The 144,179-nt window shown below is 44.7% G+C and overlaps 3 protein-coding genes across 3 annotated transcripts; 2 read left to right on the top strand and 1 right to left on the bottom strand.

Annotated features, from left to right (window-relative positions):
* Window positions 1–12,233: 12,233 nt before the first annotated feature.
* LOC311114098 (dexamethasone-induced Ras-related protein 1-like) lies at window positions 12,234–13,459 on the top strand. The gene is made up of 2 exons (XM_084189379.1): window positions 12,234–12,585; window positions 12,810–13,459. The coding sequence occupies exons 1-2, from the start codon at window positions 12,315–12,317 to the stop codon at window positions 13,343–13,345; spliced, it is 807 nt and encodes a 268-aa protein (XP_084045505.1). The 5' UTR covers window positions 12,234–12,314; the 3' UTR covers window positions 13,346–13,459.
* Window positions 13,460–54,116: 40,657 nt separating this feature from the next.
* On the top strand, window positions 54,117–112,974 carry LOC311114097 (ubiquitin carboxyl-terminal hydrolase 22-like). The gene is made up of 13 exons (XM_084189378.1): window positions 54,117–54,623; window positions 85,759–85,891; window positions 88,300–88,413; window positions 89,596–89,697; window positions 90,803–90,969; window positions 94,720–94,879; window positions 95,785–95,890; window positions 101,442–101,600; window positions 104,431–104,557; window positions 105,331–105,422; window positions 109,024–109,086; window positions 110,275–110,424; window positions 111,309–112,974. Exons 1-13 carry the CDS (start codon window positions 54,504–54,506, stop codon window positions 111,349–111,351), a joined length of 1,536 nt encoding a protein of 511 aa, XP_084045504.1. The 5' UTR covers window positions 54,117–54,503; the 3' UTR covers window positions 111,352–112,974.
* A 12,944-nt stretch (window positions 112,975–125,918) lies between these two features.
* LOC311114096 (somatostatin receptor type 2-like) lies at window positions 125,919–138,712 on the bottom strand. Its single transcript, XM_084189377.1, has 3 exons — window positions 138,175–138,712; window positions 127,347–128,118; window positions 125,919–126,478 (listed from the first exon to the last, which is right to left on the bottom strand). The coding sequence occupies exons 2-3, from the start codon at window positions 128,055–128,057 to the stop codon at window positions 126,068–126,070; spliced, it is 1,122 nt and encodes a 373-aa protein (XP_084045503.1). The 5' UTR covers window positions 128,058–128,118; window positions 138,175–138,712; the 3' UTR covers window positions 125,919–126,067.
* Between the last annotated feature and the right edge of the window lie 5,467 nt (window positions 138,713–144,179).

The following is a 144,179-nucleotide window of genomic DNA, read 5'->3' as shown; positions in this document are numbered from 1 at the left end:
CTAGGATGTCCCTCCTAGGGACCCAGCACCGTTCCTCCGGACCGTACCCCTCCCACTCCACGAGATACTGCAGGCCCCCCATCCGACGCCTCGAATCCAAGATGGAACGGACTGAGTACACCGGAGCCCCCTCGATGTCCAACGAGGGCGGAGGAGCCTCTCGTATCTCACTCTCCTGGAGTGGACCAGCCACCACCGGCCTGAGGAGAGACACATGGAACGAGGGGTTAATGCGGTAATTAATGGGCAGTTGTAACCTATAGCATACCTTGTTCAATCTCCTCAGGACTTTAAATGGCCCCACAAACCGCCGACCCAGCTTCCGGCAGGGCAGGCGAAGGGGCAGGTTTCGGGTCGAGAGCCAGACCCGATCTCCCGGTGCATACACCGGAGCCTCACTGCGGTGGCGATCGGCGCTCGCCTTTTGCCGCCTGATAGCCCGCTGCAGATGGATACGCACAGCGTTCCAGGTTTCTTCCGAGCGCCGAAACCACTCGTCCACCGCAGGGGCTTCGATATGGCTCTGATGCCAAGGTGCCAGGACTGGCTGATAACATAGCACACACTGGAAAGGCGTAAGGTTAGTGGAGGAGTGGCAGAGTGAGTTTTGGGCTATCTCTGCCCAGGGAATATATCCTGACCACTCCTCCTGCTGGTCCTGACAATAGGACCTCAGAAACCTATCCACATCCTGGTTCACTCTCTCCACCTGTCCGTTACTCTCGGGGTGAAAACCTGAGGTAAGGCTAATCAAGACCCCCAGACGTTCCATAAACGCCCTCCAGACTCTAGAGGTGAACTGGGGACCCCGATCAGACACTATATCCTCAGGCACCCAGTAGTGCCGGAAAACGTGTGTGAACAGGGCGTCAGCAGTTTGTAGGGCAGTAGGGAGACCTGGCATAGGAATGAGACGGAAGGCCTTCGAAAACCGATCCACAACAACCAAGATCGTCGTGTTCCCCTGGGAGGGGGGAAGGTCCGTGACAAAATCCACCAATAGGTGAGACCACGGCCGTTGTGGAACGGGTAGGGGTTGTAACTTCCCTTTGGGCAGGTGTCTAGGCGCCTTACACTGGGCGCACACCGAGCAGGAGGAAACATAAACCCTCACGTCCTTAGCTAAAATGGGCCACCAGTACTTCCCACTAAGGCAGTGCACTGTCCGACCAATACCAGGATGACCAGAGGAGGGTGACATGTGAGCCCAATATATCAATCGATCGCGAACCTCGAGCGGCACGTCCCTCCGACCCTCTGGACACTGTGGGGGAGTAGGATCGGTACGTAACGCCCGCTCGATGTCCACATCAACCTCCCACACCACCGGTGCCACCAGACAAGACTCTGGGAGTATGTGAGTGGGCTCAATGGACCTCTCCTCTGTGTCATATAGTCGGGACAGGGTGTCTGCCTTAGCGTTCTGTGACCCTGGTCTATAGGTGAGCTTAAATACAAATCGGGAGAGAAACATTGACCACCTTGCCTGGCGAGGGTTCAGCCTCCTCGCTGCCCGGATGTACTCCAGGTTACGATGGTCAGTCAGAATGAGAAAAGGGTGTTTAGCCCCCTCAAGCCAATGCCTCCACACCTTCAGGGCTTGAACCACAGCCAACAGCTCCCTGTCCCCCACGTCATAATTGCGCTCCGCCGGACTGAGCTTCTTAGAATAGAAAGCACAGGGGCGGAGTTTAGGTGGCGTACCCGAGCGCTGAGACAGCACAGCGCCGATCCCAGCCTCGGACGCATCCACCTCAACTTGGAACGCCAAAGAGGGATCCGGATGTGCCAGCACTGGAGCCGAGGTAAACAGGTCCTTCCGATGTCTAAATGCCCTGTCCGCCTCAGCCGACCACTGCAGACGCACCGGACCCCCCTTTAGCAGGGAGGTAATGGGAGCTGCTACCTGTCCAAAGCCCCAGATAAACCTCCGGTAGTAATTGGCAAAACCCAAGAACCGCTGCACTTCCTTCACCGTGGTGGGAGTCTGCCAATTACGCACGGCAGAAACGCGGTCAATCTCCATCTCCACCCCTGACGCGGACAACCGATGTCCCAGGAAGGAGATGGAATCCTGGAAGAACAGACATTTCTCTGCCTTCGCATACAGGTCATGCTCTAACAGTCTACCAAGCACTCGACGCACCAGGGACACATGCTCGGCTCGTGTAGCGGAGTATATTAGAATGTCATCAATATACACCACTACACCCTGTCCATGCAAGTCCCGGAAAATCTCATCCACAAATGATTGGAAGACTGAAGGAGCATTCATTAAACCGTATGGCATGACGAGGTACTCATAGTGACCTGAGGTGGTACTGAATGATGTCTTCCACTCATCTACCTCCCTAATGCGCACCAGGTTGTACGCGCTCCTGAGATCCAATTTTGTGAAGAATCGCGCCCCGTGTAATGACTCCGTCATACTAGCAATCAGAGGGAGAGGATAGCTGTATTTGATTGTGATCTGATTGAGACCACGGTAATCAATACACGGGCGTAAACCCCCATCCTTCTTCACATAAAAGAAACTCGAGGACGCAGGGGAAGTGGACAGCCGTATGTATCCCTGTCTCAGAGATTCAGTGACGTATGTCTCCATAGCCACCGTCTCCTCCTGAGACAGAGGATACACATGACTATGCGGAAGCGCAGCGCCTACTTGGAGGTCTATCGCACAATCCCCCTGTCGATGAGGTGGTAATTGAGTCGCCTTCTTTTTACAGAAGGCGAGTGCCAAATCGGCATACTCAGGTGGAATGTGCATGGTGGGAACTTAGTTCGGGCTTTCCACCGTCGTTGCCCCTACGGAAACACCTACACACCGCCCGAAACACTGATCAGACCATCCCTTGAGAGCCCTCTGTTGCCATGAAATGTTGGGGTCATGAGATGTTAACCAGGGAAGCCCCAACACGATGGGAAACGCAGGAGAATCAATCAAATACAAACGTAGTATCTCCTGCGTTTTCATCCTGAGCGGCGCTGTGACCTCCCTAATCAATCCTGACCCCAAAGGGCGGCTATCTAGGGCATGGATGGGGAAGGGCACATCAACAGGTACAATAGGAATCCCTAACTTATAGGTGAATTGGCGATCGATAAAATTCCCAGCTGCGCCTGAATCTACTAGCGCCTTATGCTGGGAGTGAGGAGAAACCTTGGGAAACACAACTTTAATACACATATGCGCAACAGAGAGCTCTGAGTGAGTTGGGTGCCTGCTCACCTGGAATGACTCATCAGTGAGCTCCCTACCGCCTCGATTCCTAGGAGACCCTCCCCAGCACCGACCAGCAGTGTGTCCTCTGCGGCCACAGTTGGTGCAGGGGACGGCCTGCCTCCTGGTCTCTCTCCTGGTCTCCCTCGCACCAGCACCTCCGAGCTCCATAGGGGTCGGCTCGGAAGTGCTGGGGGATGGAATGGACGGCCGTGAATCCGGACGTCCGCGGGTAGCCAACAAGGTATCCAGACGAATGGACATGTCCACCAGTTGGTCGAAGCTGAGGTTGGTGTCCCTGCAGGCCAATTCCCGATGCACGTCCTCCCTCAGGCTACATCTGTAGTGGTCGATGAGGGCCCTCTCATTCCATCCCGCGTTGGCAGCCAGCGTCCGGAAGTCCAGCGCGAACTCCTGTGCGCTCCTCCTCCCCTGTCTAAGGTGGAATAGACGCTCACCCGCCACTTTACCCTCTGGTGGATGATCGAATACTGCCATGAAGCGGCGGGTGAACTCCGCATAGTTGACAGTAGCGGCGTTTATTCCCCCCCACTCGGCATTGGCCCACTCCAGTGCCTTGCCGGACAGACAGGAGATGAGGGTGGACACGCTCTCGTATCCCGAGGGCACCGGGTGGATGGTTGCTAGGTAGAGTTCAACCTGGAGCAGGAAACCCTGACACCCGGCCGCTGTGCCATCATAAGCCCTCGGGAGCGAGAGCCGAATCCCACTGGACCCCGGAGGTGAAGCGATGGGCATTGCCGATGGTGGTGGTATCGTTGGAGAAGGCGTAGGCAGACCCTCTCTTTCCCATCACCCAATAGTGCTCACCACCCGTTCCATGGCGGTGCCGAGAGCCTGGATCATGGCCGCTTGGTGTTCGACGCGTTCCTCCATTGATCCAGCTGGCACCGCCGCTCCTGCTGACTCCATGAATGGTGTGTGATTCTGTCAGGGCGACGTGTATGCGGTGAGCGAAGTCAAGCGCAGGACACCGAGCTACTGGCAGAAGAAACTTTACTAGCACAGTAATATAAATACAAACAAACCTCCAAACAGGGAGGAAACAAAATATGCATACACCGAGACTGCCGACCTCACGGAAAACAATCACACACAATAACCAATGAGAGACAGGGGGTTATAAAGGGAATACAATATAACATAATGGGAAACAGGTGAAAACAATCAGGACAAACTAGACAAACACCGAAACATAGATCGGTGGCAGCTAGTACTCCGGGGACGACGAACGCCGAAGCCTGCCCGAGCAAGGAGGAGGGGCAGCCTCGGCTGATTCCGTGACACCCACAGTCTTGTCTTGTCCTTATATCACAGGAATCCTGTCCCACTGTCGCAGTAAGGTCTCCATATAATAGATAATGTTCTCAATAATAACCAAGACAGAGGCACAGGGCTAACACTTATCAAATTCCACTTATCAAATTCTTCCCACAGAAGAACGTTGTTTCTTAACGTTCTCTGAACGTTCTGAGAACATGACTTTAAATAGAACCACGAGGAAACCTGTAGGAAACGTTATGCTGAAGTACTGAAATTCCCACCTAAGAAACATGAGCTTATCAGAATGTTATCTGCTAGCTGGGTATCCTGCACCATTCCCAGAACTTTGTGGGAAGGTTGTGTGCAAAAGAACCATAGGAAAACCACACTCTCACCAAGCTCTAAGAAACATATGGTTCTCATAACATGATGTGCTTATTGCGAGATGTGGAAACTGGGGACAACACAGCAGCCATTATTCCATCTTCCATTTCCATCTCTTTCCCCCGTCCTCATCAAAGCAGGAACTGTGACTCTATTGTTTCTTACCATCTGACCCCTTTCAGAATTAGACTTATAAGTCTGTCATACTGCTGCTCTTCCTGTTGACATGGTAGCTTGTGTCAGCAGAGGAAATTAAGCAGTATGACTAACAAAAACGATAAAACATTACATTGGTTATCAAATCTTACAGTAGTCCATATATATTAACAGCCTTATAACTGGTTTTATAGGTAATTTTCCTTAACATTTTTTTAGTCATTTAGCAGACGCTCTTATCCAGAGCGACTTACAGTTAGTGAGTGCATACATTTTCATACTGGCCCCCCGTGGGAAACGAACCCACAACCCTGGCGTTGCAAGCGCCATGCTCTACCAATTGAGCTACACGGGGCCAGTGAAGCAGGTGAATAGTTAATTCTGCTATCATTATGCTACGTCTCTAGGCCAGACCAGCCCTTACAAAAATGAAGTTAATGTTAACTTGTAACAAGTGTAATAAGTTACAATTAATCAATAAAGTGTATAAAAAAAAAAATATTGGGGGGGGGGGGATCACATGGGCAAGACAAAATATTTAAGTGCCTTTGAATGGGGTATGGTAGTAAGTGCCAGGCGCACCGATTTGAGTGTGTCAAGAACTGCAATGCTGCTGGGTTTTTCACGCTCAACAGTTTCCAGTGTGTATCAAGAATAGTCCACCACCCAAAGGACATCCAGCCAACTTGACACAACTGTGGAGTGAACATGGGCCAGCATCCCCTGTGGAAGGCTTTCGACACTTTGTAGAGTCCATGCCCCGACGTTTTGAGGGCAAAAGTGGGTGAAACTCAATATTAGGAAGGTGTTCCTAATGTTTTGTACACTCTAGTGTACATTTATGAAAATGTTTGTAAGGGAGAACATCCTCACTGCACCTGGGCCTAGGGGGACTCCACTGAACTTTGTCTCTCTGTCTCTCTCAGCCCAGAGTGTTTCACACAGAGACTGGCAGCAACCTGACGTTAAACCCACAGGTGAAAAGAGAAAGAGTCTGATATCAGCTGCTTTGCATTTGTTCAGAACTGAATTTCTCTCTGCTTTGATGGGTTCTGGCAGGGCTGGCAGGGCTGGGCGTTCCGCACGTGTCACATGTACTGTAAGCATGAATGGCTTATGAGTCACTCTGAACATTTCTCATTTCTCTCTTTTCCCATAACACTTTCAGTTATCTAAGCCTCAGCCAATGAGTCAGTCCTGCGTCCCAGTCTATTTCCTCTCATTTTATTCTGATTAAAAAGTTAGTTGAATTAGCTAAAAATAGACAGGTACCCTTTAGGAACTTGGCATGTTGGTTGTTTTTTCAAGTAGAACCTGTAATGGCACACAAGGACACAGTGCGTGAATTAACTGGGAATACAAATCTTGAAAATGAAAACGATGTATAAAACATGCAGTTTGAATGTTTTCCATTTGCCCATCCACACAAATATGAAATGTGAATAGCAATAAAACATGAGCATACCAATTTAAATACTGGTAAAAAATATAGAGTGTTGTCTGAAACACAAAATAGGGTAGCGTTATGTTTTTACTCCATGAACTGGATTCAACTGACGTTCTAGGTACACACCATAAACAACAAAGGTCATTATATGAATATGGGTTACATCAATACTGTGATATCATATCTTCCCAAACCAAGCATGGTGTTGGCAGCATCATGCTTTTGGGATGTTTTTCAGCGGCAGGGACTGGGAGACTAGTCAGGATCGAGGGAAGGATGAACGGAGCAAAGTACAGAGAGATCCTTGATGAAAGCCTGCTCCAGAGCGCTCAGGACCTCAGACTGGGGTGAAAGTTCACCTTCTAACAGGACAACAACCCTAAGCACACAGCCAAGACAATGCAGGAGTGGCTTTAGGAGAAGTCTCTGAATGTCCTTGAGGGGCCCAGCCAGAGCCCGGACTTGAACACGATCAAACATCTCTGGAGAGATCTGAAATAGCTGTGCAGCGATGCTCCCCATCCAACCTGACAGAGCTTGAGAGGATCTGCAGAGAAGAATGGGAGAAACTCCCCAAATACAGGTGTTCCAAGCTTGTAGCATCATACCCAAAAAGACTCAAAGCTGTAATCACTGCAAAAGGTGATTCAACAAAGTACTGAGTAAAGGTCCTGAATTCTTATGTAAATGTGATATTTCAGTTTTTTGTATAAATTTGCTAAAATTTCTAAAAACCTGTTTTTGCTTTGTCATTATGGGGTATTTAGTGTAGATTGATGAGGGGGGAAAACAATTTAATCAATTTTAGAATAAGGCTGTAACGTAAGAAAATGTGGGAAAAGTCAAGGGGTCTGAATACTTTCTGCATGCACTGTATCTATCGACAGAGAGGAGAGAGAGTGTGTGTGTTTGTGTCAAACAGGGATACAGTAAGAAAAAAGTATTTGATCCCCTGCTGATTTTGTACATTTGCCCACTGACAAAGAAATGATCAGTCTATAATTTTAATGGTAGGTCTATTTGAAAAGTGAGAGACAGAATAACAACAACAAAAAAAAGAAAAACTCATGTCAATAATGTTATGAATTGATTTGCATTTTAATGAGGGAAATAAGTATTTGACCCCTCTGCAAAACATGACTTAGTACTTGGTGGCAAAACCCTTGTTGGCAATCACAGAGGTCAGACGTTTCTTGTAGTTGGCCACCAGGTTTGCACACATCTCAGGAGGGATTTTGTCCCACTCCTCTTTGCAGATCTTCTCCAAGTCATTAAGGTTTCGAGACTGACGTTTGGTAACTCGAACCTTCAGCTCCCTCCACAGATTTTCTATGGGATTAAGGTCTGGAGACTGGCTAGGCCACTCCAGGACCTTAATGTGCTTCTTCTTGAGCCACTCCTTTGTTGCCTTGGCCGTGTGTTTTGGGTCATTGTCATGCTGGAATACCCATCCACGACCCATGTTCAAAGCCCTGGCTGAGGGAAGGAGGTTCTCATCCAAGATTTGACGGTACATGGCCCCGTCCATCATCCCTTTGATGCGGTGAAGTTGTCCTGCCCCCTTAGCAGAAAAACACCCCCAAAGCATAATGTTTCCACCTACATGTTTGACAGTGGGGATGGTGTTCTTGGGGTCATAGGCAGCATTCCTCCTCCTCCAAACACGGCGAGTTGAGTTGATAGCAAAGAGCTCGATTTTGGTCTCATCTGACCACAACACTTTCACCCAGTTCTCCTCTGAATCATTCAGATGTTCATTGGCAAACTTCAGACGGGCCTGTATATGTGCTTTCTTGAGCAGGGGGACCTTGCGGGCGCTGCAGGATTTCAGTCCTTCACGGCGTAGTGTGTTACCAATTGTTTTCTTGGTGACTATGGTCCCAGCTGCCTTGAGATCATTGACAAGATCCTCCCGTGTAGTTCTGGGCTGATTCCTCACCGTTCTCATGATCATTGCAACTCCACGAGGTGAGATCTTGCATGGAGCCCCAGACCGAGGGAGATTGACAGGTCTTTTGTGTTTCTTCCATTTGCGAATAATCGCACCAACTGTTGTCACCTTCTCACCAAGCTGCTTGGCAATGGTCTTGTAGCCCATTCCAGCCTTGTGTAGGTCTACAATCTTGTCCCTGACATCCTTGGAGAGCTCTTTGGTCTTGGCCATGGTGGAGAGCTTGGAATCTGATTGATTGATTGCTTCTGTGGACAGGAGTCTTTTATACAGGTAACAAGCTGAGATTAGGAACACTCCCTTTAAGAGTGTGCTCCTAATCTCAGCTCGTTACCTGTATAAAAGACACCTGGGAGCCAGAAATCTTTCTGATTGAGAGGGAGTCAAATACTTATTTCCCTCATTAAAATGCAAATCAATTTCTAACATTTTTGACATGCGTTTTTCTGGTTTTTGTTGTTGTTATTCTGTCTCTCACTGTTCAAATAAACCTACCATTAAAATTATAGACTGATCATTTCTTTTTCAGTGGGCAAACGTACAAAATCAGCAGGGGATCAAATACTTTTTTCCTTCACTGTAGATATAGAGCGAGTATGAGAGAGAGAGAGAGAGAGACAGAGAGAGAGAGTGTGCGAGAGAGAGAGAGAGAGACAGACAGATAGACAGACTGAGAGAACCAGGAGTCTGTTTTTCGTAGGCTGGGGTATCTCCACTAACACACATGTGGAAAAAACACTTAATGCCTGGCTGTTTGTTTAACAATGCACCCCACTGTGGATGACCAGCTCCACCAGACACGCGTCAGGAATCCAACTCCAAACACTCAATGCAGCTATTGTAGATTCCAGCCCAATAAAGCAAATAAGAGCAAATAACAGCATACCAGTAGCAAGTAAAGTACTCCAGGGAGAATTTAATTGCATCATTCATGGAAAAATTGGCATCCAACTGTACCCCAGTTGATGAAATTGAGTTGCATTCGAAGCTAAATTGAATCGAGGAATTTACCTTCCTCCTCAGCGACAGCTAATTAGCAACACAAACTGCGTCAGTCTGGTAGCTGTCAAACTATTTTGATGCAAAACAACATCTTGCATTTTCAAGGATGAAGAAAAGATTTGTTCATTTACTCAAGACGTGACTGATACAAATGCTGTAAGAATGACATAATAAAGGTGATGTAAATACCATCAATTCCTACCATAATAGATGATGGTGTTTTGTTGTCTCTAGAATGTTGTTGCTGTCTCTAGAATGTTGTTGCTGTCTCTAGAATGTTGTTGCTGTCTATGTGTGTATTGATCATTTGTAAAGTATTATGTGTGAACCCCAGGAAGAGTAGTTGTCGCTACAGCTAAAGGGGATCCAAATTAACAAGTTTGTTAGACTGAGGCATATATAAGAACTTAACATGGACACATCTATTTCTTTCCGGTCTTGTTGTCACCCATTCTACCTCTTTCTCCTTATCTTACTCCTCTGTGAGTGCACGACACGTGGAGTGCATGACACGTGTCTTTACAATTCCCATCAAGTGGCATAGAATTGTGCAGGCACAAGATTCTGAAAATACCCTTTGTATTTTTCATTAACATTAAGCACACATGGAGCATGGACTCAGCCATTGCCCTAATCACAGCCTCCGTCAGAGAATGGAGAGAGGGAAATGAAGTTGAGAGCAGTAATGTGAGGATACGTGTGAATTAGCTCGTATTGAATCAACTGTCCCAAAACCGCTTTTCTGTGAATCAATCAGAGGCTGCAGTACAGAGCCGACCCAGGCCCGTGTTTCTTCTACCATAATGCCCAGCTATAATAATGGTGAAATTTCCCAGGGCTATGAACCATTAGTGGTTATACAGTATGTGTCGGTTTCATCAGATCAAAAGACAAAAAGCAAATACATTTAATTGGATCAGGAGAAAAATCCAGAAAGTTTACTGCGTCGATGTCTGGTAGCATAGCTGGTATGAATTTTTACGAATTTTGCTTTGAGGGAGTCAGTGTTCTTTTTATAAAAAAAAGTAGTTATACGGCCTGGCGTTCAATTGAGACAAGCTTTCCATAAAATAGTTTAATACTATGCAAATCGTAACACAACCGCTGTTTTCAGCAACAACAGTCCTGTGCATCATGCACAACATTGGCTGCATATACACAGGCAGTCCAATTCAGATTTTAATCATATTATTTAGTTGGTCTGAACAAATACTTTTCTATAAGGAGAGCACTTTGATTATATGATTTAGTTCAATTAGGTTTGTATGAATGTTTTCTAAAAGAAGTGGTCGTCCTATACATTTATAAAAAGAGATGCCACTCAGGTCTTATTATGCAAAAAAATTAATGTGTAAAGTCAACGCAGCCTACCGGCTCTGAGAGAGAGACAGAGAGAGAGAGAGAGAGAGAGAGAGAGAGAGAGAGAGAGAGAGAGAGAGAGAGAGAGAGAGAGAGAGAGAGGGGGGGGAGAGAGAGAGAGAGAGACGATTGAGAGAGAGAGAGACGATTGAGAGAGAGAGAGAGAGAGAGAGACTATTGAGAGAGAGAGGAACGATTGAGAGAGAGACGATTGAGAGAGAGACGATTGAGAGAGAGACGATTGAGAGAGAGACGATTGAGAGAGAGAGAGGAACGATTGCGAGAGAGAGAAAGAGAGACGATTGAGAGAACAAGAGTGGAGATGGATGAGCAACACATTACCTGAGTGCACTTTTTACTTTCTTTTTTGGAGACAAAAAGAATTACCTTCATTTACCCTGAGCTGTGGAGAAAGAAAGGGAATTTCACCCACAATTAGTTTTTCATGTTCAGTGGGCTCAGTATGGTAGGCTATAACTTAATTGATTGTAATCTCATTTGTGTCGGCATACTTACAATGAATATTTAGTTACTCTGCATTAAAGTATATCAAACACACGTGAAATAGGTTCTCTTCAATGGGACTCCCTGTTAAAATAATGTCTATACTTCTATAATGTCGATACTGTAGCGCCCTCGTGCGGTCCAAACAGACAGTATGTGCCCGAAATACGAGGCTCACTGCGCTGCGCGAGCTCAGCTGACGGATTTCAGAGCAGGGAACAAGAAACTGAACGTCTCGTGAAACAGAAACTGGGCGAAGGACGGTCTATGTTAATTTCTTATTGGCAGTGAAACATGTTGACATGAAACATGCAAATGAATTACAAATGTTGCGTAATATTTATATTATTATTATTTGCACACACAGTGATCAACATTGCCATAATCACCAAATTAATAACACTATGTTCTTGAGTATTTGTCCTATTTCAGGTGTATCACTTGAATGCAAATCCTTGTAATGCATGGTGGATGTAAACACGGTTATGAGTTACACAGTAAAAAGAGGAGGTTGCCTACACTTGCATTCCTTATTTATCAATAAAAAATGGAAACACTGCACTATGATGTATTATTTTAAAATCTGCAGAAGTTTAACTCGTTTCTGCGAAATTGGTGTTAAGTGAAAGAGGAAACTGTTGCATTTTACGCATACTTTACACATGATTTTTAAACCCATTTATTTCTCAAAATTGTTTATATATTTTACTCTGTCCGCTCAGACAGAGGGTCTGTACAGACACACGCATAAACAGGCGCAAAGTCATAACTACAGACTCTCTCTCATACGGTCTATGCATTCTCACCTCAGACCGATGCATAATTGCATGACGCACTGGGGAGGAGTGTGGTCGGCATCGCCTATATATAACCAGTCGCGCTCTCTTCGAACACAGCAGTAGCAGCGCTTACGAAGAGTCAGGATCCCTCAAAGCAAGTAGAGCTTGCATTCAGCATCTCGCTCTCGCACCAAATACATTTGTCAGTGCGCAAAGCTCGCAATCATGATTAAAAAAAATTCGCCTTCCGAGAACGAGTTTAACATACCGGCAAAAAACTGCCACAGGATGGTGATTCTAGGATCCACAAAAGTTGGCAAGACGGCCATCATCTCTCGGTTTCTGAATAAAAAAGTCGAGGACCAGTATACGCCGACCATCGAGGACTTTCATAGAAAATTATACAGCATTCGGGGAGATGCGTACCAGTTGGACATTCTGGACACCTCTGGAAACTATCCCTTCCCCGCTATGAGGAGACTCTCTATCCTTACTGGTAAGCTTAACTCTGAACGAATGAAACTGACAAATGTCTTTATGCAAAAGTGATTCATAATATTAAGCTGCATTCTGCAAATCACTTTCTAGAAGAAGAATTTCAATTTAGCTTCTCTAAAATGCATGCATGATGCGTAATGCAAAACTTGTGCTGTGCATTATGGAAAGTACATTGACTTTTGAGCTGTGATAATAATGTGCCTTCCATTTCTCTCTCCTCAGGTGATTTTTTTATCTTGGTGTTCAGTCTGGATAACAGAGACTCCTTCCAAGAGGTGCAGCGCCTGAAGCATCAAATTTACGAGACCAAGTCCTGCCTGAAAAACAAAACCAAAGAAAACGTGGATGTCCCGATCGTTATCTGCGGGAACAAGTGTGACCGGGAGTTTAACCGGGAGGTTCAGAATGAGGAGATTGAGCAGCTGGTGGTTGGTGACGAACAGTGCGCCTACTATGAGATCTCTGCAAAACGCAACACTAATGTCGACCAGATGTTTCAGACTCTTTTTACCATGGCTAAACTGCCCAACGAGATGAGCCCGGACTCTCACCGAAAAGTGTCCTTACAGTTTTGCCAAGTACTGCAAAACAGCAGAAGAAAGTCATTCAGAAATAAGAAATTCAAAGACAGCGAGGTATATGGGATTGTGGCACCGTTTGCGCGCCGACCAAGCGTGCACAGTGACCTGATGTATATCAAAGAGAAAGCTACTGGCTGCAGCCAGGGAAAAGAGAAAGACAGATGCACCATCTGCTAAGAACTCACTTGACAATGCACATGGAGACATGTTACGAGATGTTCAATACAGCGATGAAGACGATACCCGCCATGCTTCTTGCCAGTTTGCAGAGTCCGGGATAAGGCAGCACGCCAAGACGCAGTGACAGCCAGGGGTGTATGTCCCAAACCATGCGAGAAGGCATTCCATGGTCAGTCAGTCAGATATTTCCCTGTGGAGTCAGGGTGATCAAATGTGATATGGCTTATGATAACCTCTAGTGTTCTTGTTACTATAGCTACATGCTGTAAAATCTGCCATTACTGAATGGAGAATGTAGCCTACACTTATGGGGTGGCATTTGTTTACATTTTGCTTCTTTTTTTTCCCTTTTTTTACACGGAACTGAACTTGAATGTTAATTGCATAATTAACACATATGAATGTATATTCTTCTGTCAGTTTACTTTTCACAAAAAAGAAACTTGGATAAATTAAATTATACATCTGAAATGTATATTCCCATGTCTGTCATCCTTCTTAACATTGGTAAATAAGCATATTCCCAGGCCCTTTCAGTGACACTCATACCATTAGCTAGAAGAAAGTAGCCTGTACCAAATGTATGAAATACATCATTTCTGATAAAAGTATAGCATATATGGAAGCTAACAACGATTTTGATGTTTCCATTTAGGCCAACTCAAGCTATTAAATGTCATTCATGAAAATTAACAGTGCGAGTAAGGTGGCCCATGCTACAATCTTACTGAGAAGCTGAGTAAAGACAAGTCACAAGGAATTAAAACAACAAAAGGTTTATTTTAGGCCTACTGCATTGAAAATCTGCTGCACTCAAACTGAATAGCACACCGACAATATCATTACCTAAAATAATAAGCCACTGCATGTACAAACTTGATGGCATTATAATTCAGTATCGATACTTAATTTTTTACAAAGTAAAAAGGGGACAGTTTACAATACAAAAAGATCGTGCCTGAAGGTAGTGTTATAGTGAAATAAAATAATTTCTGGAGTTGTTTTGACAACAAAGAGGGGATGAGTTCTCAAGTTATACTGCACGAGTTTTTAGGTTGGAAAGGCAAATGAGACAACAGGAAGCCAAGAGATGGAATACCAAAAAAGAATCCATACGAACAAGTTTATTTCCCACGATTTCAAATGATGGTAATCGTTCGTTTGTTAAAGTATTTCTCAGTCCTCTAAATACAAAAATATATACTTTTCAGTACATGAGTGTCCCTCTCCAAGTGTCTCCTGAATTCAGTTAGTTTCTTTAGAACTGTCAAACATCTCTCACGACGCTTTTGGGACCTCAAACATACACAAACTCTTGTATTTCTGCAGTAACTGATTCTTGGTACTGACTTGCTCCCGCAGCGTCTCTAATTGATGCTGCTGCTCCGACGGGCTCATGTCAATTCCGGGCATGGCTCCGATCTGCTCGCGCGCTTCCTGGATCCTTGTCTTCAACTTGGCCAGTTCTTGATGGACATCTTGACTATCTTTGTCCATACTTGGGGACAGAGAAGTACACGTTGTTTAAAGCATATACTATTTTTTTTACAAAGTACTTAAACATAATTTAACCAAATTGTTGCTGCTTATCAACATTAGACTATTGAACTGCAACTAGCAAGCTGGCTAACGTTAACTTCACAACAAGTCCTACCAAACCAGCACAAATATATGCATCAATTCTCCCAGGTAATAAACACACTATTCAAATACATGCAAAATTAAAGTCTTACCATTTTATAATGTCGTGAACCAAAGGGAGAAGAGAGCAATCATTGTTCTCGCCTTCTTGCTTTGGTTGACTCGTCGCCATCACGGTCGATACCATTTGACTGGCGCCTACAATTTACGTCATCAACCAGTGGCACCCATAGACTTAGATAGACATCGCATAATTGTATCTGTCCCATTATGGCGTCTGCCAGAGTACGGAAAATATTATAGGTATACAGACAAGATATATGTCTCTCTCTGTCCTAACAATGGTAGTCGTTTCCCACAAAGAGGCACGGCGGACTGTTTAGTTCCCAACTATCCTTTCTTTGGATTGGTGGATACATTTCATTATTGTACTCGTTTTTTGAATATTCGATGAGAATTGTTGACATCAACCGCCTGTATTCAATAGAGAGAGATGCTATGCTACCAGCCTCATGTCATGAATATGCATAGCCATCTCGAAGACAACTCCGATATTAAGTGTTTTTTCTCAACGTTGCCGGGATGTCATGTGTCCTACTTATATCAGTACAATCGTAACAACTTGAGCATTACAAAACTTCTATTAGATCAAATAAACTTCACGTAGGGAATAAGCCATTCATTTTCAAAAAAAATTGACATGCTCTCATACTATCATGGTCCAAACACACCAAGACAGTCGTGAAAAGGGCATGACAAAGCCTATTTTCCCTCAGGAGACTGAAAAGATTTGGCATGGGTCCTCAGATCCTCAAAAAGTTATACAGCTGCACCATCGAGAGCATCCTGACTGGTTGCATCACTGCCTGGTATGGCAACTGCTCGGCCTCCGACCGCAAGGCACTACAGAGGGTAGTGCGTACGGCCCAGGACATCACTGGGGCCAAGCTTCCTGCCATCCAGGACCTCTATACCAGGCATGGTGAGAAGAAGGCCCTAAAAATTGTCAAAGACTCCAGCCACCCTAGTCATAGACTGCTCTCTCTGCTACCGCACGGCAAGTGGTACCGGAGAGCCAAGTCTAGGTCCAAAAGGCTTCTTAACAGCTTCTACCCCCAAGCCATAAGACTCCTAAACAGCTAATCAAATGGCTACCCGGACTATTTGCATTGTAAGCAAGCTAGCTAAGCAAATAACTTTAGATGAGAAGAATGATCTATTTTTAATAACTTGAAAAGACATTTAATAATCTAAAGTCCTAATTTGTATTATTATTGGTGGTTTGTTGTTAACGTTTACTTGGCATAATAACCAGAGGTGGAATAATATGTGTTACTTGATGACTGTAACTGTTTCTTGTAAAATTGTTAAAGTTTTCATTTTTAAATAGTAAGGGCAACTGAGAAATTGTTTCACTCGAGCAACAGAAAACGATTGCTCTGTTGCAACATCTTCACATAATGTTCAAAATGTTAATCTGGAAACACCATAGTCAGGTTCTCCTTTATACTACTAATAATACATATTAAAAAAGAATGCATGGACTGATGCTGACAGAACAGCCTTTTTACGGATTTGGTTTTGTGATAGGTAACCTGACAGGGATAGTCAGCTACACCTAGGTCATGTATCTCAGTTGGTAATGTTGGCATCACTAAGGTTGTGGGTTCAACTCCTGCAAGAACTACATGAAATGAAAATGTAGGCTATGTACTCACTATCCTGTAAGTCACTTTGGAAAAATGTTACTAAGTGGCATACATTATATGCATCTTTGTTATGGCGGCAGGTAGCCTAGCGGTTTAGAGTGTTGGGCCAGTAACCGAAAGGTCGCTGGTTTGAATCCCCAAACCCACTACGTGAAAAATCTGTTGATGTGCCCTTGAGCCAGGCACAACCCTAATTGCTCTTGTAAGTAGCTCTGGATAAGAGTGTCTTCTAAATGTCTATGTAAAATGTATTACTGGTACTGAGCTAGCATAGCTTAACCGTTAAGAAGTTAGTTTCCACTATGAACCTGGACTACAACGGACCAATAAGACTGATCCTCTGCACAACCTCCAAGCCTTTCCAAACACTGGGTGACATAACACACAATCCCTGCCCGGTCTCTGACCGAGCAAACACAAGACTGTTTAATTAAATGTGCAGGATGAGTTAGCATCTGGCTATATCTATATAGGCTAATGCAATGCAGTGCAGCCAGGCGCTATCGTTTACAGTTTGTGTTGGTGTCAATGCTATATCCAGTTCAATGCTATATCCAGGTGTGCACATAGGCCTAGTAAAACCAAAGGTCGCTGATTGTGGTGGTTGCGCCACTATAAGTCTTCCCCCCTGGAGGGTTCTGGTCCAGCATGGATGAGAGGAGGAGGGAGGGGTGGGTAGAAGGGAATGCGTGGTGGAAGAGTGGGTCATGCGCTCGCTTGCCCATTGTAGTTTCCTGCTTAGGCCTATAGATGGGTTAGCTGACAAAGTCAAGAAACCGATGAGTGCGATTCAATGGGGCAGAATTCCGGGTGTTGTTGTGATTCTGGATGGCCAGATAGTAGCAACTATAGGTAGTAAGCAGTAGTCAGGTGATCATTACCAGGTTATGATGAGGTCTTAACTATGACCAGTAGGCTACATAATATATCACATAATATAGTGTTCAGAATTATGACCAACTGGTCGTATGGCGGTCAGAAAAATACGTCATATTCTGGTCAGTAAAAAGACGTTAAAAAACGTCATTTTTCAACCAGTTTGCAACCAGAATAAGACGTCATAAAATATGTCATACTGACATCTTTTTAACCAGGTTTTGCCCACAGGGATGACAAGAAGCTGCCATGTGGGGAATCGTAGGTGGCTCATTTCAGCTAGTTTTATCTTTTTCTTTATACCATGTCTTGTTTTGAGGTGTTTTGACTGTTTATGCTAATATGGCTAGCTAACCAACAACTGTAACAATGTATTTGAGACAACAAGTGCTCATTGTGTAAATGTATTTATGTTTTCAATAAACATTGGAGATGAAATAAAGTTTACATGTCAACAATCTAAGCCAACCCCGTCTGTTTTGCCCCATAGTTACACATGCGTCGTTTTTTTTGCTAAACAACCAACCAGTCTATAGCTGCAGAATGGTTTCCTGCTCAGGCTTATAGCTGCAGAATCGTATACATACAGTATCATCCTGCACTCTAAGCTCTCCACTCTCTCCCCTCTCAGCAGTAGCAGCAGGTGGCAGCGAGTCCAGATCCTTGAGAGTCTTTCTTTACATTGTGATTCACTCTGGCCAGAGTCGTCTTATCTGTTTGAATAAGATACGAAAAAGGACCCAGTGGTGATAGAAATATTAGATCGGCTGCTATTACAGCAACACTGATTGCTATTTGCAACACTGCCAATAGTAGGTGAGAAATGTCACCTGTCCTCGAGCCGATCGAATGACCTACATATAGTTTAAACAGGTCACTCTGAGTCTCTGACAAGTGCCTCCTATCTTTGGCCCCATTTCCAGCTCTGACAATTAAATCATGTGACAACTATTATGTTTGATGATTGATAGCAGGTAGCGAGGTGACAGCTTGTCGGCTTGTCAGTTGCCAAATGCTTTGTCTTCGCTATTGTTTCTGTGCAGAAGGTTCATTATGCAAAGTGAACGTACTGTAATCCCAGAGTTTGTACAAGGCAAATCATGTATTGCAAAAGTAATAAGAGAATACATTGTATCTAGTACAAGACTCAGTTCAAAAGGGGAAATCAAATCCTTCTGCATTGTGTCACCGAATAACAAAATAATACATTTCAAGTAATAACAAAATAATACCTTTCAAGTAATTCAACAAATACTTCAAAAAGTTATTAGAGTAGCATTCATAATCACAGGAATTAATTAACTAGACCATATCACCTTAGTTTCAAATTTAAAAGTTTATTCGCCACTTGCACAGGATACAACAGGTGTGTAACAGTACAGTGAAATTCTTACCTTGAGAGCTCTTTCGCAACAATGTAGTGATAATAATAATAATAATGCTTATAATAATATAGATAATAATAGAAAATAAAATAAAAAATACAAGTAAGAATAAAACCCACACAAGAACTACGATCAGAGTTGAAGAAACAGGAGAATGTACTGTATATACCAGTCAGTGCCAGTACCTTATTCAATGTGCAGGGGTACTGGAGTGGTTGAGGTGGGTTTATACATAAAAAGTGACTGGTAGTATGATATCAAATACAATTTAATGTTATTGGTCACATGAGCCGAATACAGATGCAGACTTTACAGTGTAGACTTTAAATGCTTACTTACGAGCCCTTTCCCAACAATGCAGAGTTGAAAAGGTTTCACGGATGGAAGGAACTTGAAGCTCTCCACTCGCTCCACTACAGCCCCGTTGATGGGAATGGGGACATGTTTGGCCTTCCATTTCCTGTAATCCACGATAAGCTCCTTTGTCTAGCCCATGTAGAGGGAGCGGTTGTTGTCCTGGCACCACACTGCCTGCCAGGTCTCTGATTTCCTCCCTATAGGCTTACCACTGTCGTCGGCAAACTTAATGATGGTGTTGGAGTCGTGCTTGGTCACGCAGTCGTGGGTGAACAGGGAGTACAGGAAGGGCCTAAGCACGCACCCCTGAGGGGCCCCCATTATGAGGGTCATCGTGGAGGATGTGTTGTTGTCTACCCTCACGACCTGGGGGCGGCCCGTCAGGAAGTCCAGGATCCAGTTGCAGAGGGAGGTGTTCAGTCCCAGGGTCCTTAGCTTAGTGATGAGATTGGAGGGCAGTATGGTGTTGAGCTGGCTGAGCTGTAGTCAATGAACAGTGGTATGCGAATTGGAGTGGGTCCAGGGTTTTTGGGATGATAGCGTTGATGTGAGCCATGACCAGCCTTTCAAAGCATTTCATGGCTACAGATGTGAGTGCAGCGGGGCAGTAGTCATTTAGACAGTTAACCTTTGCGTTCTTGGTCACAGGGACTATGTGGTTTGTTTGAAACATGTAGGTATTACAGACTGGGTCATGGAGAGGTTGAACATGTCAGTGAAGACACTTGCTAGCTGGTCGGCGCATGCTCTGAGTACGCATCCTGGTAATCCGTCTGTGAATGTTAACCTGTTTAAAGGTCTTACTCACATCGGCTACAGAGAGCATGAGTCGTCATGAACAGCTGGCGCTCTCACACATGGTTCAGTGTTGCTTGCCTCGAAGCGAGCATAGAAGGCAATTAGCTCATCTGGTAGGCTCTCGTCACTGGCAGCTCTCTGCTGGGTTTCCATTTGTAATCTGTGATAGTTTGCAAGCCCTGCCACATCCGACGAGCATCAGAGCCTGTGTAGTGGGATTTGATCTGTGTCCGGTATTGACACTTTGCCTGTTTGATGGTTTGTCGGAGGGCGTAGCAGGATTTCATATAAGCGTCCGGATTAGTGTCCCACTCTTTGAATGCGGGATCTCTTGCCCTTATCTCAGTGCAGATGTTGCCTGTAATCCATGGCTTCCGGTTGGGATATTTATGTATGATCATTGTGGGGACGATGTCGTCGATGCACTTTTAATAAAGCCGGTGACTGATGTGGTAAACTCCTCAATGCCATCAGATGAATCCTGGAGCATATTTTGTTACTACTTGATATACATGTAAAAGTGACTCGTAGCAGGAATATATAAATACTTATGGTAATATACTAATGGTAATATATACATGAAAACAGGAGTAATAGTGACCAGTAGCAGGATAAATAGATAAATACTAAGGGTAATAGCAATCAATAATCAATGGAGAGCAGCATAATGGAGTAGTTTCCTGCAGTCAAACGACCAAATCGCCCTCTAGTGGCCTCATGGGTGGAATGTTATTAATATTGTTCAACATTTCATAATTAATAAACATTATTTAAAAAAACCTGCAGAAAATCCGGTGTTTCTATGTCAAACGGTTTTGTTATATTTCAGTCTTCTGTGATATAAATAAGATGTAATATTGGGACGCATACTCAAAATGTAATACATTTCAACTCTATATCTGACATGGACAGGTGCCTTCTTTTTTGAAGCCCGTAACCATGTGTGTGAGGTGTATTCTTTGTTTAAGACTACCAATAATCACTCTGTGTGAGCCTGATTTAGCCCACTGCAGTAAAGGGTTAATAAATCTAATCAATGATAATTTTAGCAGCACACACACACACACACACACACACACACACACACACACACACACACACACCTGCTGGTAGAGAGTGGGGTGAAGGAGAGATCGATTCTAATTAGTTAGATCTCTGGTCAAAGACCACCATTACGGTGGATTGGTGTGGAGAGAGCACAGCATGGGCTTATGGATCTAGGTGACTCACACTGTTCCTGGCTGGTGTACCGTGTTATGGACATTATGATGCTCGTGGCCTGCGTCCCAAATGGCACCCTATTCCCTATTTTAGTGCGCTACTTTTGACCAGCCTTAGTGCACTATATAGGCAATAGGGTGCCATTTGGGATGGAACCATGGGTCTTTTACTGCCGCTGCCAACCGAGCAACAGTTTCAAGGCGTGGGCGGTAGGTACACTATACAGTATATACAAAAGTATGTGGACACCTCTTCAAATTAATGGATTCGGCTATTTCAGCCACACCCGCTGCTGACAGGTGTATAAAATCGAGCACACAGCCATGCAATCTCCATAGACAAACATTGGCAGTAGAATATCCTTACTGAAGAGCTCAGTGACTTTCAACGTGGCACCGTCATAGGATGCCACCTTTCCAACAAGTCAGTTCGTCAGATTTCTGCCCTGCTAGAGCTGCCCCGGTCAACTGTAAGTCCTGTTATTGTGAAGTGGAAACGTCTAGGAGCAACAACGGCTCAGCCGCGAAGTGGTAGGCCACACAAGCTCACAGAACGGGACCGCCGAGTGCTGAAGTGAGTAGCGCGTAAAAATCGTCTGTCCTCAGCTGCAACACTCACTACGAGTTCCAAACTGCCTCTGGAAACAACGTCAGCACAATAACAATTAGTCGGGAGTAGGAGGAAGAATAATGGTCTGGGGCTGTTTTTCATGGTTCGGGCTAGGTCCGTTAGTTCCAGTGAAGGGAAATCTTAATGCTACAGCATACAATTACATTCTAGACGACTCTGTGCTTCCAACTTTGTGGCAACAGTTTGGGGAAGGCTCTTTTTTGTTTTAGCATGACAAAGCCCCCGTGCACAAAGCGAGGTCCATACAGAAATGGTTTGTCGAGATCGGTGTGGAAGAACTTGACTGGCATGCACAGAGCCCTGACCTCAACCCCATCGGACACCTTTGGGATGAATTAGAACGCTGACTGAAAGCCAGGCCTAATCGCTCAACATCAGTGCCCGACCTCACTAATGCTATTGTGGCTGAATGGAAGCAAGTCACCGGAGCAATGTTCCAACATCTAGTAGAAAGCCTTCCCAGAAGAGTGGAGGCTGTTATAGCAGCAAAGGGGGGACCAACTCCATATTAATGCCCATGATTTTTGAATCAGATGTTCGACGAGCAGGTGTCCACATACTTTTGATCATGTAGTGTATCAAAGGCTCTGTGAATGCATCTTCAAGATATGATATGACTACTTACTTTTGTCTTGTTATAGGAACTCTGTAATGTTTCACACCCAAAACACTCAACACACCAGAGGAGGCTGGTGGGAGGAGCTATAGGAGGACGGGCTCATTGTAATGGCTAGAATGGAATCAATGGAATGGTACCCATTGATTCCATTCCAGCCATTACAATGAGCCCGTCCTCCTATAGCTCCTCCCACCAGCCTCCTCTGTAACACACACACAACACACACAACAGACACAACACACACACACCTTTAACTGATGGTTCAATTGAAGTGAAAGGTAGAAGGTAGTGGACACAGGATTATACAGTGAAGTAGATGGCTGTGTACTACAGGGTGTTACGTGGCTGGAGAGACGGCTTTCTTTCTTCGGACAAAATGATGCCGAAGTCCGACACCTCGTAACTCAACTGTGTCACAGTGGGATTTTCACCCCCGCTGCCGTCCATTTCAGACAAAGGGCACCGCCGTCAATGTTTAGAATTCTTATTTCACAGACAACTGAAGGATTTATGCAATGGCAATTTACCCGGCCCAGTTGTTTGTTTAGAATAGGAACATTCATGTAAGTCAGGAAGTCTGCATGGATGTATAATCATTTGAAGGTCAGATTCGAAAATAGAATGTTTTCTGAGTGATTTCTTAGGTCTTGAGTTAACCCTTAGGTCTTGAGTTAACCCTTAGGTCTAGAGTTAACCCTTAGGTCTTGAGTTCACCCTGTGGCATGTAATGTATTGTAGAAGATACAGTGAGGGAAAAAAGTATTTGATCCCCTGCTGATTTTGTATGTTTGCCCACTGACAAAAACATGATCAGTCTATAATTTTAATGGTAGGTTTATTTGAACAGTGAGAGACAGAATAACAACAACAAAATCCATAAAAACGCATATCAAAAATTTTATTAATTGATTTGCATTTTAATGAGGGAAATAAGTATTTGACCCCTCTGCAAAACATGACTTAGTACTTGGTGGCAAAACCCTTGTTGGCAATCACAGATGTCAAACGTTTCTTGTAGTTGGCCACCAGGTTTGCACACATCTCAGGAGGGATCTTGTCCCATTTCTCTTTGCAGATCTTCTCCAAGTCATTAACGTTTCGAGCCTGACGTTTGGCAACTCGAACCTTCAGCTCCCTCCACAGATTTTCTATGGGATTAAGGTCTGAAGACTGGCTAGGCCACTCCAGGACCTTAATGTGCTTCTTCTTGAGCCACTCCTTTGTTGCCTTGGCCATGTGTTTTGGGTCATTGTCATGCTGGAATACCCATCCACGACCCATTTTCAATGCCCTGGCTGAGGGAAGGAGGTTCTCACCCAAGATTTGACGGTACATGGCCCCGTCCATCGTCCCTTTGATGCAGTGAAGTTGTCCTGTCCCCTTAGCAGAAAGACACCCCCAAAGCATAATGTTTCCACCTCCATGTTTGACGGTGGGGATGGTGTTCTTGGGGTCATAGGCAGCATTCCTCCTCCTCCAAACACGGCGAGTTGAGTTGATGCCAAAGAGCTCGATTTTGGTCTCATCTGACCACAACACTTTCACCCAGTTCTCCTCTGAATCATTCAGATGTTCATTGGCAAACTTCAGACGGCCCTGTATATGTGCTTTCTTGAGCAGGGGGACCTTGCGGGCGCTGCAGGATTTCAGTCCTTCACGGCGTACTGTGTTACCAATTGTTTTCTTGGTGACTATGGTCCCAGCTGCCTTGAGATCATTGACTAGATCCTCCCGTGTAGTTCTGGGCTGATTCCTCACCGTTCTCATGATCATTGCAACTCCACGAGGTGAGTCTTGCATGGAGCCCCAGGCCGAGGGAGATTGACAGTTATTTTGTGTTTCTTCCATTTGTGAATAATCGCACCAACTGTTGTCACCTTCTCACCAAGCTGCTTGGCGATGGTCTTGTAGCCCATTCCAGCCTTGTGTAGGTCTACAATCTTGTCCCTGACATCCTTGGAGAGCTCTTTGGTGTTGGCCATGGTGGAGAGTTTGGAATCTGATTGATTGATTGCTTCTGTGGACAGGTGTTTTTTTATACAGGTAACAAAACTGAGATTAGGAGCACTTCCTTTAAGAGTGTGCTCCTAATCTCAGCTCGTTACCTGTATAAAAGACACCTGGGAACCAGAAATCTTTCTGATTGAGAGGGGGTCAAATACTTATTTCCCTCATTAAAATGCAATCAATTTATAACATTTTTGACATGCGTTTTTCTGGATTTTTTTGTTGTTATTCTGTCTCTCACTGTTCAAATAAACCTACCATTTAAATTATAGACTGATCACTTCTTTGTCAGTGGGCAAACGTACCAAATCAGCAGGGGATAAAATACTTTTTTCCCTCACTGTAGGAACACCATATACTTGGCCAGTAAATGTAATTGGCCAGTAGATTGGCCATGTGAATGAAACAATATATACGAATGAAGGGTTATTCTATTCACATTTGGGATGCCAGGTCTGTGCAGGTTAATACAAATATTCATCCTTTCCAAGCCTTATATTTGTATGCCAACATTAGCCTACTCCCAATGGAGTAAAACAAGCTTATATTTTGGGGTTCTGATTGGTTAAGACAGTTGAATTAAGCTCATGAGGCCTTTTTAGGTTATATTCTTCAAGAATCATTGTCTATGTATCATTAATTTAAAAGTTCAAAATTGATGTACCAATCCCTGGTTGGCCATTTACATTGTTTTACTTCCTACCTCTGAAAACAAAATAATATCACCTGACCTTATAGTGGCTTTAACAAATAACAATTAATCTAATATTTTATTGGAAAACCTTGCTTCTTGTTTTGAATGTCTCTCACACGAGGCAGAACATGTCGACATGGTTGGATTCATTCACTCATTGAAATGGCTATTCTCATTAAATATGTTGATCAGTTCCCTGACCCTTGACCTGATGAAGGCGGAATAGCAGTATAACACTGGTTGATAATGTTTGTTGATCGTCTTCATGGTGCTGTATGGTGATGGGGTCCGGGTGTTTCCTTTAGTGTTCTCGGGCCGTGTGTATCAGGCTTCTCAGAGTAGGAGTACTGATCAAGGATCAGTTCACAATGAATAAAATGACACGAAAAGGGGGGACCTGATCCTAGATCAGCCCTCCTACTCTGAGAAGCTTTATAAATATGGACCAGGACCAGTCCTGCCAAGGGCTATATCCGCAGAGGCCCATTCAGTTAGGAAGAGGAAGAACGAGGAAGGTCCTCTTCATTAATTTGAGGGGAAGAAATACAATGATAAACAGTACCAGTCAAACGTTTGGACACACCTACTCATTCAAGGGTTTTTCTTTATTTAAAAAAAAAATTACATTGTAGAATAATAGTGAAGACATCAAAACTATGAAATAACACATATGGAATCATGTAGTAAAGTGTTAAACAAATCAAAATATATCTTATATTTGAGATTCTTCAAATAGCCACCCTTTGCCTTGATGACAGCTTTGCACACTCTTGGCATTCTCTCAACCAGCTTCACCTGGAATGCTTTTCCAACAGTCTTGAAGGAGTTCCCACATATGCTGAGCACTTGTTGGCTGCTTTTCCTTCACTCTGCCGTCCCACTCATCCCAAACCATCTCAATTTGGTTGAGGTCGGGGGATTGTGGAGGCCAGGTCATCTGATGCAGCACTCCATCACTCTCCTTCTTGGTAAAATAGCCCTTACACAGCCTGGAGGTGTGTTGGGTCATTGTCCTGTTGAAAAACAAATGATAGTCCCACTAAGCCCAAACCAGATGGGATGGCGTGTCGCTGCAGAATGCTGTGGTAGCCATGCTGGTTAAGTGTGCCTTGAATCCTAAATAAATCACAGACAGTGTCACCAGCAAAGCACCCCCACACCATAACACCTCCTCCTCCATGCTTCACGGTGGGAACCATACACATGCAGAGATCATCCGTTCACCCACACGCGTCTCACAAAGGCCAATGGTCCCTGGTTAAAGGTAGTGCACTGCATAGGGAAAAGGGTGCCATTTTAGATGCAACCAGTGTATTAAACCAGTGCAATACAGTGCAACATGCCTCAGGAGAAGTCCATAGTGGTTTATGTACGATTGAATTCTGTGATCAAGCCATTATATAAAATGTCAACATTCCACTCTCAATTCAGTCAAAACACTTCATTGATATGGATTAAATCTACTTTTATTACAGCACAAATGCAATGATAGAGAACAGAAGGACAGACAAGGAAGTTTAAGGTTACCCAATAGACACAAAGACATCAACAATGATGCCTGCCGTTAGCCCATGACCCAATGCTCCACTGTGTGGAAATTAAAAAATGTCATGACTGTTGTTCTGTCAGTTCCTTTGTGTCGTGAGCACACAAGGATTTTGAAGTGCATTACCATTGTCGAGGGAATTCAGACTGTCGGTACAATGATTAATTCAAAATGCTCGAGTCTGGAGAGTAGGGCCTGTGGACCTGGGTAGGTAGCACACTGAAACAAAAGGTTTCTGTCATTAACCTTAGATGATGGATACTGTATAAAAAACAGATACTCAAACAGATACTCATACAAATCATTTATGCTGGAAAACAATGAACAACTTCAGCTAACACAGCACTTCAAAGCCTGGATTGCATTAATGAGCTGAATGACTGTAGAAATGCATGACAATTAGTGTTCTGAATAATGTAACATGCTATTAGGTTCAGCTTTTAACAATAGAGGATGATGTCCAGGTTGTGTGCATTTCTATCTGGAGTAGTTGCTGAGCTGCTTCAGGTGGTTTTAGACAAACCTACTGTAGTAGAGACAGATATATACAGTATAGAAAGAGAGATATGGAGAGTGAGCAAGAGAGGTAGAGGTAGACAAAGACAGACAGAGAGAGAGAGAGAGAGAGAGAGAGAGAGAGAGAGAGAGAGAGAGAGAGAGAGAGAGAGAGAGAGAGAGGGAGAGGTAGACAGAGAGAGAGAGAGAGACAGAGAGAGAGAGAGAGAGAGAGAGAGAGAGGGAGAGGTAGACAGAGAGAGAGAGAGAGAGAGAGCGAGAGAGAGAGAGAGAGAGAGAGAGAGAGAAAGAAAGAAAGAAAGAGAGAAAGAGAGAGCGGTAGACAGAGATAGAGAGAGAGAGAGAGAGAGGGGAAGAGGAAGAGAGAGAGAGAAAAGGAGCTGTCACTCAGAGCAGACACCTGGGTATTTTCTTACAGTAGAAAGTGCTAAAGGATTCAGTCCATTGCTTTCTGGGTTAGAATTCAGCCTGCAACCCAAACGTTTCGTGTTAATAGTTAGCGAACACAGGATGTTTTGTATGACTTTTGCACTTGCGCTGACGTACTAGTGGGAGATGCACTGCGCTCTAGTAGCCGTTGCCTGTATTTTCCCTCTCCGGCAGAGCATGACCTGTTGCAACAGTATCATTTCTCTGTGTTATTTAAGCGGCACAACACACACAGTTACAGACACAGACACAGATGCGAACGCGCACAAAAGCAAACACACACCCACACACACACGTTGGATGCCAGAACTGGAATTATCTCCATGCATCTACACTTTTACTGTGTCAGAGACAGGGGCAGATATGCACTGGTTTTCTACAGGGGGTGTGTGTGCATCTATGCCTGGAAGAGTGCTGGGAGTACCGGAGCTCACACCAGCTCCCCTAGGCTCTCGTCTCTCTGTGAAAGCCCCAGTGTGAGTTCACACTGGGCCATCAAGGTCTCAGAGTGCAACCTTCTCTCACCATTCCCCTGGGTCCCTCATAACTCCTACTGTCTACATACAAAACAACAACAACTTAGAGGCACAAGATCTGTTCCAATATCGAAACTAGAATAGAATGTATATATTATTTATCCATTTGCACAGAAAGTTTGCTAACATGCCTTGCTCAAGGGCACAACGCCAGTACTGCAGGTTGCACCTGGGAAATTGATGCCAGTAACCCTCTGGTATCTTGGTATGTTGGTGTGGATATTGGAACGTAGCAACAGAGTTGCAGTATTCCAGTCACATCTTTGTCCTCCCGTGCTCCCTTACGCAATGTAACCTCGTCCCCAGGCTTAATTGCTACCGCATATAGACAGAGAGAGCCGGCCGGTGGGCGAGATTACACACACTGTAAATTGTGTCACTTCCTAGGATGTGTTCAGTGATATTGTTCACTCCACAGGAAACCTGTCACATTACCTTCACATCCAGGCTATGTAAACTATAATTACTGTACAGTCACTTCTCTACTGCAGAAGTATTGGTTGGCAATGATATGATATGAGTTCCTCAATGATGTGAAAAGTACAAGGAGTTAAAGATATCCGGAGAGGAGACAAGGAGATGGAGAGACCAGGAGAGAAGACAAGGAGATGGAGAGACCAGGAGAGGAGTCAAGGAGATTAAGATATCAGGAGAGTAGACAAGGAGAGGAGACAAGGAGATGAAGTGATCAGTAGAGGAGACAAGGAGATGAAGAGATCAGGAGAGGAGACAAGGAGATGGAGAGATCAGGAGAGGAGACAAGGAGATGAAGATATCAGGAGAGGAGACAAGGAGATGGAGAGATCAGGAGAGGAGACAAGGAGATGAAGAGATCAGGAGAGGAGACAAGGAGATGGAGAGATCAGGAGAGGAGACAAGGAGATGAAGACCGCAAGGCACTACAGAGGGTAATGCGTACGGCCCAGTACATCACTGGGGCCAAGCTTCCTGCCATCCAGGACCTCTATACCAGGCGGTGTCAGAGGAAGACCCTCAAAATTGTCAAAGACTCCAGCCACCCTTGTCATAGACTGTTCTTTCTGCTACCGCATGGCAAGCGGTACCGGAGCGCCAAGTCTAGGTCCAAAAGGCTTCTCAACAGCTTCTACCCCCAAGCCATAAGAATCCTGAACAGCTAATCACTGCCCCCCACCCCCACCCCCACCCCATCTTTTTACGTTGCTGCTACTCTGTTAATTATTTATGCATAGTCACTTTAACTCTACCCACATGTACATATTACCTCAACTAGCCGGTGGCCCCGCACATTGACTCTGCACCGGTACCCCCCTGTATATAGCCTCCCTACTGTTATTTTATTTTACTTCTGCTCTTTTTTTCTCAACACTTTTTTGTTGTTGTTTTATTTTACTTTTTTATAAAAAAATAAATGCATTGTTGGTTATGGGCTGTAAGTAAGCATTTCACGGTAATGTCTACACCTGTTGTATTCGGTGCATGTGGCAAATAAAATGTGATTTGATTTGATTTGATTTGAAGAGATCAGGGGAGGAGACAAGGAGATGAAGAGATCAGGATATAAAACATGGAACACCGGTCACTTTAATAATGGAACACTGGTCACTTTAATAATGGAACACCGGTCACTTTAATAATGGAACACTGGTCACTTTAATAATGGAACACTGGTCACTTTAATAATGGAACACTGGTCACTTTAATAATGGAACACTGGTCACTTTAATAATGGAACACTGGTCACTTTAATAATGGAACACTGGTCACTTTAATAATGTTTACATAATGTTTTACACATTTCATATGTACTGTATATACTGTATTCTAGTCAAGGCCATCCTATTTAACTATTGCTGTACATATACTATATTCTTCAGATATACTACATATTCTATCAACATGCTGTCCATAATGTCTCTACAACCCATCACATGTACATATACATGTATATACAGTGCCTTCAGAAAGTATTCAGTCCCCTTGACTTTTTCTACATTTTGTTACGTTACAGCCTTATTCTAAAATTGATTAAATAAATAAAAATCCTTATCAATCTGCACACAATATCCCATAATGACAAAGTGGAAACAGGTTTTTAGACATTTTTGCACATTTATAACAAATAAAAACCAGAAAGACCTTATTTACATAAGTAAAATGTGGAAAAAAGTAAGGAGTCTGAATACTTTCCGAAAGCACTGTATATACAGCTCTGGACCACTGCAAATTTTTCTTAAATCAGCATCTCTACATGTATGACAGCTATTCCATTCCAGTGTCTGTTGAATTCCAACACAGGCACACCTTATTCTACTGAATTAGGTACTGATTAGGTGATCACCTGAACCAAATCTTATTTAACGAGGAAAAGTATAAAAACCACTGCTGTGGTCATCACTATCCTCTTGCAATAGGACCAGCTGGATGGCAAGAACAGTGCTAATAGTACCTCAAAAGTAATATTAATAAAAAAATAACTATTGACAAAATAGTTGAAAAGGAAAGTTTTGAGTGAGGAAATGAAGGGTTCAATTCTGGCTTTACTGGCAGAGGGATACAGTGAGCGTCAGGTTGCTTCCATCCTTAAAATTTCAATGACGGCGGTTCATAAGAACAAGTTCAAGCAGCAGACATTGGGGACAACAAAGCTACAGACCGGCAGAGGGCGAAAACGACTCTCTACTGACCGGGATGACCGCCAACTCATTCGAATGTCACTCAACAACCGTAGGATGACATCAAGTGACCTACAAAAATAATGGCAAATGGCAGCTGGGGTGAAGTGCACGGCGAGGACGGTTCGAAACAGGCTCCTAGGGGCAGGGCTGAAGTCGTGCAAAGCTAGAAAAAAGCCATTTTTTTGACCTCACCCTCTCACCGTCCCCCCCTACTCACAAGGCAGGCAATATGCTTGACCTCATCTTTACTAGATGCTGTTGTTCTACTAATCTCACTGCAACTCCCCTCCAAGTCTCCGACCACTACTTTGTATCCTTTTCTCTCTCCCTCTCCTCCAACACTACTCACTCTGCCCCTACACAGATGGTAATGCGCCGTCGCAACCTTCGCTCTCTCTCTCCCACTACTCTCTCCTCTTCCATCCTATCATCTCTTCCCTCTGCTCAATCCTTCTCCCTCCAATCTCCTGATTCTGCCTCCTCAACCCTCCTCTCCTCCCTTTCTGCATCCTTTGACTCTCTATGTCCCCTATCCTCCCGGCCGGCTCGGTCCTCCCCTCCAGCTCCGTGGCTTGATGACTCATTGCGAGCTCACAGAACAGAGCTCCGGGCAGCTGAGCGGAAATGGAAGAAAACCAGACTCCCTGCGGACCTGGCATCTTTTCACTCCCTCCTCTCTACATTTTCTTCATCTGTTTCTGCTGCTAAGGCCACTTTCTACCACTCTAAATTCCAAGCATCTGCCTCTAACCCTAGGAAGCTCTTTGCCACATTCTCCTCCCTGCTGAATCCTCTTCAAGAGGGCGAGAGTTGCACCCCTTCTCAAAAAAAACAACACTCGATCCCTCTGATGTCAACAATTACAGACCAGTATCCCTTCTTTCTTTTCTCTCCAAAACTATTGAGCGTGCCGTCTTTAGCCAACTCTCTTGCTATCTCTCTCAGAATGACCTTCTTGATCCAAACCAGTCAGGTTTCAAGACTGGTCATTCAACTGAGACTGCTCTTCTCTGTGTCACGGAGGCTCTCCGCACTGCTAAAGCTAACTCTCTCTCCTCTGCTCTTGTCCTTCTAGACCTGTCTGCTGCCTTTGATACTGTGAACCATCAGATCCTCCTCTCCACCCTCTCCGAGCTGGGCATCTCCAGCGCGGCTCACTCTTGGATTGCGTCCTACCTGACCGGTCGCTCCTACCAAGTGGCGTGGCGAGAAGCTGTCTCCGCACCACGTGCTCTCACCACTGGTGTCCCCCAGGGCTCAGTTCTAGGCCCTCTCCTATTCTCGCTATATACCAAGTCACTTGGCTCTGTCATATCCTCACATGGCCTCTCCTATCATTGCTACGCTGACGACACACAACTAATCTTCTCCTTTCCCCCTTCTGATAACCAGGTGGCGAATCGCATCTCTGCATGTCTGGCAGACATATCAGTATGGATGACGGATCACCACCTCAAGCTGAACCTTGGCAAGACGGAGCTGCTCTTCCTCCCGGGGAAGGACTGCCTGTTCCATGATCTCGCCATCACGGTTGACAACTCCGTTGTGTCCTCCTCCCAGAGTGCGAAGAGCCTTGGCGTGACCCTGGACAACACCCTGTCGTTCTCCGCTAACATCAAGGCGGTGACCCGATCCTGTAGGTTCATGCTCTACAACATTCGGAGAGTACGACCCTGCCTTACACAGGAAGCGGCACAGGTCCTAATCCAGGCACTTGTCATTTCCCGTCTGGATTACTGCAACTCGCTGTTGGCTGGGCTCCCTGCCTGTGCCATTAAACCCCTACAACTCATCCAGAATGCCGCAGCCCGTCTGGTGTTCAACCTTCCCAAGTTCTCTCACGTCACCCCGCTCCTCCGCACACTCCACTGGCTTCCAGTTGAAGCTCGCATCTGCTACAAGACCATGGTGCTTGCCTACGGAGCTGTGAGGGGAACGGCACCTCCGTGCCTTCAGGCTCTGATCAGTCCCTACACCCAAACGAGGGCATTGCGTTCATCCACCTCTGGCCTGCTGGCTCCCCTACCTCTGCGGAAGCATAGTTCCCGCTCAGCCCAGTCAAAACTGTTCGCTGCTCTGGCACCCCAATGGTGGAACAAGCTCCCTCACGACGCCAGGACAGCGGAGTCACTCACCACCTTCCGGAGACATTTGAAACCCCACCTCTTTAAGGAATACCTGGGATAGGATAAAGTAATCCTTCTACCCCTCCGGACTCCGACATTGCTCATCCTAATATTTCTATATTTCTTAATTCCATTCTTTTACTTTTTAGATTTGTGTGTATTGTTGTGTATTGTTAGATGTTACTGCACGGTTGGAGCTAGGAACACAAGTATTTCGCTGCACCCGCAATAACATCTGCTAAACATGCGACCAATAAGGAGGAGCGTACACAGCACTTTTCTCTGCCCTCCTCTCTTCTATCCTTGTGTTTCATCCTCTCCTCTCTCCTCTCCTTGTGTTTCATCCTCTCTCTTCTCTCTTTTGTTTAATCCTCTCTCCTCTCCTCTCCTCTCCTCTCCTCTCCTCTCCTCTCCTCTCCTCTCCTCTCCTCTCCTCTCCTCTCCTCTCCTCTCCTCTCCTCTTCTCTTCTCTTCTCTTCTCTTCTCTTCTCTTCTCTTCTCTTCTCTTCTCTTCTCTTCTCTTCTCTTCTCTTCTCTTCTCTTCTCTTATCTCCTTTCCTCTCCTAGGAAATGATTCACCTTGCCTAGCTCACCCTTGTGCGTCAGACTGAAACTTGGTGCATTTTGCATGCAGATGGTGGTAATCCCCTCTGTGTTAGTTTATTTTATTTTTTTTTATATTATTTTTTTTTGGGGGGGGGGGGGGTTGGAAACACACACACACACACACACACAGAGCTGTGTTTGGGTCCAGATTGTCTGCGTATTCAGTTGGGTGTATATCTGCAGTGCTGGCAGGCACCAGATGGGGGCTTCACAACCCCAAACTACACCAGTATCATGTCACAGTGGTCCTTGTAGGGACTTGGATCTGCATGACTTGGATCTGCTGGATCCACCATATGGTGACGGAGGTACTAGGAGTCCAATAGAATAGTACACTATATCCACCCAAACTCTAGTGGATTATGTGCTGTCAAGGCATAATAGAAATTGTGAAATTATGGTCTGGCGTGGCAGAGACGGACCCACACGCCATAAGGGCCAGCCATGCCATATCTCTGTTGCTGCAGTTATGGCCAGTTATGGCATTTTCTTTGGAGATTGCGCTGAATATATCACTGTATCTAATCAGAGAAGGCATTGCAGATGAGGAAAATGTCAGATTTGCATTGTTGACTTAATTTCTGGCTCTGACCGGCTATTCCCCATGGCTGTGACCGTGATGATCCCTCATCCGCTCAGACCAACAATGCATCCTCCGGTGAAACCATCCAAACTGCTTCAACAACTCCCTGATCCATGATCCCTTCATGACTCAACTTTTTTGTTGTTGAATGTGCTGTTGTATACTTGAATTGTCACACCCTGATCTGTATCACCAGTCTTGTGATTGTCTCCAACCCCCACCAGGTGTCTCCCATTACCTCATGTGTATTTATACCTGCGTTTTCTGTTTGTCTGTTGCCAGTTCGTCTTGTCCCGTCAAGTCCTACCAGCGTGTTCCCGTGTTTTCCAGTGCTCTAGTTTTGGCTTTTTCTAGTCTTCCCAGTTCTGACCTTTCTGCCTGTCCTGACCCTGATCCTGCCTGCCGTCCTGTACCTGCTTGACTCTGATTTGGATTACGACCCTTTGCCTGCCTTGACCTACCGATTGCCTGCCCCTTGTACTGTAATAAACTCGGAGACTCGTACTATCTGCCTCCTGTGTCTGCATCTGGGTCTTAGCCTGAGCAGTGATATCAATGCAGCTTTTAAAATACAACTAAACCCAACTTATTGGTTGCTAATATTGCACAATAATCTGTCATCAACATTCGTTCTCTCATATTTTTTTTTCTTCAAAAACATCTATAGCTATCTTGGCCATGCGAAGATAACAAGGTATATATATATTTATTGCACCACACTATATGGGTTTACCCACTGGGCACACACTGGTTGACTCAGCGTTGTTTCCACGTAATTTCAATATAATTACGTTGAACCAACATGGATTAGACGTTGAATTGACATCTGTGCCCAGTGGGTAACCATGTGGTGATAAACAATAGGTGGGTAAACGCTGATTGCCGTTCGCGATAAAGTAATGTTACCTATATTTTCTATTCATTTTTTTCACGATAGGTGGGTAAACGTTGTGTATGTGTGTTTACCCTCCATTACCCCACTGGGCTTGACTAACCCTTAACTTCACTCATAACCCTGTCTTTTGATTTTGTATCAATCCCTCCAATGAGAGAAATGTCAATCAGGTTTAATTTGCAAACCCTCATTTCATCGTCACTCATAAAGCCTTCTTTGAATCCGTTTCAATTGTATAATTGTATTTTTCTAGTATCTTTGACGTGTCATTCAGAGAAAAGAGTTAGAGCTGAATATATCATTCAGAGAAAGCCTGTTCTCTGTTAGGATGAGCTTATTTGCTCTGGTATGAGAGGTTATGTTCCTCTCTTAATAGAATCAATCTTCGTCTCTACGGCGCTACGTTTCTATGCAGCTAACGTAGCTAACGTAGCGATGCTAATAAAGAGCTAACAACCAGAACAGTAGCATTAGTATGGAAGCCATTCTTTCCTGCTCTAGATAATGTATTGTTCTAACAGAAGCTGTTTCGTTGAACACCATATAATAGATTCCTCAGCAAAGATCTTATGTTTTCTTTTGCTTCACTGTTTGTGCTTATTAAGTTACTTTCAATTTTTCATAATTTTATTATTTAGTGAGTAAATTGAGTTATTCATGCTTTGTATGAATGTGATATTGATACATTAATACATTTGGGCTTATTGGGGTTTTCTACTCTCTGCCTTTGTAAAAGCCAGACATCTGCAATATTTAACACCCATCCTACTTGGCACAGACATCAGTTCAACGTCTAGTTTTGACCCGTTTCTGTCCAGTGGGATGCTTCTGTCTGGTTCAGGATCAAGACAGAGATCAGGCCAGGGGGGGGGCAAGATGGTAGAGGAGAGAGGACGGGTGCCCCCCCCCCCCTGGCCTGATCTCTGCCCCCCCACAGGTTCTGAGCCTTGTGTCTGGGACTGAACTCCTGAGCTCCCCTCTGATCCCTGGCCCTCCAGACACCTGCCTGTCTGAATAAGGGAGGATGGAGGATGGGGAAGGAACTGCAGCCAGCTGCTATGGGCTGGGGCTTATGGTCTAGTTGGTCCTGTTCAGAGAGAGGGGTGCCCTGAAGTGTGCCGTGCCATAACCTGGTGTGCTAAAATGTTGGAGGGGAGATGTCTTCGTAGTGTTGTGTCACAGTTGCACTTTCGGAAAATACTGATTTCTGTAGATGTATAGAGTAGCATATAAGGTACAAGGAGTATTTTATGTTAGATAATGATTTATCTTTATGTAAGATAATTGTTTCTCTTTATGTAAGCCTGAAGCTGCCCATACTGTGACTAATGGTTTCCATTGTAGTCTGAGTGGACAAAGGGCAGGGTCAAAGGGCAGGGTCATGCGAATGGGAGTTTAGACAGATGACAGCAGGACTCCAGGAATAGGGAGGAGAGATTAACCTAATGGCTGAGAGAGTGGAGGAATGGAGGATGGGGAGAGTAAAATTCCTTAAAACATTTCTGATTCACACAAAAATACCTAAATAAAAAATGTCAAATTGTGGCTTAACTTTAGTTGGAAGTAATAAATCAACAGTTACTCTACATTACTGCACTGTTTATGGTAAGGTAATACAAAGTCCTATTCGTCAACATGCATTTCAATTATTACATGACCCTTGCAGCTTCCTCAGACACTGATATCTGTAAACAGAGAAAAACTCAAGCCTCACAGTACTGCAGCTTCTATCCAAACAGACTCTGCTGAAGTCGGTCTGACTCTGACATCACAATGTGACACACCTCGAAGAATATACTTCTAGTCATATCGCCCAAGGTTGGAAGCTGCCCTACTACTACACTCACGTTTGGAAAGAACACAGCTGTTTAGTAAGTGACTGGCGGCTCCAAGGAAAGTGGTCTTCTCTACGGGCTGTCTAGCTTGCCTTCTACAGCTGGTCCAGAATTAACAAATGTTGTCCAGCAAATGTGTGCTGGACAACACACATCCATTATTATTTTCTCCATTCAAAGTCTACCAGCTAGGAACTTTCTCCAGCACACATTTGATGCACACAGCTGAAGAATCACACAGCTGTAGAAAAAAGGCTTTCCTTTGAGCAGCGAGGCCATTACTAACAAGCTGTGTTGGTCAGATTTCTTTCCAAACGTGAGTGTTGCATTAGGGGACTTTCCAGACTTTGCTGGACGCTCTGAGTATCGTCTTGTAGCTGCGGTACTGGGTAGCATGGGTCTTACTCTGTTTTTACAGATGTCAAAGCCTGAGGTAGTGGCGAGGCTATGTAAACAATGGTCAAGAGGATAAGTGTGTGTGTGTGTGTGTGTGTGTGTGTGTGTGTGTGTGTGTGTGTGCACGCCCGCACACGTGCGTGTGTGTTTATAGAGTGAAGTGAGAGAAAACAAACATTCTATCATATATCATAAGGCATGGAATGTGAAAACCAAGAGCTCTTATTCAACAGAAGGTGTCAAAAGTCACTACAAGTCTAAGCTGATTATTCGGATGGTTGCTTTATCATTTGATATTTGCAATGTATTAAATACAAATTGGACACACAATTTGTCTGTGTCCTGGAAAAACCTTGATGTCGATTTAGATTTGTAGTTTTTTTACATGGTAACATTTATGTAATGGTAACAAGGAAATCCAGTCCTGTTGAATTGAACTGCCTGGAACTGTTACCGAGGACTGGAGTTACAGCACCATCAACTTCCTCTGTTGACTGAAAACCTATTTTTAGTAGAGAAAATAGCTGACAGTCGAAGAGTTATGAAATAGACTTTTTTACAAGGAAGAACAATAATTCATTCTTAAAAAGGGCATTATTTTACCCGCATGGTTGCAGAACCAAGGTTGCTGCATCTGCGTACACTCCTCTCCCCTGTGAAGAAACATCCTACGGCCTAACAAGAAAAGATCAGAACCATGGAGAACCCAGATTCATCCCAAAGGTCACTGACCCAGTGGATTCCATCTTATGTCACTAAACGACATTCCCAACGGACATTCCCGATGCATCTTTCAGAGGTGAGAAACATTGGCAGCTAGAAGTTAGGATAAGCACCATGGGAGCAACAGCATATCTTCTGCAGCTGAATCCAAAAATATTTCATCACTAGTATTCTGGGAATAGTGATCCATTGGAGGTTTTGGTGACCTTGCTTTCCTCCGCTCCAAGCCAGACCTGGGTTCAAATATTATTTGAAATAATTTCAAATACTTTATCTGGGTTTAATTGAGCTTGTCTGGCACAATGGAACTGCTAGAATAATCACAAAACTGCAAACCCCGCTTATCTTGCACTCCAGGCAGACTAGAGCAAACGCTAAAAGTATTTGAACAATTTCAAATAGTATTTGAACCAAGGTTTGGTTCTCTCTCCTCCAAGCGTCTCTGAGCCCCTCTGCTACAGTCCCTAAGTGGGTTGACTCTCTCTGGCCCCCGCCTCCCCGATGACGTACTTGTGCAGCTTGGGCTGACATTTGATGCGTCATTACTGTGGGTCTCACACACTGTTCCCTGGGTGAGGACTATGTAATTGTCCAGCTATCTGGGTTGGATCAAATTTTAGCATGGTTCATTTAAAGTAAAGGGATCTCACCTTTTCTACACAGTGTGGGAAGGCCTATGTCATTGAAGCTGATGCTGATTGAAGATCTGAAATCCCTTCCGGCTAAGTAACCTTTCCTATTGGCAAACTTACAAGATACGCACAACGACTCCCGGCTCTGCTTTGCAAAGCCAAGGGCGATGGCTATTCCCCAACGTCGAGGGTTTTTTCCGCTTTACAAAACCTTGAACAACTTGTACACATAAATGTAAGTCACTATCCTCTGGAAAAAAAACTTTCCCTTGGAATAGAACTTTCATAAAACTCATTTGACAGGATCCCCACGGGTATTGTCCACTCTCTGAGCGCATGCACCCTTTAGAAACGTCCCTAGAGACACGGTAGCTTGTAAACATTAATTCTGTCATCCCTCATCCCGCATTAAATCAACAACGCAATCTGAGTCACACAAAGTATTTTGGGCCTTGTGGTCGGTCACCTGATGAAATCCTGTGTGGGGGAAGATGGATTATGTTTGTTGTTCATGGAATCTTATCCCCTGGGCAGCCCCCATGTACACACTGCCCTCCTGGAGCAGTCTGTCTGCCCTGCACCATCACCATCAGTCTGACTCACCTCCTCCTGCCTCTGCCCACTAAATCACAACTAGGCATGGTTGTGTTCATTCGGCACCAAACAGAAAAAAACTGACTAACAGGAAGGGACACCTGGACTTGTCCAAGAACAAACGTTCATTTTCATTTGAAGTTGCAAAATTTTTTTTTTTTTTACATTTTCTGTCGATACCCTGGTACACAAGCCAGGACAGGTCCATGTGAATGGAATATTTGAGTTGAACAGGGCTTTGATTAGGTCATCTGATGTATCAAAGAGCACCATTCCAGAGTGAAAGGTGTGACTACTACACTATCCAGATGGTACTGTGGCCTCTCGGCAGTTGCTCATTTTGTTGATTACTTAGGCCTACTTACCACCCACAAGGTGTTGTGTCACCTAGCAACTGAATCATAGTACTCAGCCTACTAAAATGACAACACACATGCTGCACGTATTTCCTATAGCTAAAACAGTGGATGTTCCTTTGTAAAGTGGGTTAGAATGTCCTGGAAAGATCTCTACAAATAAAATGTATAATTATCATATTATTACATAAAATGAATAACATACGGAGGATCAACAAAATATTTTGGAGGTATTTTGTGCATGAAATGAATGTTTCTCACAAAATAATGAGGCTCCACAGACCTGGGCTCTAGCTTGGAAGAGTGACGCTTTGAAGAGTGCCAATGTCCTATCAATCCAGATACCACCCTGCCTGTGATATAGCTTTAAGCTATCAGAGAAACTGCTAAATATACAAAATCAGAGTGACTGCTCAAGGCTCTTTGCCTTTTTGCTCAAAGCCATGATGGTGCAGACTCCAGACCACAGCAAAGGTTTAAAAATAGTCTGACTGATTGAACTGCTGCTAGCTGCTGGCTATTTTATCTATCCCCACCATTTCCAAGGCTTTGCAAGCTTAACATTGTGAATAGAGTATCTACATAGCATTGCCTGAAACCACCATTCTATTTCCTCCATTTCCTCTATTTCCATTCTATTTCATGGAACCACTCTAAGTGCACATATAACATCCTGTTATGTATGTGGACTTCCTGCTTCGAAAGCTAACCCCAGGGAAGAGAATAATGTCAATGTTAAAATACAACAGATTCAATTTGGTTATGAATGGGTTGTACGGTCACTTGAATTATATGCTCAGTGACATACCTCGGTTCAAACTGTATCTGTGCTTGATTGAGCTTGCCTGGTGTAATGGAACTAATCAGAAGAGTCGCAAAATTGTTAACCCTGCCCATCTATCACTCCAGGCGGGCTAGGGCAAACACTCCAGGTCTGCTCAGTGACAATGCCAGACTTTCCAGTCAATCCATTTGTAGATTTTGGGTAGAATTACCTAAGACATAATACCTCAGCCCTCTGTATTATATCATGGGTAAACCTGTTGTTGGTTACAGGCTGTCTGTGATGCTATTACTGCATCACTGCTGGTGTTATTGCTGTGAGGGTGAGAGGCAGGCTGAGGGAACCAACAGTGTTCTAGTCACTGACTGTTCAGATAAATCAATTAGGCCTCAGACGATGGGAGAAAAGCAAGGCTTTTCACAGGATAAGCACGTTGTGTCTGTGGATGTGCCAAGTGTGTGTTTGTATGTGTGTGTATGTGTGTGTGTGTGTGTGTGTGTGTGTGTGTGTGTGTGTGTGTGTGTGTGTGTGTGTGTGTGTGTGTGTGCGTGCACGCACGTGTATGTGTATGTGTGCACGTGTGCGTGTGTGTGTTTCTGAGTCCATGCGTGTCACAAAGAGAACGAGAGTGTGTGTGTGAAAATGTTCCAGGACAGGGGTCTCACTTCTCTCTTTCATCTATATAAACAAGCCATACAAACACTGGTTCCCCCTCCCTCCATGACTGTTTATTCTTCTCACCACCATACAAGCTGGGCCGACAGACACTGCCGCCCTGTTTCTAGCTCTTTGTTTAGTTTTTTTGTTATTTCTTACATTATTTGCTCAGAGCATTTCTAGTATTATTACCTACAGACAAAAATAACTTTTGGACATTAGATCGGCAGTCACTCGACCAGAAATTTGACTTCCCTGAACTGGATCCTTTGATTGGACTCCCCTATTCAAAAACATTGACGCCGGAAAAGAGGGAGGAGAGGTGGGGTTCTAGTCAGGCTCAGGCGGCGAGCAAACCATTCACCGCTTCCGAGTATATTGCTTGCTAAGGTTCAGTCCCTGGACAATAAAGTAGAAGAGCTCAGGGCGAGGATCTCCTTTCAGAGAGACATAAGGGACTGTAACATACTCTGTTTTACGGAATCAGGGCTCTCTCCGGATATATTGTCCCTGTCCATACAGCCAGCAGGGTTCTCCATTCATCACGCGGACAGGAAAGAATAACTTTCTGGGAAAAACAGATGTGGAGGGGTATGTCTGAGGTGGAGGGGTATGATTAACAACTCATGGTGTAACTTGGGTAACGTACAGGAACTCAAGTCCTTTTGTTCTCCCGATCTGGAACACCTCACCATCAAATGCCGACCGCATTACCTCCCGAGATAATTTTCTTTGGTTATTGTCACTGCCTTTTATATCCCCGCCGCCCCCAAGCTGACACCGCAACGAATCTGGAAACACTGGAAACCAATCAATCTCTCCCAATCCCAGTCTGTTGTTCTCACTTGCTTCAAGATGTCCACCATTGTTCCTGTACCCAAGAAAGCTAAGGTAAGTAAACTAAATGACTATCGCCCCGTAGCACTCACTTGTCATCATAAAGTGCTTTGAGAAGCTAGTTAATCATATCAACTCCACCTTACCTGACATCCTTCACCCACTACAATTTACATACAGCCACAACAGATCCACGACCCCAGGTGGTGAAGGTAGGCAACAAGAACTCCACTACGCTGATCCTCAACACGGAGGCCCCAAAGGGGTGTGTGCTCAACCCCCTCCTGTACTCCCTGTTCACCTGTGACTGTCCCTTCACACCGACAGCGTGGTAAAGAAGGTGCAACAGCGCCTTTTCAACCTCAGGAGGCTGAAGAAATTTGGCTTGGCCCCTAAGACCCTCACAAACTTCTACAGATGCACCATCAAGAGCATTCATTCGGGCAGGATCAACGTCTGGTACGGCAAATGCACCGCCCACAACCGCAGGACTTTCCAGAAGGTAGTGCGGTCAGCCGAACGCATCATCGGGGGCACACTGCCTGCCCTCCAGGACATTACAGCACCCGGTGTCACAGGAAGGCCAAGAAGATCATCAAGGACCTCAGCCACACGTGCCACGGCCTGTTCACCCCGCTACCATCTAGAAGGCGATGACAGTACAGGTGCATCAAAGCTGGGACAGAGAGACTGATAAACAGCTTCTATCTCCGGGCCATCAGACTGTTAAATAGTCATCATTAGCCAGGCCTCCGCCCAATACCCTGCCCTGAACCTTAGACACTGTCACTAGCTGGCTACCACCCGGTACTCTACCCTGCACCTTAAAGACTGCTGCTCTATGTACATAGAGTCATTGAACACTGGTCACTTTAATAATGTTTACATACTGTTTTACCCACTTTATATGGATATGTTGTATTTTAGTCATGGTTCATCCTATATAACTACTGCTGTACATACCTTTTCTATTCATATACTGTCCATACTGTCTATACAGACCATTCACATACATATACAGTACAAGTCAAAAGTTTGGACACACCTACTCATTCAAAGGTTTTTCTTTATTTTTTACTATTTTCTACATCGTAGAATAATAGTGAAGACATCAAAACTATGAAATAATACACATGGAATCATGTAGTAACCAAAAAAGTGTTAAACAAATCAAATTATATTTTATATTTGAGATTCTTCAAAGTAGCCACCCTTTGACTTGATGACAGCTTTGCACACTCTTGGCATTCTCTCAACCATTTGACACAATGGTTGTGATACAACTGATATTGTTGTGATATGAAGGATAGCTAGTTTACACAACCATTGTGAAGCCTCTCTACAACGCTTGTGGAACCTGAGTGTGTAGGGCCTAAAGAGAGACTGAGGAAACTGAGGAAAGCTCCAAATGCATCTTACTCACTACAGATAGGAAAGTTTAATCTTACTCACTACAGAAAGGAAAGCTCTAGTTGAATCTTACTCACTACAGATAGGAAAGCTCTAGTTGAATCTTACTCACTACAGACAGGAAAGCTCTAGTTGAATCTTACTCACTACAGATAGGAAAGCTGAATTTTACTCACTGAAGAAAGGAAAGCTAGCCTGAGTGCCAATCTGTTTGTGCCATCATGCCAAATCCTTTTCACTCATCATCATGTCAAACAATGACAGCATTGGAGTTGGAAAGAGCACAAACAGATCTGGGACCAGGCTAGAGAAAAGCTTGAGCTAAATCAGTCTCACTAAACAGAGGAAAGTCTACACTGTTCCCCCACAGCGTCACATCAAAAGCAAACAGATGACAATCAGAGAACAGCACAGAGTGAGCTCAGATGGACCCACAGAGAGAGAGAGAGAGAGAGAGAGAGAGAGAGAGAGAGAGAGAGAAGGGCAATTAAGATGTTCACTAACAACATATTCCATTATGGAAAACAGAACATTCAGATCTCATGATGACAAAGGAAATGACTCAGCTCATAAGATTCTAAAATTTAGCAAACCTTGGTACATCAACATTCAATCTCTCCTTTCTTCAACTCACTGTAATGAAATTATCACGTTGGATAGAATGTGATGGGTGGGTGGCAGCCACCCAGGTAGCGAACGTTAGACCACTTATCCACTCAGTCTGAGCTGTATAATTTGTGAATGATTATGAATGATGAAGCGAAGCGACGCAGGAATCAATGTGATTTCATTGTATGTAGAAAATTATGTGTTGGATTGAGAGAAAAAATAACTCTCTCTCTGAAAGAATTAAGCTTGCCTTGATCTCTGTGCAATACGTTGCAATTAGTGCACTATGTCCGTTGAGTCAGGCCCCATAGGGCTCTGGTCAAAAGTACTGCACTATATAGTGATTAGGGTGCCATTTAGGACGAACACTTGATTCCCATGCTGGGGGTGGATTCTGATTTAACTATGAATTATCCCACTGATATACTGAAGGGTTTGACCTTTGACCACTGTAGCTCTCTTCAAAGTGTCGGCTGAGATGACATCAACCTTTGACCCCTCGTATCCTGTGGATGAGCACTGGCCTCACATGAAATAACAGTTTAACTTTTGAGTATGTCTTTAAAGTCACTTAGATAATAAATACCTAAAACATCATTTCACTTCTCCGGTGATAAACGTATCCCCTAATCCGTATAACTCATCCACTTATAATGTAACTTATCCAACTTAATTTCACCTATTTCGGTGTATGTGACAATACAACATATATTTATTTAATAATCTATATTTTGATGTTCCAAATGTCGAGAGCGGACTTTAAGTGCAAATGGTCAATGCAAATAATTTACAGCGCATTTGGAAAGTATTCAGACCCCTTCCCTTTTTCCAAATTTTTTACGTTACAGCCTTATTGTAGCGTTTATTAAATAAATCATTTCCCTCATCAATCTACACACAATACCTCATAATGACAAAGTGAAAAAAAGGGTTTTAGAAGTTTTTGTATATGTATTAAAAATAAAAAACAGAAATACCTTATTTACATAAGTATTCAGACCCTTTGCTATGAGACTCGAAATTGAGCTCAGGTGCTTCCTGTTTCCATTGATCATCCTTGAGATGTTTCTACAACTTGATTGAAGTCCACCTGTGGTAAATTCAATTGATTAGACAAGATTTGGAAAGGCACACACCTGTCTATACAAGGTCCCACAGTTGACTGTGCATGTCAGAGCAAAAACCAAGCCAAGAGGTTGAAGGAATTGTCCGTAGAGCTCCGATACAGGATTGTGTCGAGGCACTGATCTGGGGAAGGGTACCAAAAACATTCTGCTGCATTGAAGGTCCCCAAGAACACAGTGGCCTTCATCATTCTTAAATGGAAGAAGTTTGGAATCACCAATACTCTTCCTAGAGCTGGCCGCCCCGCCAAACTGAGCAATTGGGGGAGAAGGGCCTTGGTCAGGGAGGTGACCAAAAACCCGGTGGTCACTCTGATAGAGCTCCAGAGTTCCTCTGTGGAGCAGCACTCCACCAATCAGGCCTTTATGGTAGAGTGGCCAGACGGAAACCACTCGTCAGTAAAAGGCACATGACAGCCCGATGGAGTTTGCCTAAAGGCACCTAAAGGACTCTCAGACCATGAGAAACAAGATTCTCTGGTCTGATGAAACCAAGATTGAACTCTTTGGCCTGAACGCCAAGCTTCACGTCTGGAGGAAACCTGGCACCATTCCTACGGCGAAGCATGGTGGTGGCAGCATCATGCTGTGGGGATGTTTTTCAGCAGCAAGGACTGGGAGACTAGTCAGGATTGAGGGAAAGATGAACGGAGCAAAGTACAGAGAGATCCTTGAGGAAAACCTGCTTCAGAGCGCTCAGGACCTCAGACTGGAGCGACGGTTTACCTTCCAACAGGACAATGACCTTAAGCACACAGCCAAGACAATGCAGGAGTGGCTTCGGGAGAAGTCTCTGAATGTCCTTGAGTGGCTCAGCCAGAGCCCGGACTTGAACCCGATCGAACATCTCTGGAGAGACCTGAAAATAGCTGTGCAGCGACGCTACCCATCCAACCTGACAGAGCTTGAGAGGATCTGCAGAAAGGAATGGGAGAAACTCCCCAAATACAGGTGTGCCAAGCTTGTAGTGTCATACCCAAGAAGAATCGAGGCTGTAATCGGTGCCAAAGGTGCTTCAACAAAGTACTGAGTAAAGGGTCTGAATACTTATGTAAATGTGATATTTCCGTTTTTTATTTTCAATAACTTTGCAAACATTTCTAAAAACCTGTTTTTGCTTTGTAATTAGGGGGGTATTGTGTGTAGATTGATGAGGATAAAAACAATTTAATCTATTTATGACTGTAAGTCGCTTTGGATAAAAGCGTCTGCTAAATGGCATATTATTATTATTATTTATTTTAGAATAAGGCTGTAAGGTAACAAAATGTGGAAAAAGTCAAGTGGTCTGAATACTTTCCGAAAGGCACTGTATGTGAAGTACAAATAATACCATCATGTATTTCATATTGAACTTGTAGTTGAATCATACAGAACAAAGACATTCAGAAGAATATACTGTAAAACTTTATCTTGGACAGATTGTGGCCACTCGGAGGGTTACCTATTTAACTAATTTATTAAGTCATTGATTCAGCTAATTTAAGTCTAGGTTGACTGATTTATGATTAACGTTTGGCACGTTGTTTTACACAACATCTCTGATTTATTTGTCAATGAATAAAGTGAGGATAAACAGGAAGAGGGGAAGACATGTGACATGTGAGTGATGATGGGCGGCAGGTAGCCTAGAGGTTAAGAGCGTTGGGACAGTAACTAAAAAGTTGCTGGTTTGAATCACCGAGCCTACTAGGTGAAAAATCTGTTGATGTGACCTTGTGCAAGGCACTTAACACTAATTGCTTCTGTAACTTGTTCTCGATAAGAGTGTCTGCTAAATGATGTAAATGTAAAAAACTTGACAAACATGTGTTGATGTACAGTAAGTCTTTAGTAGGTGAAATTAATCCATGCATGAACAATACCCTACTGATGGCCTAATTTCTTAGTAAACACCATAGACATGAGTAGTTGATGTAAACCAATGAATCCAACAGATTAATCAAAAAGAAGAGCAATGACAATTAATTAGGGGAAAGGGCAAGTGAGTAAAGAGAGCAAGTGTTTACTCCATATTGGCTGCTTTCTTTTGACAACTGCAATTCAACCAAACTTGGATCAGGAAATCATTCACCAACACAAAGCTATCTCAGACATTAACTAGCAATACAAAACAAAGCCATTTCAGACATCATGTCTCCAAATTGCTTGATTAAAAACATTCAGTAGGACTAATTGACTAAGTAAAGCATAATTTTCCGTACGTTCTTATTAATGCCCTATCCACAGTGACAAACTTTAAGAACAGTAGCCATTGAAGCGTACTGTGAAACGAAACGTTCTGGACAAGGGTCCATTAACGGTGACCTAATGACTAACTGAAAGGCGTTTTCACAGATCGGAACTAGTATCCACAGTTCAGCAATTTGTGTATGCTGACAGGAGTGGACGGCATGTCAATGCAAACCTTGAACCATTGAACCAGTATGCCTGAGGCATATTGGAGTAGTAATATTGTATGCAAAAAATGACACAAATTATTTGGGTATTTTCCCCGTGCAAAACGTAGCCTATACATTTAAACAGATGTGTCATAGATTATGTTTAGCTTTATTCACACTATTTTTCTTGAATAAAATACAATGATTTCATGCATTAAGCTAATACATAAATTAATGTTACACTATTCCCAAGACTGCATTGCATTAATTTAGAGACACAGCTTTTTCAGAACCAGAATCAAATCACAACATGTGCTGGCCAGCTAAGATTTATGTCAACTATATCAGCCATGCTTTCCAGCACTAAAACCCTCCTCTGTGTGATCGATTGCATGACAGTACATTTAGTGCCCCCAAGTGGATGTATTTAAATCAGAACAAGCCAGCACAAATGATGGGTCCTTCCTTACCATGAATCTACCAGCCCCCTAAAAATTACTCAAATTTCATTGGAATGTCAAGCACTTTTCTAGCTAAGAACGAAACATATTTTGATAGGAACAATAGGGGATCTTATAGAAGAATGTGGTCGAAGCCCATTGGAACATATTGGAATGTATTCACAGAGACAGCAACCTTCCCCAGTGATTTGCCCAGAATTTGGTCCAAATTAAATTACATGACTCAACTAATGTCCCAATGCATTTGCTATACTTACTTCAACATGCCACAATAGAAAGACATGTTCTTTCCAGTGGAAAACCTGTCACAGTGAACAGGAACCCTGTGAACTACTACAGCGTGTGTGGACCCTGGACCACATTACTCAAACAAACCTAGTGGACAGATTTCTTCGTTCATGGCCTTCATTGTAAAGCAATGGCTCACTCTTGTGGCATCTGAGCACAAATACACTATCATGATGGACACAAAGCCTCTGCAGTCAAGTCTGTTATATTCTCTCACTGTTTAGACAAGTAAATTAGATAGATGTTTATGGTGACAATTGTGTTTATTTATTTGTGCTTTTTAGCCCCTTTTCTCCCCAATTTCATGATATCCAATTGGTAGTTACAGTCTTGTCCCATCGCTGCAACTCCCCTACGGACTCGGGAGAGGCGAAGGTTGAGAGCCATGCGTCCTCCGAAACATGACCCTGCCAAGCCGCACTGCTTCTTGACACACTGCTCGCTTAACCCGGAAGCCAGCCACACCAATGTGTCGGAGGAAACACTGTACAGCTGGCGACTGATGTCAGCGTGCATGCGCCTGGCCCACCACAAGGAGTCGCTAGAGCGCGATGGGACAAGGACATCCCGGCCTGCCAAACCCTCCCCTAACCCGGACGACGCTGGGCCAATTGTGCGCCGGCTCATGGGTCTCCCGGTCGCGGACGGATGCGACACAGCCCAGGATCGAACCCGATGGTTAAATTTTTTAATCAATATCTAGCAAAAAGGATTCACTTATTTTGACCCAACAGGAGCTGTGGATTTATATTTCCTATAATTACCTTGATAATATTATTTTTTCACCAGTGGTGTAGTGGGGTCATCAGAAGAAGTGGGTATAATGTACATTTTCAAAAACTCATCCGCCTTTTCCAGAAGGCAAAGCCAGCCAATAGCTTAATTGGGGTGTATGGTATCAATCAACAACACATATGGACAGTATTAACACTAAGATAGACTCTAGTGGTGCGTATAGCCGTAATGGTTTCGACTTGAGGTTCACTACCTTCTCCTTCAAGTAGAAAAGAATGCTATGCATCACAGTGACTAATGAGAGATACAGCTTGAAAAAATACCTCAATCCAGGGATGGAAGGTGTCTCTCTACTCTTTATTATACCATTATCCAATATGGGAAATCGAGAACATTGAAATACTGCTCGTTTTTTTATAAACTGCTTTTTTCCTCAGCATGCTAGGCTAGCTAATGCAAAAAGAAGCCCATTGGATTCCATGAAAATGTGACGCCTAGCGTTGGGATGAGTAGCTGCCGGGAGTGTTGTGAAATCCGAAGGGCTGCCTTAGCACTGTTTAGCCTAGCATGCTGACGAGAAAAAATTAATGGAATAACGATGGAATTCCAACCCTGTTCCAGGAGAGCTACCCTCCTGTAGGTTTTCACTCCAACCCCAGTTGTAACTAACCCAATTCATCTTGTCAACCAGCGAATTATTAGAATTGTGTGTTGTAGATTAAGGTTGGAGTGAAAACCTACAGGACGGTAGCTCTCCAGGAACAGGGTTGGAGTTAAAACCTACAGGACGGTAGCTCTCCAGGAACAGGGTTGGAGTTAAAACCTACATGATGGTATCTCTACAGGAACAGGGTTGGAGTTAAAACCTACAGGACCGTAGCTCTCCAGGAACAGGGTTGGAGTTAAAACCTGCAGGACGGTAGCTCTCCAGGAACAGGGTTGGAGTTAAAATCTACAGGACGGTGGCTCTCCAGGAACAGGGTTGGAGTTAAAACCTACAGGACGGTAGCTCTCCAGGAACAGGGTTGGAGTTAAAACCTACAGGACAGTAGCTCTCCAGGAACAGGGTTGGAGTTAAAACCTGCAGGACGGTAGCTCTCCAGGAACAGGGTTGGAGTTCAAACCTACAGGACGGTGGCTCTCCAGGAACAGGGTTGGAGTTAAAACCTACAGGACGGTAGCTCTCCAGGAACAGGGTTGGAGTTAAAACCTACAGGACAGTAGCTCTCCAGGAACAGGGTTGGAGTTAAAACATGCAGGACGGTAGCTCTCCAGGAACAGAGTTGGAGTTAAAACCTACAGGACGGTGGCTCTCCAGGAACAGGGTTGGAGTTAAAACCTACTGGACAGTAGCTCTCCAGGAACAGGGTTGGAGTTAAAACCTACAGGACCGTAGCTCTCCAGGAACAGGGTTGGAGTTAAAACCTGCAGGACGGTAGCTCTCCAGGAACAGGGTTGGAGTTAAAACCTACAGGACGGTAGCTCTCCAGGAACAGGGTTGGAGTTAAAACCTGCAGGATGGTAGCTCTCCAGGAACAGGGTTGGAGTTAAAACCTGCAGGACAGTAGCTCTCCAGGAACAGGGTTGGAGTTAAAACCTGCAGGACAGTAGCTCTCCAGGAACAGGGTTGGAGTTAAAACCTGCAGGACGGTAGCTCTCCAGGAACAGGGTTGGAGTTAAAACCTACAGGACGGTAGCTCTCCAGGAACAGGGTTGGAGAACATGTTTTATTGATTGAAGTTCATGTTAAGGCAACTTATCTCAAAGCTGAATCGGGCCCCTTGCACTCAGTGTAACAAGGGTGGTTCAGCACAACAGTCAATTCCTGAAGACTGATTGAGTGGACTAAGGAAGTGTTTTGACAAGCAGGAGACCAGGGTTCAAATCCATATTTGATCGTACAAATACCATGATAGAGGCCCACTTTATACATGTTACCTCTGCTATAATTTACATAGCCCTAAACGTGATGATTGTAACATCAACTATAATCTCACAATGGGCCTGGCAACTATAGTAGCTTTTAATTAGTGGCATTGTCTATTAATTTATACTGCCTGGTGATGTGGCCAGGCAGGCCAAAACTCCATTCCACCAAAACAGACTGAAATTTCATGACGTCTTTTCAAACATCTCTTACACTAAAAGGGCATCATCATCATTTTCACAATTTCACAGTATAATTCCAACCTCATAGTGTGGAAATATATGTAAAACACAGGAAAATCACGTTTTGACTGCACATACAGTGGGGGAAAAAAGTATTTAGTCAGCCACCAATTGTGCAAGTTCTCCCACTTAAAAAGATGAGAGAGGCCTGTAATTTTCATCATAGGTACACGTCAACTATGACAGACAAATGGAGGAAAAAAAACCCAGAAAATCACATTGTAGGATTTTTAATGAATTTATTTGCAAATTATGGTGGAAAATAAGTATTTGGTCACCTACAAACAAGCAAGATTTCTGGCTCTCACAGACCTGTAACTTCTTCTTTCAGAGGCTCCTCTGTCCTCCACTTGTTACCTGTATTAATGGCACCTGTTTGAACTTGTTATCAGTATAAAAGACACCTGTCCACAACCTCAAACAGTCACACTCCAAACTCCACTATGGCCAAGACCAAAGAGCTGTCAAAGGACACCAGAAACAAAATTGTAGACCTGCACCAGGCTGGGAAGACTGAATCTGCAATAGGTAAGCAGCTTGGTTTGAAGAAATCAACTGTGGGAGCAATTATTAGGAAATGGAAGACATACAAGACCACTGATAATCTCCCTCGATCTGGGGCTCCACGCAAGATCTCACCCCGTGGGGTCAAAATGATCACAAGAACGGTGAGCAAAAATCCCAGAACCACACGGGGGGACCTAGTGAATGACCTGCAGAGAGCTGGGACCAAAGTAACAAAGCCTACCATCAGTAACACAGTACGCCGCCAGGGACTCAAATCCTGCAGTGCCAGACGTGTCCCCCTGCTTAAGCCAGTACATGTCCAGGCCCGTCTGAAGTGTGCTAGAGTGCATTTGGATGATCCAGAAGAGGATTGGGAGAATGTCATATGGTCAGATGAAACCAAAATAGAACTTTTTGGTAAAAACTCAACTCGTCGTGTTTGGAGGACAAAGAATGCTGAGTTGCATCCAAAGAACACCATACCTACTGTGAAGTATGGGGGTGGAAACATCATGCGTTGGGGCTGTTTTTCTGCAAAGGGACCAGGATGACTGATCCGTGTAAAGGAAAGAATTAATGGGGCCATGTATTGTGAGAGTTTGAGTGAAAACCTCCTTCCATCAGCAAGGGCATTGAAGATGAAACGTGGCTGGGTCTTTCAGCATGACAATGATCCCAAACACCCGGGCAACGAAGGAGTGGCTTCGTAAGAATCATTTCATGGTCCTGGAGTGGCCTAGCCAGTCTCTAGATCTCAACCCCATAGAAAATCTTTGGAGGGAGTTGAAAGTCCGTGTTGCCCAGCGACAGCCCCAAAACATCACTGCTCTAGAGGAGATCTGCATGGAGGAATGGGCCAAAATACCAGCAACAGTGTGTGAAAACCCTGTGAAGACTTACAGAAAACGTTTGACCTGTGTCATTGCCAACAAAGGGTATATAACAAAGTATTGAGAAACTTTTGTTATTGACCAAATACTTATTTTCCACCATAATTTGCTAATAAATTCATAAAAAATCCTACAATGTGATTTTCTGGATTTTTTTTCTCATTTTGTCTGTCATAGTTGACGTGTACCTATGATGAAAATTACAGGCATCTCTCATCTTTTTAAGTGGGAGAACTTGCACAATTGGTGGCTGACTAAATACTTTTTTCCCCCACTGTATTTCAGCAAATTGTGGGAAAATATGACAGCTATTTTTCTTAATCTCAGTACATTTCTAAAACGAGTCACTGTAAATTAAAAAGCATTAATACCCTACAATAAATTGTAAAATGTTAATTGCAAATTATCATCAATCATTATTTAGGCTATAAACCATTTGTATTCCCAAAAAAGTATTTTGACATCCCTCTCTTAAAAACACCAATATTCAGACTGAAGAACCACTTTGGGTGTTTCAGGTTACTTCCATTATGTTTTTAAAAACATTACGTGTATCATAACACTTACATTTTTATTTTACCTTTAGTTAACTAGGCAAGTCAGTTAAGAACAAATTCTTATTTACAATGACGGCCTACATCGGGTTTTCTTTCGTTCAAACACCAGATCTCAGTTTATGTAACAAGTCAATGTGCTGCTAAGAGTTTACCTTCATCGACTTTCTCAAATGACACACACATGATCGCAGTCCTTGACAACGCCGTGCTTGACAACGTTCCAAGGGGTTGAGCCACCCCAAAAGCCCGTATTTGATGGCTCCATCAGCGACATTTCACGCTAACTGTGGAGTGAGCATAAAGTACGTTCTTAACACTTAGGTGCACTACCTTTCATGGTTTAATTACACAATGTTGGTGTTTTGAGTTGTTGTATTTTAACAGTGTAGGCTTTCTTTAGTGTATCAGCAAATTGAATTTATTTGATTAATTTTCATTGAATGAGGGGAGGGCATCGCACTACTAGAGCACAGGCAGACAGGGGAGGGAGGTACTTGTTAATAACTCTGATTGACACAACCAGCAAGTGACACAGATTTCAATGTGCAATATAATTTATAACCAGTAGATGTCAGCCTTTTATCGATAATGCAGTAGTGGTAGCCTCTGTTCACAGATCCTGGAATAGATTTGCACACAAAGTAATACAACTGGTGCAGAATAGATGCATTATTTTCTGACCATGTGGTTCAGTACATAATAAAATGGAATTTCTATGATTCTTTTTCATCGTATGAGAGCATCAAACTAGCGCAGAGGCAGACCGGGGATCGCTGTGGTCCAGTTGAAAGGGCGGTACTTGGTATTGTCAATTAAATAAAACTATTTTTTGACAATTTGACACAACCAGTAAGCCACCCAGGTTTGATTTTATCTCAGCCTATTGGTTATTTTAGACCAGTGAGTCCGCCTACTTTACGAAAGGACATATTTTTGCACCGATCAGAACCCTATCCTTACTGCAAAGGGGCGTGACTTCAACGGGAAACAACGCACCAGAGCACTCTTCAGCCAACATATGAAGTCACCTTTCTTTGTATCCGCTAATCATGTTTTGCTTTGGGCGGGCTCGACGCACAACATACCATTAGAAAAATAAATCGTGAGTGGAAGTGTTTGACATGAGGATAAAGGCAACTGTCAGTCTGAGACGGGAACAGATTCACGAAGACGGATAACTGTACAAGCAAGTCAACAAAGGACGTATTTGTCAGATGTCCGAATCTGATTTTGGATATTGTCGCGGCTGTCCCATTTCCAAACGGAAACCACAGCTAGCTTATGTTCTGGACAGCAAGCACGCGCTAGCTAGTTAGCTTATTCTCTATTGTAGGACACGTTTCATCATTTAAAATACAAAACTGAATGTTGTTTCAGTCATGAGTCCGGCAGGGTGCTCACATGTGAACGCTTATAAGGTGGACAATTGGAGGCAAAACCTACGAGTCATATATCAATGCTTTGTTTGGAGCGGGAATGCTGAAACCAGGAGACGAAAGGTAAAAAGACAGGAATGCCAGAAACTGAAGCAAAAACGGAATATAACTACGCACAGACACAGGGGCTAACGTTATGCATATAACGCCCCCACACAGTTTCAAGCACACAAATGTACACCCACGTAACGTTACACTGTTTGAGTCTGGTGGTTCAATGCAGACACATTGCGCTAGCTAGCACACCACAGCTTGTTCGTTATGAGTGTGTGTGGAAACGCAGGGCATAAAGTTACCCCATCATCATGCTACCTGGGACCATTCAAGGCACATCAATCTCATCGGAGCTACATTGTATCAATCAAACGATACTAACTAGTTCGATGTTGATGCCCAGTCATTAGATAATGTGTCTAGCTGGGTAATTGACACAGCAGAGTTACCATTATCCTAGCTAGCAAACAAAAGTCTTGACTTGATCATCACCATTTAATTAGCTAGCTAGATACTGTGTGCTACTGCAGGAAAATAAACACCACCAACAATGATGACGCGAGAACCTTGCTCTCCTCCTGAGCAAAACGAATAGTGTTTAGATAACTTGTATATAGCTAGTGAAGGTTGTGGTAATTTAGCTATGTAGCTAGTTAGAGCGCTAGCTGACATCTAGCCTGGTTTTGCTGGTTGGCTAGCTAACGTTACCGAGAAAATCTACCTAACCAGCGAATCACATTTATTTTAGGGTATCATCAACTGAACTTTGACTATAGCTAGCTATTGATCCCCTTTCTTAAAATGATACAACAATATATTTTTTGCATGCCAACATGACTGATGTGTCCTTACTAGAGATTACGTTACATAATTTATTTATGGGAATGGTTGGCTGCTTTGACCAGATCCACCCATTGTCACTAGAAACACCCCACTCCTGTATTGTTCAGTGAAGCATGCTCCAATCCCTCATTCAGACCAGGAAGGCGCAAGACTCGCACACTAAACTACCTGTTCGACCATCTGCGATCATATCCCCCCCCATGACTTGCCAAGTAACCATAAATTAGGTTATTGGCATTTCAATTCAGTCACTGTCTCAAAATATCCCGACCTATAGGCTACTGATAGCAAGGATCTTTGCCAATTTGAGCAAATATTAGGCTAGCTAGCCTAAATTATCAACCTTTGTTTTTGCTTTTCTGACCTGTTTGTCCCTCAAAGCGTTCATGTTGTTATAGTGGCCTCAGCTAGTGTCCTCTACTGAATGAATGGTTTGGATTGATTGCTTTTGACTACACAAATCACTGTTCTATGTTTTTTTGTTTTTCACTGGCAATCACAGCACACCTTACATGTGTCATACATGTTTTATTTCATTGTTGATGAACTAGGTGCTTCAGAATGATGTCAGATGGACAGCATTGGTGAGTTGACAAACTCCTCCTTCCTCCTTGCACTAACATTAGCAGAGGCATATCATGTGGGTACGGTAAACCAATCACTGACATGCTTTCTCCCCTTTTTAGTCTCCCACACATGTCCATCATACTAGTGCTATGGCCATTCATAGCCCAGGACCGAGTTCAGAAAACCCTACTGTAGATGGATAGCAGTGGAGGCTGGTGGGAGGAGCTATAGGACGGGCTCATTGTAATGGCTGGAAGGGAATCAATGGAATGGTACCAAACACATGGTAACGTGTTTGACTCCGTTCCATTGAATCCATTCCAGCCATTACAATGTGCCCATCCTCCTATAGCTCCTCCCACCAGCCTCCTCTGACGGAAAGGCTGTCAGCTATCTGGACGGTTGCATAGATAGCCTAGTGCATAGTCAGGCGACACTTGATGTGTTTCTAACTGCTAAAGCTTTAGCTCAACTACTGTATTTGGTGAGAGACAGTGAGTACTGTACGATGACAGACAGACACGGGGCTGTCTCTAGAACAAACAGCTGTCGCTGGATGGTCGATGACCCTTTGTTTGTACAGCGCTACAGCAGTTCACTAGACCTTGCTGGTTGTTAACACACTCTCTGTTCAAGCTTTCCCTACCTCTCCTGTCCAGGCCCTCCTCCCTATCACTCCCGTCCAGGCCCTCCCTACCACTCCTGTCCAGGCCCTCCCTACCACTCCTGTCCAGGCCCTCCCTACCACTCCTGTCCAGGCCCTCCCTACCACTCCTGTCCAGGCCCTCCCTACCACTCCTGTCCAGGCTCTCTCTCCCTCCCTCCCTCCCTCCCTCTCCTGTCCAGGCTCTCCCCCTCCCTCTTCTGTCCAGGCTCTCCCCCCTCCCTCCCTCTCCTGTCCAGGCTCTCCCCCTCCCTCTCCTGTCCAGGCTCTCCCCCCTCCCTCCCTCTTCTGTCCAGGCTCTCCCCCTCCCTCCCTCTTCTGTCCAGGCTCTCCCCCTCCCTCCCTCTTCTGTCCAGGCTCTCCCCCTCCCTCCCTCTTCTGTCCAGGCTCTCCCCCTCCCTCCCTCTTCTGTCCAGGCTCTCCCCCTCCCTCCCTCTTCTGTCCAGGCTCTCCCCCTCCCTCCCTCATCTGTCCAGGCTCTCCCCCTCCCTCCCTCATCTGTCCAGGCTCTCCCCCCTCCCTCCCTCTTCTGTCCAGGCTCTCCCCCTCCCTCCCTCTTCTGTCCAGGCTCTCCCCCTCCCTCCCTCATCTGTCCAGGCTCTCCCCCTCCCTCCCTCTTCTGTCCAGGCTCTCCCCCTCCCTCTTCTGTCCAGGCTCTCCCCCTCCCTCTCCTGTCCAGGCTCTCCCCCTCCCTCTCCTGTCCAGGCTCTCCCTCCCCTCTCCTATACAGTAGTACATAATGATTAACTTTGCTTTTTGCCCCTCTGTCTCAGAGCCCTTTCTTTTGAAATTAATTAACAGAGCGCATCCTCGGAAGCCTCACTGTGTGCACACTGCTCACAGCTAGGATCGACACTCCCAGAGGAAACCACCAGTAACCACCAACTCTGCAGCTAGCTCCCTAAAGCCACAGGAGCAGCATGTTTAAATGGGATTGCAGCGCCTGGGTGCGTAGGGCCCCACTCGGTCCCAAATGCAACATATCTGAATCACTGTGTGTGTTCCAACCCCAAGGGCTATGCTAAGTCGAAGCTCTCTCTATTCAAGGCAGGTAATCGGCTTCGTTAGATGTGTTTGATTGGAGACTGGATGTTTAACAGTGGGCTCATCTCTTTACCAGGGTCCTGTTCACCAGGGCACACCCTGAAAAAATGCTCTTCTTTTTGGACAAGTTCTGATAGTACTTCCCTGCTTCACTCTGTTTTGCGCCTACTGAACACCACAGGAGGTTGGTGACACCTGAATTGGGGAGGACGGGCTCGTGGTAATGGCTGGAGCAGAATAGGTGGAATGGTATCAAATACTTCAAACATGGTTTCCATGTCTTTGATGCCATTCCATTGGCTCCATTCCAGCCATTATTATGAGCCTCCCCTCAACCCTGATAGGTAGGTGTGGACATTTTCATGTTGTCTCATATCCTTAACATTGAGCCCCAGTCAGGGTCTGCTGGCTTCTCTGTGGGTATGAAAGATGCTATTAGCTTTTGGCACTCACTCCCAGTCGCTACTGAGTTTGCCCAGAGCATCAATCTGGTCAACTCAGTTATTGTGTTTTTGTTCGCAGCCAGTTACAGGAATTCACGTTCATTATCGGAATGAATTCTCCTCTCTCTGCAGACCTGGGTTCAAATACTATTTGAAATCTTTCAAATACTTTGAGTGTTTGCGCTAGCCTGCCTAGAGTGCCAGATAGGTGGGGTTTAACTTGTTGGGACTATTATATTGGTCCAATAAGCCAGGCAAGCTCAATCAAGCATATCTTTTGAAATGATTTCAATCAAATAGTATTTGAACCCAGGTCTGTCGAGTACATTTTTGAAAGCTGTGCTGTTTCCCACTTCTTACCTCTTTCTACAAAGGCTGAATATCTTCAAACCAAAGTTATATTTTATGAAGTAATTCACAGGAACTTCCTTTTACCATATGGCTAGGCCTACGTCATATTTTCGAGCTTTTTTTGCCTGGACAGTTGCCCAGTTATGTTCCATCTTCTTTGTACTTATTGTTTTGGATCCCTCAACTCTCTTTCTCTCACTCCCAGCCCAGCTCCATCTCTTTGGTCTGCGTCCAGGTCTGTCGCCAAAGTAATGTTGCCTCCAGTGTACAGGGAGGATATTTCCTGACCAGTTTGTAGGACAGAGAGACTGATAACGTCACTCATACTGTGTGTGTCTTTAATGTGTAGGCAACATTCCACTGCCAGTCAATCTAATGAATAATAGGGTGGCTGATATAACACAGAAAAGTTATCTGACATTATGTCCCTGGCCTTGGAATTGTGAATAGATACCTCTGCCTTGAAAAGGTCTCTGACATTATGTCCCTGGCCTTGGAATTGTGAATAGATACCTCTGCCTTGAAACCATCACATCAGCAGATGAGGAATCACACAATTCTTAACCATCTCAGTACCTACACAAACATCCATTGCTCTCCGATCTCCGTGTAGAAGTTGAAGATGCAGTAGGCTACACTACAGTATCAGTCAGGAGACGACCCTCAGTCTGTGCAACTGAAAAATAAAGCTACACTAACGTATATTAACCTCCAGTGAGAGAATACTCTTATACAGTGGGGAAAACATTTATTTAGTCAGCCACCAATTGTGCAAGTTCTCCCACTTCAAAAGATGAGAGGCCTGTAATTTTCATCATAGATACACGTCAACTATGACAAACAAAATGAGAGAAAAAAGATCCAGAAAATCACATTGTAGGATTTTTTTATGAATTTATTTGCAAATTATGGTGGAAAATAAGTATTTGGTCAATAACAAAAGTTTCTCAATACTTTGTTATATACCATTTGTTGGCAATGACACAGGTCAAACGTTTTCTGTAAGTCTTCACGAGGTTTTCACACACTGTTGCTGGTATTTTGGCCCATTCCTCCATGCAGATCTCCTCTAGAGCAGTGATGTTTTGGGGCTGTCGCTGGGCAACACGGACTTTCAACTCCCTCCAAAGATTTTCTATGGGGTTGAGATCTGGAGACTGACTAGGCCACTCCAGGACCTTGAAATGCTTCTTACGAAGCCACTCCTTCGTTGCCCGGGCGATGTGTTTGGGATCATTGTCATGCTGAAAGACCCAGCCACGTTTCATCTTCAATGCCCTTGCTGATGGAAGGAGGTTTTCACTCAAAATCTCACGATACATGGCCCCATTCATTCTTTCCTTTACACGGATCAGTAGTCCTGGTCCCTTTGCAGAAAACAGCCCCAAAGCATGATGTTTCCACCCCCATGCTTCACAGTAGGTATGGTGTTCTTTGGATGCAACTCGGCATTCTTTGTCCTCCAAACACGACGAGTTGAGTTTTTACCAAAAAAGTTCTATTTTGGTTTCATCTGACCATATGACATTCTCCCAATCCTCTTCTGGATAATCCAAATGCACTATAGCAAACTTCAGACGGGCCTGGACATGTACTGGCTTAAGCAGGGGGACACGTCTTGCACTGCAGGATTTGAGTCCCTGGCGGCGTAGTGTGTTACTGATGGTAGGCTTTGTTACTTTGGTCCCAGCTCTCTGCAGGTCATTCACTAGGTCCCCCCGTGTGGTTCTGGGATTTTTGCTCACCGTTCTTGTGATCATTTTGACCCCACGGGGTGAGATCTTGCGTGGAGCCCCAGATCGAGGGAGATTATCAGTGGTCTTGTATGTCTTCCATTTCCTAATAATTGCTCCCACAGTTGATTTCTTCAAACCAAGCTGCTTACCTATTGCAGATTCAGTCTTCCCAGCCTGGTGCAGGTCTACAATTTTGTTTCTGGTGTCCTTTGACAGCTTTTTGGTCTTGGCCATAGTGGAGTTTGGAGTGTGACTGTTTGAGGTTGTGGACAGGTGTCTTTTTATACTGATAACAAGTTCAAACAGGTGCCATTAATACAGGTAACGTGTGGAGGACAGAGGAGCCTCTTAAAGAAGAAGTTACAGGTCTGTGAGAGCCAGAAATCTTGCTTGTTTGTAGGTGACCAAATACTTATTTTCCACCATAATTTGCAAATAAATTCATTACAAATCCTACAATGTAATTTTCTGGATTTTTTCTCTCTCAATTTGTCTGTCATAGTTGATGTGTACCTATGATGAAAATTACAGGCTTCTCTCATCTTTTTAAGTGGGAGAACTTGCACAATTGGTGGCTGACTAAATACTTTTTCCCCCCACTGTAAGTACCACCTGCCTTAGTTCCCACCATATTATATTTCTTAAGCACCCCCAGAGTCACATCTCAGGTCATCTGTCTTCCTAATTTATTTGACATTTCTTTTCTACCTCCCCAGTTCTATGGGCTCTCTCTCATCCAAGATGGCTGTCTGTTTGGAAAAGCTAGAGTAGGAGGGAATGGGTGTAGGCCTAGTTACCAGGCCTAGTTGATGGCTGTCATCAGTTTCTCAATGAAAGCTCTCCATCCAAGAGCATTAAGGTGAAGTAATGCTGCTCGTTGTGTGATCGAGAAACGCTATTTTTCCTTCTCCAACACTGCTGTTAATGGGTTACCACTACTGTATGGCTCCAGCAGCCGTAACGATATAAGGCTATGCATTCCTATAACATTTCATCAATGTTTTCCACTAATGGTTTTCATGGCTTTACCAGTAATATGGTTATCGGTAGATGGTTTGTCCTGTCCTGTCAGTCAGTGCCCTCAGCCTCTCTGCTCACCTAGTTTCTAACAGTGTGCCGAGGCTACAGCCTGAGGGGTGGTGGATTCTAAGCCGTCTTCACTGCACACAGTCATGGTCATGCATATGAATTGTGTAACCTATTTCAGTCGTTTTGCTGCTCCAGTAGGATCCATGAAGCATAGGCTACTTCCCTTGACAAAAGCTGTGCAGTGAACATTCATTTTATAGGCCTAAATATTAGACTGGTTGGCTGACAACGTCACAAAAATGATGCACGTGCGGCAATGGGTCTGAAGGCCGTGTGATGTTATGATTCAGAACGGTCAGATGGCAACAATGACAAGAAGCTGCATTTTGGGGATTCATAGGTGGCTCGTTTTATCTTGTTCTTGATACCATGTCTTGTTTTGACTGATGTCACGTCTATGCTAATATGGCAAAACATTCGCTAGCTAGGTAACCAACAATTGTGCAAATGTTTTTATGTTTTTGATAAACATATACTTTAGGCCTACATGTTGTCAACAATCTAAGCCAACCCCATCTGTTTTAGTGGCCATCATCATACCACCCTGCATCCCACTGCTGTCTTGCCTCTGAAGCTAAGCAGGGTTGGTCCTGGTCGGTCCCTGGATGGGAGACCAGATGCTGCTGGAAGTGGTGTTGGAGGGCCAATAGGAGGCACTCTTTCCTCTGGTCCCAGGGCAGTGATTGGGGACATTACCCTGTGTAGGTTGCTGTCTTTCGGATGGGACGTTAAACGGGTGTCCTGACTCTCTGTGGTCACTAAAGATCCCATGGCACTTATCGTAAGAGTAGGGGTGTTAACCCTGGTGTCCTGGCTAAATTCCCAATCTGGCCCTCATACCATCATGGCCACCTAATCATCCCCATCTTCCAATTGGCTCATTCATCCCCCCTCCTCTTCCCTGTAACTATTCCCCAGGTCGTTGCTGTAAATGAGAATGTGTTCTCAATGAATTTACCTGGTAAAATAATGGTTAAAAAAACAGTATCTGATTTATTCAGATACCAGTATATTATATAGTGACAGATTTGTTTTATTTGATCAACCCGCCATAGCGTACAGCTACAGTTAAATAATCTCCACTTTGTCAAACGAAAGCCCTAACGACAGTTGAAGGCTACTACTTATCTCCCCTATCTGTCTCGTGCCCTAGTTGTAGCTCGGGGGGCGTGTGAGTGTGTCTGTCTGGGATTAGGACTGGGACAAGCCCTTTCTTCTGTTAAGCAGCTGTCTAACACCTGTATCGAGGTACGTCTGGCTCGCCTGCTGAGCCCGACTGGGTGCTTAACACACACACACACACACTGGCTGGGATTATTGATGCAGAATGACTGGGAGATGGAGGCTGTGAAGGCAGGAGAAACGATCCTCTCCAGCTGCTCGGGTTAGGCTTGGGCAGTATACTGTATACCGGGGTATTTGGAAATAGCTCGGGATGGTTTTTCAATACTGTCAATACCGTTGAAACTATTTCTTCAAATTTTTTATTTAATACTTTTTAAGTAGCTACGTACATGCAGTCAATACTTCAGGAGATAAAGATGGCCGTCTTCATTTTACCTGTCACATAATTTTTCATTATGAAGTTTGTGTGTCTGTTTGTTTTGTGTGTCAATGCTAGCACAGGCAGATGAAAGGAGAACAATCGGTGAGGAAAGGAATCCACTGTCTCTGCACCAGAACCTTGTTTTTCTCCGTATGGTTGTCCTTGGCCACGTTGATGCGAAACACAGTGGCTGTGTTTGCTACTTGCAGAGATACCTAGCGGCACAGGGACATTGGGGGACGTTGTCATTTAGAGCAGGAAAGGGAACATACATGCGCTCTTGAGTGGTAGTGGCTTTCTATTCACTTGACATCTCTCTCCTCTCGCTCTCTCTCTCCCTCCTTCCTCAACATCCTCCCTGTGAGAGCTGTCAGCCTCCAGCTACCACCAGCGAAAATCAATTCCCAGTCGATACATGACGGCAGCGTTCACAGAACCTCTGTCACCTGCTCTGCATACAGGCTCAATGGCTGTGTCCCAAATGGCACCCTGTTCCCTATGTTGTGCACTGTTTGTCCAGGGCCAATAGGGCTCTGGTCAAAATGTAGCACACTATGTAGTGTATATGGTGTCATTTGGGACGACATCAATGATTCTCCCAGGTGGCGAAGGAAACACCACCGGTATAGCCTATAGTTAGATTTTTATGAATGGTGTCGTAAAAATAAAATCACATCTTATCATCAGGTGAATGTAATCATTTTTAAATGAATAGATTTAGTAGATAGTTGCATTATTTTCTCCCCCACAGTTCATTAGAAGAGGAAGTGTAAACTGTAGGAAGCTGTAAAAGTATCTTGGTGGCATAGAGAAAATGTTGCAGTTTTGAAGCTAATTTCCTGCAGTTCTATGCATTTTGCCATGGCTAATGCAGTGTTCCTCTGCTCAAACATGATATTATAACTAAATCAATGGGCATGTGCCCTGAATGCCCGGATTCTTCCTGACTTACTAGCTTTTATTGGATTGTTAATTCTCAAAGATGGTATTATTACAAAATATATATATACACTGAACAGTAATAAAAATGCAACATGTAAAGTGTTGGTCCCATGTTTCATTAGCTGAAATAAAAGATCCCAGAAATGTTCCATACCCACACAATGCTCTCAAATGTTGTGCACAAATGTGTTTACATCCCTGTTGGTGAGCATTTCTCCTTTGCTAAGATAATCCATCCACCTGACAGGTGAGGTAATCAAGAAGCTGATTAAACAGCATTATCATTACACAGGTGCCACTTGTGCTGGGGACAATAAAAGGCCACTCTAAAATGTGCAGTTTTGTCAAACAACACAATGCCACAGATGTCTCAAGTTTTGAGGTAATGTGCAATTGGCATGCTGACTGCAGGAATGTCCCCCAGAGCTGTTGCCAGAGAACTGAATGTTTATTTCTCTACTATAAGCCACATCCAATGTTTTAGAGAATTTGGCAGTACATCCAGCCAGCCTCACCACAGACCACGTGTAACCACGCCAACCCAGGACCTCCACATCTGGATTCTTCACCTGCGGGATCATCTGAGACCAGCCACCCGGACAGCTGATGAAACTGGGTTTGCACAACTGAAGAAGTTCTGCACAAACTGTCAGAAACCGTCTCAGGGAAGCTCATCTGCGTGCTCGTCGTCCTCATCAGGGGCTTGACCTGACAGCAGTTCGGCGTCGTAACCGACTTCAGTGGGCAAATGTTCACCTTCGATGGCCACTGGCATACTGGAGAAGTGTGCACTTCACGGATTAATCCTGGTTTCAACTGTAGTGGGTGTCGTGTGGGCGAGCGATTTGCTGATGTCAACGTTGTGACCATAGTGCCCCATGGTGGCGATGGGGTTATGGTATGGGCAGACATAAGCTATGGACAACGAACACAATTGCATTTTGTCGATGGCAATTTGAATGCACAGAGATACCGTGACAAGATTCTGAGGCCCATTGTCGTGCCATTCATCTGCCGCCATCACCTCATGTTTCAGCATGATAATGCACAGCCCCATGTTGCAAGGATCTGTACAGAATTACTGGAAGCTGAAAATGGCCCAGTTCTTCCATGGCCTTCATACTCACCAGACATTGAGCATGTTTGGGATGCTCTGGATCGAAAGGTACGACGGCGTGTTCCAGTTCCTGCCAATATCCAGCAACTTTGCACAGCCATTGAAGAGGTGTGGGACAACATTCCACAGGCCACAATCAACAACCTGATCAACTCTATGTGAAGGAGATGTCGCTCTTCATGAGGCAAATGGTGGTCACACCAGATACTGACATGTTTTCTGATCCACGCCCCTACCTATTTTTTAAGGTGTCTGTGACCAACAGATGCATATCTGGATTCCCAGTTATGTGAAATCCATAGATTATTGCCTAATGAATGTATTTCAATTAAGTGATTTCCTTATGTGAACTGTAACTCAGTAAAATCTTTGAAATTGTTGCTTTTATATTTTTGTTCAATGTAGTTCATTTTCTTTTTTGCATGCGTTCTGTTTTTTTTCCATCCCCCAAATCACCACTTTTCTATACAGAAAAAAACCCTGTAATTTTCTCAAATGACTAATTCCCTCATATTAAAAGGATAGTTTGAGATTTAGGCAATTAAGCTATTTATCTACTTCACCAGAGTCGGATGAACAGGAACGGCTATGGATACTTTGACCTCTAGTATCCTCTTGGTAAACATAGACACTGTACCACTGTTCCCAGTCCCAGTCTATTAGATCCCAGTGTCATTAATATGGTGACACATAAAGAATCAGGCACAGTAAATGCCCCGTGGACAGAACAATTAAAGCCAGTTAAGCTATGCATAAAATATAGGCCAATAGGGGAAGAAGAGCGAGGAAAAAACAAATACACTGAACACTTTTGTCCTTGGCTTTGCTAATGAGCGCTAAACGACAGGCTCTGGCCTAGCGGTTAAGGCGTTGGGCCAGTAACCGAAAGATCGCTGGTTCGAATACCCGAGCCGACAAGGGGAAAAATTGATTTGCCCTTGAGAAAGGCACTTAACCCACATTTTCTCCACATTTTTTTATGGCCGTAAAACAACACATTTCACTGTACCTATCAGGTGTATGTGACAATACATATTTTATTTTGTATAAGTCTACGTGGTTCTCTTCTGTCTGCTCCTCTGTTTCTATCCATCCTCTGTCTGCTCCTCTGTTTCTATCCATCCTCTGTCTGCTCCTCTGTTTCTATCCATCCTCTGTCTGCTCCTCTGTTTCTATCCATCCTCTGTCTGCTCCTCTGTTTCTAGCCATCCTCTGTCTGCTCCTCTGTTTCTAGCCATCCTCTGTCTGCTCCTCTGTTTCTAGCCATCCTCTGTCTGCTCCTCTGTTTCTAGCCATCCTCTGTCTGCTCCTCTGTTTCTAGCCATCCTCTGTCTGCTCCTCTGTTTCTAGCCATCCTCTGTCTGCTCCTCTGTTTCTAGCCATCCTCTGTCTCTCTCTGATTCTTCTGCGTCTCCTCTCACACTCCTCTTTCTCTCTCTTCCCTCTCTCATCCCTTTCTCTCACTAGCCTATTCTTTTTATTCTCTCCATCTCCCTCTTTAGGCCTATTTCTCTCTCCATCCCTCTCAATCCCTCTCTCGCTCCATCCCCCTCTCGCTCCATTCTGCTCTCTCTCTCATCATCTCTCTCTTTCTCTCTCCATCTCTCTCCCTCATCTCTCTCTCTACATCCTCTCTCTCTCTCTCTCTCTCTCTCCATCCTCTCCCTGTCTCTCTCTCTCTCCCTCCTTCTTTCCTTTTTTAACAGAGATGTTTGATTCTAAAGGCTGTCAGTTAGCGGACCGTTTTGGATTGGCCCATGCCATTATGCCTTCTAGGAGAATTATACTGTGGTTGGATGGCTTTGTGCCGTACTAACTACTGTATTTCCTTGTATTACTAAATTGTTCAGAGCACTTCCACTTTTAGAGTTGGCTAAAGAAGGAACTAGGTGTTATCCAGTTTCTTTCTACTTCTGTCTTCTGTAGTTCCTTACTCCTTTCCTTATTCCTTTCTTTTAACTCACTCTGTGACGGTGTGTGTTTTGTTTTTAGTGTGTATGCGCATCTGTGTGTGCCACAGTGTGTGTCTGTGTGCGTATATGTGCCACAGCCCAGTGTGTGTTTGCGTGTGTGCATCAGACTGTTAAGTAATGTTTTCTCTCTAAATTGAAGTTTGTGTTCCAGAACATTGCAGCAGCTAACTGCGTCAGTCGAAGTAATTCCACCACTTAAACAGTTACTGGTAAAGTAAATGAATAGCGTGAAGGAGGACAACTCTGTCAACTAGCATAGCGTGGAAGCCTGCCCCTGCTTTCAGAGGTTGGCTGTCTGGCTCTTTGCTGTTCCTCACCCACCTATCTATAATTGATAGTTTATGAATGGCTAATGAAGGGAAGGAGGGGGCTGACATGGGACTGAATATTCATGAAGGTCGTGGTTAGGGCTGGGAATTGCCAGGGACCTCTCGATACGATATTATCACAATACTTAGGTGCCGATACGATATGTATCGGGGTGAGGTGAGGAACCGTAAAGAATCAGGCAACCTCTGAAAACGGGTAATCCCTGTTTCGGTCGGTTTTCTTCCGTTTGGTGCCTAATGAACACAACCCAGCTATCAGCAGATGGGCCTAGAGACAGTGCAACACTGAAACATTTCCACTTTAGGAATTTTCCTAAAATGTTAACCCACAGCCAATACCCTGAGATTAGTGGAAATTACAGACAGCATGATGAAAGACAAGAAAGGGGGGGGTAATGACAGTGTTTCAGTCTCGGCTGCTTTCAAGAAGTCAGTGGTTCCTTTGATTTTAGGAGAAAGGGTTTCGAAAACGAGCGAAAGGCGACAGAGCCCGACTAACTGTTTTTTTGATTCTATAAATCTTGCATGATCAGAGGAACAGTTTCCTCCCCTCACCCACCCCAACCTTACTTGTCTTACTCTGATGAAAAATAAAGTAAGAGAGGGAGAGAGAAAGCAGTTGTGGGCTGTGGAGAACTGGGATGAGGGACATGTCAAGATGACACATCCATTTCCTTTCGTCTGCCATACTTTCTTCTCTCATTTGTTCCCTCTCTCCCTCTCAGATCCATCTCTGATGGGTCACCACCACATTTCACTCACTCCTCTTCCACACCACCCCGCCCAAACAGAGTCCAGGCAGATTATCTGTGTGGGTTGTTGTGAACTGACAGGCTTAGCTTCTGGCCGCTACCCAAGCCTCCCCTCCCTTCATCTCTCCCTCCCCTCCCTCCCTCTCACCAGACCTCACAGACCCTGGGGCATAGCTTTCTGTCAGCATGGCTGCGGCTTGCTGGCTGCTCTATCCAGCCCAAACAAAGGGACTACTAAGGCCTCCCATCCTCACACAGACCAAGGATCCCCTCCCCTAGGTCCCTCTAACCATCCTCACCCAGCCTGTCCTCCAGGCTTGTCTTTATCCTGTTCTAGATATGTACTGTCCTGTAGCCTGACATTCTACTGCTTCTAGCTGTATTGTGCTGTCCTTTCAGATCCGTGTGCAGGCCTACACCTTGCTCCATAAATGTACTCTGTGTGAGTGTGTGTTTCTCTATCGCCTCTGGGCTTGTGTATCTATCACCTCTGTGCTTTATAGGCGAGGGCATCACTGGTCAAGTAGATAAGACACTGTGCACACACACTAGACCCAGCAGCAGCTGGTTGTAACCCAAAATGCCAATCTCCTGTCCTGTGAACCTTGTCCATGCATCTTTCATGAGGTAGCAGGGGCCCCTCTGTTGATGCTCTACTGAAGCTACGTTTAACACCGTCCAATTAAACAGACTAAGACCCTGCCCATCCCTTTCTCTCTCACTTCTTCTGTGTGTGTGAAAGACTTGGAGTAGTGTGTGTGTGTGTGTGTGTGTGTGTGTGTGTGTGTGTGTGTGTGTGTGTGTGTGTGTGTGTGTGTGTGTGTGTGTGTGTGTGTGTGTGTGTGTGTGTGTGTGTGTGTGTGTGTGTGTGTGTGTGTGTGTGTGTGTGTGTGTGTGTAAAATACTTGGAGTAGTGTAGTGTGTGTGAAGGACTTGGAGTAGTGTGTGTGAAGGACTTGTAGTAGTGTGTGTGTGAAGGACTTGGAGTAGTGTGTGTGTGTGTGAAGGACTTGGAGTAGTGTGTGTGTGTGAAGGACTTGGAGTAGTGTGGTGTGTGTGAAGGACTTGGAGTAGTGTGTGTGTGAAGGATTTGGAGTAGTGTGGTGTGTGTGTGAAGGACTTGGAGTAGTGTGGTGTGTGTGTGTGTGTGTGAAGGACTTGGAGTAGTGTGTAAGTCTCCCGAGTGGCGCAGTGGTCTAAGGCACTGCATCGCAGTGCTAGCTGTGCCACTAGAGATCCTGGTTCGAATCCAGGCTCTGTCGTAGCCGGGAGACCAATGGGGCGGCGCACAATTGGCCCAGCGTCGTCCAGGGTAGGGGAGGGAATGGCCGGCAGGGATGTAGCTCAGTTGGTAGAGCATGGCGTTTGCAACGCCAGGGTTGTGGGTTCGATTCCCACGGGGGGCCAGTATGAAAAATATAATGTATGCACTCACTAACTGTAAGTCGCTCTGGATAAGAGCGTCTGCTAAATGACTAAAAATGTAAAAAATGTAAAAAAAATGTAGTGTTTGTGAAGGACTTGGAGTAGTGTGGTGTGTGTGTGAAGGACTTGGAGTAGTGTGGTGTGGACTTGGAGTAGTGTGGTGTGTGTGTGTGAAGGACTTGGAGTAGTGTGGTGTGTGTGTGTGTGTGTGTGTGTGAAGAACTTGGAGTAGTGTGGTGTGTGTGTGTGTGTGTCGAGGCCTCTCCGTCTTGCCCATGTTCTCTCGCTCTCTCTGCCGACCAGAGTCTTGAATCTGTCCACCAGATCACAAAGCATCCTGGGATATACTGGGGGGGACCCTCCAGTGCTTTGTGTACACTCAGAGAAAAACAAGGCTGCACTAATAACAACCAACAACCATGACTAGAGACGGAGAGAGGCTAGATTGTGCAGAGAGCAGGGGCAGTAGTAGACAGACAGTAGAGGTGTGTGTAGTGTGGAGAGGCTAGTTAGCTAGACCATGGTAGACCTAATCTGTGTGTTAGCTTGTTACGCCTATGTGTGCATGATCTAGGCCTATTCTAGTGAGTGTGAGTTTCTGTGTGCTTCGGTGAGTGTGTGTGAGTGAATGCCTGTGTACCAGTAGTATGTGTGTCTGGGTAATGATCAGTGGTGCTGGCTGCCTCTCTCTGAGGTTTTGCCCTCTGATCTATGATCTGGGCTCTCTACACCACTGATCTGGTTCATAGAGAGTACAACATGATGTCAATCCTCTTAATGAGATGACAGCTCTCTAAGGCAGAGTTACACGAGTGTGTGAAGCGCATGTCTCCCCGAGAGTGTAACACACACACAAGCATTCAGACCCCTTGGACTTCTTCACATTTGATTGTGTTACAGAGTGGGTTGAAAATGGATTTATACCACAGCGTTGTTGAATACTCGTTTCTGATTGGCTAGAAGGGCATTCTAGAATGGACATTAAAACCAGATAATGGGACAGTTGGAAAAGATATCGGCACATTGCATGATGCAATATGTGCCTACACATGCAGACCGTACTTGCTACAGGTCCAACAAGGAAAAAACTTTGCTAGCTAGCTAGCATTGATTTATTTTTGCAGAGACATATTTTTTGGGGGGAGCATCTGATGACCTAACGTGATGAGTGATAAACATGAATTTCTCCTGTCCCCTCCTCCGCTTAAGCTGGCAAATCCTACCACATGTTTCTAGTTTGACCAGCTGTTTTCAGCAACTGATATTTTTGAATTTGGTTGTCATATTGGCAGGTTGGCTAGCAACAAACTATTTAGCTAGCTTCTAGCCTAGTGTTTGATATGCAATGCAATCTCCTCGTAATTAACAGTCAGTGTTGACGAGTGTCCTGATAAGGCAAACTTTTCTAGCTATGCCAGGCAAAATCGGGCATTATCAGCTTATTGTTATGGATGTATCCAAGTGAATGTCAATAGAAAACAGCTACTTTGCTGTTATTCTGACTGCAGAGGTTGCGACTGTGTTAGCTGTAGATAGCTGGCTGGCTAGCAAGCAAGGGAACATAAAGAACGAATGAGTGGAGCGCGTCCATAAATATGGAACTAATCGAACAAATGACTGGGTCGCGTCTCTAGCAACCAAAAGAGAAAGTATGAATTTGCTTATATAAATGAAAATGTATACATATTTTTTTTTCTGCTGGTAAATGTGTGCTTAGTATTGTTTTCTTTGGCAACTGTGGTATAAGCGGGATAAACAGCTTAAACAAACGCAACGCAATACATTTTGCTGTTATTGTGGCTGCAGAGGTCGTGACTGTGTAGCCGTAGTTAGTTGGTTAGCTAGCAGCAAGCAAGGGATAAGAACGTTGAAACTGAGCATGGCAACAAAACATACAGAACGAAGGACTGAGTAGTGTCTCTAGCAACCAAAAGGTGAGAGAGTATGAATTTGCATATAAAAATGAAAATATTTACTTATTTATTTTCTACCGGTACATGTGCTTTCATATTGTTTTTTTTTGGCAACTGTGGTATAAGCAGGATAAACGCCTCCGTTTTGTACGTTACCTTGGAAGAAATTAACTCCGCAAAGGGACTCGGCTCCACCTCGTTCCGCTGCGTCGTCCATTATTTCCAAGGTAATGTACAGAACTTCAGCGTTTATCCCTTAATTGTCATTTTTTGTAAACAATCTACACAAAATACTCTGTCGAAGTGGAAGCTTATTTAATTTCTTTATTTTTTTCAAGATTCATACAAATGAAAGAAATAAAATATAGTTGTTGCGTAAGTATTCAGCTCCCTGAGTCTATACATGTTAGAAACAACTTTAGTGTTTAGCTTTAGACCCCTGGATTGTGCAATATTTGGCTATTATTCTTTTCATAATACTTTTTCAAGCTCTGTCAAGATGTTGGGGATCATGGCTAGACAGCAATGTTCAAGTCTTGCCATTAGTATTTCAAGCAGATTTAAGTCAACTGTAACTTTGCCACTTAGGAACGTTACCTGTCTTCTTGGTAATCAACTCCAGTGTAAATTTGGCCTTGTGTTGTAGGTTATTGTCCTGCTGAAAGGTGAATTATCTACCAGTGTCTGGTGTAAAGCAGACTGAAGCAGGTTTTCCTTTAGGATTTTGCTTGTGCTTAGCCCTAACCCGCTTTCTTTTTATCATGAAAAACTCCCCAGTATTTGCTGCTGTCAAGCAAACCCATACCATGATAAAGCCACCACTATGCTTGAAAATAAGGAAGCAGTTACTCAGTGACGTGTTGGATTTGCCCCAAACATAAGGCTTTGCATTTAGGCCAAAAAGTGTATTCATTTGCCATGTTTTTTTGCAGTATTACTGTAGTGCCTTGTTGCATACAAGATGCATGTTTTGTAATAATTGTATTTTGTTATTTTCACTCTCATTTAGGTCATTATTGTGGAGTCACTCCAATGTTGTTGATCGATCATCAGTTTTCTCCCATCCCAGCCATTGAACACTGGCCAGCTATCTGAACTTGTAGTAATCATGGTCAAATTACCGATAGGGGCCCCCCATTTGATTGTGTTAGTCACTGTCACTCAGATATCATATAAAAAACGGCAAACATTGCTCTCCACCCAATGGCAAAATGTGTAGAATTACCGGAAATAAGCTGTAAAACTGCCACTGATTTCAGATTTTTTGTGGCACCCACTCCCATCAAAGTTACCCATCCCTGAACTAGACCATGCTAAAAGAGCTATTCAATGTCTGATTTATTGTTACCTATCTACCAATCACTGCCCTTCTTTATGAGGCTTTCAAAAAGCTCCCTGGTCTTATTTCAGAGTGAGTCCATGTTACTTTTTGTGATTTGTTAAGCCAAATTTTATTCCTGAACTAATTTAGGCTTGCATAAACAAAACGGCTGAATACTTATGCAACGACTATATTTTAGTTATTTAATTTTTTATTAATCTTAACAAATAATTAATAATTTTTCTTCCACTTTGACATAAGAGTATTGTTGACACAAAATGACGAATCCATTTTAATCACACTTTGTAACACAATAAAATGTGAAGAAATACAAGGGGTCTGAATACTGAATATACACCCTTCATCACACACACACACACATCACACCACACACACACACACACACATCACACCACACACACACACACACACACACACACACACATCACACCACACACATCACATGTCTGAACAGCAGCACAACATCACCAAACACCATTTGATCATGGTAGCATCAAAGCAGCTCATCTCCATAAGCAGCTCTGCAATGTGATGATGATGCTGCTGCTTAGAGAGAACATGCTGCATAGTGCGCACTCACTATTCTGTTTCATGTCTCTCCTGCTTCCACAGGATGAGGTTGGCTGGAAGGTGTCTCTACATGGGCCTGGTAAAGGCAGTAAGGTGTGTGCGTGGCAGGTTCAGACAGTAGAGGAACTGGACGTAGTAGGGGTGTAGTACAGTGGAATGGTAGAGGGGTAGAGAGATGGTTAGTCTATGCTTCTCTGTCTCGTCCTGCTCAGTGAGACTGGGGCCGGCAGGCTAGGCGTTAGTCAGTCAAGGGGAAACTAGAGAGAGGGAGGGGGGAGGTCATCTGACACAGCCCTGGCTTGCACCCTCAGGGGGTCAGTCAGAACAGCACTGGAGCATCAGCATCCACACCCTCCTCCTCTCCTCCCTCAACCTCCCCACTATTAAATATAGAAACGGAGAGGAGAGGAGAGGAGAGGACAAGCCTGTGTGTGAGAGTTAATGTCTGTAAGGGTGTGTGTGTCTGTTTATGATGGTGTGTGTGCGCTCACGCCTGTGTGTGTCTGTCTCCAGCAGAGCGGCTTATTGCATGTGAAACGGTGTGTGGTGAGTCACTGCTCTCATGGTCTGCTAGCTGTGGAGGACCTGCCTCTCTCCCAAACCTCCTCTCCCCCTGCCCCGCCTGTCTCCCCCTGCCCCGCCTGTCTCCCCCTGCCCTGCCTGTCTCCCCCTGCCCCGCCTGTCTGCCCCTCCCTTTCCCTGGGCCTGAAACCGATGGAGAGATGCAGTGAGAGAGACGCTCCCTCTGCTAGTAACTGTAAAACTCTTGTTCCAGTCATATCAGCCAGCGGCCTGATCTATAGCTGATCTAATAGGACATTAAAAGCCTCAGGAATGGGGAGGGAGAGTTACTGCTGACACTGAGGAATAGTATAGGGTCTGGCTGGCAGGCTTCATGTGAACCAGAGAGGGTGAAACAGTGGGGGGAAGTGGATTTTTCTACCCAGGGAAGAGGGCCCGAGGGTTGGGGTGCAGGGGGATGCGGTTGCAGCGTTGACAAGGGTAGCTGTGTTTTGACTGGAGCTCTGGTGCAATGCAGAAGGTTCGGAGGGGTGCTGTAAGGAATCAACAGCAGCATCTCTCTTGAAGAGCTGAGGGGGGAGGGGCTGGAGCAGAGAGCTAATGATAATGAGGTGTAGGCGTGACTGTCTTTAGAGCACTAGCCTGCCTTGCCTGTCTACTGATGATCACAATCACACTTCATTCCTCTCACTCTCTCTTTCTCCTCTTTTTCTCTATCTGCTTCTGTCGTTCTCTCTCAATCTTTCTGCTTCTTTTAGGCCTGTATTTTTCTGCTTCTCTCAGTCTCTCTCTCTGTCTCTCTCTCTCTCTCTCTCTCTCGTTCATATCAGCCTACATCTAATGTCTGCCTTTCAGCCTCTCTCTACTCTCCATCATCTCTTGCGCATGTCATTGAGTGTGGTGGTACTGGCTGTATAGTGTCTAGCCCAGGGCTCTCCAACCCTGTTCCTGGAGAGCTACCGTCCTGTAGGTTTTAACTCCAACCCTGTTCCTGGAGAGCTACCGTCCTGCAGGTTTTAACTCCAACCCTGTTCCTGGAGAGCTACTGTCCTGTAGGTTTTAACTCCAACCCTGTTCCTGGAGAGCTACCGTCCTGTAGGTTTTAACTCCAACCCTGTTCCTGGAGAGCTACCGTCCTGTAGGTTTTAACTCCAACCCTGTTCCTGGAGAGCTACTGTCCTGTAGGTTTTAACTCCAACCCTGTTCCTGGAGAGCTACCGTCCTGTAGGTTTTAACTCCAACCCTGTTCCTGGAGAGCTACCGTCCTGTAGGTTTTAACTCCAACCCTGTTCCTGGAGAGATACCGTCCTGTAGGTTTTAACTCCAACCCTGTTCCTGGAGAGATACCGTCCTGTAGGTTTTAACTCCAACCCTGTTCCTGGAGAGCTACCGTCCTGTAGGTTTTAACTCCAACCCTGTTCCTGGAGAGATACCGTCCTGTAGGTTTTAACTCCAACCCTGTTCCTGGAGAGCTACCGTCCTATAGGTTTTAACTCCAACCCTGTTCCTGGAGAGATACCGTCCTGTAGGTTTTAACTCCAACCCTGTTCCTGGAGAGCTACCGTCCTGTAGGTTTTAACTCCAACCCTGTTCCTGGAGAGCCACCGTCCTGTAGGTTTTAACTCCAACCCTGTTCCTGGAGAGCTACCGTCCTGTAGGTTTTAACTCCAACCCTGTTCCTGGAGAGCTACCGTCCTGTAGGTTTTAACTCCAACCCTGTTCCTGGAGAGCTACCGTCCTGTAGGTTTTAACTCCAACCCTGTTCCTGGAGAGCTACCGTCCTGTAGGTTTTAACTCCAACCCTGTTCCTGGAGAGCTACCGTCCTGTAGGTTTTAACTCCAACCCTGTTCCTGGAGAGCTACTGTCCTGTAGGTTTTAACTCCAACCCTGTTCCTGGAGAGCTACCGTCCTGCAGGTTTTAACTCCAACCCTGTTCCTGGAGAGCTACTGTCCTGTAGGTTTTAACTCCAACCCTGTTCCTGGAGAGCTACCGTCCTGCAGGTTTTAACTCCAACCCTGTTCCTGGAGAGCTACCGTCCTGTAGGTTTTAACTCCAACCCTGTTCCTGGAGAGCTACTGTCCTGTAGGTTTTAACTCCAACCCTGTTCCTGGAGAGCTACCGTCCTGTAGGTTTTAACTCCAACCCTGTTCCTGGAGAGCTACTGTCCTGTAGGTTTTTAACTCCAACCCTGTTCCTGGAGAGCTACCGTCCTGTAGGTTTTAACTCCAACCCTGTTCCTGGAGAGCTACCGTCCTGTAGGTTTTTAACTCCAACCCTGTTCCTGGAGAGCTACCGTCCTGTAGGTTTTAACTCCAACCCTGTTCCTGGAGAGCTACCGTCCTGTAGGTTTTAACTCCAACCCTGTTCCTGGAGAGATACCGTCCTGTAGGTTTTAACTCCAACCCTGTTCCTGGAGAGATACCGTCCTGTAGGTTTTAACTCCAAACTTAATCTAGCACACCTGATTCCAATAATTATCTGGTTGATAAACTGAATCAGGTTAATTACAACTGGGGTTGGAGTGAGAACCTACAGGACGGCAGCTCTCCAGATACAGGGTTGGAGTAAAAACCTACAGGAGGGTAGCTCTCCAGGAACAGGGTTGGAGAGCCCTAACTAGCCTGTCTGTGTTGTCAGGCCCCAGTCTGAATGTGATTCACCTGCGCCCGCCCCTCTCCATTAGAGCCCATTCATCCCAGTGTGATAAGCCCCGCACACGCCAGACTGAATGAGAACAGAGCTTACTGTATGTGGCCCTGAATGTCCAGCTTACTGCTCCGTCATCACAATCCTCCCCGGGCTTCTAAGGCCATGCAGCGATAGACTGTGTGTGTGCCTTATTTCAGTGATATGATGATATAACTGGTCTCTTATATCACCCCCATGGCAGTCATAACATTGTAGGTGGACAATAGCCTAGTCTTCTCTCACAGTGTGTCTGGTCCTTCTATGATGAGGTGTTTGTAGTGGCTGCAGCCTGCCGGCAGCATTACTCTGGGCTCTGTGGAGATGACATGGGAGGGAAATCAGATAGCTGTCAGTGAGTGCATCTCTTCTCCAGACACTCCCCCTGCTGGCCAGAACTGCAAGCTGTAGCTCTTTCACCATGCTGTCATATGGCACCCGGTGATCTGCCCATCACTGTAGCAAGTGTTTCCCAAAGATATATTTTCTTACTTGTGAGGGAGAAAAGCCTTGGGAAGCAACATCCAGTGACTCAAACACCACAACATTCAAGCAAAACCAACCAAGGCTTCAATTTGTTTGAGGTGGGGAGCCATAGCTAGACAGGGTGACTGCTAAATGACTAAGTTATAGCAGGGGAAAAAAGCTGCCTCCTCAATGCCACATTGGTGGCCAGATAGAAAGCCAGTAAATTCGTAAACATTACACTGTGGCCTGTCTCTGAGTCATGAGTCTGTTTCTCACAGTGACTGTTCCCTCTCCTAACCAGTCACACTGTTTCATAGTGATATAATGTGGAGGAAGTGAAACTGAGACCAGGCTGGATCTTTTATGACCCCTTTACAATGGTTCTCTATGCTGTCGTAATGGTGTCGGGTTGTTTCATTGTGTTGCTGTTCGTCAGGTGACTGTAGCCTACCTTTTGTGTGGAGGTGTTCTTTGCTGTAGGCCTAATACCTTGGCTAGGTAGTGGTCAATGAGCGTCATGTCGTGGTTACTTTAGGTGGTTACTATGTTCTCACTCCCCAGCAATCTTTTCTTACTCAGAATTCTAGAAACATGGTTGAAATGGATACTAAGCTGCGGCTTAGTCTTTTGTTTTTCTCCTGCTCTATTCCACCTTTCTTTCCTCTCCCTCTCTTCCTCTGCCCAGCAGGTGACTTAGTGACAAGCCTGTGTCCTGATGACTTTGAACAGACCTCTTTCTCTCTCACATCTCCTTTCTAGCACTCCATCTTTGACTCTCCTTTCTCTCCCTCATCTCGCCTGTGCACTCTGTCCATATTTCTTCTCTCTCCATCCCTCCTCTCTCTCTCTCTCTCTCTCCATCCCTTCTCTCTCTCTCTCTCTCTCTCTCTCTCTCTCTCTCTCTCCATCCCTCCTCTCTCTCTCTCTCTCTCTCTCTCTCTCTCTCTCTCTCTCTCTCTCTCTCTCTCTCTCTCTCTCTCTCTCTCTCTCTCTCTCTCTCTCTCTCTCTCTCTCTCTCTCTCTCTCTCTCTCTCTCTCTCGCGCTCTCTCTCCTGTATTCATTCCATGTCTCACTCCAGTTCATCATCACTACACTACAGTACAGAGCTCCTCCATATGGTTGCTCTGTCAGTCCCATCAGCTTCAGGCAGGTCTATAGGACTGTCTTCGGTCGTCAGAGCAGCATCAGGGCTATGGGACTGTCTCCGGTCATCAGAGCAGCATCAGGGCTATGGGACTGTCTCCGGTCATCAGAGCAGCATCAGGGCTATGGGACTGTCTCCAGTCGTCAGAGCAGCATCAGGGCTATGGGACTGTCTCCGGTCGTCAGAGCAGCATCAGGGCTATGGGACTGTCTTCGGTCGTCAGAGCAGCATCAGGGCTATGGGACTGTCTTCGGTCGTCAGAGCAGCATCAGGGCTATGGGACTGTCTCCGGTAGTCAGAGCAGCATCAGGGCTATGGGACTGTCTTCGGTCGTCAGAGCAGCATCAGGGCTATGGGACTGTCTCCGGTCGTCAGAGCAGCATCAGGGCTATGGGACTGTCTTCGGTCGTCAGAGCAGCATCAGGGCTATGGGACTGTCTTCGGTCGTCAGAGCAGCATCAGCGCTATGGGACTGTCTTCGGTCGTCAGAGCAGCATCAGGGCTATGGAACTGTCTCCAGTCATCAGAGCAGCATCAGGGCTATGGGACTGTCTCCAGTCGTCAGAGCAGCATCAGGGCTATGGGACTGTCTCCAGTCGTCAGAGCAGCATCAGGGCTATGGGACTGTCTTCGGTCGTCAGAGCAGCATCAGGGCTATGGAACTGTCTCCAGTCGTCAGAGCAGCATCAGGGCTATGGGACTGTCTCCAGTCGTCAGAGCAGCATCAGGGCTATGGGACTGTCTCCAGTCGTCAGAGCAGCATCAGGGCTATGGGACTGTCTCCAGTCGTCAGAGCAGCATCAGGGCTATGGGACTGTCTTCGGTCGTCAGAGCAGCATCAGGGCTATGGGACTGTCTTCGGTCATCAGAGCAGCATCAGGGCTATGGGACTGTCTCCAGTCGTCAGAGCAGCATCAGGGCTATGGGACTGTCTCCAGTCGTCAGAGCAGCATCAGGGCTATGGGACTGTCTCCAGTCGTCAGAGCAGCATCAGGGCTAAGGGACTGTCTTCGGTCGTCAGAGCAGCATCAGGGCTATGGGACTGTCTCCAGTTGTCAGAGCAGCATCAGGGCTATGGGACTGTCTTCGGTCGTCAGAGCAGCATCAGGGCTATGGGACTGTCTTCGGTCGTCAGAGCAGCATCAGGGCTATGGGACTGTCTTCGGTCGTCAGAGCAGCATCAGGGCTATGGGACTGTCTCCGGTCGTCAGAGCAGCATCAGGGCTATGAGACTGTCTCCAGTCGTCAGAGCAGCATCAGGGCTATGGGACTGTCTCCAGTCGTCAGAGCAGCATCAGGGCTATGGGACTGTCTCCAGTCGTCAGAGCAGCATCAGGGCTATGGGACTGTCTCCAGTCGTCAGAGCAGCATCAGGGCTATGGGACTGTCTTCAGTCTTCAGTGTCTCTCTGCTCCCTTTCTTTCCCCTTTTCTCTCTCTGCTGCCAGAGAAAACTCCAGAATATTTCTTCATACAGCACATCTCTACTCTCTATACTCCTGAGCTCCAACACACGTTAACACATCTTCTCTTCTCCATCTTTCTTTCTCTCCATCTCTCTGTTCCCCTTTCTGTTTCCGTCTCTCTGTCTGGCTGGCTGCCTGTCTCTCTTTCTCACACACACAACGAGTCATGACCGCAGTCAAATTCCACGTGAACGTTTAATCATGGTAACTAGGCTTTACCAAACTGTTCTCTGATGCCGCTGATGGTCATTAGTAGGCTACCAAACTTGCTAACTGCCAGTCGCTAATGGCCTGGTACTCAGCATTCTATTGTCCCTCTAATCACTCTGACATAAATGCAGTCCAAAATCAAATCAAACACTTCATGAGAGCCCATGAGCTCATGTTGCGCAACATTTCTATAGGCTATGCAATTACGTGATAAAACAGAGTTTTGATGGCCTTTATTAAAAATAGGATATTTTTCTCTCTCTCTCTCTCTCTCTCTCTCTCTCTCTCTCTCTCTCTCTGTCTCTCTCTCTCTCTCTGTCTCTGTCTCTGTCTCTGTCTCTCTCTCTGTCTCTCTCTCTCTCTCTCTCTCCTGTATTCATTCCATGTCTCACTCCAGTTCATCATCACTACACTACAGTACAGAGCTCCTCCATATGGTTGCTCTGTCAGTCCCATCAGCTTCAGGCAGGTCTATAGGACTGTCTTCGGTCATCAGAGCAGCATCAGGGCTATGGGACTGTCTTCGGTCGTCAGAGCAGCATCAGGGCTATGGGACTGTCTCCGGTCGTCAGAGCAGCATCAGGGCTATGGGACTGTCTCCGGTCGTCAGAGCAGCATCAGGGCTAAGGGACTGTCTTCGGTCGTCAGAGCAGCATCAGGGCTTTGGGATATCATGTTTCTTTAGACCTGTCTAAAATAATGGATATATTGTGATGGTGTAGGCTATATTAAATTCATTAATTAAACATTTTTTTAAATGTAGATGTTTCCAAGGTCCTCATCAGTGGCTTGTAGGCTATCCGTGGAAGCCAGGAGATGCTAAATGTGTTAATAAACAGTCAATTACCGTGAGACCGGCAGTTATTTGCATTACAATCACTGGCTGACAATGTCATGACCACCACAGCCCTACTTCATCTCAATATTTATTGAAGAGTGCAAGCCTGTGTCCCAAATTACACCTTATTTTCTACATTTTGATAGTGCACTACTTTTGACCAGAGCCCTATGTAGGGAACAGTGGGACGCAGCCTATGTTGGGACGCAGCCTCAGTGTTCCTCCTAAACGATCTGATCACAGATGGCGTAGTAGTGCAGTCCTGTTTTTGTCGTGTGTCTGTAAATAGCCTGTAAATACCCTGTTTTTTTTGTATTTTTCGTACATATTTCCCTATCAGACTTTTCATCCTTCTACAAAATATACTTTCCTGCAACCCGCCTCACTCAATGTGGAACGGATTCTATTATTGACTTACCTTTTATCTAGAATCTCCAGTTGAAACTAGCTAGCCAGCTAACTAGCTACTTGCTATTAGCCACAGTTAGCGGTATTTCACCCAGAACATTGGATTTTCTGCGGGAATAATTTAATCACTGGACATTAATCACCGGATCGCAACTAGCCAGCCGCAACCGAATGGATGTTGCTGTCTGGCTAATCACCACTGCCCCCGATGCAAGCACCAGTTAGCCTCGAGCTAGCCTAGAGCCAGGCTCATATCTACCTCTAGGTCTACCGGACGGGAGTAGCCAGCTAACTAGCTACTTGCTATCAGCTACCGTTAGCGGTTTTTCACCATTGTCCGTGGCCTGCACCACCCACCAGCCAGCTCTAGTCTGGACTATTATTCGGCCAGTCTGCACTGTCTGCACAGCGCGTTATCGACCCAGAGCATATCAGTTTTTCTGCCGGAATCACTGAATCACTGGACCTTTAACTCCGGATTCATCGCTACCAGCTAGCTGCAACAAAATGGACGTTGTGGTCTGGCTAATCATCCTGAGCTAGGCCCATCTCCCGGCTATCTACCTCTACGTCAACCGGACGGGACCACCTAGTGTTGACACGGAGCCCCGCCGATCCTGCACGACTGGTCTGCCGACGAAATCGTCTGATGTGATTACAACATTCTTCCCGTTACCACGTCGACCACGAAGATTCCATCTGCTAGCCCCGGCCCGCTAGCACATGCTAGCCGTGGCCTCTTGCTCGCTAGTGCTTTAGCAGCCCCCAAACTATCCTATTGCTGTTCACCGGACCTTATGATAACTCAGCTATACAGGTGATGTCTGCTGTACTGTTCCTTTTTACGGTACCGCATCCTGTTTATGTTTAGCCTCAGCCCAAACTGTGTCGTCATTACCAGCTGTTGTCTTAGCTCTCTCAAATTACACTGTGATTGCTTTATGCCTCTCTCCCATCTCAATATGGTTAGCTTATTGTTGTTTCGGTTATTTCTAATTGTACTATTTCACTGTAGATCCCCCAGCCCAGCTAAACCTGCCTTAGATATCTCCTTTGTCCCACCCCCCATACACGCGGAGACCGACTCAATTGGTGCCTCCAGTGATGCTATCTCTTTCATTGTTACCCAACGCTTAGGTTTACCTCCACTTTACTCATATCCTTCCATATCGTTGTCTGTACATAATGCCCTGAATCTTTTCTACAACGCCTGGAAATCTGCCCCCTTTATTCTATGTACCCAACGCACTAGAAGACCAATTCTTAAAGCCTTTAGCCGTATCCTTATTCTAGTCCTCCGGTGATGTAGAGGCTAACCCAGGCCCTGCAGCCCTCAGTATCACTCCTACTCCCCAGGCGCTATCATTTGCTGACTTCTGTAATCGCAAAAGCCTTGGTTTCCTGCATGTAAATATCAGAAGTCTACTTCCTAAGTTTGAGTTATTCCCTGCGTTAGCACACTCCGCCAACCCTGATGTTCTAGCAGTGTCTGAATCCTGGCTTAGGAAGGCCACCAAAAATTCTGAAATTTCCATCCCCAACTATAACATTTTCAGTCTAGATAGAACTGCCAAAGGGGGTGGAGTTGCAATCTACTGTAGAGATAGCCTGCAGAGCTCTATCATACTATCCAGGTCTGTGCCCAAACAGTTTGAGCTTCTACTTCTAAAAATCCACCTTTCCAGAAATAAGTCTCTCACTGTTGCTGCTTGCTACAGACCCCCCTCAGCCCCCAGCTGTGCCCTGGACACCATATGTGAATTGATTGCCCCCCATTTATCCTCAGAGTTTGTACTGCTTGGTGACCTAAATTGGGATATGCTTAATACCCAGGCCATCCTACAATCCAAACTAGATGCCCTCAATCTCACTCAAATTATCAACGAACCTACCAGGTACAACCCTAAATCCGTAACCATGGGTACCCTCATAGATATCATCCTGACTAACTTACCTTCTAAATACACCTCCGCTGTCTTCAACCAGGATCTCAGCGATCACTGCCTTATTGCTTGCGTCCGTAACGGGTCCGCGGTCAAACGACCACCACTCATCACTGTCAAACGCTCCCTAAAACACTTTAGCGAGCAGGCCTTCCTAATTGACCTGGCCCAGGTATCCTGGATGGATATAGATCTCATTCCGTCAGTAGAGGATGCCTGGTTGTTCTTTAAAAGTAATTTCCTCTCAATCTTAAATAAACATGCCCCATTCAAAAAAAGACAGAACTAAGAACAGATATAGCCCCTGGTTCTCCTCAGACTTGACTGCCCTTGACCAGCACAAAAACATCCTGTGGCGTACTGCATTAGCATCAAATAGCCCCCGCGATATGCAACTTTTCAGGGAAGTTAGGAACCAATATACACAAGCAGTCAGGAAAGCAAAGGCTAACTTTTTCAAACAGAAATTTGCTTCCTGTAGCACTAACTCCAAAAAGTTTAGGGACACTGTAAAGTCCATGGAGAATAAGAGCACTTCCTCCCAGCTGCCCACTGCACTGAGGCTAGGAAACACTATCACCACCGATAAATCTACAATAATCGAGAATTTCAACAAGTATTTTGCTACGGCTGGCCATGCTTTCCACCTGGCTACCACTACCCCGGCCACCAACTCTGCACCCTCCGCTGCAACTTGCCCATGCCCCCCCCCCCCCCCCGCCGCTTCTCCTTCACACAAATTCAGACAGCTGATGTTCTGAAATAGCTGCAAAATCTGGACCCCTACAAATCAGCTGGGCTAGACAATCTGGACCCTTTCTTTCTAAAACTAGCCTCCGAAGTTGTCGCAACCCCTATTACTAGTCTGTTCAACCTCTCTTTCATAACGTCTGAGATCCCCAGAGATTGGAAAGCTGCCGCCGTCATCCCCCTCTGCAAAGGGGGTGACACTCTAGATCCAAACTGTTACAGACCTATATCCATCCTGCCCTGCCTTTCGAAAGTATTTGAAAGCCAAGTTAACAAACAGATCACCGACCATTTCGAATTCCACCGTACCTTCTCCGCTATGCAATCTGGTTTCCGAGCTGGTCATGGGTGCACTTCAGCCACGCTCAAGGTCCTAAACGATATTATAACCGCGATCGATAATAGACAGTACTGTGAAGCCGTCTTCATCGACCTGGCCAAGGCTTTCGACTCTGTCAACAACCGCATTCTTATTGGCAGACTAAATAGCCTTGGTTTCTCAAATGACTGCCTCGCCTGGTTCACCAACTACTTCTCAGATAGAGTTCAATGTGTCAAATCGGAGGGCCTGTTGTCTGGACCTATGGCAGTCTCTATGGGGGTGCCACAGGGTTCAATTCTTGGGCCGACTCTTTTCTCCGTGTATATCAATGATGTCGCTCTTGCTGCTGGTGACTCTCAGATCCACCTCTACGCAGACGACACCATTTTGTATGCATCTGGCCCTTCATTGGACACTGTGTTAACAAACCTCCAAACGAGCTTCAATGCCATACAACACTCCTTCAGTAGCCTCCAACTGCTCTTAAACACTAGTAAAACTAAATGCATGCTTTTCAATCGAACACTGCTGGCACCCGCCCACCCGACTAGAATCACCACTCTCGACGGGTCTGACCTAGAGTATGTGGACAACTACAAATACCTAGGTGTCTGGTTAGACTGTAAACTCTCCTTCCAGACTCACATTGAGAATCTCCAATCCAAAGTTAAATCTAGAATCGGCTTCCTATTTCGCAATAAAGCCTCCTTCACTCATGCTGCCAAACATGCCCTCGTAAAACTGACTATCCAACCGATCCTTGACTTCGGCGATGTCATTTACAAAATAGCCTCCAACACTCTACTCAGCAAATTGGATGTAGTCTATCACAGTGCCATCCGTTTTGTCTCCAAAGCCCCATACACTACCCACCACTGTGACCTGTACGCTCTTGTTGGCTGGTCCTCACTACATGTTCGTCGTCAAACCCACTGGCTCCAGGCCATCTATAAATCACTGCTAGGCAAATCCCCGCCTTATCTTAGCTCATTGGTCACCATAGCAGCACCCACCCGTAGTCTGCGCTCCAGCAGGTATATCTCACTGGTCATTCCCAAAGCCAACACCTCCTTTGGCCGCCATTCCTTCCAGTTCTCTGCTGCCAATGACTGGAACAAATTGCAAAAATCTCTGAAGCTGGAGACTCTTCTCCCGCACTAACTTTAAGCATCAGTTGTCAGAGCACCTTACCAATCACTGCACCTGTACACAGCCCATCTGAAATTAGCCCACCCAACCACCTCATCCCTATGTTGTTATTTATTTTGCTCTTTTGCACCCCAGTATCTCAATTTGCACATAATCTCTTGCACATCTAGCATTCCAGTGTTAATACTAATTGTAATTATTTTGCACTATAGCCTATTTATTGCCTTACCTCTATAACTTGCTACATTTGCACACACTGTATATATATTTTCTGTTGTATTTATTGATTTTGTTTTTTTACCCCATATGTAACTCTGTGTTGTTTTTATCGCACTACTATGCTTTATCTTGGCCAGGTCGACGTTGTAAATGAGAACTTGTTCTCAACTGGCTTACCTTGTTAAATAAAGGTGAAAAAATAAAATAAAAAATAAGAACATGACTGTGTGTGTGTGTCTGCCCAAGCCAGCAGGGAGATCTCTTTACGCCAGCCTCCCTCTCTGTCTAGGTTTCCATCTGCCTCTCAATGCTCAGAAGATGTCGATGTATATTCCCTTATTATTCTGACTCTCATCCCTTCTCTCTCCCTCCCTCTCTTTCCCTTCTCTCGCTCTCCTCTCTCTGTCTCGCTGTCCCTCTCGCCCCCTGCAGGCCAAGGCGTGTATCTGTCACATGTGCGGTGCCCACCTGAACCGGCTCCACTCCTGCCTGTCCTGTGTCTTCTTTGGCTGCTTCACCAAGAAACACATCCACGAGCACGCCAAAAACAAACGGCACAACCTAGGTAAGATGTGCACGTGCTAGCTTATGTTGTCATGTCCACTAGATTAGCACACTGCCTCACACACACACACACACACACACACACACATACACACACACACACACACACACACAAACATACACACACACAAACATACACACACACAAACATACACACACACCAAAATACACAGGCAGATTCAGGCCTCTCTCTGCCTGAGAGAACTATCCTTTTCTGAGACATTGAGCAGGACCCGTCTTTCCCAGTAGCATTAACAATCTACTGGGAGCCAGTGCTTAGTCTTAGCCAGACACATGTCATTCTCTAAGCCTCACTGTTCCCAAGTCAGCTCTGTGGGAGGGCTATACATGTTTAGTCCTGAACCACATAGAATAGGGATGACCCTGTGATTCTTACATGCTAATTATCAAAGTATAATATTTTATATTTAGTGCACTACATTTGAGCTAGGCCCACAGGGCTCTGGTAAAAAGTAGTGCACTGTGAAGGGAATAGGGTGCCATTTGGGTGTGATGGGGGTTAGAAGGTCATTCTGGGGGGGTTCACAGTAAGGTTTTGATCTATACATTTTACATTTTAGTCATTTTAGCAGACGCTCTTATCCAGAGCGACTTACAGTTAGTGTGTGCATACATTATTTTTTTATTTTTATTTTATTTTTTTCATACTGGCCCCCCCGTGGGAATCGAACCCACAACTCTGGCGTTGCAAAGACCATGCTCTACCAACTGAGCTATATCCCTGCCGGCCTTTCCCTCCCCTACCCTGGACGACGCTGGGCCAATTGTGCGCCGCCCCATGGGTCTCCCGGTCGCGGCCGGCTACGACAGAGCCTGGATTCGAACCAGGATCTCTAGTGGCAGCGCCTTAGACCACTGGGAGACCTATACACACACACCCTCTGACACATACACTGAGCCGTGTCGGTCGCTCCTGTCATCAAGCCCCACTCCTATCTGCCCCTCAGCCCCCCAGAGTACCGCTACAGTGTTCATTAGGTTAGGCCTTTCCACAGGAGCACACACACATATTTACTGTGCCATTGCACCATTCCTTCACTTCCTTCATCATCCCCCTCTCCTTCTGTTTGTCAGGTTTATTTTTAACTTCCTCTGTGTGATGTACACAGAACTCTTTCTCTCCTTCTCTCTGGTTCCATGGTTACTGCATCAGTCCAAGGGCTTTCTCAGTGCATGCCTGTTGCCATTGGACACAGAGATGATGAGCTTCTTCTAGCTAGCTCCTCTCTCATCTTATGGATAACGCACACCATGAGATGAGATGAACGCGCACCAACAAACACGCTCCATTCACATTTTCTGTATAGATTTTTAGGCCAATCCAAATTGTCCCTTTTCAATTGAAGTTAGACATATCATTCACTCTCCTGGATCCTCTCCTAGTTACAAGGCAAACCTTTTAGTATCCAAATGTGCAAGTGGTCCTATTTGGCTATTCATGAGTTGCATGTTTCGTCACAATATTGTTTTGAACGTTTGTTTTGATCTGATGCCCGGCTGAGCATTCTTCTCAATGCATCATTAATGAGCGGTGATGACGATTTCATCAAAAGTGCATTACAGTGGCTTGGAAATACTATGACATTCAAAATGAGGCAAATAGTTAGTAAGAAAACCTTTTGTCATTATTTTGATGTTACCAGATTGACTTTAGATGCAGTATAATGTTAGCTAGCTAGCTAAGATTGAGGGGAGGCCACAGGATTTTAGCAAGCTAATGTTATCGTTGCTAGTTGTTTTGACAAACTTTGCTAGCTAATGACAACGTTGCCATCTGTCTAAAGTAAATTTGATGACAAGATAATGCTGGCAAAGTTGTTTCCTACTAAATATTTGACTACTTTTGCAATGTCATCGTATTTCCAGTCACTATAGTGTAATTTAGAAGAAATAGTAGTCAGCGTCCGTCCAGAATGACTGGGCTTATCACCACGGCTTGAGAACGTTCATAACAATGGCATGATGCGACCAAGTGACTTGGTGCAACCTATGAATAAATAGGTTGTCACGGCAACAGAAGAACCCAGGTATTGTTACCATGGTGTTGGAGAACATAGGCTAGTGGAAAGAGCAGGGGGGTTAGATGTGAAAGACACACACAGTCCCACAAAAAAACATACTCTGTGACACACACACACACACACCTTCCCTATGTGATAGTTCTTTAATTCCCCAATGCAAGCGGCAATAAGATGGAACGACACAAAGCTCAAATCAATAGAGCTGAGAGTAGTGGAACACACACACAGAGAAAGTGCTTGTCTTCACACTGGCCACATCAATGACGAGGTTAGACGTTAAATAAACAGAAGCTATTGTTCTGTAGGAAATATCTTTCTAATTATTGTGTATTCTTTCTTTCTTTCTTTCTTTCTTTCTTTCTTTCAGCAATAGACTTATTATATGGTGGAATATATTGTTTTGTGTGTCAAGACTACATATACGACAAAGAGATGGAACAGATTGCCAAAGAAGAACAGAGGAAAGCCTGGAAATTGCAAGGTACGGTGTTGTTGGTCTCCAGCAACTCAGGCAACACTACTTTTCTGTGTCTATTTTTCCATTATCTCTAGTCCACCAAAAAAGTCAAATTGATTTATATTCCTTCATGTATTTTTACCTTTATTTATTTAACCACTTTCTGATACAGATCACAATGTGGGGAGCTATGATAAACTGCATTTAGTGATTTTAAATTAGTGGCAGCTGCATTCACATACACTATGTACATAAAAGTATGTGGACACCCCTTCAAATTAGTGGATTCGGCTATTTCAACCACAGTCGTTGCTGACAGGTGTATAGAATTGAGCACACAGCCATGCAATCTCCATTAACAAACATTGGCAGTAGAATGGCCTTACTGAAGAGCTCAGTGACTTTCATTGTGGCACTGTCATAGGATGCCACCTTTCCAACAAGTCAGTTTGTCAAATTTCTGACCTGCTAGAGCTGCCCCAGTCAACTGTAAGTGCTGTTATTGTGAAGTGGAAATGTCTAGGAGCAACAACGTGTGGTAGGCCATACAAGCTCACAGAAAGGGACTTTCCTTAGGTTCAGGTTTGAAAAGAAACTCCAGCACACTGGTTGTCTTCATGCTCCACAGATTTAATGGATCTTTGTACCAATGTTTTGGTCTCGATAGACCAGGGTTTCCCAACTGGTGGCCCGTGGGTGGTGTTATTTGGCCCCCAAAATAAAAAATACAAATAAAATAAGTTATTATAAAAAATATATTGTTGCACATAAATTACTGTAAAAACACCAGCAAATCAGCTCCAATGGATTTCTCAAGTGTTACAACTCATAATAGACATATGATCGTATACAGATGTTCAAGGTTTGAAATGGTTGTTTTAGTCAAATATTATATCTGTTTGGGCCTCTTGCGGTCAGTTTGCAGTCTACTAATTATTTGTAATTATGACCGGCCCCCCAACTATCCATTCAAGACAAAATTGGCCCACGGGCCGTATCTAGTTGATGATCCCTGCAATAGACCTTCATCATAGCCTGGTCCCAGATCTGTTTGTGCTGTCCTGGCAACTCCTATGGTAGTTGTCACACCAGTGACCGGAAGAGTTGGCAAACAGATCTGGGAACAGGCTACCTTCATCAAGGTTCAGGTTGAAAATATTGTTGGTTTCGTCAATGTCTCAACGATGTCTCTGTCTTTGTGACCAGGTGTAGGGGAGAAATACTCGACGTGGGAGCCTACGAAGCGAGAGCTGGAATTACTACGGCACAATCCAAAGCGAAGGAAAATCACTACAAACTGCACCATTGGTGGGATATAGGCTGGTCCGCTGTCCGCACGTCCTTATGAAGTGCTAGCATGGTAGCATGGTCGATTTCATCACCCAGACAGCTGTGTGTGTACAGCTGTGTGTGTGTGTGTGTGTGTGTGTGTGTAAGGGACAGAGACTGTGTCTGTGGTGTTGTCTGTATAGTCCAGGGTTACTCATGTGTTTTAAGTTGGGCCTGAAAGGTCAGCTGGAGTGATTAACACCACAGGTTAGCAGGCAGTAGCCCAGGGAGAGAGGGAGAGAGAGAATGCGCTGTTCCTTCTTCAATGACAAGTTCACACAACAGGGTGGTCTTCCCTTCTCTCTCTCTTTTTCTCTCTCGCTTCCTTTCTCAGTCTGTCGCTCTCTGTTTCTCACACTCTTTGTAGATTCAAACCTATTTAGGCCTATCTCTGTTTCATTCTTCCTCCTCTTCTCTTTCTAGATCTCTTTTCTTCTCTCTGTCCTCTCTCTCTGTCCTCTCTCTGTCCTCTCTCTCTGTCCTCCCTCTGCAGTTATATATCTTGATTTTCTTGAGTTCATTCAGTCTCACTCCTCCTCTCTCTTTCTCACTCCCGCTCGCTGTAATGAAACACTCGTAGAGAGTCCTACCAGCTGTCTCAGGGCCTTGTGGTGTTGGGTGTGGAGTGGGTCGAGTCTGGAGAGTTTAACCACCAGCCGAGAGCTCTATTCCTGGGCCAAACAGGCTGGACGAGTCCCAGGCTCCACGCTGGGCCTCACCTGTTCTGTTCACACAGGCCTTCGTGGTGGACCACCGCTTACAGCTTTCGTCTGCACTGCCCAAACCATGGCTACATTGCACTAGCCCAAACCATGGCTACATTACACTAGCCCAAACCATGGTGAAATTTAGCACATTTACAGAACTGTTTATTATTTTTCATTGTCCCTGTCAAATAAATAAATAAAATTAAAGCTTCCTTTACAGGAGATGGCAATGTTAGACCTTAATGTTCTCCTCTCTCTGTTGCAGGAGAATGCACCTATAACTGTACCCCTCTTGATTGTTTGTCCCGAAGATAGGCCGACTTTTTCACATTCCCCCCTCTCTCTCTCTAACCCCCCCCCCCCCCCCCCCCCGGCAGGTTTACGAGGGTTGATCAACCTGGGCAACACGTGCTTCATGAACTGCATCGTCCAGGCCCTCACCCACACACCCCTGCTGCGGGACTTCTTCCTGTCCGACAGGCACAAGTGTGAGATGCAGTCCAACTCCTGTCTGGTGTGTGAGATGTCACAACTCTTTCAGGAGGTAAGGCCGGAGCTAGGGGGGGTAGGGTTGCAATTAGCTAAATTCTGTCAAATTTCCCAGGTTTTTCAGAAATGTTTGTTGTTGGAGAATCAGGAGGGAATAATCAGGGAGGGAGTCCTCCAACTGGGATTTCTGGGAAAGACTGGAATGTTGCAACCCTAGGGCGGTCAAATGCAGTCTTCTAAGGGTTTGTGAGGCCAAAGGAAAACATATGAGATAGAATTACAGCCAGTCAGACATAGAAATGGAATGACTAACCACATCAAAACAGAATGTTCTCACAGACTAACAGACTGACTGCAGAGGGGAGTCACTGCCTGGATCACTGCTTTGTGGAGCTGGAGAGAAACAACTCTGTCTGAGTGGAATGAACTGAGTTCAACAAGAATGCCCTGCCGTATTATAGAGCTACAGTATTTGGCATTTTATATCAACTCCGCTCACCAGTCTGTGTGTGAGGGGATGGGTGCGGGGGAGGGTGTCTGTCTTTGTCTGTCGGTCTCTGTGTGTATGTGTCTCAGTGTGTGTCTCCATACTTATCTCTAAATGCTAGCCTCCTTACCAATCGTTCACTACCAGTTCTGAATGTCTTTAGTACAGTCAGTGGGTTAGATTACATCTAATAGACTCAATGCCCCCTGAACATTACAGATGTCTGTCTGCTCCTCTTCCTCCTCCTCCTCCTCCTCCTCTCCTCCTCACACCCTCTCACTCTCTGGTGTGTATATATACACTGAGTGTAAAAAACATTACACCTGCTCTTTCCATGACATAGACGAGGCTTAAAAATTAAGATTTGAACAGTCTCCTCCCCTTCATCTACACTGATTTGAAGTGGATTTAACAAGTGACATCAATAAGGGATCATAACTTTCACCTGGTCAGTCTATGTCAGTGGTTACCAACTCCAGTCCCCCAGTACCCCCGACAGCACAAATGTTTGTTGTAGCCCCGGAAAAAAAACACCTGATTCAACTCATTGAGGGCCTGATGATTAGTTGACAAGTTGAATCAGGTGTGCTTGTCTGGGGCTACAATAAAAATGTGTACTGTTGGGGGGACTGGAGTTGGTAACCACTGACATAGACTGACCAGGTGAAAGCTATGATCTCTTATTGATGTCACTTGTTAAATCCACTTCAATCATGTAGATCAGGGTTCTTCAATTCCGGTCCTGGAGGGCCAAAACACTTCTGTTTTTTATTTCTACCTGGTAGTTAATTGCACTCACCTGGTGTCCCAGGTCTGAATTAGCCCCTGATTAGAAGGAGAGGATGAAAAACAGAGGTGTTTCGGCCCTCCAGGACCGGAATTGAAGAACCCTGATGTAGATGAAGGGGAGGAGACAGGTTAAAGAAGGATGTTTAAGCCTAGAGACAATTGAGGCATGGATTTTGTATGTGTGCCATTCAGTGTATGAATGGGCAAGACAAAATATTTAAGTGCCTTTGAACGTGGTATGGTAGTAGGTGCCAGGCACACCGGTTTGTGTCAAGAACTGCAACGCTGCTGGGTTTTTCACGCTCAACAGTTTCCCATGTGTATCATGAATGGTCCACCACCCAAAGGACATCCAGCCAACTTGACACAACTGTGGGACGCATTGGAGTCAACATGGGCCAGCATCCCTGTAGAACGCTTTCGACACCTTGTAGAGTCCATGCCCCGATGAATTGAGGCTGTTCTGAGGTCAAAAGGGGGATACAACTCAATATTAGGAAGGTGTTCTCCGGGAGGCCTCAGTGGGCTGATCCGTTCAGCTAGAACAAAGGGAGGGAGCAACCATTCACCTTCATCACATGGGGGAGCAACCGTTTAGTGTTCAGATGTGACAGCGTGAATCAACTAGTGTCTAGAGTAAACCAAGGAGAAAAGTTAAAAGCATACCCTTGGAGAATACTTGTCATGCTACAATGGAACTACAATAAAAGTTTCAGAACAAACTGTTTGTGCTTGCTTATAACTATTCAGCTAGAGCGCATATCTCAGTCCCTCTTGCTCTGTTCTTGTCCCTTAGAGCCAGACGCACGCACACGCGCACGCACACACTTCTCTTCCCTCTCTCCCAATCACGATGCTCGTTCCTGCTCCACGCGTTCCTCCTCTCCTTTGAACTTGGCGCATGCAGCACCATCATCAGTACCAGGAAAGCGGGTCTGTTCCTCTGAGTCTGTACCCACACATAGCTCCTCTCAGCCAGGGAGGCGATGGTCTTTGAACAACCCCTCCCCGTCTCCCTTCTTTTTATAGACTCTTTGGTTTGTCAGCCTGCTTCAAACCGCAGCGCAGGACCAAAGAGCCTGTAAGATACAAGATATAAGCTTATTTGTGTGTGCGTGAGTCAGGAGATTAAAGGTATGTGTGTACTGTAATAGGCTTGCTTCTGCATTCAAGCAGAGCACTCTTTTCATTATGGTGGTGTTCCCATGGGGCGGCGCGCAATTGGCCCAGCGTCGTCCAGGGTAGGGGAGGGAATGCCCGGCAGGGATGTAGCTCAGTTGATAGAGCATGGCGTTTGCAACGCCAGGGTTGTGGGTTCGATTCCCACAGGGGGTATGAAAAAAAATATATAATGTATGCACTAACTGTAAGTCGCTCTGGATAAGAGCGTCTGCTAAATGACTAAAATGTAAATGTAAAATGTTCTCTCCATCTCACACCCTGACCTAGACTGTCAATCATCCAATCCCCATAGCAACCTGGAGATTCAGCAGTCTGGTTTCACACACACTCTCTCTCTGGAAGTTCAGTGACTAGCATTCACTAACATATAATAGCATTTGCTAACAGGTTCTAGCAAATACTTTTTTTTACAGATAATAGCTTTTGCTAACAGTTACTAGCATTTGCTAACAGGTACCAACGTTTGCTAACAATCACTAGCATTTGCTAGTGGATGCTAGCATTTGCTAACACTAATATTAGATGCTTGGAGAAATTGATTCAAGTCAGGTTAGTAAGTTATGTCGATGGGCTCATGTAGTGGTAAGGCAGTGTTTCCCATGTGGTGTCGCCTGATGATTATTATTATTTTTTAACTGCTTGGTCCATAGAACCGGGGTTATGTCAGTAACCTCTAGTATCCGCTAGATGCGGTTGTAGTAAAGAGCGTTTTCTGTTTTCTTCCTACAAATGTGAGTATCTTTTGAACGGTTTAAGCTACAAAGTAGTATGACCCCATCGCTGAAAGATAAGACTTTCAGGAACACTTGTGTGTCTTCTGTTTCACTTTACAATGAATGCCCACAAGCCGCACAGGACTCAATTAAACAGATTGGACAAGACCAGGCACTAAATCAAACTGGGGGGAAAAGAACATCATCAAATATGTTATTTTCTACAGAGAAGATCATACACAATTATTGCCTGATGATCTTCTGAACTTCCCAATACCTTTCTGATGCAGTTCAGTCACTTCAAACTACTTCCTTCGGCTAGAAATACTGTCAAAAGTACTGTAAAACTGATTTGCAATAGACTGTCATAGCTCCAATTGAAGAAAAGTAAACATTGGCAATTGACTTACAACACCTTTTTTACATGGTGGGGTTGCTAAATGTTTTGGATATCAAAATGGGGTCGTGGGCCCAAAAAAGTTTGGGAATCCCTGTGATAATGTGTCAGCTATACAAAGAAAAACGGGCACTTTTCCCTTTCAGTGAAGATACAAGTAGAGTGTAGGTAAATTTAACAACATGGCTGCCAGATGTTAAATCCCTGTTCTCACACTAACCTACTTTCTCTCCACAGTTCTACTCGGGCCACCGTTGGCCCCACATTCCCTTCCGGCTGCTGCACCTGGTGTGGACTCACGCACGTCACCTAGCGGGCTACGAGCAACAGGATGCCCACGAGTTCCTCATCGCAGCGCTGGACGTGCTGCACCGGCACTGCAAAGGAGACACCACCCGTAAGTATCGCCCTCCTGACTTATTACTTAAATACTGGAGTAAAGTTTCACTTAATAACTTACTCATAAATACAGTATAATACTGTAGTATTGTTAAAGAGAAGTGGCAGTTGAGATATATTGTATCTCTTCAGTGTAACTGCACTCATTGCAGTACAGACAGTGTGAGTGTATTGTAACCGAAGAGAGATGTTCTGATTCTTCTTGCGGATCAGAGACCAAAGTGGTTTTCGTCAAGAAAAGATGTATGATAAATGTATGAGATCTACAATGTCATTGTCTGGTTTAAAACGGAATATTATCAGTTAGCCTACAGTTGAAATAGGTTATAAGAGAGAACAGATTTGTCACGTCTGTCTGCCTGCGTAAATTCTGCATGCGCTGAATCCTCAGTTGTGTCAATCGAAACGCCACTTTTGCCGAGGAGACACGTCTGTGTCAAATCTACCCATAATGCAGTGTGTTGTCGGCACTCAGCACCAGTGGAAATGTACTGAAGGGATTGAGTGAAGGGAAAGTGACAATGCCGCGCACCGAAGGGACAGAGAGCATTGTGGGGGGAATGACAATGTGCCCCACTGCACCGCAATGACACAGACAGGTCTGACTCAGACATAGAGAGGGTCCCGGCAGTAAGGAGGCCTCTGATTTGCAGTAAGGTAGAGGGAGTTTAGAGGTGCTAGACATGCTTCACTGCAGGAGGGAGGGAGGGAGGGAGGGAGGGAGAGAGGGAGGGAGAGAGGGAGAGAGGGAGGGAGAGAGGGAGGGAGAGAGGGAGAGAGGGAGAGAGGGAGAGAGGGAGAGAGGGAGGGAGGGAGGGAGGGAGGGAGAGAGGGAGGGAGAGAGGGAGAGAGGGAGAGAGAGTTGTGTGCTCGCTCTCTATCTGTGTTCTGTTGGTTACCTAGGAGATGACAACGGGAAGAAGGCCAACAATCCGAACCACTGTAGCTGCATCATTGACCAAATTTTCACCGGCGGCCTCCAATCAGATGTCACCTGTCAAGTCTGCCAGTAAGTGTGTGTGTGCGAGCGCCTCATCTTCTTTCCACTAGCCAACATCCCCTGTGTGTGTGGACGTGTTTAAACAAACAAACATTTGGGGACATTTTGTTGGTCCCCACAAGGTCAAATGCTATTTCTAGGGGGTTAAGGTTAGAATTAGGGTTAAGGTTAGGTTTCTAGGTTAGGGTTAAGGAAAAAGTATGGGTTAGGGTTAGGGGTTAGCGAAAATAGGATTTTGAATTGTGTGTCCCCACAAGGTTAGCTGTACAAGACTGTGTGTGGAAGAAGGAAAAGGTTGTATGTGTCAAGACTGCTAAAAGACTCACATTTGACATTTTGACATCTGACATCGCCAGGAGGCAAGAACTTTCCTCTGCTCTCTCACCTCCCATCCTCCTCCTCTGCTCTTTTCCTCTGCTCTCACCTCCCATCCTCCTCCTCCCTCTTCTCCTCTGCTCTCACCTCCCATCCTCCTCCCTCTTCTCCTCTGCTCTCTCACCTCCCATCCTCCTCCTCCCTCTTCTCCTCTGCTCTCACCTCCCATCCTCCTCCCTCTTCTCCTATGCTCTCACCTCCCATCCTCCTCCTCCCTCTTCTCCTATGCTCTCACCTCCCATCCTCCTCCTCCCTCTTCTCCTCTGCTCTCTCACCTCCCATCCTCCTCCCCCCTCTTTTCCTCTGCTCTCACCTCCCATCCTCCTCCTCTGCTCTTCTCCTCTGCTCTCACCTCCCATCCTCCTCCTCCCATCCTCCTCCTCCCTCTTACCCCCTCCTCCCTCCTTTCTCCCCTGCTCTACCCTCCCTTGCCCTTGCCCTTCTCCCTCTGATATCAGATTCCTTCCTATTACCTCACTCCCTCCTTCCCTCCCTCCATCCTTTCTCCCCTACACTCCCATTCTCCCAGTGCCCACTACCCTCTCCTTGTGCTACGGTTGGTTAATCAGCCTAGACCCCACTACCCTCTCCTTGTGCTACGGTTGGTTAATCAGCCTAGACCCCACTACCCTCTCCTTGTGCTACGGTTGATTAATCAGCCTAGACCCCATTACCCTCTCCTTGTGCTACGGTTGATTAATCAGCCTAGACCCCACTACCCTCTCCTTGTGCTACGGTTGATTAATCAGCCTAGACCCCACTACCCTCTCCTTGTGCTACGGTTGATTAATCAGCCTAGACCCCACTACCCTCTCCTTGTGCTACGGTTGATTAATCAGCCTAGACCCACTACCCTCTCCTTGTGCTACGGTTGATTAATCAGCCTAGACCCCACTACCCTCTCCTTGTGCTACGGTTGGTTAATCAGCCTAGACCCCACTACCCTCTCCTTGTGCTACGGTTGGTTAATCAGCCTAGACCCCACTACCCTCTCCTTGTGCTACGGTTGATTAATCAGCCTAGACCCCACTACCCTCTCCTTGTGCTACGGTTGATTAATCAGCCTAGACCCCACTACCCTCTCCTTGTGCTACGGTTGATTAATCAGCCTAGACCCCACTACCCTCTCCTTGTGCTACGGTTGATTAATCAGCCTAGACCCCACTACCCTCTCCTTGTGCTACGGTTGATTAATCAGCCTAGACCCACTACCCTCTCCTTGTGCTACGGTTGATTAATCAGCCTAGACCCCACTACCCTCTCCTTGTGCTATGGTTGGTTAATCAGCCTAGACCCCACTACCCTCTCCTTGTGCTACGGTTGATTAATCAGCCTAGACCCACTACCCTCTCCTTGTGCTACGGTTGATTAATCAGCCTAGACCCCACTACCCTCTCCTTGTGCTACGGTTGGTTAATCAGCCTAGACCCCACTACCCTCTCCTTGTGCTACGGTTGATTAATCAGCCTAGACCCACTACCCTCTCCTTGTGCTACGGTTGATTAATCAGCCTAGACCCCACTACCCTCTCCTTGTGCTACGGTTGATTAATCAGCCTAGACCCCACTACCCTCTCCTTGTGCTACGGTTAATTAATCAGCCTAGACCCCACTACCCTCTCCTTCTGCAACAGTGGATTTATCAGTCTGGAGTGACTCACCTCCCACTGCCTCCTCTGTCCTCTCTTTCCCCCACACTCCCCTACCTCTCTCCTCCACTCTCACGTACCTCTCTCCCCCACTCTCACGTACCTCTCTCCCCCACACTCACCTACCTCTCTCCCCTCTTGCGCTCACCTCTCCCAGTGCTTCCTGCCTTAGTACTCTCTTCTAGTGCCACAGTGGTTCTCCCCCTTCCACTCCCCCTGTCCTCTCCCTCTCTCTAGCCCCAGTCTCACCTCTCTCCCCTTTTCTAACCTGCTCTCATCTTTCCCAATCTCCCAACACTGCTCTCATCTTTCCCAATCTCCCAACACTGCTCTCATCTTTCTCCCAATCTCCCAACACTGCTCTCATCTTTCCCAATCTCCCAACACTGCTCTCATCTTTCTCCCAATCTCCCAACACTGCTCTCATCTTTCCCAATCTCCCAACACTGCTCTCATCTTTCTCCCAATCTCCCAACACTGCTCTCATCTTTCCCAATCTCCCAACACTGCTCTCATCTTTCCCAATCTCCCAACACTGCTCTCATCTTTCCCAATCTCCCAACACTGCTCTCATCTTTCCCAATCTCCCAACACTGCTCTCATCTTTCCCAATCTCCCAACACTGCTCTCATCTTTCCCAATCTCCCAACACTGCTCTCATCTTTCCCAATCTCCCAACACTGCTCTCATCTTTCCCAATCTCCCAACACTGCTCTCATCTTTCCCAATCTCCCAACACTGCTCTCATCTTTCCCAATCTCCCAACACTGCTCTCATCTTTCCCAATCTCCCAACACTGCTCTCATCTTTCCCAATCTCCCAACAGTGCCCTCATCTTTCCCAATCTCCCAACACTGCTCTCATCTTTCCCAATCTCCCAACACTGCTCTCATCTTTCCCAATCTCCCAACAGTGCCCTCATCTTTCCCAATCTCCCAACACTGCTCTCATCTTTCCCAATCTCCCAACACTGCTCTCATCTTTCTCCCAATCTCCCAACACTGCTCTCATCTTTCCCAATCTCCCAACACTGCTCTCATCTTTCCCAATCTCCCAACACTGCTCTCATCTTTCCCAATCTCCCAACACTGCTCTCATCTTTCCCAATCTCCCAACAGTGCCCCTTCACTGCACTCCTCTCATATTTAATTCATGGTCCTCCCCTCCCCGTGTAGCTGCTGTTGGGAGGTGGTTCTCTAGACGCTGGGCTGTCCTGTCACATTAACACAGAGCACACTGCACTCTAGTGCACTCTACTGCACACTATTGCACTCTTTGCACTCTACTGCATACTACACAGTGCTACACGGCTAGCCGGGCTCAGCCACACCTGGCCACACACAACACAACACAGAAGTTAGCTCCCATTAACTGTCGGGCTAGCTCCAAAATACCTGACTGTCGGGCTAGCTCCCTATATACCTGACTGTAGGGCTAGCTCCAATATACCTGACTGTAGGGCTAGCTCCCTATATACCTGACTGTAGGGCTAGCTCCAATATACCTGTCTGTAGGGCTAGCTCCAATATACCTGACTGTAGGGCTAGCTCCAATATACCTGTCTGTAGGGCTAGCTCCAATATACCTGACTGTAGGGCTAGCTCCCTATATACCTGACTGTAGGGCTAGCTCCCTATATACCTGACTGTAGGGCTAGCTCCCTATATACCTGACTGTCGGGCTAGCTCCAATATACCTGACTGTAGGGCTAGCTCCAATATACCTGACTGTAGGGCTAGCTCCCTATATACCTGACTGTAGGGCTAGCTCCAATATACCTGACTGTAGGGCTACCTCCAATATACCTGACTGTAGGGCTAGCTCCCTATATACCTGACTGTAGGGCTAGCTCCCTATATACCTGACTGTAGGGCTAGCTCCAATATACCTGACTGTAGGGCTAGCTCCCTATATACCTGACTGTAGGGCTAGCTCCCTATATACCTGACTGTAGGGCTAGCTCCAATATACCTGACTGTAGGGCTAGCTCCCTATATACCTGACTGTTGGGCTAGCTCCAATATACCTGACTGTCGGGCTAGCTCCCTATATACCTGACTGTAGGGCTAGCTCCCTATATACCTGACTGTCGGGCTAGCTCCAATATACCTGACTGTAGGGCTAGCTCCCTATATACCTGACTGTAGGGCTAGCTCCCTATATACCTGACTGTAGGGCTAGCTCCCTATATACCTGACTGTAGGGCTAGCTCCAATATACCTGACTGTAGGGCTAGCTCCCTATATACCTGACTGTAGGGCTAGCTCCCTATATACCTGACTGTAGGGCTAGCTCCCTATATACCTGACTGTAGGGCTAGCTCCCTATATACCTGACTGTAGGGCTAGCTCCCTATATACCTGACTGTAGGGCTAGCTCCCTATATACCTGACTGTAGGGCTAGCTCCCTATATACCTGACTGTAGGGCTAGCTCCAATATACCTGACTGTAGGGCTAGCTCCAATATACCTGACTGTAGGGCTAGCTCCCTATATACCTGACTGTAGGGCTAGCTCCCTATATACCTGACTGAAATACAAGGGACTGTAGGGTTATCTCTTTAGCTATAATACTTCTTCACTATGTCTACTTGCAGCGTGTGCTCATGGCTTGGGTCCATTATACTTACAGGGAATAGCCCCCTATTGGACAGAGACCGTAGTAACCCCCTCCATAGCCCCCTATTGGACAGAGACCGTAGTAACCCCCTCCATAGCCCCCTATTGGACAGAGACAGTAGTAACCCCCTCCATAGCCCCCTACTGGACAGAGACCGTAGTAACCCCCTCCATAGCCCCCTACTGGACAGACACAGTAGTAACCCCCTCCATAGCCCCCTACTGGACAGAGACAGTAGTAACCCCCTCCATAGCCCCCTATTGGACAGAGACAGTAGTAACCCCCTCCATAGCCCCCTATTGGACAGAGACAGTAGTAACCCCCTCCATAGCCCCCTATTGGACAGAGACAGTAGTAACCCCCTCCATAGCCCCCTATTGGACAGAGACAGTAGTAACCCCCTCCATAGCCCCCTATTGGACAGAGACAGTAGTAACCCCCTCCATAGCCCCCTACTGGACAGAGACAGTAGTAACCCCCTCCATAGCCCCCTACTGGACAGACACAGTAGTAACCCCCTCCATAGCCCCCTACTGGACAGACACAGTAGTAACCCCCTCCATAGCCCCCTATTGGACAGACACAGTAGTAACCCCCTCCATAGCCCCCTATTGGACAGAGACAGTAGTAACCCTCTCCATAGCCCCCTATTGGACAGAGACAGTAGTAACCCCCTCCATAGACCCCTATCAGTGCAGTTGGCTGAACAGAATGTATGTGTACACACTCACAAAGTGTATGGATTAAAGCTTACACACCATGACCATCCATCACCCTTTCCCCATGACTACTAATATGACCAAGAGTATGAATACTAACACACATACACACCAGTCTTTCTAGCAACCCACATTACCTCGTAACTCACCCATACACACACAATGTATCTCTTTGAGCCTCTCCCCTCCCCTCTCTAGCGGTGTGTCCACCACAATAGACCCATTCTGGGACATCAGTCTGGACCTGCCGGGCTCGTCCACTCCCTTCTGGCCCCTCAGCCCCGGGGGAGACGGCTCAACGGTCAATGGAGAGAGCCACCTCTCAGGGGCCACCACGCTCACAGACTGTCTACGCAGGTATGACCACACTAGACGTCTGTCTGTCCGTCCCCATGTCTTTCACCACGTCTATCCCTCTCCTCTCCACTAGACGCCTGTCTGTCCGTCCGTCTCCACTTCATATGGACTACCATAAACATAGTATGCTGTCTAGTCTACTCATCTTCTATCCTATCTCTCTCTCCACCTCTGCTACCACAATCATATAACCTGACTCTCTCTCTCTCTCTCTCTCTCTCTCTCTCTCTCTCTCTCTCTCTCTCTCTCTCTCGCTCTCTCTCGCTCTCTCTCCTGTAATTTGATGAATGTCAATTTGCTCTTCTTTATGTTCCATCTCCTCTGTTTCCTGTGTCCTCACTTCCTCTCTGTTCCTCCTCCTTATTCCTCTCCCTCCTGTACTCCATCCCCAGTCACAGCCTGGGTGCTGCAGCATGCCTCTTAAAGGTACAGACAGGGCTGAGTCTGAGGGTTGAAAACATTGTTATAATATACACACTTCAAATTTTATTTGAGACATGCGCCGAATACAACAGGTGTAGACATTACCGTGAAATGCTTACTTACAGCCCTTAACCAACAATGCATTTATTTTTTAATAAAAAAGTAAAAGAAAACAACAACAACAAAAAAGTGTTGAGAAAAAAAGAGCAGAAGTAAAATAAAAATAACAGTAGTGAGGCTATATACAGGGGGGTACCGGTGCAGAGTCAATGTGCGGGGGCACTGGCTAGTTGAGGTAATATGTACATGTGGGTAGAGTTAAAGTGACTATGCATAAATAATTAGCAGAGTAGCAGCAGCGTAAAAAGATGGGGTGGGGGGGGCAGTGCAAATAGTCCGGGTAGCCATGATTAGCTGTTCAGGAGTCTTATGGCTTGGGGGTAGAAGCTGTTGAGAAGCCTTTTGGACCTAGACTTGGCGCTCCGGTACCACTTGCCGTGCGGTAGCAGAGAGAACAGTCTATGACTAGGGTGACTGGAGTCTTTGACAATTTTGAGGGCCTTCCTCTGACACCGCCTGGTATAGTGGTCCTGGATGGCAGGAAGCTTGGCCCCAGTGATGTACTGGGCCGTACGCACTACCCTCTGTAGTGCCTTGCGGTCGGAGGCCGAGCAGTTGCCATACCAGGCGGTGACGCAACCAGTCAGGATGCTCTCGATGGTGCAGCTGTATAACTTTTTGAGGATCTGAGGACCCATGCCAAATCTTTTCAGTCTCCTGAGGGGGAATAGGCTTTGTCGTGCTCTCTTCACAACTGTCTTGGTGTGTTTGGACCATGATAGTTCGTTGGTGATGTGGACACCAAGGAACTTGAAGCTCTCAACCTGCTCCACTACAGCCCCGTCGATGAGAATGGGGGCGTGCTCGGTCCTCTTCTTTTTCCTGTAGTCCACAATCATCTCCTTTGTCTTGGTCACGTTGAGGGAGAGGTTGTTGTCCTGGCACCACACGGTCAGGTCTCTGACCTCCTCCCTATAGGCTGTCTCATCGTTGTCGGTGATCAGGCCTACCACTGTTGTGTCGTCAGCAAACTTAATGATGGTGTTTGAGTCGTGCCTGGCCATGCAGTCATGGGTGAACAGGGAGTACAGGAGGGGACTGAGCACGCACCCCTGAGGGGCCCCTGTGTTGAGGAACAGTGTGGCAGATGTGTTGTTACCTACCCTTACCACCTGGGGGCGGCCCGTCAGGAAGTCCAGGATCCAGTTGCAGAGGGAGGTGTTTAGTCCCAGGATCCTTAGCTTATTAATGAGCTTTGAGGGCACTATGGTGTTGAACGCTGAGCTGTAGTCAATTAATAGCATTCTCACGTAGGTGTTCCTCTTGTCCAGGTGGGAAAGGGCAGTGTGGAGTGCAATAGAGATGGCATCATCTGTGGATCTGTTGGGGCGGTATGCAAATTGGAGTGGGTCTAGGGTTTCTGGGATAATGGTGTTGATGTGAGTCTTGACCAGCCTTTCAAAGCACTTCATGGCTACAGACGTCAGTGCTACGGGTTGGTAGTCATTTAGGCAGGTTATCTTAGTGTCCAATGTATTGGGCACGCATTCTTAGTGGTGTGCTAGTGTGGATGTTGGATTGTTTTTGTTCATTCGGATCCCCGTTTAGCTTTTGCCAAGCAGAAGCTATTCTTCCTGGGGTCCTACCCTTGTGAACATATGCTGCAGTGTGTGAAGTCTTTCTCTCTCGCTGATGAACAGTATCAATCCTTAGTCACTTCGTTGACCACCATTGTTGGCCTCCCCCCTACAGAACACTGGTGACTTCACTGTTCCATCGACAGGCGTGGTCTGATCGGTGCTTAGCACTATATTGCAGCCTCTTGCAGTGTAACCATGGAAACTGACTTGTTATGTATCACTACAAACAAATTCTTATCTATTGTCTTTATATCTGTCTCTTCTTTACACACTGAGTGTACAAAACATTCTTTCCATGACATAGACTGACCAGGTGAATCCGAGGTATGGTAATAGGTGCCAGGCGTACCGGTTTGTGTCAAGAACTGCAACGCTGCTGGGTTTTTCACGCTCAACATTTTCCTGTGTGTATCATCCCTGTGGAACGCTTTCAACACTTTGTAGAGTCCATCCCCCGCCGAATTTAGGCTCTTCAACTCAATATTAGGAAGGTGTTCCTGATGTTTTGTACACTTGGTGTGTTTCTACTTTATCTGTCTCTGTACCCTCTGAATGTATTATCTTCCCTCATTCTCTCTTCCCCCACCCCTTTCACTCCCCTTTCTCTCTCTCTCTCTCCACATTCTCTCTCTTTCTATATACTCTCTCTCTCTGTCCCGCCCTCCCTCCCTCTCGCTCTCTTATCATTCCACTCCCTCTCTCTGCAGGTTCACTCGGCCTGAGCATCTAGGAAGCAGTGCCAAAATCAAATGTGGTGGTTGCCATAGTTACCAGGAGTCCACCAAACAGCTGACGATGAAGAAGCTCCCCATCGTGGCGTGTTTCCATCTCAAAGTGAGTCTCTCTCCATCGTGGGTGTTTCCAGCTCAAAGTGAGTCTCTCTCCATCGTGGCGTGTTTCCATCTCAAAGTGAGTCTCTCTCCATCGTGGGTGTTTCCAGCTCAAAGTGAGTCTCTCTCCATCGTGGCGTGTTTCCAGCTCAAAGTGAGTCTCTCTCTGCTCCCGGCCAATCACAAGAGGCCTGCCATGACCACTAAGGACAATGTATTTAAATACAATATAAGAACATATGATATATTGAAGTGTAATAATATATAATAAATACACTAATATATGAACATATCATGTTACACAATTCATTGTCATTCTCACTGTATGCTTAAATAGAGGCCTATTATAACTACTGCTATAATTTTTTCTGTGTGGAAAGATTTGCCTTCCATTACTGTCACTACACCACACACACACACACACACAGTCACAGTCACAGTCACATACATACACACACACACACTCAGTCCTCTACATGTTTTATTTATGGAGATGTGGTGGGCCATACATAAGCTTTTTATAATATTCATAGGGCTGTGCTGAATGTGGGATTCTCTCTGCTCTTCAGACTGATCCATGGCTGTTCTGATTAATCTATTACCATCAGGGCTCAAGTCTAACAGGGCTCTCTATTTCTCACAAGTAATCCCTCCCTTCAAAATGACCAGAAGATCAGGGATGGGTCTAAATAATGTGTCTCTTTCTTTCTCTCTCTCCCCTCCCCCTCTCTTCTCTCCCTCTTTCCCCTCTCTTCTCTCCTCCCTCCTGGGATGTAGCGGTTTGAACACTCTGCAAAACTGAGGAGGAAGATCACCACATATGTCTCCTTCCCTCTAGAGCTGGACATGACACCTTTCATAGCTTCCAGGTGGGGTAACACACACTGCAGATCTAAGCTCTGCTTTGGAAATATAAGACCCTCACTCCTCCTGCTCCAGCGCTATCAAATAATGAGATGTGTGTATGAACGCTGTGTGTGTTTTGTGTTCTCCATCCTCCACCATCAGGGTATGGAATATAACCTTCCTACAGTACCTTCCTACTCTCTATTCATAATATACCCTAACTTCCTACTGTCTATTCGTCATATACCCTAACTTCCTACTGTCTATTCATCATATACCCTACCTTCCTACTGTCTATTCGTCATATACCCTAACTTCCTACTGTCTATTTGTCATAAACCCTACCTTCCTACTGTCTATTCGTCATATACCCTACCTTTCTACTGTCTATTCATCATATACCCTACCTTTCTACTGTGCGTTCGTCATACAGTGGGGAGAACAAGTTTTTGATACACTGCCGATTTTGCAGGTTTTCCTAATTACAAAGCATGTAGAGTTCTGTACTTTTTTATCATAGGTACACTTCAACTGTGAGAGACGGAATCTAAAACAAAAATCCAGAAAATCACATTGTATGATTTTTAAGTAATTAATTTGCATTTTATTGCATGACATAAGTATTTGATACATCAGAAAAGCAGAACTTAATATTTGGTACAGAAACCTTTGTTTGAAATTACAGAGATCATACGTTTCCTGTAGGTCTTGACCAGGTTTGCACACACTGCAGCAGGGATTTTGGCCCACTCCTCCATACAGACCTTCTCCAGATCCTTCAGGTTTCGGGGCTGTCGCTGGGCAATACGGACTTTCAGCTCCCTCCAAAGATGTTCTATTGGGTTCAGGTCTGGAGACTGGCTAGGCCACTCCAGGACCTTGAGTTAATTTTTACGGAGTCACTCCTTAGTTGACCTGGCTGTGTGTTTCGGGTCGTTGTCATGCTGGAAGACCCAGCCACGACCCATCTTCAATGCTCTTACTGAGGGAAGGAGGTTGTTGGCCAAGGTCTCACGATACATGGCCCCATCCATCCTCCCCTCAATACGGTGCAGTCGTCCTGTCCTCTTTGCAGAAAAGCATCCCCAAAGAATGATGTTTCCACCTCCATGCTTCACGGTTGGGATGGTGTTCTTGGGGTTGTACTCATCCTTCTTCTTCCTCCAAACACGGCGAGTGGAGTTTAGACCAAAAAGTTCTATTTTTGTCTCATCAGACCACATGACCTTCTCCCATTCCTCCTCTGGATCATCCAGATGGTCATTGGCAAACTTCAGACGGGCCTGGACATGCGCTGGCTTGAGCAGGGGGACCTTGCGTGCGCTGCAGGATTTTAATCCATGACGGCGTAGTGTGTTACTAATGGTTTTCTTTGAGACTGTGGTCCCAGCTCTCTTCAGGTCATTGACCAGGTCCTGCCATGTAGTTCTGGGCTGATCCCTCACCTTCCTCATGATCATTGATGCCCCACGAGGTGAGATCTTGCATGGAGCTCCAGACCGAGGGTGATTCACAGTCATCTTGAACTTCTTCCATTTTCTAATAATTGCACCAACAGTTGTTGCCTTCTCACCAAGCTGCTTGCCTATTGTCCTGTAGCCCATCCCAGCCTTGTGCAGGTCTACAATTTTATCCCTGATGTCCTTACACAGCTCTCTGGTCTTGGCCATTGTGGAGAGGTTGGAGTCTGTTTGATTGAGTGTGTGGACAGGTGTCTTTTATACAGGTAACGAGTTCAAACGGGTGCAGTTAATACAGGTAATGAGTGGAGAACAGGAGGGCTTCTTAAAGAAAAACTAACAGGTCTGTGAGAGCCGGAATTCTTACTGGTTGGTAGGTGATCAAATACTTATTTCATGCAATAAAATGCAAATTAATTACTTAAAAATCATACAATGTGATTTTCTGGATTTTTGTTTTAGATTCCGTCTCTCACAGTTGAAGTGTACCTATGATAAAAATTACAGACCTCTACATGCTTTGTAAGTAGGAAAACCTGCAAAATCGGCAGTGTATCAAATACTTCTTCTCCCCACTGTATACCCTACCTTCCTACTGTCTATTTGTCATTATACCCTACCTTCCGACAGTCTATTCATCATATACCCTGCCTTCCTACTGTTTATTCATCATATACCCTAGCTACCTATCTACTGTGTATTCACCATTGGACAATGCTTTGGGGATGCCAGTGACACATCTCTGTCTGTAACGGCAGTAGTCATGTAGCTCTGACTGTAACGGCAGTAGTCATGTAGCTCTGGCTGTAATGGCAGTAGTCATGTAGCTCTGACTGTAACGGCAGTAGTCATGTAGCTCTGACTGTAACGGCAGTAGTCATGTAGCTCTGGCTGTAACGGCAGTAGTCATGTAGCTCTAACTGTAACGGCAGTAGTCATGTAGCTCTGGCTGTAATGGCAGTAGTCATGTAGCTCTGACTGTAACGGCAGTAGTCATGTAGCTCTGGCTGTAACGGCAGTAGTCATGTAGCTCTGGCTGTAACGGCAGTAGTCATGTAGCTCTGGCTGTAACGGCAGTAGTCATGTAGCTCTGACTGTAACGGCAGTAGTCATGTAGCTCTGGCTGTAACGGCAGTAGTCATGTAGCTCTGGCTGTAATGGCAGTAGTCATGTAGCTCTGGCTGTAATGGCAGTAGTCATGTAGCTCTGGCTGTAATGGCAGTAGTCATGTAGCTCTGGCTGTAACGGCAGTAGTCATGTAGCTCTGGCTGTAATGGCAGTAGTCATGTAGCTCTGGCTGTAATGGCAGTAGTCATGTAGCTCTGGCTGTAACGGCAGTAGTCATGTAGCTCTGGCTGTAATGGCAGTAGTCATGTAGCTCTGGCTGTAACGGCAGTAGTCATGTAGCTCTGGCTGTAATGGCAGTAGTCATGTAGCTCTGGCTGAAACGGCAGTAGTCATGTAGCTCTGGCTGAAACGGCAGTAGTCATGTAGCTCTGAATGTAGTGAGTGGCAGATCAATGGACAGAGAAATAGGAGAGTGTAGGAGACTCTCCGCTGTCTGCCTGCTTATTATACAGGACACCCATGCCCCCTAGTGGATATGTGGTAAATGACACCCAGCACAACATAGGAATACGTGTTTCAACACTCATGTCATCCTCTGGGGTCTTTGTACTTGTAAATAGTTTATAACTGGACAAATTGTTTTACCCCAAAATCAATCAATCAATCAATCAATCAAAGACACAGTATTATGTCTGAATACTCATGACATAATTATAGTATGTGGTAACACTTTCCTTCATAACACTGTCATACAATGACATAACAGATTGTAGTAACAGTCATCCTTGCCTTTCTTGCACTTGTATTTCTTACTAGCACTGACTTTGCTGATTAACTTCTTTATTGAGGAGAAATGAGCTTACTATGACTGTGATATGTGGTTTTCTCACCCAGCTACCTTAAGATGAATGCACTTTAAGTCGCTGGGGATAAGAGCGTCAGCTTAATGACTAAAATGTAAATGTAACCGTCACTGTGAGACTGTCATTTGAATGGCTGTGTAACCATGTATGTCTCTGTTACATGTTGGATGATTTTCTTCTAAGTGTCATTTGATATGAGCATGCATGTGACTGAGTGTCTCTGTCCTCTACAGTAAGGAGAGCAGAGTGAATGGCCACTATCAACAGACAGTAGAAGTGTTAAACAACGACAATAAGTAAGTATGTCCAAGTTTATTCTGTGTTATGGTAAACAACAGCAACATATCGCCAGTAAACAGCACCAGGTCTGGGTTCAAATAAGAAATGTTGTTTAAATACTTTATCTGGGCTTGATTGAGCTTGCCTTGCACAATGGAACCAATTCAATAGTTGCAAGTGCAAACATCGCCCACCTAGCACTCCAGGCAGGCTAAAGCAAACGCTGAAAGTATTTCAAAGATTTCAAATAGTATTTGAACCTAGGTCTGAATAACACCGTTGTCATCTGTTGCCAGAGTTTCCTTGTATGCCGTTTGTAATTTATTTGACAACAGGTGCACAGGAAAAAAAGCTAAATTAATTTAATTATAATTGTTTCCATTCTAGCGCAACAGCGAACGTTAACGGCGTGGAGCATCCTAGTCCGACTCCCAAATGAAATAAATGTAAACTATTAAAAGTAGCTATATTTTTCTCAACCATGGCAGTTACAATGGCATTCATTTTCCAATACATTTACCAGGGTTAAATGAATCAGTGTTATACAGTACCATTTCTAGTTGGTAGTTTAGTCGAGTGTTCCTGACCATGGTCCGTGTCACTATTTAAATGGATGGCCCCTCTGGCTAGTTCACATGGTCAGAGAAATAGATGTATAAACTAAGAGGAATATGTGAAGCCAGAATAATCAGGTGAAGTCGCTATATACCACCAACTGTGTTATAAAGTTATTTACTTCCCCTCCCTTGCTTCTCCACTAACTCTCCACTGTCCCTGTGTGTGTTGTGGTGGACCAGGTATTCTCTGTTTAACTCTCCACTGTCCCTGTGTGTGTTGTGGTGGACCAGGTATTCTCTGTTTAACTCTCCACTGTCCCTGTGTGTGTTGTGGTGGACCAGGTATTCTCTGTTTAACTCTCCACTGTCCCTGTGTGTGTTGTGGTGGACCAGGTATTCTCTGTTTAACTCTCCACTGTCCCTGTGTGTGTTGTGGTGGACCAGGTATTCTCTGTTTAACTCTCCACTGTCCCTGTGTGTGTTGTGGTGGACCAGGTATTCTCTGTTTAACTCTCCACTGTCTCTGTGTGTGTTGTGGTGGACCAGGTATTCTCTGTTTAACTCTCCACTGTCCCTGTGTGTGTTGTGGTGGACCAGGTATTCTCTGTTTAACTCTCCACTGTCTCTGTGTGTGTTGTGGTGGACCAGGTATTCTCTGTTTGCGGTGGTGAACCACCAGGGCACCCTGGAGAGCGGCCACTACACCAGCTTCATCCGCCAACACAAGGACCAGTGGTTCAAGTGTGACGACGCCATCATCACAAAGGCCAGCATCAAGGACGTGCTGGACAGTGAAGGGTGGGTAGTCAGACACCAGGGTCATATTCTTTAGAAAACAGACTGAAAGAAAAGACTACCCAATAGGGACTACCCAATAGAAAAACGCTCTGTTTCGTTTTCCGTTGTAAAAGGTTTTGACCGTGGGTACGCTGTAATGTTTTTCAACAGAAAACAAAAGGTTATGTTGTTATTGAACAAGTTCAGGTAGTACCAAGTTCCTCTCAGTTGATTTGGAAGTGGAATTCCTGTGGGATTGCAGTTCGATACCCGGGTCATGTTCAGAATGACCTGGACAACTACTGCTAATACTTAACAATAACAACACAGATTTTCATTTTATTTTTTTGCAAAACGTTTTGTGTGCCCTTCTGAACACAACGTTAGATTGCCTTCAATTTAGATTCAATTGACCCCAACTCTAGGGGTCGATTCCATCCAAACACATTCTTATAGGGTTAACAACACTGAACAACCCCACACAAACTAACCACATTTAAGTCTAGCTCTTTTCATGTACTACTATTACTATTAATAATTACATTTTACATTTACATTTTAGTCATTTAGCAGACGCTCTTATCCAGAGCGACTTACAGTTAGTGAATACATTTTTTTTTTATACTGGTCCCCCATGTGAATCGAACCCACAACCCTGGCGTTGCAAACGCCATGCTCTATCAACTGAGCTACATCCCTGCCGGCCATTCCCTCCCCTACCCTGGACGACGCTGGGCCAATTGTGCGCCGCCCATGAGTCTCCCGGTCACGGCCAGCTGCGACAGAGCCTGGATTCGAACCAGGATCTAGTGGCACAGTTAGCACTGCGATGCAGTGCCTTAGACCACTGCGCCACTCAGGAGTAAATCACATTTAAGTCTAATAGCTATTTCCTTTCCCCTCAGGTATCTTCTATTCTATCACAAGCAGTTCCTGGAATATGAGTAGCCTTACCTTGGAGACCGCTGACTCTGCGGAGAACCAACCCAACGCTCAAAGAGATGAGAGGAACCAACCAATGACTGGGGAACAGAGGACGATAAAACACGAACACACAGAGAGTCTAACATAAACAATGACTAATAAATAGTGAAAATTCATGCAAAACTTGTGTTTAAAAACAGCACTGAGTTCCCGGCATCTACTTGACACACTGAATAGAGAAAGAGAAGGAGGAAAAGTGGAGTGGCATGGGGGGGAGGAGCCCTCCCCTCACTCTCCCTCACTCCGCCCCTTTTCTGACAGTGGGGCGGAGCCTTGGCGAGAGTGATTGACAGTTCTGTGGAGAGGAAAGAGGGCACATTGGGGCTACAAACCCCAAAAACGACAGTATTCGATTCTGACTTCCTGTTTCTTTCCTCATGGTGCTCTCGTTTCAACTGACCAAGCATTTACCATACAGTCACGATGGGATGAGATTGTAGATGTCTTCATATCCATACAGAACTGAATGCAAAAACTATATATACTACAACAACAAAACAAAAGTATGGTATTATGTTTTTTAAACAGCAAACATTTTATTTTTTCCTAAAAGATATGGTTATGATTCTTATCATTTGAATTTAGTTCTGGAATGCTGTATGATCCCTCTAGTACATCTATTTTTTTAAAGAGGAAAAGTCAGAGAACTGAGAGAGCGAGACGCCATCCTTGCTAGTTTCCTGGTAAGTGTAGCCAAACACAAAAAATGGACTTGGAGCAAATTGAACGTAACCGTGTTCAAACTATTTTTTGTGTTTTTCTTTTTTTGTATAATTTCGGTTGAGGGCAGGGAATATCTATTTTTTTATTTAGCGACTCGTTCATTGAAATTCTTTGTTTACCGTTTCTTTCCAGTGTCCATGTTCTTCTAGTCGTTCTGTTTTGTTGCGGTGCAGTAATGTCCCTTCCTTGTTGTCATGGTACCTTCAGAAGACGTTTATTTGGATGTAGTATTCTTTATTATCGTGGAAAGTTTTGTTGGGTATATAATGATAGTGGTGATTTAAATTGGCTCACTTTTGGCTGTTGAAACATGTATTTTGGGGATAAGCTGTAGGTTTCTTGTGGCATTATGAAGTAGAGGCAATGTATACTGTAGCTTGGTCCCATATCTGTTTGTGCTGTCTTGCTAGCTGGCAAGACATCACAAACAGATCTGGGACCAGGCACAGTATGCAGTATATTTAGAGGATTAGAGGCCATGGCTATCAGACTGCTGTGGGTCTTTTTAGAATGCAACCACTCAAACTGAAGCCCTCTGCAACACAGTAGGATGCATACCTGGGGGAAATCGCTTGCTATTCCCCATATACTGCAGAGACAAATGTAGTGCTCTAGGGAATAGTGTGCCATTTCGAACACAGACCTAGAATCCGTCAAGTAAAGCGACGTGCTAACGTAAGCATACTGCAACACAGCTGTGCAGGTCTAGGGCAAAACTAAAATGGCTCACTATTCCCTATATACATAGGGAATAGTGTACCATTGTGGACGCATATCAGTCTTAATGTCGCCTTGGGCAATAATACCTCCATGCCTACAGCTCTTCTCTGTTACAAGACTCCATTGACCATGATGTTTGTACTGTACTGGTGTTGGGAGGGGGGGAGGGGAAAATGGCTGAAAGATTGCATGTACACGGTGGCGCTGTCTGTTTGCTGCACCCTCTCCAGCTTTGAATCCATCAGTGTTCTCTTAATATCCATAACAACAACAACCACACGTGGCTTGTTCAGACCAAAGTTGTGTTCATTAGGCACCAAATGGAAGAAAACTGACTGAAACAGGGAGGGACTGCTTGGGCTTGTCCAATGAGAAACGCTAATTTTAATTTTCCATGGCAAAACGTTTTAAAACGTTATCCATCGCGGGCCCTGATGAGCACGACCCAATGTGGCTCGGGGTATATTGCATCTGCAGTGCGGTAACACAGTGCTCTATCCAATCAGTGTGCTGTCTGAATTCTGAGTTTAAAAAGAAAAAACACCCATGTGTTGTTGGGTATTTTATGTTTGAATATCACTGTGTATGTAAAGATTGAAAAAGAAATGTGGGAAAATGTATACCACAACACTTTGGGTCTGGTTCAGCTGCTCGGTAAACAAACAAGTTAAAAAAAATATATATATATATATCCTCTGGTCTGCTACAGATTAGTCCATTATTGAACCCTGAGCCAGAACAGATGGGGGGGTCGAAGAACAGAGAAATTGCACGTTTTAAATGGTCGCACCACCAAGGCTTCCGATGCATCATGGTGGTCTGAGAGAAGAGCGCCACTCAGAGGTCATTCAGTAATGCAGCCCTAACGTATGAGGAGGTGAGAGGAGAGAGACATTCTGTTTCAGTGATTAAACTCGGAACAAAACTTTTTTCTCTTTAATATAACACTCTCTGTCACCATTGCCTGATTTATTCACAGTTTCAAATCTATTCACTCTTTTAGCACTAGTGTAGTGTGCAGTCGCATGGTGTTGAATGACACAACGTTTGGAAGAAACGCGTTTTGTAGAAATGATTGTCAGATAGATTGAATAGCTGACACCATTTCCTATTCTACCTGCAATGCTCAGTGTTTCACGTCCCTGAATACATCCCTGTAGGTACACCACTAACACAGAGACAGAAGATGGAGAACTGCCTGCCACAGATGGAGAACTGCCTGCCACAGATGGAGAACTGCCTGCCACAGATGGAGAACTGCCTGCCACAGATGGAGAACTGCCTGCCACAGATGGAGAGCTGCCTGCCACAGATGGAGAGCTGCCTGCCACAGATGGAGAGCTGCCTGCCACAGATGGAGAACCGCCTGCCACAGATGGAGAACTGCCTGCCACAGATGGAGAACTGCCTGCCACAGATGGAGAACTGCCTGCCACAGATGGAGAACTGCCTGCCACAGATGGAGAACTGCCTGCCACAGATGGAGAACTGCCTGCCACAGATGGAGAACTGCCTGCCACAATTGGAGAGCTGCCTGCCACAGATGGAGAACTGCCTGCCACAGATGGAGAACCGCCTGCCACAGATGGAGAACCGCCTGCCACAGATGGAGAACTGTGATGCATGGTGTATACTAGCTGGCTGTATCATAGTTTCCCCGAAGCCCTCTATAGTAGATTAAAGATGTGTTAAAGGTTTTCTGTCATTTCAGCCAGTCGTTTTGAAAGTAGCGCTCACGAGCGAAAACATATCCTCAAAGTGTGCACAATTGTGTACGTCATCCATTTCGTATAATAAGTTACGTCGTGCAATTTGTATGATATGTTACGAATTTGTATGCGCTTAAGATCCTGTTCAATCTCTTAAGATGCATTATGCATACTAGCTTGTTTCTCTTGCTGTATCATTCTGTTTCCCTGAAGCCCTCCATAGTAGATTAAGTGACTTGTTCCAATAGATCCTAGTGGAGTCAATAACCTCATGGTAATGTTAGGAAATGTCAGTTTAGATGGCATATTATGCCTTACCCCATTCTCCGGTCTTGCAGTCTAAGAATTGAGCACTCCCACACTTTGGGTGATGTTTCCACTGTTTGGGTGATGTTTCCACTGTTTGGGTGATGTTTGGCTGAGGCCGCTGTATGTGGTCTCACAGGTAGAGTACAACAGTTCTAAATAAATGAATGGGACTCCATTCACCCTACCCGGAAACCCGCCTAATGTGTGTTTTATTGACCGTAGACTACAAGACCGGAGGTTAGACTGCACTACTACTGCAGTAGCTAGCTATACTTTCAATGCTACTGAGGCAATCTTTGTTTGGAGTTGATTAAAGGAAGTGTGTGGCTAACCTACAGTCTTTGGTTCCGGACTTTAGGATGCCATGTGGTGATGAGAGATGGGCGCTTGGTGTGCTTCTGCATGGATACTGGATGGTCTGATGTGGGACTCGAGTCACTTGATGGACCTTTGTGTACCCTGTCCATTGAGTTGGCTTTTTAGTCCAGGACAAGGGCTGTGTGTGCGGGAAACCGCCCCTCCCCTAAACTTTCCGATAGTAACTGGTTTCCAATCATTATTACCTAGATGATGGAAGACAGTAGGAGTACAGGCCTTGGTATGGTATGGAATGATCTGGTTATGTCTGCAATTGGTGTATCCCTCAGTGGTCGATTCAGAAATCACAAGGTTTGAGTGGGAAAAGACACCATGGAGAATGTCATCACTGTTTCATATAGTAGCGTCTTTTCACCACAGAGGGGCACTGTTTCACTGTATGCTACTGGGTCCTCCTAATAGGGGGACGATGTGACTATTCTGTTATTGAATTTTCTAGATTTAGATTTTTGGATTCTTAATCCATACTAAAATCTCTTACACTTACTGAAGTCAGGAGTTAGGCCTACTATGTACATCATTACGATTGACAATGTGGTAAGGAGAGCAACTATTAAGTCTTTCATGAAGAAGCACACACACATGCAACTGCAATATGTTTTTATAAGCAAACAAAAGAACAATATTTCCAAGGAACAGCAATAATATTAACAATGCTAAGTATATTTTTTGTACAAAAGCAAGATGTAATGGCAAAATTGAATCAGAAAGAGAAAAGGCCCCTGAGCATTACTCATTCCTTGTACAGAGGCAAACAAACAAACCCTTCAGCAACAGTTGAGAAGAGTGGAGTAGGTAGAAGTTGTCCCTAACCACTGATACAGGGTCAGATCTTTTCTCCCTTGGTGTAATGATTGAGGGTAGGTGATACGGTGTCCATATTAGGAAGCTGCCCTAATATGGACAGGAACCGGTCCTAATATGGACACCATAAGGTAATCAACCATCATCATCCGTAGTAGCCAGCAACTTCTATCTACAGAGAAAAATAGTAGTAATGAACACAGATGGTGAATGGAGGCTATTGAGTTGCCCTTTATATCACAATAACGATTTGGCTAGCTATTTGCAACAGTTCTACCACAGCCTGAAACGTTGTATAGCTGACTCTATACTGGATAACATATCAATTTACATCAGCACTCGTAGGATGTGTAGTCATTGTTCCCCATTCTGTAAGGTCTACAGACAATGTAGCCAAGCCAGGGTGCCTTGGTTGGATGAAGATGTACCACTGTCCTAACATATTACCCACTGCAGGTTGCACTTGTAAACGAACAACACCATGTAATATTGTAATCTCAAATGAAGTATAATAAGCATGAGAAATCTACAAAACATGTTTTGTTTTTTTTAAGCTAAGGTCAGATTTGAAATTAGTAAAAAGAAACATGGAAAAAGTTTACAAAAAATCTGTATCACTAAGCAAAGATACAGTGCCCACTCATCATAGAGGTTGAAGCCAGATTATGGAGCCTGTGCTCTCCTTCACACATAACAGTCGTGGGAACCACTGCTATGTCAATTGCAAATAAAATGTTATGGAATACAAAATGTAAGGACAATCCAATACATATGTTTATATAATGGTGCTTTCTACCTGTTGATGTAGCTGTGGACAGATATGTATATGCTTAAGCCAACTCATCTAACTTGTTGTCATGTACGGCATTGCAAGACAACATTGAGTGTCAGAGGGGTTGGCAAAAATGCATGCATATCTGGAACAGGCTATTGATGCTGTGCAGATCAAAGGCTGTGTTTACACAGTCACCCCAATTCTGATATTTTTTTCACTAATTGGTCTTATGACCAATCAGATCAGCTCTGAAAAATATATGATGTGAAAAGATCTGATGTGACTGGTCAAAAGACCAATTAGTGGAACAAAAGATCAGAATTGGACTGCCTGTGTAAACACAGCCAAAGAAATCCTTTAAATTTAATCAATTATTAATTGTTCTAATTACTAATATTATGGTGCAGATGTGCCTCATGTCACTGTTCTGTGGTTTGAGTGTATTCTTTACCTTCTGTCCCAGAAGTATGACGCAATTGCCTTGTTACTACAGTATGTATCAATCTTTCTTGGGGCCATTTTGTCCTCCTGGTCACTGTTGCTGTGCTTATCAGAGTTGGTGATCAGAGAGTTTTGTTTATTAGAATGCAGGTTTATGAAAAGAGGTGTCACTAACTGAGATCAGGGTTATGTTCATTAGGGAATGCAATGGAAAACGTTTAAAAACGTGGTCAGACAGGTAATGGCTAAGAGTCTCTTTAGCTGTGTTATTTCCATCCAAAGCAGTATACACTCACTGGCCAGTTTATTAGGTACACTCGTCTAGTACCGGGTCAGACCCCCAGTTGCCTCCAGAACAGTCTACATTTTCTGGGGCAATCTACAAGGTGTCAGAAACGTTTCACAGAGATGTTGGTCCATGCTGAGGCGATGACATCACACATTTGCTGCAGATTGGACCGCGGTACAGTAATACTGTGAACAGCCCGTTCCATCTCATCCCAATGATGCTCTATTGGGTTCAGGTCTGGGAACTGCGCAGGCCACTCAAGTAAACTGAACTCACTGTCATGTTCCAGGCAATGTTTTTCCACTCCTCAATTGTCCAGTGTTGGTGATGGCGTGCCCACTGGAGCCGCTTCTTCTTGTTTTAAGCTGATAGGAGTGGAACCCGGTGTGGTCATCTTCTGCAATAGCCCATTTGTGACAAGGACGACGAGTTGTGCGTTCCGAGATGCCCTTAAACAGCCTGGAGGTGTGTTGGGTCATTGTCATGTTGAAAAACAAATGATAGTCCCACTATGCCCAAACCAGATGGGATGGCGAATCGCTGCAGAATGCTGTGGTGGCCATGCTGGTTAAGTGTGCCTTGAATTCTAAATAAATCACTGACAGTGTCACCAGCAAAGCACCCCCACACCATCACACCTCCTCATCCATGCTTCACTGTGGGAACCACACATGCAGAGATCATCCGTTCACCTACTCTGCGTCTCACAAAGACTCATCAGACCAAAGGACAGATTTCCACCAGTCTAATGTCCATTGCTCTTGTTTCTTGGCCCAAGCAAGTCTCTTCTTATTATTGGTGTCCTGTAGTAGTGGTTTCTTTGCAGCAATTTGACCATGAAGGTCTGATTCACACAGTCTCCTCTGAACAGTTGATGTTGAGATGTGTCTGTTACTTGAACTCTGTGAAGCATTTACAGTGGGGAAAAAAAGTATTTAGTCAGCCACCAATTGTGCAAGTTCTCCCACTTAAAAAGATGAGAGAGGCCTGTAATTTTCATCATAGGTACACGTCAACTATGACAGACAAATTGGGGGGAAAAATCCAGAAAATCACATTGTAGGATTTTTAATTAATTTATTTGCAAATTATGGTGGAAAATAAGTATTTGGTCACCTACAAACAAGCAAGATTTCTGGCTCTCACAGACCTGTAACTTCTTCTTTAAGAGGCTCCTCTGTCCTCCACTCGTTACCTGTATTAATGGCACCTGTTTGAACTTGTTATCAGTATAAAAGACACCTGTCCACAACCTCAAACAGTCACACTCCAAACTCCACTATGGCCAAGACCAAAGAGCTGTCAAAGGACAACAGAAACAAAATTGTAGACCTGCACCAGGCTGGGAAGACTGAATCTGCAATAGGTAAGCAGCTTGGTTTGAAGAAATCAACTGTGGGAGCAATTATTAGGAAATGGAAGACATACAAGACCACTGATAATCTCCCTCGATCTGGGACTCCACGCAAGATCTCACCCCATGGGGTCAAAATGATCAAGAACGGTGAGCAAAAATCCCAGAACCACACGGGGGGACCTAGTGAATGACCTGCAGAGAGCTAGGACCAAAGTAACAAAGCCTACCATCAGTACCACACTACGCCGCCAGGGACTCAAATCCTGCAGTGCCAGACGTGTCCCCCTGCTTAAGCCAGTACATGTCCAGGCCCGTCTGAAGTTTGCTAGAGTGCATTTGGATGATCCAGAAGAGGATTGGGAGAATGTCATATGGTCAGATGAAACCAAAATGGAACGTTTTGGTGAAAACTCAACTCGTCGTGTTTGGAGGACAAAGAATGCCATACCTACTGTGAAGCATGGGGGTGGAAACATCATGCTTTGGGGCTGTTTTTCTGCAAAGGGACCAGGACGACTGATCCGTGTAAAGGAAAGAATGAATGGGGCCATGTATCGTGAGATTTTGAGTGAAAACCTCCTTCCATCAGCAAGGGCATTGAAGATGAAACGTGGCTGGGTCTTTCAGCATGACAATGATCCCAAACACACCGCCCGGGCAACGAAGGAGTGGCTTCGTAAGAAGCATTTCAAGGTCCTGGAGTGGCCTAGCCAGTCTCCAGATCTCAACCCCATAGAAAATCTTTGGAGGGAGTTGAAAGTCTGTGTTGCCCAGCGACAGCCCCAAAACATCACTGCTCTAGAGGAGATCTGCATGGAGGAATGGGCCAAAATACCAGCAACAGTGTGTGAAAACCTTGTGAAGTATTGAGAAACTTTTGTTATTGACCAAATACTTATTTTCCACCATAATTTGCAAATAAATTCATAAAAAATCATACAATGTGATTTTCTGGATTTTTCTTTTCTCATTTTGTCTGTCATTGTTGACGTGTACCTATGATGAAAATTACAGGCCTCTCTCATCTTTTTAAGTGGGAGAACTTGCACAATTGGTGGCAGACTAAATACTTTTTTTCCCACTGTATTTGGCCTGCAATTTCTGAGGCTGGTAACTTATCCTCTGCAGCAGAGGTAACTCTGGGTCTTCCTTTCCTGTGGCGGTCCTCATTAGAGCCAATTTCATCAAAGCGCTTGATGGTTTTTGCGACTGCACTTGAAGAAACGTTCAAAGTTCTTGAAATTGTCCGTATTGACTGACCTTCATGTCTTAAAGTAATGATGGACTGTCATTTCTCTTTGCTTATTTGAGCTGTTCTTGCCATAATATGGACTTGGTCTTTTACCAAATAGGGCTATCTTGTGTATACCACCCCTACCTTGTCACAACACAACTGATTGGCTCAAACGCGTTAAGAAGGAAAGAAATTCCACAAATTAACTTTAAGAAGGCACACCTGTTAATTGAAATGCATTCCAGGTGACTACCTCATGAAGCTGTTTGAGAGAATGCCAAGAGGCAAGGGGTCAAGGCAAAGGATGGCTAATCTAAAATCTAAAATATATTTTGATTTGTTTAACACTTTTTTGGTTACTACATGATTCCATATGTGTTATTTCATAGTTTTGATGTCTTCACTATTATTCTACAATGTAGAAAATAGTAAAAATAAAGAAAAACCCTGGAATGAGTAGGTGTGTCAACTTTTGACTGGTACTGTATATATAAAATCAAAAGAACCTGCCAGAACTTGTCAGTGAAATGTGTTTGAGTTGAATGTTATTTGCAACAGGCATCATGTGTCTTCAGGACAGATAACATTTACATTTTACATTTTTGTCATTTAGCAGACACTCTTATCCAGAGCGACTTACAGTTAGTGAAAACATATATATATATATATATTATTATTTTTTACTGGCCCCCCGTGGGAATCGAACCCACAACCCTGGTGTTGCAAACGCCATGCTCTATCAACTGAGCTACATCCCTGCCGGTCATTCCCTCCCCTACCCTGGACGACGCTGGGCCAATTGTGCGCCGCCCATGAGTCTCCCGGTCGCGGCCGGCTGCGACAGAGCCTGGATTCGAACCAGGATCTCTAGTGGCACAGTTAGCACTGCGATGCGGCGCCTTAGACCACTCATACTGTTAGCTTCTCTTGTTCAGGAGACAGGCTGGAGGATGGGATGCTGAGGCCTAGGGGTAGCATTCCCACAAAACACATACACACTCATACAGTACATATGGCAGACGAACACACAAACATGTAAAGTGGCTTGTAAAAGTATTCACCCCCCTTGGCATTTTTCATATTTTGTTGCCTTACAACCTGGAATTAAAATTGTATTTTTTGGGGGGGGTTGTATCATTTGATTTACACAACATGCCACTTTGAAGATGCAAAATATTTTTTGGGGTGAAACAAACAAGAAATAAGACAAAAAAACAGAACTTGAGCGTGCATAACTATTCACCCCCCCCCCCCCCAAAGTCAATACTTTGTAGAGCCACCTTTTGCAGCAATTACAGCTGCAAGTCTCTTGGGGTATGTCTCTATAAGCTTGGCACATCTAGCCACTGGGATTTTTGCTCATTCTTCAAGACAAAACTGCTCCAGCTCCTTCAAGTTGGATGGGTTCCGCTGGTGTACAGCAATCTTTGTCAGACCATAATTGGATTGAGGTCTGGGCTTTGACTAGGCCATTACAAGACATTTAAATATTTCCCCTTAAACCACTCGAGTGTTGCTTTAGCAGTATGCTTAGGGTCATTGTCCTGCTGGAAGGTGAACCTCCGTCCCAGTCTCAAATCTCTGGAAGACTGAAACAGGTTTCCCTCAAGAATTTCCCTGTATTTAGTGCCATCCATAATTCCTTCAATTCTGACCAGTTTCCCAGTCCCTGCCGATGAAAAACATCCCCACAGCATGATGCTGCCACCACCATGCTTCACTGTGGGGATGGTGTTCTCGGGGTGATGAGAAGTGTTGGGTTTGCGCCAGACATAGCGTTTTCCTTGATGGCCAAAAAGCTCAATTTTAGTCTCATCTGACAAGAGTACCTTCTTCCATATGTTTGGGGAGTCTCCCACATGCCTTTTGGCGAACACCAAAGGTGTTTGCTTATTTTTTTCTTTAAGCAATGCCTTTTTTCTGGACACTCTTCTGTAAAGCCCAGCTCTGTGGAGTGTATGGTTTAAAGTGGTCCTATGGACAGATACTCCAATCTCCGCTGTGGAGCTTTGCAGCTCCTTCAGGGTTATCTTTGGTCTCTTTGTTGCCTCTCTGATTAATGCCCTCCTTGCCTGGTCCGTGAGTTTTGGTGGGCGGCCCTCTCTTGGCAGGTTTGTTGTGGTGCCATATTCTTTCCATTTTTTTATAATGGATTTAATGGGGCTCTGTGGGATGTTCAAAGTTTCTGATATGTTTTATAACCCAACCCTGATCTGTACTTCTCCACAACGTTGTCCCTGACCTGTTTGGAGAGAGCTCCTTGGTCTTCATGGTGCCGCTTGCTTGGTGGTGCCCCTTGCTTAGTGGTGTTGCAGACTCTGGTGCCTTTCAGAACAGGTGTGTATATATACTGAGATCATGTGACAGATCATGTGACACTAATATTGCACACAGGTGGACTTTATTTAACTAATTATTCTGAAGGTAATTGGTTGCACCAGATCTTATTTAGGGGCTTCATAGCACAGGGGGTGAATACATATGCACGCACCACTTCTCTGTAATTTTTTTTGTTGATTTTTTTTAAACAAGTTATTTTTTTTTCATTTCACTTCACCAATTTCGACTATTTTGTGTATGTCCATTACATGAAATCCAAATAAAAGTCAATTTAAATTACAGGTTGTAATGCAACAATAGGAAAAACGCCAAGGGGGATGAATACTTTTGCAAGGCACTGTATGGCCACAAAACACACACACACACACACACACACACACACACAGGAGTGTGGCGCCAGAGCCTGAACAGGGGACAAACTAAGACAAATTGGGCAGCATGTCTGTGACTAACTTCGGGTCAGGTGACCCTTTATGCAAGACGAGAAGGATGTGTACTGACTGTTTAAGCTAGATCTACAGTATAGTACACTCTACACACTACTGTATAGGGCATAGATCCACAGGTTATACCTGTGAGATTTAGAGAGTAGGGGAAGGGAGTGATGATGATAATGGGGTGTAGAAGGAACACACCTGCACCCCTTTGAGGGTACGATGTGTTCTAGCCCTTCTCAAATTCACATTGCTCAGACTGGATGCCTCAGCGTGACCTCTGACCTCCCAAAGCGAGGGCACATTGCTCACAGAGTTTAAAAAGCTAGATGGTGCATATCCTATCCTTGCCATTGATCGCTTCTGTGACCGTATAGGCATTGGGCAGTGTCGTTAATTGACTGCTATCCCCATTTTAAAAGTCAATTTTCACTGTTTGTGTTTTGAATGGTCATAAAGCCAATGTTGATGATTTTCTGTTATCTGCAGTGCTGGAATGTTTGCTCAGGAGTATATGATTCATTGTATGATCCCTCCTACTTACCTGGATGGAACTCTCTGGTCCCTCTTTAACCCATAGCCAGTTGACTACTTTAAAATGTTGCATGGCATCAGTCTTTTGTCCCAAATGCATCCCCTAGCTTTTCTAACTCTGTGACAACCCACTGGGCACAGACATCAATTCAACGTCTATTCCACATTGCTTCCATGTCATTTCATTGAAATGACATGGAAACAACGTGATTTGAACCAGTATGTGCCCAGTGGGAATGCTCCATATGCCAGCGTGCCAGAGTTGACCTCTCAGAAAGAGTATGGGGTATGTGGGTGATTGTCCTGCCCTAAGTAGCCTGGGATGAGCTCAGCATCTCAAACACGACATGACTCAGCAAGCCTGAAGACCAGCTATAAAACTTGGGTCAAATGCAGGTCAAACAGCTGCCAAACTATAAATGAATCCATGATGCGGTAGAGCTTTATCGGTGTTTGTAGCATGCCCTGCAGTGTTTTTGAAGTCTGCCATTTTGAATTGTAACTGATCAAACTGGATTTCTTCTTTGGGCTTTGAAGCAATGTTGCTTGATTGATAAACAGATTAGCGCTGCTTAATTTACAGCAATGAAGACCACTACAGTATTCAATACCAGCTGAAGAAAAGACGGGTCTTTCTTGGACATTATTCTGTACATAATAGCAACAGTTTATGGATGACGTGAAACATGACAAGGGATGGTTTAAAATAGGACTGGAGAATAGTGATTGAAAAATGCATTGTCTTTGCTATCTAAACTATCAAACAGTTCTATTCAGCTTGGATGAAACATTTATTAAATTATTCTCAACCACGACACGACAATGTTGACTTGACAATTACGGCACACATTGAGTCTATACAGTCTAGCAGCGGTTTGGTTAGTGATTAGCTTTGGTCGATGCCATGCTAATGCCATCAATATAACAACATTTCAGCATTCATCTCTGTAGTAAAACTCTACGCTTTTCCTGATTATGTGACCTGACAAAAAAACACTCTGGGCTAGAATAATAATTTGGGCCCTGAGTTTCTCCAGATGAGGTCACTTGGTTCCCATACTTCTTCTAATCATGGCCTTGGACTGAATGCTGTATCAAATAAAACACTGTGGACAGTACACACACACTCACTCTCTCTCTCTCTCACGTACACATACACACACACACACAGAGAGAGAGAGAGAGAGAGAGAGAGAGAGAACGGTTCAATTATACAGTGAGGGTGCATTCACAGTTATTGGGAGACTTCATACAGTCACTCATCATTCAGTAGGTCGTGTGATTCCAACTCTGTAACTCTGTTCAGCTGTAGGTCCATGACTCACTGCTGACTATTTTTCCAAAGCAAATGTGTCTTGCTGAGCCTAAAAAAAGAAGCACTAAGGTCAACCATAATGTTAAACCGACTTTACGGTGTCCATATTTGGACAGCAGCAGTCTCAGCAGGACTTGTGCCAGCGACTTAGCCATGTGGGATATCATGTGTTTTTATATCATTTCAAAGTAGTCCCAACATCTCTACTGTTCCTCCTCTCTCTGTAGAAAGTAATTAGACAACCGAACCACACCTTGGTGTAGTGATCCAGAGGTGATGTGGTCTTCTGCTCACGGTTGTGTTAAGTAATACAGTATCTGAGCATAGAGGCATGTTACTAAATCCACATTCTGCAGAGCCCACCATTTTGGACACACAATCTTTGTAAACAGACAATTTGCACACGGTGAGTCTGCTATAGTCCTAGTCTCACTTTGGCATACTTCTTACGTCCTAGTCTGGTGTTTACTCGGCTACAGGACAACGTGACAAAGACAAAGATGGAGGTTCACCCTGCTAGTCTAAACGTATGTGAAGGGAATCCTTGATCTCCATGGTTAAGTCTCATCTGATGTCAATCAGTAACTGTAAGTAACGGTCTGGGACTTATTAATCAGGACACAACATGGCAAAATGTTCTGCAGCAGAAAACAAATGTTTCTTATTGGACAAGTTCAGGTAGCACTTCCCGGTTTCAGTCCCTTTCTTCCTTTTGGGGCCTAATGAACACAACCCTGTTCTGGTCCTCATGTGATCCTGTCACTGTCCACTCCTTCCCAGTGTCAATACACTCAGTACTCGTCTTCAGCTTTCCACCCAAACAGAGAGCAAAGTCACAGCTACAGTTAGTATTCTCTCCTTTATGACTATATTACAATTGATGGGTTTTACCACCAGGAAAACCCACTGTCATATCATTGTATGTCTTTTTAGAAAGTAAAGAGAGAGGTTGTAAACAGAAATATGAGACATGAAGAGGGTGATAACAGCCGTTGAGGAGCAGACACCATGAGGGCTTAGTTCCTTTGGCCTTTTTTCACCTCATCCACGGGGGAAGAGAATGCTTACAGAATATCACACTATGAGATCAACTACAATCACTCTCCCTACATGAGTTGTTCATAGGGCATGATAACAGGTCAGGATGATCAATTCCATCTGCAGAAACATGTGTGTTTGTTTCTGTGCGTTTGTGTGTATGCATGTGTTTTGTTTGTGTTTTTGTTTGTGTGTGATGAGCTTGTGAGGGAGCTTTGATGTGAAATCAAAGATGTCTGTATAGATCACACATAAGGGGATGCGTTAGTGTAAACAAACATCAAATGCTGGTCTGCAGGTCTCCATTGAGCAGCGTGCTTTGAGTCTCCGTGGGGTCATTCATCATACGAGACTTGTCCTGCTTGCTGTCGCTGCGCTCAATCACATCCAGCCCGCCCACCTTCTTCCGACACAGAACGTTCTGGAAGCTCTTCTTGAAGTTCTCTGACAGGAACGCGTAAAGGATGGGGTTGGCACACGAGTTGGCGTAACCCAGGACCACCACGAAGGCAAAGGTGCTCCTCAGGAAGGGCGTGGTGGAGATGGTTCCTGTCACCGAAGTCACATTGAAGACATAGAAGGGCAGCCAGCAGAAGACGAACACGGCAACCACGATGGACACCATGCGGGTCACCTTCCTCTCCGAGCGCTTCCTCTTAGTGGACCCGACACGGATCCCTGAGGACTTCACCTAAAAAATAATAGATTTTATTTGTATAGCTTTAAAAAATAGGTAAATATTAGGGGACCCGACACGGATCCCTGAGAACTTCACTTTGATAGTAGTAATAATTAAAGATTTGATCTGTATAGCCCACTTTAAAATATAGGTAAATATAGCTACATCTCAAGGCACTTCACCACACAGGCAAAAACAAAAGAAGAAAACAATAGATTAAAGTAGACACACCCTGCTACCATGACAACATACAATAGGGCACAACAATTTAGTCATCTTAAAATGAAAATAAAAGTATAGAAAGACGGCAGTAGTCTTGGAGTTGTCAGTCTCATCTATGTAGGTCAGCCTCTGTCTCAGCAGGAGTTGTATCAGTAGCATGTTGACACTGAGGCTGTCCTAATATGGACACCGTAGTGGTGGCAGAACGGTGTAAAACAAGTATGACCTTGATGGTGATGGTGAGGTAACAGGAAGATGACCATGAGACTGACCTTGATGGTGATGGTGAGGTAACAGGAAGATGACCATGAGACTGACCTTGATGGTGAGGTAACAGGCAGATGACCATGAGACTGACCTTGATGGTGATGGTGAGGTAACAGGCAGATGACCATGAGACTGACCTTGATGGTGAGGTAACAGGCAGATGACCATGAGACTGACCTTGATGGTAATGGTGAGGTAACAGGCAGATGACCATGAGACTGACCTTGATGGTGAGGTAACAGGCAGATGTCCATGAGACTGACCTTGATGATGAGGTAACAGGCAGATGACCATGAGACTGACCTTGATGATGATGAGAAGGTAACACAGGCAGATGACCATGAGACTGACCGTGATGGTGATGTAACAGGCAGATGACCATGAGACTGACCTTGATGATGATGAGAAGGTAACACAGGCAGATGACCATGAGCGGGAGGAAGAAACCCAGGACGAAGGTGTAGAACATGAAGGCGGTGTAGTAGGCCTCCTCGGGCTCTGGCCACACGATGGTACAGAAGCAACTATTGTGCTTGGTGATTAAACCGCTGTAGATAATGATGGGCAGGTTGACCAGGAGCGACACCCCCCACACCGCCAGGTTGATGGTCTTGGCCATACGTGGTTTACGCCACTTGGTGGACCGGATGGGGTGCACCACGGCCAGGTAGCGGTCGATGCTCATGACCATAAGGCAGAAGATGGAGGTGAACTGGTTGAGTGAGTCCACTGTCATGACCACGCGGCACAGCACCGCACCAAACGGCCAGTGGACCAGCGCCAGCTGAATGGCGATGAACGGTAACCCCAACATGAACAGAACATCTGCAACCGCCAAATTCATGATGTAAATATTCGTGACCGTCTTCATCTTGGCGTAGCGCAGGATGACGTAGATCACCAGGGCATTGCCGCAGAGACCGATACCACACACCAGGAAGTAGAGGAAGGTGATGACCATGGTGCTGGTCTGGTTGAACGTGTTGTCACCAGTATAGGTACCATTGGGTTCCGTTGACTCGTTGCCCAGAATAAAGCTGTCGTACATCAGGGGTTCTTCGGTTATGTTGGGGAGCGAGGAGGGGAACACCCAGGAGTCCATGGCGGCTCTGGTTCCTCAATGTCTCTCAGATATCCAAGGAGCTTTGACTATGACATCCCACCTGCATGGATGGAAGAAAAGAACAGAATCAATGTGGTGTCTCTCTGTCTCAGTCGCTCTCTCTAGGGAACAAACATTTTTGAAAGGCCTCCCAAAACATAACAGCACACAGTTATGGAATATGAATGTACATTTACTCTCTGTCCCCCTCCCCCCTCAGATTTAGAGTTTCATTAGGAACAATCTTCATTTTTTTGGTCCCTAATGAACCTCAAAGATCATTGCAGTTCTTGTTTTTCTAAGTTGAGGTGCCTTGGGGTAAATTGTTTTGGATTTTCAAGTCCCTCCGTTTAACACCCTTTTTGTCCAAGCTGCGTTTAAACACGTTTGATAATATTTGTTTATTATATTAGCAATAACTAGTGGTGGGAAAAGTACCCAATTGTCATACTTGACGATACCTTAATAGAATATGACTCAAGTAAAAGTGAAAGTCACCCAGTAAAATATTACTTGAGTAAAAGCCTAAAAGTATTTAGTTTTAAATATACTTCAGTTTCAAACGTAAATGTAATCTCTCAAATATACTTAAGTATCAAAAGTATGTCATTTTAAATTCCTTATATTATTAAACAGGCACCATTTTATTTTTTTCTTCTTCTGGAGAACCAGGGGCACACTCCAACACAGACATCATTTACAAACAAAGCATGTGTCTTTAGTGAGTCTGCCAGATCAGAGGCAGTAGGGATGACCAGGGATGTTCTCTTGATAAGTGAGTGAATTGGACATTTTTTCTGTCCTGCTAAGCATTCAAAATGTAATGAGTACTTTTGGGTGTCAGGGAAAATGTATGGAGTAAAAATGACATTATTTTCTTTAGGAATGTAGTTAAGTAAAAGTTGTCAAAAATATAAATAGTAAAGTACAGATAACAAAAAAACGACTTGAGTAGTGCTTTTAAGTAGTTTTACTTAAGTACTTTACACCACTGGCTATAACAACATGAAGACTATTATGACTGTCTACAAATGCTTATGTGTAAACTGTAGCATAACTAGAAGTGACTGTCTTTCCAGACAATGCAGGTAAGTCTGCCCCCCTCAGCTCTGAGGATGGCACATGCTGCTGACTTAATTTATTAGGATTTTAATAAGTGTGCCACGCTTGTGCTGTTGCAATAAAACCATGCTCATCCTAGACTACATTAATAATAACCTGGCTCAAACCAGGAAGAGATGGGATGGCTTTGTGGTCCTCTGTAGCTCAGCTGGTAGAGCACGGCGCTTGTAACGCCAAGGTAGTGGGTTCGATCCCCGGGACCACCCATACACAAAAAAAAATGTATGCACGCATGACTGTAAGTCGCTTTGGATAAAAGCGTCTGCTAAATGGCATATTATTATTATTATTATTATTTTGAAACCACACAGGCAGACCTGGTTTAAATACTATTTTAAATTATTTTAAATACTTTACCTGGGCTTGATTGAGCTTGCCTGGTGTAATGGAACCAATGAAATAGTCCCAGAACTGGAAACCCCACCCATCTGGCACTCCAGACGGACTCAAACACTCAAAGTATTCGAAAGAACACATACTATTTGAACCCAGGTCTGGCACACAGGGCAACTTGCTCTCCCCTACCTCCCATGCATTGGGTATATATTTACTAATGTCCTTATGTAACTTGGTAACCACTGGGTAACCTGTGTTGTAAGTCGCTCTGGATAAGAGCGTCTGCTAAATGACGTAAATGTAAAATGTAAATGTTGCAATCACACTCCAGACCATTGGTTCCTGGGGCCTCATTTGTAAACCCTGCATACATACAAAATATAACCCAAAATGTGCATGCGCCAGTTTTCACGCAAAAGTTGGCATTTTATAAAAGTTTTACATGATGTGAGAATGTGCTCACCCCAAAAACTTTAGACCATGCGTACTCACATCTGCTAGTGGTTTAAATATTATATTGCACGCTGGCAAGTAAGCATCGTGTGCAAATGGGGGATATGATGAAAAGCTTATTCATAAAAAAACACAGGAAAACATATTAACAAGAATGCAGCCATTTGCCATTGGTGAGAAGAGCGAAAATCAGTGTTTTATTTAAATCTAAAATAATTAGACATAGGAATCTTGTTCCTATTATTTTATTTTCAAAACCATTGCCGAATAAATTCCTCACCTTTTCTGTCCGTGATGGGTTCATATTCCCGAAGGAGCCATAGCCTATAACAAATTACCATGCGCATCTCTCATTTAATTGGACCTAGTAGCCTAGTAAATACATGGATGTGCTATATGTAGGCTATTTCAAGTTTTGTAATATCAGCGAGGTTTATAATACCGGTATACAGTCGAATTTAACAGTTGAACAGTTTATGTTTTACATTGAAGTAGGCCTATGTATGCTACTGTAAGTTAAAAAATATATATATATCCTGCCCTAGACAATGTTTCAGAATTTGCAGGCAGTCCATCATATTTAGGTTGGGGGGAAAGTCGATGCTAAACATTGTTGAATCCAAACACTCTGCTGATAGTTCACAACTATTTGCCATTGTTTTCTTCCAGAAACGGACACAGTCATTTTCCAGATATAGCATAAATTAGGCCTACTGCTAAAGATTAAAGTGTTTTGCCAACACAGTAAATAGACCAGTAGCTTTATATAACATCGGTATGGGTAGGATACAGTATTGATGTGTGATAGGAGCGTGACATCGTTGCATATTTAATCTCAGAGCCTATATTGATAAACTAAATATTGAACAACAATTCGTCATCTGCATGCTGTGGCCTAATGCCAATAGTTCCAAATTATACAGCAAATAAAGGATGTTATTGTCTCTATAAAAGGTGAATGGAGGGCGTCTTCCAGGCAGAGTTTTAATGCTCCTTCACACGTGCACAGTTTTATGACAGGTCTGATTCATAACTGGAAACATGCTATGTATGGCTTGCGCCAAGTTTATAAATCTCAATATTTCTGTAAGTGCACAAACTTTTCAGAAATGGCGCACGCAGAAATTGAGTGTGAAATTTACGTAACGTTATAAATGAGGCCCCTGGTCCTAGAGGTGTCTGTTGAGAGAGAGACTCTTGGTTGGCTGGTTCAGCCACAGCCTCTGTCTACAGTCAGCCTGTGGTAATCAGTACTGGGTAAGCCCCATGATCTTCGAAAATCGATGGTGATAGACCCATATCCTGTCCATAAATGCATAGGCATCATGCTCCATTAACGCCCATTAACCGAGGGCACATGTCCCCTGATTTGTATCCCATTTGTGATAAAACATACAGTGCCTTCAGAAAGTATGTTTGGTCACTGGCCTACACACAATACCCCATAATGTCAAAGTGGAATTTGTTTCGATCTTTTTTTTAAAATTACTATTACAAATGAAAGCTCAAATGTCTTGAGTCAATAAGTATTCAACCCCTTTGTTATGGCAAGCCTAAATAAGTTCAGGAGTAAACATTTGCTTAACAAGTCACATAATAAGTTGCATGGACTCACTATGTGTGCAATACATTGTTTAATATGATTTTTTAATCACTACCTCATCTCTGTACCCCCATACAATTATCTGCAAGGTCCCTCAGTCGAACAGTGGATTTCAAACACAGATTCAACCACAAAGCCAAGGGAAGTTTTCCAATGCCTCGCAAAGAAGGGCACCTATTGATAGATGGGTGGGGGGAAAAAAGCAGACATTGAATATTCCTTTGAGGATAGTGAAGTTACTAATTACACTTTGGATGGTGTATCAATACACCCAGTCAATACAAAGATACAAACAAAGCCTTCCTAACTCAGTTGCCAGAGAGGAAGAAAACTGCTCAGGGATTTCAGCATCAGGCCAATGGTGATTTTAAAACAGTTACAGAGTTTAATGGCTATGATAGGAGAAAACTGAGGATGGATCACCAACATTGTAGTTACCAACATAACACATCACTGAGTAAAACTTCACATTTTCAAGCATGGTGGTGGCTGCATCATGTTGTGGGTATGCTTGTCATCGGCAAGGACAAGATTTCTTTAGGATAAAAAGAAACAGAATAGAGCTAACCACAGGCAAAAAATCCTAGTGGAAAACCTATAGGCCAAATACACACTGGAGATGCTTATCAAGATGACATTGAATGTTCCTGAGTGGCCTAGTTACAGTTTTGACTTAAATTGGCTTTAAAATCTATGGCAAGACTTGAAAATGGCTGTCTAGCAATGATCAACAACCAACTTCACAGAGCTTTAAGAATTTAAAAAAGAATAATATGTAAATATTGAACAATCCAGGTGTGCAAAGCTCTTAGAGACTTACCCAGAAAGACTCACAGCTGTAATCGCTGCCAAAGGTGATTCTAACATGGATTGAATACTTATCTAATCAAGATATACAGTACCAGTCAAAGGTTTGGACATACCTACTCATTCAAGGGTTTTTCTTAATTTTTTGCTATTTTCTACATTGTAGAATAATAGTGAAGACTTCAAAACCATGAAATAACACATATGGAATCATGTAGTAACCAAAAAAGTGTTTAAAAAATCAAAATATATATTATATTTGAGATTCTGCAAATAGCCACCCTTTGCCTTGATGACAGCTTTGCACACACTTGGCAGTCTCTCAACCAGCTTCACCTGAAATGCTTTTCTAACAGTTTCTACATATGCTTTTCCTTCACTCTGCTGTCCGACTCATCCCAAACCATCTCAATTTGGTTGAGGTCGGGGGATTGTGGAGGCCAGGTCATCTGATGCAGCACTCCATCACTCTCCTTCTTGGTAAAATAGCCCTTACACAGCCTGGAGGTGTGTTGGGTCATTGTCCTGTTGAAAAACAAATGATTGTCCCACTATGCCCAAACCAGATGGGATAGCGTAACGCTGCAGAATGCTGTGGTAGCCATTCTGGTTAAGGGTAATCATCACCAAAGCACCCCCTCACCATAACACCTCATCCTCCATGCTTTACGGTGGGAACTACACATGCGGAGATCATCCGTTCACCCACACCGCGTCTCACAATGACAATAATAATAATAATAATAATAATAAGCCATTTAGCAGACGCTTTTATCCAAAGCGACTTACAGTCATGCGTGCATACATTTTTTTTTTGTATATGGGTGGTCCCGGGGATCGAACCCACTACCTTGGCGTTACAAGCGCCGTGCTCTACCAGCTGAGCTACAGAGGACCACAATGCGGTTGGAACCAAAAATCTCAAATTTGGACTCCAGACTAAAGGACAATTTTCCACCGGTCTAATGTCTATTGCTTATGTTTCTTGGCCCAAGTAGGTCTCTTCTTCTTATTGGTGTCCTGTAGTAGTGGTTTCTTTGCAGCAATTCGACCATGAAGGCCTGATTCACACAGTCCCCTCTGAACAGTTGATGTTGAGATGTCTATGTGACTTGAATTCTGTGAAGCATTTATTTGGGCTGCAATTTCTGAGGCTGGTAACTCTAATGAACATTTCCTCTGCAGCAGAGGTAACTCTGGGTCTTCCATTCCTGTGGCGGTCCTCATGAGAGCCAGTTTCATCATAGTGCTTGATGGTTTTTACGACTGCACTTGAAGAAACTTTCAAAGTTCTTGAAATGTTCCGTATTGACTGTCCTTCATGTCTTAAAGTAATGATGGACTGTCGTTTCTCTTTGCTTATTTGAGCTGTTCTTGCCATAATATGGATTTGGTCTTTTACCAAATAGGGCTATCTTCTGTATAACCCCCCCCCCCCCCCCCCCCCTTACCTTGTCACAGCACAACTGATTGGCTCAAACGCATTAAGAAGGAAAGAAATTCCACAAATTTACTTTTAACAAGGCACACCTGTTAATTGAAATGCATTCCAGGTGACTACCTCATGAAGCTGGTTGAGAGAATGCCAAGAGTGTGCAAAGCTGTCATCAAGGCAAAGGGTGGCTATTTGAAGAATCTAAAATCTAAAATATATTTTGATTTGTTTAACACTTTTTTGGTTACCTCATGATTCCATATGTGTTATTTCATAGTTTTGATGTCTTCGCTATTATTCTACAATGTAAGAAATAGTAAAAATAAAGAAAAACCCTTGAATGAGTAGGTGTGTCCAAACTTTTGACTGGTAGTGTATGTTAGTGTTTTATTTTTCATATATGTTTTTTATTTATTTTTATTTTTACAAATTGTAGAAATGTTCTTCCACTTTGACATTACAGAATATTTTGTGTAGATCATTGACCAAAAATGACAATTAAATCCATTCTAATCCCACTTTGTAACACAACAAAATCAAGGAGTTTGAATACTTTCCGAAGGCACTGTACATGACATCTCTGCAGGAGGGTCCAGCTGTTTATGCACTCAGTCTTTGGTTTCACAGCATGTTGGGTACTTTTTTCACTATTCAGCCATAAAAGCCCTTATCAAATGTAATCACATAGCAGATTAAAAGATGTAACAGTAGGGTCCTGGTGTGTGTTTTGAGAGCTCCGCTGGGAATTCTCTCTCCTTTTAAATACAATATAGAACAGCTTAAGTTCTGCCTTTTATCTGAAGTCAAAGTATAGGTTTCCTTCTAGCTTATGCTGTCATGTCTACTGGACTAGCACACTGCAACACACACACACACACACACACACACCCATACACACACGTATGCACATACACATTCGCATGTATGCACTCACACACACACTGAGCTACACACACCATAGGGAAATCATTCAGTCAACTCCCCAGTCACAGCCCCCTTCCTGAGAACTGCTTGTCCTTCACTTGATACTAGACTATATTCTTCCCTCAGTAAATAACAACCCAAAGGTTACTCCTCTCCACTGTTATAGAAAACATGTATTTATTAGGGGGTGGGAATTAATGCAAATTAGTATGTAAATTATTCCTGCCTAAGTAATTGAAAGAAAGAAAGGACCGCGGCACCTCAATCAGTGAGCCGTGACAGATTCAAATTGGAGTGTAGGTCGGTGTCAGCACACAGTGAGAGGAATGCCCCCTGCCAACCTGAGATAATATCAATATCATAACATGTTTCATTATGCCAATTTGTCATTGCACCTCCTGCACAATGAAAGCTGCCAGTTGTTTGAGATATGGGTATTGTTGTGCTAAATAAGCAACACCAGATACGAGGGAGGGGTGTGTGGGATGTTGAAAACAAAACAGTCAAACAGATGATGACATTGCCTATGCCATGTGTCCATGTGTGCTTCCCAAATAACACCTTATTCCCTTTATGGTGCACTACTTTTGACCTGGGCCCATAAGGTGTCCACTGCCCATAGGGTGTTATTTGGGGCGCAGACCATTGGCTAGATTCTATCAGATCCACACTAGCTGACACCCACATAGCGGTTGTTTGGCGGTGTCAGTAGTGGAACTGAATTAGAGCTGTCAAATACACAAGCGGCTCCCGGCATTATACCGAAAGCATTATACCTAAAACGACAGTCGCATTACGAGAAATCCAGCCTCGTTCGAACACCTCGATTAGGCTGATAGAAATCCTCATTATGTTGTTTAATGAAAAGCTAGCTCGTCACCTACCGTGCCAGGGATAAAGAGAGTAGCCTAACAACTGAAACGGTTTATATCAATGCACCAAATTCACAACACTGCTATACACTGAGTGTACAAAACATTAGGAACACCTGTTCTTTCCATGACATAGACTGACCAGGTGAATCCAGGTGAAAGCTATGATCCCTTATTGATGTCACTTGTTAAATCCACTTCAGTCAGTGTAGCTGAAGGGGAGGAGGCAGGTTAAATAAGGATGTTTAAGCCTTGAGACAATTGAGACATGGGTGAATGGGCAAGACAAAATATTTAAGTGCCTTTGAATGGGGTATGGTAGTAGGTGCCAGGCGCACTGGTTTGAGTGTGTCAAGAACTGCAACTGCAACGATGCTGGGTTTTCATGCTCAACAATTTCCTGTGTGTATCAAGAATGGTCCACCACCCAAAGGACATCCAGCCAACTGACACAACTGTGGGAAGCATTGGAGTCAACATGGGCCAGCATCCCTGTAGAATGCTTTCGACACCTTGTAGAGTCCATGCCCCGCTGAATTGAGGCTGTTCTGAGGGCAAAAGGGGGGTGCAACTCAATATTAGGAAGGTGTTCCTAATGTTTTGTACACTCAGTGTAATTACCTAATCATATTCTGCATTCCAAATTGCACCCTATTACCTACATAGTGTAATACTTTTGACCAGGGCCCATGGGGAATAGGGTGCCATTTGAGATTAACAGATGCATGATGTAACATGTTTGCTCCATGCTTACATGTACAATTTTGGACTCGTTGAAATGGAATCGTTGGGTTGACGTTGGCTACTGAACTATTAATAGATGCACTGTACAGTATGTATTGAATGCAACATTGAGCAATCGGTCAACAAGTGGTTCAGTCTCAGTAGTCTGGATCTAAGCCTAGTGTTAGAATTGAAATATAATATAATTAAATAAAATACATTTAAATAGAATTAAATATAATATAATATAGAGAAGAAAAGACTAGAAGACCTCCCGTGGGCTGTTAAGGAACCTGATTCATTGTAATGCCAGATTACTCCCCTCTGTCTTTTCAGGCACTGCCTCAATAGAATACACAACCTGTGGGCTGATCAGGCACCTGATAGAAAAACGGGCTGAAATACGGAATGCTAATACAGCTGTCTGTGTCTGTCTAGAGGTCATTGGCGCGGAAAACTGTGAGGACCCAGTCGATACAATGTTGCAAGTTCGCTAGCGAAACCTCATGACAGACAGAGAGAGAGAGACAGGCGGGGTAGAGAAATGAATGCGATTGAATTAACCTGAACCGAACTGTTACTGTTTAAACCATGACGGGGTGTTCGTTTCATTTGGAATTAGCTTTTATTTTCATATTTACCACTATAGCAGTAAAAAATTGCATTTTAAACAAATAGGAGAATGATTCAATTAGAGTCCCCCCGCCAAAGTTGGACATTTGTTTCATTTAGGGGAGCTCATGTCTCATTCAAGGACATAAGGAGGTATGAGATTTTGGGTAAGGCCCTGCGATAGACTAGCGTCCTGTCCAGGGGGTTACTCAAGCTGCCTCATGCTACAGAAACAGGAGATAGGCTCTTGCTACAAGACGTTCCGGGCCAGCTCGCACAAATCAAGACTGGTTTAATGCTTTACAGTGTGTTGATTTAGAATAGAATAACATAGAATAGACCACCCGTGGGCTGATCCTGCACCTGATAGATTGCAATCTTGTTCCGCAAAATTACCCCTGTGTCTCTTCAGGCTCAATGCTTTACATTGCTTTGGTTTAGAATATAATAGAATAGGTCTCTGTTCAGGCACCTGATAGGTTGTCTACCTTGTTCTGCCAGTTTACAGACCTTTCTCTTCACTGGCTGGGTCAATGCTTTACAGTGCTTTGATTTAGAATAGACCACAAGTGCTGTTCAGGCACTACCCGACAGATTGCTACCTTGTTCAGACACACAGTGACTCTGTCACAAACCTTTGGCCCACTGATTTAAAGGGCTGTGTGGGAAATCTGGAGTTGAAGATAAGGAGCTACTCATCTGTTTGTTCATGCAGCAACAGACCATGTGAGCCAATGATCCATAAATTCAAATTCACGTTTCAGATGTGATCACAGAGAGGGGTCAGGGATTGAAACCATCAATACTTAAATATGCGCAAATTCTTTTCATGGCAACCAAGTTAAAAATGTCATTCGATCAGGAAATTGAAGTGCGTTGTTATCATGCATGAAAGAGTTAATGCAATGATAGTCGTCTGATAAAATAGTGTCATAAATCACTCAGTCTATGAATGTGACAAGACATTAGAAAAAACTAAGTAGACTATAGTGATAGTGTGATTTGAAGCTTAAATATTAAATACATCTTTCAATAACATCAACACGCATGATTTCCATTGTGTTTTTCTTTACCATGATTACTGAATAAAAATTATAGCCTCGAATATTTTTTCATACACCTAAACTGACAGAAAATGTCAGTTTGAAAATTAATGGCATGTGTCAATGAATTTTAAGACCCGATATAACATGACATTTTGATAATGACACATTTCTATATTTTCCTTACCTTTAAAATCGATAAAATATCATCCAATGTAAAACTTTATTCCGTTTGTCTGAGTTCACTGGGTCTTCATTTCCCACCATGAAACCTTCTCAAACAACTCTCCAATACGTTCAGCCGAAACGAGGTTTGACAGCTCTCTGCCGTTTGAATTCACCTTTGAAAATAACCAACCTTTGATAATTTGCCATCATGCTGAAATAAGTTGTAAAAAAAGAGCGAGACCATTGAAAATAAGTCTACGCAAGAAAATAAATAACTGTAGGTGCCACGACTATGTGGCTCTGGCTACATGGTAAAGTGCGCACAGAGAATGCCTTGAGTGAAAAGGGCTGGATTGAGCAGAGATGCCGAGCGCGCGCAGCTTTTATTAGCTACTCACAGTTTGTAATGACAGACACCGGGTAGAGACCTCATACAGAGCTGTTGCTACTGCTTGCTACTGTTCTCCAGCCCAACACACAGATGGATTTAATGGTCCGTTATTTCCCTGTTCCTTCTCCGTTTCCTCCCATAAAAAAAAGAAAATGCATGCGGTAACCTCGTTGTCACCAGGCTATTACGTTAGGACTGAGCGAGCAGTCCTGAGCCAGCAGTCTTGTAGTGACGAGAAGATAAAGGTGGTTAAGTGCTGAGGCCTTGTTTACCTCCGGTCTACATTTGAGTTGTGAGATTAAAAATAATGACTGGAAACTGTCATAATTGATTGATTATAGGTCAAGAGATCATCAAGTAAATCTATTGACCAAATCTATTGAAAATGTTTTTTATTTTTATTTTAGCTTTATTTAACTAGGCAAGTCAGTTAAGAACACATTCTTATTTACAATGATGGCCTACACCGGCCAAACCCGGACGACGACCTATGGGACTCCCAATCACGGCAGGTTGTGATACAGGGGGTCCAGTATGAAAATGTATGCACTCACTAACTGTAAGTCCCTCTGGATAAGAGCGTCTGCTAAATGACTAAAATATAAATGTAATACAGCCTGGAATCGAACTAGGGTGTCTGTAGTGACGTCTCAAGCACTGAGATGCAGTGCCTTAGACCGCTGCGCCACTCGGGAGCAAATAATGTTAGCATAATTATTAGAGGTAAATTATGCCAGATACCTCTTGTATTTTTGTGTACAGCCTATATCAAACATACTGTTAATTGGACCCGGATTGTGAAAGTAGCCAACCAGTGAGGTAGGGGAGAGGACATGAGACACCGTACCAGCTACACACATAGCTTTGAGTGGACGAGACCCAAGTGATTCACACAGTGACCCTTTCCCCTTCTGGTCATCGACAGCTTCCAAACACAAAGAAAGACTAAACAACATGCCCCAGACAGACAAGTATTATCTTTGGCATAAAAAGAACAGCAAACACTGTTCTGCATGCCTTCATGCTGACCTGCAGCACTCTCATAGACTATTGTGCAGACCTGGGTTCAAATACTATTCGAAATCATTAAAAATACTTTAGGGCTTGATTAAGCTTGCCTGACACAATGGAACCAATACAAAGTCCCCCAAAATGCAAAAAAAAGAAGAGAAAAGCTAAGTGTTCAAAATATTTCTAATAGTATTTGAACCCTGGTATGAAACTGTGTGGAACAAGAATGATTGTGTAACAGATTAAACTACCATGTCATTTCCTCTAATACTTCTTAGACCAGGGTGAAGAGTCAAATGTGGGTCCTAAATGGCACCCTATTCCCATAGCCACGGGAAGTAGGGGTACTGAGGGTGCTGCAGCACCCCTGAAATATCCTAATATAGAAAACATTTTAATGATTTTTTTTTTCCTTCTCACAAAAGTAGTGCACTGAGCCTTTACTCGTCCTGTATAAGCTGACCGATATAGCTGTCTGTAGAGTTCTTACTTGCTCTTAGTGTTCTTACTTGCGTATTCCGTGCTGCTGGCACTCTTTGGACATGATCCTTTCCATCCTACAGTGTAAGCCAGTAAGCGGACCTTCGATGGCAGGGGGATTGTATCTGTGACACAGCAGATAAAAGATAATAAAACAAGGCCATGGCTGTGTGCGTCAAACCAATACCTTAATCTGCCACTTCTCCCCTTAACACTCACATTGGATAACCACAGACTTGTAACTTTCTGTTTTCCTTGAAATCCCCACCGTTCCTCCTTCCATTTCATTCCTACCCACTGGGCACACACTGGTTGAATCGACGTTGTTTTCACGTCATTTCAATGAAATTACGTTTCACCAACATGGAATAGACGTTGAATTGACATCTGTGCCCAGTGGGTAATCACTTGAACCACTTGGAGAATTGTCTAATTGCCTTCTAAAATAAATAGCGTATACCTGAAATGAAATCCAATTTTCTGTCTGTTTCACATTTGGAGATAGTGTTTCCTATTGTGATTGATATTCAGTGGGGTTGTAAGTCAGTCAGTACAAGGGCATCTGCTGAATGACTTGGCCACAGGCTGACTCTGATTGCATCCCAAATGGCACCTTATTCCCTATTTAGTGCACTCCTTTTGACCAGGGCCTATAGGGAATAGTGTGCCATTCGGGATGCAGCCTCTGTCTCTCTCTGCCCATGTTGATCTGATTGATTTCACTTTTGCCATCTGGCCCTACAGCAGAGCTCTTTGTATTCACTGGATCACAAGATGAGGAGTGTCTGAGTGAAAATATGTAGTACGAAGTAGTGCTGTTCTTAATGGAAGATAGGGAAAACCCATAACACACACACACACACACACACACACACACAAACTAATACACACACAGACACACTGGTCAGCATAGTCTCATCTCCAATCAAGCTGCTGAATAAACGTGGTATTGTTTGATGTTCCTAATGACACACTCCACTCAGCATATGAAAGGTTGAGGTCCACGACCTGTGTGGTATTGTACTATTTCAGTCTCTTCCAGGTACTGTATAACACACCCTGCTGTCACGGATGCCGCCGAGGCTGCTCCTCCTCCTTGCTCGGGCAGGCTTCGGCGTTCGTCGTCCCCGGAGTACTAGCTACTACCGCTTGATGTTTTCGATGTTTGTTTTGTCATGTCTAGTTGGTGCACCTGTTTCGTATTCTGTATTGATTATGTTACCTGGACTTGTCCAATAAGAAAGGTTATTTTTCATTTTCCATTGCAAACAACAACAAAAAACAGTTGCGTGCCCTATCGATCGATTCTCCCTCACAAGTACACACTGACTGACTGCATCTCAGTAGTCTAAAGTGTCTTCCTCTGCTCATCTCTTCTCCCTTTCTCTGCACTGACTTGAAAGAACTGAAAAGGAGTACGCAAATCCCCTGACAGCCCTTGTACTGTCTTCACTCAGACACAGATAGAGGTCAACGGGTGCCTGAGCACCTGCCCTTTCGCCCTCCTATGAGAAAAGTGCCCTTTCAGATTGGTGGCGTTTTTTTATTATTATATTTTTATTTAACTTTTAATCTATTCTCTCTCTCTTGTTATTTAAATGAATCTGCCATCAAACTAGCTCATAAAAAAAAAGTAAAATTCCTGCTCCCCAGCTTCTCTGCCACCACACGAGTGCATGCACTGCACTCCTCCTGCAGGCAGAAGCTACCGGCATAGAATGGAATTGTAGAAGTGGCTCCCTTTTGAGTTGCATGTGTCAACTCACTGTCAGGAACAGGAAAGGCTTCAATTCCACTGTTTGTTAGGAGGCCTAAGAGGCAGATGTCATCAGCAGAATAAACTCCAATCACAGGTAAAGACTAGTTATATTTTTAAACAGCATAGATAACTAGCTAGCTAACTATCTGATTTACATCATCTACATTCACTATGATCAGATGATAGCCTACCCCTCTGCCCTCTCTTTGAGCAGTAGGCTATAAGCTCGCTTACAGTGGGATGAGTGTGATTTAGCAGAAAATAAAGGCCTATTCTAAAAAATACACATGTTGATATTTGGCTACAGGAGCATTAGACAATTCAAAGAGGACAGTCTCTGACTAGGGTGGCTGGAGTCTTTGACAATTTTTAGGGCCTTCCTCTGATACCGCCTGGTATAAAGGTCCTGGATGGCAGGAAGCTTGGCCCCAGTGATGTACTAGGCCGTACGCACTACCCTCTGTAGTGCCTTGCGGTCGGAGGCCAAACAGTTGCCATACCAGGCAGTGATGCAACCAGTTAGGATGCTCTCGATGGTGCAGCTGTAGAACCTTTAGAGGATCTGAGGACCCATGCCAATGAACGTCAGAAATGTAAGTTAACCTTTTTTTTGACACGGCCCTGCCCTCATTATTTCAGACCAGTACAGATGAATGAGAGGAGACAAGTAGAGGTAGCTATTCTAGACTATTAAGATGCACCTAGATTCTTCTTGATGATGTTTGAAATAAATAGGGCTATTCATTAGCCAAAGTGTTACCTCTGCAGAGCAAACGGATTAAAGAAATTGTAGATTGTAGAGTTTGACATTTAGAAGCAACTGAGGTGGTATGCTAAATAGTGTTTACTGAACCAAATGTACGTTAATATATGTGCCTCATGTGTATTGCTTTGAAGAGGTCTCTGTAGTACTAGAGTGCTGTAGTCTATCCATTTCTGCTTTCATGCAGCATACACAGCTGCAGCCAAGGGGTCCATAGAGTCGATACTAAACTCTGAGCCTGCCCTGGTCTATCAGAGTAAAGTGCTATGGAGATGAGAGGTACAGAGATATGGGGGAAAGGAAAGGAGAGAGAGGGAGATGGGGGACAGAAAGAGGGGAGAAGTAGGTAGGGAGAGAGTGAGAGAACATACTCTTTTCCATCCAGCTGCTACCTCCAGTGTTCCTCTATCCAACCCTTAATTGCCCAGGGGGAGGCCCTCTTCAGTCGGTTATATTTTTACTCCTCTCCCGTTGCTCTGGGCCTGAGGGCTTTATTACAGTCCTTGTAGAATCCACGACAACACAACTGCCCTTGGGACATAAAATCTAATCCAATTTTATTTCACATGCTAGACTAACAGTAAAATGTTTACTTAAGGGCCCTTCCCAACAATGCAGAGAAACAGAATTGGCCAGGAGCCTGCAAAACGGCAGCAATCCATTGCAGTGCCATTCTATAAACAACACAGAGTACGTGATATCTTTTGCACCAGGCTGTGTGAAGCTAGCGTCCAAGCCTAGCGTTAGTGCCCTAGCGTTAGCATCATAGCATTTGTGCCTTAGCACATAAACAACATAGAGTACATTTACATGATACTGTATCTTTAGCACCAATCTCTAGACTATTTTCGCACTAGAGTTAGCATCCTAGCATTAGCATCCTAGCGTTAGCTCGTCTATGGTTTGGTGGCTACTCCAAGCCATTATAACAGATGGTGTCTGGGTGGCACACTGCCACGAGTTGGCCCCTTGTTATGTGTTATTAGTGTATGGCTAATTAGACAATTTGCTGGCAGGAGGGACAGTATAGGCATTTGCAATCAGAGTAGACCACCCAGTGGTAGGCATGCAGCAGACTCCAGTAAAGGGTATAGAGTGAAGGAATTAACTGCTGAAAAGCTAATCCCTTTTACCACATTAACCGTGCATGGTGAGAGAGAGAGATGTTGAGTGGAAGATGTTGGATATTGTGTTATTTGATCAGCCAATCAGCAAACAGGCTGGGTTTAGAGCCCAAATGGGGGTATTTGCAGTAAAGAGGTGCTGGCTGTGAAGTGTTGGGCCATAGCTTTGATTTAATTACGAGGCTCATATATCACAGAGCCTCCAACCTTTCCCAATTATGCCAGCTCTCTCTCACTTTCTCCCTAGCCCAGCAGATTCTAAGAGCTTCAAAACCAAGCAAACTCAGCATGTGAAAATACTGAAAATCTGCTAAAATCATGTATGAATAATGTATAAACATTCATGTCAAAGTGAGACACGATAGTACACTGTTAGAAAAAAAGGTGCTATCTAGAACCTAAAAGAGTAATTCGGCTGTCCCCATAGGAGAACACTTTGAAGAACCGTTTTTGATTCCAGGTAGAACCCTTTTGGTTCCAGGTAGAACACTGTGGA

The sequence above is a fragment of the Coregonus lavaretus genome (assembly GCF_964263955.1).
Source record: "Coregonus lavaretus genome assembly, contig: HAP1_SCAFFOLD_442, whole genome shotgun sequence".
Taxonomy (NCBI): Eukaryota; Metazoa; Chordata; class Actinopteri; order Salmoniformes; family Salmonidae; genus Coregonus; species Coregonus lavaretus.
Note: the sequence above shows the minus strand (reverse complement) of the source record. Positions and strands in the feature narration are given on the sequence as shown.

What these genes read in the sequence shown, in the direction of transcription:
- LOC311114098 (XM_084189379.1), top strand. Translation starts at nt 12,315, where the DNA reads ATGATTAAAAAAAATTCGCCTTCCGAGAACGAGTTTAACATACCGGCA. An exon ending in GAGACTCTCTATCCTTACTG is followed by an intron (nt 12,586 to 12,809) that starts GTAAGCTTAACT and finishes CTCTCTCCTCAG; the next exon opens with GTGATTTTTTTATCTTGGTG.
- LOC311114096 (XM_084189377.1), bottom strand. Translation starts at nt 128,057, where the DNA reads ATGGACTCCTGGGTGTTCCCCTCCTCGCTCCCCAACATAACCGAAGAA. An exon ending in ACCTTCTCATCATCATCAAG is followed by an intron (nt 126,479 to 127,346) that starts GTCAGTCTCATG and finishes ATTATTTTTTAG; the next exon opens with GTGAAGTCCTCAGGGATCCG.
- LOC311114097 (XM_084189378.1), top strand. Translation starts at nt 54,504, where the DNA reads ATGAGTCCGGCAGGGTGCTCACATGTGAACGCTTATAAGGTGGACAAT. An exon ending in CTGAAACCAGGAGACGAAAG is followed by an intron (nt 54,624 to 85,758) that starts GTAAAAAGACAG and finishes CGCCCCCTGCAG; the next exon opens with GCCAAGGCGTGTATCTGTCA. An exon ending in GTGTTAAACAACGACAATAA is followed by an intron (nt 109,087 to 110,274) that starts GTAAGTATGTCC and finishes GTGGTGGACCAG; the next exon opens with GTATTCTCTGTTTGCGGTGG.